General features: G+C 37.1%; 8 protein-coding genes and 2 long non-coding RNA genes across 17 annotated transcripts in view; 4 read left to right on the top strand and 6 right to left on the bottom strand.

The window, feature by feature from the left end:
- The window catches only part of LOC126367437 (diacylglycerol lipase-beta), a 22,943-nt gene extending 16,546 nt beyond the window's left edge, over nt 1-6,397 (top strand). For 2 of the 4 annotated variants that reach the window (XM_050010946.1, XM_050010945.1), the window contains exons 12-13: nt 1,911-2,023; nt 2,683-6,397. In XM_050010946.1, the coding sequence (XP_049866903.1) occupies nt 1,911-2,023; nt 2,683-2,860 (291 nt within the window). In that variant the 3' untranslated portion in view covers nt 2,861-6,397. Of the gene's footprint in view, nt 1-1,871; nt 2,024-2,682 lie in introns of all 4 variants that reach the window. The other 2 variants (XM_050010944.1, XM_050010943.1) reach the window with 1 other exon arrangement.
- A 543-nt stretch (nt 6,398-6,940) lies between these two features.
- Nucleotides 6,941-16,981, bottom strand: LOC126367433 (spatacsin). Its single transcript, XM_050010935.1, has 14 exons — nt 16,672-16,981; nt 15,994-16,408; nt 13,930-15,812; nt 13,505-13,681; nt 13,067-13,261; nt 12,411-12,693; nt 11,296-12,225; nt 10,774-10,937; nt 10,420-10,581; nt 9,605-10,141; nt 9,126-9,323; nt 8,276-8,799; nt 7,823-7,969; nt 6,941-7,269 (listed from the first exon to the last, which is right to left on the bottom strand). Exons 1-14 carry the CDS (start codon nt 16,846-16,848, stop codon nt 7,197-7,199), a joined length of 5,865 nt encoding a protein of 1,954 aa, XP_049866892.1. The 5' UTR covers nt 16,849-16,981; the 3' UTR covers nt 6,941-7,196.
- Nucleotides 16,982-18,196: 1,215 nt separating this feature from the next.
- On the top strand, nt 18,197-19,473 carry LOC126367446 (intraflagellar transport protein 20 homolog). Its single transcript, XM_050010959.1, has 3 exons — nt 18,197-18,456; nt 18,549-18,703; nt 18,865-19,473. The coding sequence occupies exons 1-3, from the start codon at nt 18,333-18,335 to the stop codon at nt 18,979-18,981; spliced, it is 396 nt and encodes a 131-aa protein (XP_049866916.1). The 5' UTR covers nt 18,197-18,332; the 3' UTR covers nt 18,982-19,473.
- LOC126367438 (uncharacterized) lies at nt 19,264-28,351 on the bottom strand. 2 transcript variants are annotated; one of them, XM_050010947.1, is made up of 10 exons: nt 28,116-28,351; nt 27,601-27,835; nt 26,896-26,987; nt 26,411-26,534; nt 25,838-26,016; nt 23,812-24,082; nt 23,099-23,326; nt 22,021-22,146; nt 20,888-21,297; nt 19,264-20,803 (listed from the first exon to the last, which is right to left on the bottom strand). In XM_050010947.1, the coding sequence occupies exons 1-10, from the start codon at nt 28,224-28,226 to the stop codon at nt 20,564-20,566; spliced, it is 2,016 nt and encodes a 671-aa protein (XP_049866904.1). In that variant the 5' UTR covers nt 28,227-28,351; the 3' UTR covers nt 19,264-20,563. The 2 variants fall into 2 exon arrangements, with proteins under 2 accessions (XP_049866904.1, XP_049866905.1); XM_050010948.1 differs by having other exon boundaries at nt 23,812-24,067; nt 28,116-28,350.
- A 2,152-nt stretch (nt 28,352-30,503) lies between these two features.
- On the bottom strand, nt 30,504-33,316 carry LOC126367449 (uncharacterized). The gene is made up of 2 exons (XR_007566491.1): nt 33,215-33,316; nt 30,504-32,722 (listed from the first exon to the last, which is right to left on the bottom strand). It is a non-coding gene; the product is annotated as an uncharacterized LOC126367449 (long non-coding RNA).
- Nucleotides 30,512-33,447, top strand: LOC126367439 (solute carrier family 22 member 21). Its single transcript, XM_050010949.1, has 8 exons — nt 30,512-30,729; nt 31,344-31,423; nt 31,503-31,662; nt 31,745-32,071; nt 32,162-32,386; nt 32,507-32,724; nt 32,800-32,999; nt 33,235-33,447. The coding sequence occupies exons 1-8, from the start codon at nt 30,512-30,514 to the stop codon at nt 33,445-33,447; spliced, it is 1,641 nt and encodes a 546-aa protein (XP_049866906.1).
- Nucleotides 33,448-35,934: 2,487 nt separating this feature from the next.
- On the top strand, nt 35,935-38,493 carry LOC126367444 (BTB/POZ domain-containing adapter for CUL3-mediated RhoA degradation protein 3). Its single transcript, XM_050010957.1, has 3 exons — nt 35,935-36,370; nt 36,459-36,718; nt 36,838-38,493. The coding sequence occupies exons 1-3, from the start codon at nt 36,160-36,162 to the stop codon at nt 37,288-37,290; spliced, it is 924 nt and encodes a 307-aa protein (XP_049866914.1). The 5' UTR covers nt 35,935-36,159; the 3' UTR covers nt 37,291-38,493.
- Nucleotides 38,494-38,717: 224 nt separating this feature from the next.
- Nucleotides 38,718-41,548, bottom strand: LOC126367443 (INO80 complex subunit B). 2 transcript variants are annotated; one of them, XM_050010956.1, is made up of 4 exons: nt 41,381-41,548; nt 39,819-40,000; nt 39,363-39,721; nt 38,718-39,277 (listed from the first exon to the last, which is right to left on the bottom strand). In XM_050010956.1, exons 2-4 carry the CDS (start codon nt 39,868-39,870, stop codon nt 38,735-38,737), a joined length of 954 nt encoding a protein of 317 aa, XP_049866913.1. In that variant the 5' UTR covers nt 39,871-40,000; nt 41,381-41,548; the 3' UTR covers nt 38,718-38,734. The 2 variants fall into 2 exon arrangements, with proteins under 2 accessions (XP_049866913.1, XP_049866912.1); XM_050010955.1 differs by lacking the exon at nt 41,381-41,548 and having other exon boundaries at nt 39,819-40,044.
- Nucleotides 41,549-58,557: 17,009 nt separating this feature from the next.
- On the bottom strand, nt 58,558-70,729 carry LOC126367447 (uncharacterized). Of its 2 annotated transcripts, none has more exons than XR_007566488.1 (3): nt 70,636-70,729; nt 59,875-62,163; nt 58,558-59,732 (listed from the first exon to the last, which is right to left on the bottom strand). It is a non-coding gene; the product is annotated as an uncharacterized LOC126367447 (long non-coding RNA). The 2 variants fall into 2 exon arrangements; XR_007566489.1 differs by having other exon boundaries at nt 58,558-59,661.
- A 17,080-nt stretch (nt 70,730-87,809) lies between these two features.
- On the bottom strand, nt 87,810-114,364 carry LOC126367440 (heparan sulfate glucosamine 3-O-sulfotransferase 5). 2 transcript variants are annotated; one of them, XM_050010950.1, is made up of 9 exons: nt 114,129-114,364; nt 106,118-106,144; nt 97,663-97,901; nt 95,863-96,031; nt 92,300-92,437; nt 91,102-91,317; nt 90,192-90,403; nt 89,342-89,499; nt 87,810-88,595 (listed from the first exon to the last, which is right to left on the bottom strand). In XM_050010950.1, the coding sequence occupies exons 3-9, from the start codon at nt 97,761-97,763 to the stop codon at nt 88,390-88,392; spliced, it is 1,200 nt and encodes a 399-aa protein (XP_049866907.1). In that variant the 5' UTR covers nt 97,764-97,901; nt 106,118-106,144; nt 114,129-114,364; the 3' UTR covers nt 87,810-88,389. The 2 variants fall into 2 exon arrangements, with proteins under 2 accessions (XP_049866907.1, XP_049866908.1); XM_050010951.1 differs by lacking the exon at nt 106,118-106,144.
- Nucleotides 114,365-144,179: the final 29,815 nt, after the last annotated feature.

Genomic DNA, 144,179 nt, shown 5'->3' with positions numbered 1-144,179 from the left:
TACATCTTACTCGGTAAACTTTTGTGGTAAATGGAAACGTAGTAAATTATACGTATATTCTCTTTTATAAATGGTGTTATAAGTACTACGTGTTGTGTACTAACTTTTGCGTCTGTCCTTTATTATAAAATTAAGAAAAGCAATACGTACAATAGACCAATTTTATGGTCCTACTAAATATAGTATAAAGTAGAGTAGATAGTAGTTTAAAGTTACCCTCCTTTTTAATTGTTAAAAAACTGTTGAATTTCCATTTCAAGCAGAAAATAAATTAGTATATAGTAAAAGTAGCCTCCAAATAAAAATAAGTAAACAAAGATCAAGAATATTTGCTGTACTGGTACCAATATACCTACTAGTGCAAAAGTTCTAGGGGACTACATCCGCGATATTTTGAAGGTACTCACACATTATATGTACCTAAGTCGATCGTAGTGCCATCTGTTTTGACTTTACGTTGCTTTCCTATTGTTATAACATAATCCATTGTCATCGATATGAATGTTCGTGTGATAATTACCATTAAGGTAAGGAAAGTTCTTTACGTACTTTCCGGACCGATCATAGCCCTAGCGATATCGCCGTATCGTGACTCCGGAGGGTCTTCATAAGGTGCGCCTACTTTGAATGACACTAAAATTACGTAATTCCAGTTATTACCTGAGAAAAAGATATAAGTATAAGTAGCGCCGCCATTTTGCCAACTTAGTAGAGGTACTTTATAGAACGATACCTATATTAAGTTAATTATAACTTGATTGATTTAACAGCAGAACAGAAAAATATGTAAGATTTTCATGTGACGTTCTCTTCTTAAATCGTGCGCTGGTAATAATGAAACGAAATCACATGACGTAATCATGAATAATTTAATGTCTCTCACAGATTCCAACTCTTATTATTATATTATTTTTTTTGCAAAACACCCTTTTGTGTATTTGTTAAATTCATTATTTAATACAGCTAAGCTAGTTAGAGGTACATCCATCGCCAGATGAACTAAATACCCACGCTTCACAGAGCTTTCTGTTAGATCAACCAAAGACAAACAATGCGAGGAAAATGGACTGTTCTGACAACCGTCAAATTAATCAAGTTATAATTAAAGAAGTATAGCTTAAAATGTGAAGATAAGTCGTTTATTAAAGCCGGGTGAAGATTGAAATTAATGTATGCGTCCACGCGGGTAAGTACTGCATGGTCACCGTATTCATTGATTTGCTAGCAAGGATCCGCTTTCGGTGTTTAATGTGTGTTTGTTTTCTAAAATAGTTTCCACGTCTTGTAATATTTATATAGTAACAGGTTGCTAAAATATCTGTTACCCTGGTAGTACAGAATTCCAGAAGAGATTTTCGCGCTGGATCGTCTAAATGTAATTTTATGAGCATACTCCATTTATGAACTTGTTTTTATTAATAGATATGTAAAAAATACCAGTAGGTTAACTTTATACAAGCGCCTGAACGTTTTTGTATGTGCGCTATATGAACACTCAAATTAGGTAGTACTTAGTACTTACACGTAATTATCGTAAGGTTTATAGTTTGGCCTTGTGTGAACATAATCTACTGTTATCTGTGTACTATGTAGTCTTCTTAGAACCCAAAACATAATATGTCATTTTCAAATCCTGTAACGTGTAGGTACCCAACTACCTATATATATATATTGGTGACGAGTCTGGCAGAAACAAACTTAATTTTCTTTTAGTCTGATAGTCCTAAAACTAGCTCTATCTCTTTCATGCAATTAGCGTAAATGAGGGACGGTACTATTTTTAAAACTAAAATAAATTTAAGTTTCATCCGGCAGAGTCAGCTCCAATGTTTAACATTTTCACTTACGACATGCGTAATGTGCTGATGCAGAATACTGAGGCTGGTACTGAGCAGTGGGCACGTTCGCAGGAGGCGGCGCTAGTGTCGCGCAACGTGTTCGCCCGTAGATTCTCTACGGCGCGGCTCTTCACCGCCGGACGCATTCTGCACATCGTGCGTCGCAAGCGCATGGGCATTGAAAAGTTAGTATACTATCTACTTTTTCTGCTTCTATCCTGTTTTTAGATCAATATCTACTTTTTAAGCTAAGCTTAAAAAATAAAAAAAACATTTATAATTATATATATAAAGTTGCAATGTGTGTACTCAACTGTTAATTTAAAATGCACAACGAGTTAAATATCCATTATGAAAAAAAATATCTGTGTATAGTCAGTCAGTAAAACAGTACTATGCCTAATACTTGTACGTATTTATACATGTCTGAACACAGTAACGAGGAGAACGATGAGGAAAGGTAAATAATATCTCTTGGCGATAACATACTTTCAAGTAAATATGCGATATTAATTCTTATTTACTATAATGTTTAGGAGCTCGGTGGCGCAGCGGTAAACGCGCTCGGTCTGCGATCGTTGAAGTTAAGCAACTTTCGCAAAGGCCGATCATAGGAAGACCACAAAAAAAAAGTTTTCATCTCGAGCTCCTCCGTGCTTCGGAAGGCACGTTTAGCCGTTGGTCCCGGCTGCATTAGCAGTCGTTAATAACCATCAATCCGCATTGGGCCCGCGTGATGGTTTAAGGCCCGATCTCCCTATCCATCCATAGGGAAGGCCCGTGCCCCAGCAGTGGGGACGTTAATGGGCGGATCATGATGATGATGATGACTATAATGTTACAGGAAAGTGCGCACCCAGGAGCCGACGTATGAAATGCGGTGGGCGTGTCCCGAAGACTTCATGGAACTGCAAGTGATGCCGCGAATGTTGCTCGACCACTTACCAGAGAATGTGCATCGCACGATAGAGACGGTACTTGAAGAGAAACACGCCTCCTACCGCGTCACGCACGTTGTATAAACTTTAAAGCATTTAGTAACTCTTGGACATATGTGAAAATATACGCAGACAATCGGCGGTTGAACTAGGTCGGCTAGTCTATTACAGTGTACCTACAAGGAAGCAGGACACTTTATACGCCGGAACGTAGGCACAAGAACCGTATTCGACAAGTACAACTGACAACAACAAGTGTTCGTAGAACCGCTTTGATATAAGAAAAGTGTGATGGAAACTTTTTCCTGACGATTTGTAGGAAAACTTTTTTATTATTTTATAAAAATAGTATCCTCAATGTTCTTAGAGGAATGAGTACATAATAAAGTACTCATGACGAGTGATCAAACACGGACAAAATATTTTGTAAGATCTTTTTGTAAACGTTACTTTTACAAGTACACTGTTCTACAATTACCTATTTCAAAGCAAATCATGACGTATGCATTTTTTATGATTTTTGTTCCTATCACACTTTCAGTATAGTGTAAGTTTTAACTCAAAATATGAACAAATTTTATGAAACTTTTTGTAAATAGTACTTTCGAAATTTCGGTAACAATTTGTAATAATGGAATGACAAACCAGAGTAGACATTTGTAGTTAAGACAGGAATTAGTATAAGAAATGTGAGAAGACTGTGATGAAGTTAAGAATGAAAATACTGTTATATTAAGTGAAATGTTTGCGGTTATATACAGAGTGTTTGTATTAAGCGCAAGACACACCAAATCCGCCATTTCCGGCGGGATAATTTAAGTGTCGCCGGGCAACTGAACACATAGTTTACGGAAGCTGCCGACATGTCGCCAAAATGTCGACGGGGTGTGTCGGCGGGTTGGCGGCTTTGGTATGTATTGCGTAATAGTCTAGGGGAATTCAATATTTACGTGTTTGTACATATTAGAATGTTTAAGTATCACAAATTCGGCTACAAGTTTCAAAGAAACTTTGGGCATTTTCCTCATACCCATACTTAACATATCAACGTTATGAACGTTCTCATCTATGTACCTACTGGAAACTTTAAGTCGTTTCAAATCGCCAATACTCTGTTTCGATGTCAGTATATAAAATATAAATGTAATTTTATAAAATTCAGTCAAAATTTATTTGCTCAATTCGAAAGCAATTGTTTTTCATTAAAACAAAAACATTGTTTGTTTAGTGAGAGCGAGCATAGCGCAGTAAAATAAATGTAACATTCCGTATACCCTAACGAATAAATAATAAGTCAGGAGTAAATATGAACAAACGCCGGCGAAATATTGGCCCCACGACATTCTAAAAGGTCGTAAATCCATAAAACCAATCAGTAGCGATTCCGTGACGCGCTTCATTGCGACAAGCGCTGTGATTGGTTATCAGCAGCCATCATAATAGAGGTTGGTGCGTGTGTTTCCAGGGTTCTCAAATCAAGGATGTTGTTATGCAATGCATGGGTGAGTATAAGTAAAAAATGGACAAAGCTGACGGTGGATTTAATAATTTACAGTGTTTTGTATTTCGGATGAGGCGTGTTGCTGAATTATGTAATCAAGTAGTATTATTGTATTGCATGTTTTGTGTTTTGAATTAATTGGTATAATTTGGTATTTAGTCAAAACAACTATTCAGTATTTCAGTTTTTGACTTGGGTGATATGTAAATATAATTACAATGTGACTTATTATTTATTATTATTTACTGGAATTGGATGGAAGCTAATCACCCTCTCTTCTTTCGTAGTGAACTGCTTTTATCCATTTTTTCAGTCGGTTTTCATTTTTGGGGAAACTAAAAAAAGTAAATTCCGATAAGACCAAATAACAGAAAAACTGATATTTTGCTGGAAATTGTTAGTTATTGACTGCATAGTATTACAAATTATAATTTATCTGAATTAAGGTAGGAACTTCTTGAATAATGCGGACCAAAGTACAATGTGTTTACGAGAAAAAAATGTTATATTTACCGGTGATAAGTTATTCCAGTTAACTTTTTGCTGCACTTTTTTCGTTTCCTACACCAGCTCACTACACATGACTACATTTTTCATAATATTTCACTGTTTTTCCTATAGAAATAGAGCATAAATCGAGCAATGACATACGTCAGTGACGGCGTGCAGCAGACTGAAGTAGGTGCGAGTAGTCGTTTTAAGCCCCGCCTACTCAGTGTACCTTTTAGTGGCGTTAAATTGTGAGCGTTGTTACTCTTCCTGAATTATTATTTATTCGTAGAGTATACCTACTGATATGTTCAAGTACACTACAGTGCTACGCTCTCTCCTACTTGAAACTTACAGTTTAAAACTAGTATTTAAACTAATAATTAAGACTTGTGAAGCTACCATTAAGTACAATAACTAGACGTTAGAGTAGAGTACAGTGTTACCGGAGTCAATTATGTAAAATAAAGCATAATGCTACATGTAAATAGCGCTAAAAATAAATTATTTGCGATTATACTCATCAACACCATTTCGTAACACCACTATATATTATTATGCATAAATAACAAACTAGCGATTACAACGTAATTTATACATGGAATCTAGGCCAAATAGAAACCTAAATGAATTAAGTTTTTGCTATAATCTATTCACTTTCAAATGTTTCTACAACGTTTTCTATTTCACTCGACAAATATGATCCGCACGATTGCCAGGTGGTATTTATAATTCTAATACACGCGTGTATTTTAAAGATAATATTTTCAAAGTAACCCAGTGCTACTCATATAAAAAGCAACGTAAATTTTCTTGAAACCAGTTAATGTGGAATGTTGAAAAATATGATAACAACAAAAGAAAGACAAACCTTTGAATGGAGTACATGACTTGTAAGGTGTCAGTTGTATGTTTGAATGAGATTGTTTGTTGGACTGTTCTTTAACTTCGGGAACAAAATTAGAGTGACTTGGTACTATATCTAACATAATTCCGTTTCTAAGCATATATTTACATAATAATAGCATTTATTTCGAATAATTTACATTCCAAAATGTAATCCTCAGTCCCTTGACGGTTGGTTTGTGTGGTGGTGTGCGGTGCCTTGTGGTTGTACGTAGGTATGGAAAAGATTGTTATTTCAAACAATTCTTTACAAATAGTAAAGATGCACATTTTACTTTCCATTTAGCAGAGTTTATTTATAAATCCCGGTATAATACTTAATTAAGCAAACAGTTTATCTTGTTAAAATATATTATTTTATTTTGAATGTTTATATTACCAATTTTTTTTTAATATATTTTATGTAGATATGTTTTGGAATCTCAAATGTTTATACGAACCATTTTTAGATCGAACAAACTAAGTTTGCAACAGTTGTGTAAATATAAATATCTGTTTTGCGACGCATTCAGTACCGTTTGTTTGTTACTCTGGTTGAATTTATAAAGTTTACGATGGGTACTGAACTGCATGGATGTTCAAGTATTAGAAGGACTGAGGTTCTTTTCACTTGTACCCTAAATTAGGGCTTTATATTCTCTCTCTTTATGTAGTAGGATATAGCCAATGTCGTGTGTTGGGTTTGTGTTAATTTATATTAAAATCTATTTTAAGTATACAGAATATTTTATTTTTTAATTGTTTCCTACCCTCTTTTATATTTTTTATATATAAAAAATCTTGAAAAATAGAGTGGTGCCATAATTCGAGAAACAAAAATAGGGAAGGATCATCTCAATATTTGATTATTGATAATTATTATAAAGTAGTAAATGTTTACGTTCATTTTACTTTGACCATTAAAATTTTGATGTGCCAAACATCAAAAGCGTAACCGAACAATATATAAATGTTATTTTTTTTAATTTAAACTCAGTAAACTCAACAAGCATAAATTATTAAACGAATTTTAGGTAAACGATATTATTTATTATATTCTTAATCAAGAAAGATACAATTATGAGTACACGTCAGTCAAACATTATCACAGTAAATGACTTATTTACACACCTAATTATATTAAGTATAATGCGTAACAACAAGAACTCAACTTTCGTAACATGAAAATAAATGCTATATACGATATACATTACGATATTTGGCATTAAATAAATATTGATTATAGATTACATAAAACACTGTGGCTTGTTCACCAGCAGCATAGTCTCTTTACTAACCTAATTATTTCTTGAAATATAATTCAACGGCTATTTTTTAGCTCTGGCAACATTGTTATAGAGTTTTTTATTGGTAGGCAAAGATTTTTCACTCAAGCGATTGGTTTCAAACCAGTGTTGCCATTTACGCATTTCTTTTTCTTTTTTCAGAATAATTGCATTACATTTTTTTATTTTTGCTCAGAATATAGCTATTATAGAATATATTGAGATCCTTCAGAGACCAACCTTAGCGTTTAATTGTATATCACCGGCACAAGTTGCGGAGTTCGGTCATGGCGGCGTGCGACACTGAGGTCTTGTTTTTCTCCGCTTTGTATCTGCAAATAAGGACGGCATTGTAATAAAAAAGACTTGTTATCATAATAATGCGTTTGGTTCGATAGCATATTTGTTACAATTTTGTATGCCCACGAAAGTTTTTGAATGCATTTACCAGACCCTCTAAAATACTCTTTGCAATCGTAGTTCCGCAAAAACGTAAAAATCATCCGATGAACGCCCCCGCGCCTTACGGGCCTGGTACCTTATCTCAGGAGACAATTATAGTTGGGTATTTTTGTGGGTCAACGATAAATTATAAAACGCTAATCTAGAAATAGACGCCAGTCTAAGATGATCAAAAATCAATCACATTTTACTTTTCTACTTATTTTCGAATTTGATTTATAAATTAATAACAATGAGTACAACGTTTGACCGCTTTTATTGATTACGTCACAGGACAGTATTTCCATATTAACACCAAAGAAAACTTTCGTTTTGACATTTAGTAAAAAGTATCTCATTTGATTAAGTTATCAAGTAGCCTATTAAGTCGCCTGACTTTCTGGGAAAACTCAATATCCGGTAATGTTAACCTCGAGTACCTACCTGTTCAGGAAGCTATGTGCGATGTCAGGGCGGTAGGCGGCCATATCGCGTAGGTAGGCCTGATCATTGGCCATAGCACGCCTGTAAGCTAACTCATGCCACGCCTCGCCGCCGCGCCCCGACAGTAACACCAGACCTTCCATGAAGCTGTTGGAGGACAACATATCATAAGTACAATATTCATGATGACTAAAATCGGTATATCAATAATGAACATAGTTATTATATTATATAAGAGTATTTAGAAAACTGTCACATTCTATTCGCAATCGACATATATGGGAAAATAGCCAAAACATCTACTCAGCTAACCTAGTTTATAGTTTATACTATGGTAAAGATAATGTGCATTGTGATGTCATTGTATTGTCGCTATATTTGTGGCATCATTTAATAATTATTATCTTTCCAGGAAACGAAAATAATCTCGCATTATTATTGTAGCACACTCACCTCAAATACTCGCTGACAAGCCGATACAACTGTTCTGTACTTCTATTCAGTATCAGCCTTGTAGGCGACGCGTTTAGCAGCGATATTTGCAACGCTATCTGCTGTGCAAGAATCGCCATTTCCCCGGCAAATCCCATACAACCACCTTGCAGATACAACTCTGACGCATCCGTACAATGGTTCAACGCAGTCTCTAGTAACAGCCTAGTTTGCACATTGTCATGTATTTGAAGCCATAGCGGCGGTTGGAAGGGTTTCTTAGATACGGCTTTAGCAGCGTCTAAGGCCATTTTCTCCAAGTCATCTATAAGATCAAGAGCTTGTTTTCGTTTCACGTTCGCGGCTTCAGCGTACATGTTGAAGTGTAGAGCAACCATGATGTAGGTGTCCGTGTCTCCGGGACAGTGTATCTTGAGGAAGTCAAGCAATCCTTGTTTGAACTCCGCAATCTTGTCCGGTTGGTTGCCAAGCATGTAGTCGAATTGACCCAGGAGGAATTCAAACTGATGATTGTCGCGTAGTGTCTGAAAATGTGAAGATATTCTTGGTCGCAATACGGTTTATGGTAAAACATTGTTAAACAACTTAAGGGTATTGGGACCCTCGCTCAGCAACAATAGATGGCGTAAGTTTAGCGGTTATCGAAATTATTATGTTTGTCATAGATAAACTAAACTAAATGAGCTCTACACCTTTTTGCCACTACTTGAAGGTCTAGAGAACCCATTCAGAAAATATTATAAATCCTTCCTATTTTCTTCAGGTTTACTCTGGGTCCGATATATTTGTTAACCGAAAACCGAAAAACCGAAACACAGCTCAATAGTCATTCACCAAACAAAGCAATGACCTGGAACACATAAGCGCAGTCGGTGTACCGCGCCAGGCCGCACAGCAGGCGCACCATGAGCCGCCATGAACGCGCCGCCGCCAGCCGCGCCGTGAGCGCCTGCGCCGACACCAGCGACACCGCCACGCCCTCCGTGTCACACGCGCACGAGAAACACTCGTGCGCCAGCACCAGCAGCTCGATTGAGATTATATTAACCTATTGGGTGGAATTTTTAAGACATTTAAAAAACCGGACCTGTCAATGTCTCTAGGTTAGGTCAACTGGATAACGCTAAGATGATGTGGATGGAACTTTTAGATAGTGGATATGTAATCTTTGATCAAAAAGTTATAATATTTAGTTAAATAGCTAGCTACAATATTTTACAATTTTATGGAAATGGTGGCAAGGCGACTTTACTTCTGTACATTTGTACAAGACTCAGGTGAATCTTCACCATGGTAACATCACTTTCAGTTAAAAATTCGTGAGCTTACCTGCTTAGTAGACAGCTTCGCTCCTTTAGTAATCTTCCGGATATTAGACTTCACTTCGTATCTGATGTGTACGTCTCTTCTAGTCACCACATCGAACAGATTCCTTCGAGTGTCTCTGGTCATTTTAGCACCAACAGTATACACCGTAGATACTGAGAAAACGGATTCCGTATCAGCTGATACGAGGGTCCCTTCTTCAGTCACTATAGACTCCACCTCATCGCCTTCTACATTTTGGAACTCCTCGTCTATAAGAGTTTCGACGTCAAGACAACTGTCGTCTAAAGTGTTTTCTGGAAGTTTCGCCACTGTAGTAGCTTTGTATATCTTCTGGAATGCCATGAGGTGGTCTAGAATGAACCTCCCTATTTGGCTACAAGCGTCCGGACGCATGTTCAGAAACATTTCGATGTCGGAATTGAGTGCGTAACCCCACAAAGTGTATTGGAAATGCTCTTTCTGTCGGAATGTTGATGTTTTCACTAAATGCGGTGATATTATAGCGGCTACCATCTCACGACACAAGTATTCTGCGACCTGAAGTAAGAGATAATATTAAAGTTAGGTATCAATATTTGTCATGCGCAACGTTCTCTCACCCAAAGTTTTTTTATTTTTTGTTCCATTCTCTGTCTACATTTTAGTGCTACTAAAGTAAGGTCTAGACTCCACCAATGCGGAGAATAGAATTTCGCTATTGATACGTGACGTAATCACGCTATTGGTTATTTATATACAGGTCAGCACAGCTCATCAGTGGTAGAGTGCAGGTCTTAGACGAGCTAAAGAGGAATAGTTCAAACTCATATCCACACCTGTTTGGAGGGTATGTTGAAGGTCCGGAACACGAGGTTGGCAAGAGACATGCGCGCGCGGCCGCTCACCAGGTTGATGAAGTCGACCGCGTGGTGCTGGTACTTCAACACACCCGAGTAGCTCCACCCGATCTGCAGAGCTATGCGGAAGTAACTCGCCACCTGATTAAACAGAACACAAAATAATCCCGCTTTACAAACTTGGAAAACTTGATATTGGTCAAACAGTACATACATTGGTAATGACCAAAAGCGCCCATCACTCTCCACATTGTATGTAATGCATTAACAGTTTAGATCCACAACTCCAAAAAATGGATGTAAGGTAATAGGTATTTTCATTTGTGTACTGACCTGTTTAGCTACAGTGATCCCGCTGCGTACGGCGAGCGCGTCAAGTGCGGACAATCTGTCAGCCTCCTCGCGAGCAGCTAAGTGTGGCACGCCTTCGGTACTCGGGTCCTGCTTCTCCTGAATCACTACTAACTCTTCGAAGCTCGCGTCTGATGTCTCTGAAACTGTGTGCACTTGTTATATTGGCAAAAATTCCCTAACATTAACGAAGACCGACCATTCTAACATTTGCGTCCAATTGAGTCGTGTACTAGGTTCAAGATAATCATGAAATTCTGATTACTAAATAAAGACAGATCTAGAATTAACGAAAAACATTTTATTTTTTCTATTTAACTTATTTATGAATTTTATTCAAGAAAAACGTAATAATAAGTCCCACATTATATCACGTTTCTCTATGACGTCACACTGTGCTATTTCATACAAATTCCATAGTAATTTTGTGTTTTGACGTTTAGTAAAAAGTACCTGATTTGACTAGTTGAAAACTAGCCTATTACATATCATGCCTGAACTTACTTGACAATTTACTCTGTGAGAATGGTGAAGAAATCACCAATCTTAGTTCTTGAGGCAACTCATAAGGTGAACAGGTCCCTTCTGCAAGCTTCAAACACGTCCTTATAATCTGTACAGGACACACCGGAGGTCTGTACCGGAATTCAGGTGGAGTCTTGAACAAAGCCGACAGCCTAAACGCTTCCACCAAGAGTTTCAACTCTAGTAACTGGCTTATCACCCGCCTCCAATTGTCTATTGCATCAGGCTCCTCTAAAAGTACCACGTTTTCAATATTCCCCACATCAGACTCAATCTCAATCTCACTCAACAACATCGAGAACGGTTTCTCAGCATTGACGAGACCTATCTTCTTCGAGAGCGTCGGGTCTTTTTGTCCATTGAGTATGAAATGCAAAGTGCTCTGATAACTGTTCAAGAAAATTTCATTTTGAGATTCATTCGAGAAGTAGGCATTCCACATCATGTGTTCGATCTCTTCTCTTCTCTGTCCATATTCTAAGTTTTCCTCAAACCAGCTCATTATTATCCTGTAGCAGTAAAATTTCTGGGCCGTATCGGATATCTCGTTGACATGGTATATGAGAAACTCTGTCGCCTTGTTGAAGGTAACTGAGGCATGCTTGAAGGCTTCACTACACTGTGCGACGAACAGAGTCAAGTCCTTATCCTCTACGGCATCTTCCTTCATATGCAACATCTCATGCTTGTGCGTCCATTCAGCCATAAGGATCTCATTAACAGACAGTCCAGCAAGTTTGGCTATCTTCAAAGCCACGTCATAATTCCTATTAGCAGTATACATTTCAATGCATTGTGAAAGGTAACTTTGTGCGTCATCTTCCAGCATTTTCGAGATGTTGACTACTAGAGATGTCTCCATTGATATCTGTAGGATTTCGTATAGCGTTACGAAATTCGGTGTTGGTACTGCAACATAATAAAGTTGTGATACTCGTTTTATTGAAAGATATAGCTTACAAAAAGATTAAAACAAACATAGTGAGAAATACATCCATCGCAAGATGAATTAAATACCCAAGCTTCACCAACATGATAGGAGGTGAGCCGTATCGCCGTCTAAAATGGCGTGCATAATACTATTAAACACTAACCCGTCAATCCTTTTTCAAACTGCGCGACGGCGAGACACCTCAGGAACTCTCTCTGATGGAATGCGCTGTCAAAGCTCTGACTCATTGCTATCTTCACGAGCGAGACAGCCACCGACTGCAAGGCTTCCTTAGACAACTGCACGGGTAACGCACTTGTGTCGACACTATATTTCCTCTGGCAGTGTTGAAGAAAGCTGCTGAGCAGTTTGCTGGTGTCAGAGTCGAAGGTGCGCAACCGAATGCACCGGTACAGAAACGATGTCAGTAGAGTCAGTGGACTTTCCTAGAAGACAAAGGATTTGCAGTACTATGGAATATTATTACAACAAAATACTTTTCCCTGCGGTTAACATAGAATAAAAAGTGATACGGTTTGAAAGACGGAGACCATGCTATTAGAAAACTTACAACAACCTCGATCTCCATGGTGTCAATCATCCCTCAAAGTTTTCGTTCCGATGTCACTAACACCCTGTATAATAAATCAAACTATGCCATCGTAAGATGAGTTGAGTAACCGTGTTTCACCAAACTTTATTAGAGCGACGTGATAGGTGGTGAACTGCACCGTATAGCTGTCTTAATGGTCTATAGCCAAGTGTGTTTTCAATTAGAGATCACAAAATCTGTCTCCTTTAAACATGCTATTATCTTACCGGCATAAAGATGAGCATGGATTCATGCAGTGTGTTGACGTATCCCTCTCGCAGGCAGAGTTCTGCCACGCGTTGTATCTGCTCCGCCGGCGAGCAATGTTGCGCCAGCTCAGACTTCAGCGCTTCCTGTACCTGCGCGCTATATGGCAGCGATGCTAGCACCCACTGCGGCCACAGCACGTCGACTGCGTTTGGCTGCCAATGTATGTGTATTGCATTATAACAACTGATCACAAAGTAGATCAATAATCATAATATACATACTTATTTTGGCAGTTTGGATTTATTTCGCCGGGTCATAAAATATAAAGGTTGTTTATGTCTTAAAAAATCTGAGGATCTCTTTCTGATACAATGTGTGATAGCCCATCTGCCGGATAAATGTCTGGCTTAGACAATTCAGTAAGTGGTGAAACACTCCTATGGTAAAATAGATACCTCATAGCAGCTAGCGATGAGCACGAGCAGTGGTTCCCGGCAGTGGTCGGCAGCTCGCAGCAGCGCGGCGGGTGGGTCCTCGGGGCCGTGACATGCGGCCGACACCTCCCACAGCTCGCGCCCCACCGCTGCCGGCGCCGGGAACTCGAACACGCCGCTCAAAGTCGGACTCGGACTCTGAATTAGAAGATATAACCCGTGCAAATTAAATAATCAACTCACGCCAAGGACTCTGCATACTAGCGAGGTATTTATTCATAGGAGTGACAATTAACAAACATCAAGAACTGACTGTTGTATGATATTGTAGAAGCATAACAAGGAAGCAAAGTTTTGTAGAAACTAAACTGATTGGAACATCATCTGTATTCGGACTACGAATCAATTGGCAACGATGTCGCGAATGAGTTTTAACATAAACTTACCACTTCAACAGAATTCATTCTTGAAGCCCTCCTCTGCCCATTGTTTGCAACAGACTTGAACTCTTTATCTGAACCTTCCTCCGCGTTTCGATGCAACATAATGTATTTCAAGTGTTCCGCATACGACTTGTTACTAAACTCCTGTGACAGCTGCAGCATCTGAGCCAGTGGGTAACGAAACACGTCACCGAACAGCAAGAAGTTGAACCAACAGTCATTCCTCACGAATTCTCTCAATTGCATCTCTGGCAAAGGCAGATCGTGCAACACAGCAAACTTCACCATTGTCTGAGATTCGTACAGCACTGTTGACATCTCTACCTTCCCACTCGCTTCCTGCTTTTCATGTAGTGTTTGCATAGTGATTTCCTCCAAGTATCGCAGCATTTCTCTTGCGGCTTCATCATTACTCTGAATGAGTTTCGACATATACTCATTCACTGTTTTACTCGCTTTCTCGTGTGTTTCGCCCAAACGTAACAAATGTTGTTTGATCATTTTAGCAGCCGACATATGGACCCTGCATCTTGTAGGGTTACATCCAATCATCGCTACAAAAGATATTGCGCACGCAGTCATAGCGGGATCGGACCAATTTTGTAAAGCCAATGCATGAGCCTCACAACACGCGCTCTTTATGCTTTTATCCTGCAGCCGATTGTACGTTTGGTACTGCTGCGCCACAAACGCCTGACTTGCATTACAAGGCCGGTACTGTTTCAAGTAATAAACATGGTTCAACTTTGCGACATAACCGTATCTCTTCATAAGCTTCTCATTGGCAAAATCCGGCATATCCATGAATTTCTGCGACAAGGTCTTTATGCTGCTGGCATTGACATCCACATCATTCGCAAGTAAGCTACCCAGACTACGTCTATCTGGCTTATCGCTTATCAAACTGTAAGTGTTCTGATTTACTAACTGAAATTCAAATATCTTAGATACATCCAGTCCTCGATAACCCGAAAGTAATTGATAGACATTAACATCCTTCGATTCATACATTTGATTCTTATCAGTATATTTCTTAAAAGCATTATGCAAATGTGGAAGTTTGTCTTTAAAGCCCATATTTGGTAGTTTAAAATCTTTGAATTGCAAATATTCCTCCTTTGAAAATATATCAAACAGTTTAGCATTATCTTCCAATAAAATCATTCCTAAAACTAAATGTGGATTAGCAGAGATATAGTTATCAATATCATCTTTGGCAATTTGTTGACAAGTCTTGTACACTGGCACCACATGACTCTGCCTGTCTGAAGTTTGTTCAATGCTTTTAAAAAGCAGCCATAGTTCAATACATTCCTTAGCCTCTTGTTCTACCTCAGACAAGTCTGTATCAAGTATGTTCCCCTCAACACACATGGTCAGCACTTTGTACAATTTATGCTTCACACAGTACTTAGCCAGTTCTACATAAAAGTGCTGTTTCGATATAGTAGCACAAGACTCTGTGAAAATATCATCAATAATCTTCAGATTCTGTGTGCGTGCTAGTCTTGCTATGATTTGGTACAAATTATTGCGCTCATCTTCATTAACAATGCCGTAAGAGCACAATGTGTCATAAATGCACATCTTAGTGAAAGCAAAGCAGTTGCTGTTGGCAATGCTTGCAATCATTTTGTCAGTGATTGACCAGGCCCTAAATACTTCATCTAATTTGTCAAGGACATTAAAGCTGAAGCCCTTGGTGTCAACATTTAGAAGTTTCTTGACAAAGCTATCATTGTTGAAGAAGTTATAGCGTGCATTCATGTCCCTTACTACTTCTGATGTTTGGACATTTATCCAGCGCACCAGAATCATGGCTTTGTTGTGTTGTACCAGATGATTCCATACCTCCAATGATGATGAAAATTCCAGTAAAGAAAATTCTGTAAATACATAAAGGCAATTTATCAGTAATGCCTACATTACATTGTATGTACATAGTCACCAACCTAATATGTTTACCTAAAGTTAAGACATATTAAGTATAATGAATAATGCTTATCAGAAGTCATAACACTAGTAACCTACCTATATTTGTGTAACTTGATAAAAGAAAGTACTTACCAAAACTATCAAAGAACAATGCTGTTGCAATTTTGCTTTTCCATTCTGGAGGGTATTTCTCTATCTTTTCTATTGTCAATGGTTTGATTTCACTTTCATTCACAAATACTCTATTGTTTCCAACACCAAACACCTTATTTTGTTTGAAAGTGCCATCAACTTCAAATGACTTTTCAAGATACCTGAGGAGATTCCAATGATTCTTGAAATTTTGCCATCTGGGAAGATTTTCAGGCTTAATGTCTTTAGATAGTTTTTCCAAGTTCTCTACAATGAAGTCTCTGTACTCTATCTGTGGAGACTCCTGCGCTAAAGTCATTAGATGCTCCTCAGGGTTTATCTTAACTTTGTTGAGGATGTGGAGAACTTTGAATATTTGCTTTCGAAGGAGAAGTTGCACCGTCCATGCTTTAACCTGAGTGAGAAAATTATTAATTACAGGAGAAACCTTCCAGAAGTAACACTAGTTAAAAAAGATCTTTTAATAGGATGCACTTATACAAATACTTACTGTATGAATTAACTATAGGGTTAGTTTAGTTTGTTGTGATAAGCACATAATAAAAACTTCTTCAGATTCCACTTACAATAAATTAAGTATATAATACTGGGTAGTATTACATTACAAGGGACAATGGGGTCAAACAATAATATTATTGTTTTGAAATCAAAACATACCTCGGCTAAGAACCACTCATTAGCTGTGGCCTCATTCCAATTGTTCTTGTGCATGAGATATTTGATCGCGAGGGCGATGTGTGTGCCCTTAGCAGCCGCCTCCCGGACCACATCCCGTGCTGACTTCTCCTCCCAGCATGTCCAGATGATCTTCTCATTCTGGGTCAGACCTTCCATGTCCACTGAAATGTACACAGCTCTTCATGGAACAATCCAGACGTTAATTATCTATCACACTTTCCACAACAATACAATGTAACGAAATCACGCAAACAATGGATTTTATCAAATGTAGTATAATTAGTGAAAAATAAAACTGCGTTTAATCTAATATCAATGTTTGCTTTAAACGCACGACAGAACCCAAGATATTGTTTGTTTTTAGTAATTACTCTACAAATATTAGAATTTATTTAATTTAAAATAATAAAGGTAGAAGCAAACAATTCATCAACTGCTATTTATTGCTTAAAAAAATATGAACTGACTAAAATAAAATTTGGTACCGAAAATTGCTTTGCAATTATGCTATTATAGTGCTTCTTAATTCTTAAACGCACCCAAATAAATACCCTCACTGCAAGTCATTTTTTTTTTTTTGTTTAGGTTTTCCCCGAAGGGTAAGGCAAAGGGAACTATGCCCATACAGCCATGTCTTACGTATTTTTTTTCTTGATGAATGATGAAATGATGAAAGGTGATGATGATGAAACCTAAGCCCCCACCCTCGGAGTAGACTCCTACTCCGAACCCCAAACGAATTAACTCGAAAGTCCGCATAAACTTTCGAGTTATGAAGCGGCTTCCTGACACGAAGCGAAAATAGGCAGATACACTTTGTTTATTGAATACTCCAATATAATAACACTCGCGAATGTCTTCCGACTAACTTAATGCGATCATCAACCACAAAACACCACTTCGTATTAATTATTTAGATTATTCAATGAAGAAAGCAACTGTCCCGTTCCCGTTTCCCGCCAAAAAGCCTCACTGCAAGTCAATGTCATATTTATACGTCACTGTCAAGACATTGGAATAAAGGCAGTAATACACATGCCTATTATGCCCATACTTTCATACAACTTTACAAGTTCCACCCTCGGAGTAGACTCCTACTCCGAACCCCAAACGAATTAACTCAAAAGTCCGCATAAACTTTCGAGTTATGAAGCGGCTTCCTGGCACGAAGCGAAAATAGGCAGATACACTTTGTTTATTGAATACTTCTATATAATAACACTCGCGAATGTCTTCCGACTAACTTAATGCGATCAATAACCACAAAACACCACTTCGTATTAATTATTTAGATTATTCAATGAAGAAAGCAACTGTCCCGTTCCCGTTTCCCGCCAAAAAGCCTACTTGGCTGGCATGCAAACTACTGCTCAGTTTGACTGGCATGTGAATTCATCCTTAATATCTGCGTTCAATTAAATTTTGTATCCATTCATACGTATATTCTAATAAAATAACGCGGTTGCTTAGAAACAAACTCAAACATTGAAACATTAGCATTTGATTGATATTGATAGAGTACGTTGAATACGCTCTTTGTTAACAAACGTAATTGTTCCTCTAATCGAAGTTTATGCGTCGTATTAGTATTAGTGCGTCAAGATCACCCCAACGGAAAATAGACGTGATCTTAAGCTATAATGGCAGAGGAGTTGCAGAAGGCACATCTTTACTATGATGACATTAATAAAATAAGAGTATTAGAAAATAATGTACTGAAAGAAACTATTGATTTAAAAGACACCTGCAAGGATTATGATTCAAGCAAGTATATAATATTATACTAGACACGTTTTGAAACAAAATAAAACTGATAAAGGAAAACAAACCACTTACATTTTATTTTTTGTTTATAGAAGTCCAAGATTTCGGTAAAATTATAAACTCATTATTGGAAGTACTGAAAGAACTTGGTGACAATGTGGAGAAGCAGAAAATGGCTGCAATAGGAGCGATGAACCTTTTGAAATCAATCACCAAGGAAAGGGAATCCGAACAAGCGAAACTCCAAGTAAGTTGTATTTATCCTATTTCTTATTATGTTATAAAGTGGTAACACATCTTGCTAAACGCAAAGAATAAGGAGCTGGTATTTCCACCAAAGAATAACACATGTATTTTTGCTAAATTGTAGTCTGTACTAAGTTGTTAAATTGTTTTACTTTTCTATAGGCTGAAATCAACGATAAGACAATGATTCTAGAACAACTAGACAGCGAGTATGATGCTCTGCAGATCCTAGAAGCCACACAAATGGAGACTATTGAGTATTTAACACAAATTAGATAAGGTCATATCATCGTCAAATACAATAAAACTAAGACACAGTCTGCAAAAATGTAATTTTCATTGAAACACACATGAAAAAGTAAGAATGCAGTTTCTATTATCAACATAAAAGTATTATAATGGGGTTACTTGCGCAAATTATTACTTATAGATGAAAAAATTGAAATTATTCCAAAATTAAAGAATTGATTACAATTTATAACAAATATAAACTTGATTTATAACTGTTTCATGATCATTACAAATAAAGTGATTAAACTTCACTATTAACCTGTGATTACAAAAATATAACTATTACTAGGGTTTAACATACATAAATTACTGAATTTTATACATTTCTTCACGTTTCCGATTGTTTTAGGAATATGCCAAATTGTCGAGGTCTATACCAATCACCAAATACAACCAAAATTTTATCTATATCCACTGGCACATCATAATATAAGGTACTATTTAAATAAAAAACCAACTTGGCGAGGGTTTCCGTCTCGCTATCAAAAAATAAGTAAGTTTTGATTTTTGGTCTTCCAGTACTTAAAATGTAACATGTAAACTGTAGACACATACACATTAATTAAGTCAGAAATTAAGTTGAGATTAGTAATAAAATGTCACCTGTTATGCTTACAACACACTATAAATTGTATGTTTTCAAAGTCAACACAAAATAAGATTGTACACCTCTTATTACCCCTATTTTCCAATGGGTAACCCTATCAGGCAACGGAAAATATAATTAAAACTAAAAAGTCACAATTAAAAAAAATGCCTCCTCTAGCAAACAAAAAAATGCTTTCATTTAATTACCTAGGTTGCAGGGATATGGAATTCAAAATGTATTGAAGATTTTATAACTTAAATTCCGTAACTTACACTTACAGCTTACAAACTAGTCGCTAGACAACAAATCAGTTCTGAAATTTATTATCATATAAGGAGCAAACCTTCTCCCCTCATAAGTCGCACTTGACGTGTCATGTGATATATCTTCTAAAATACAATCCGGTTACTACAAACTTATCAATATATCACCCAAAAGATATAAAACATGACACATCAAGAAGTAAGTATCCCATGTAAGTGATCATATTCAAGAGGCATATGGTTTATTTGAAAGCACTCTATAAATGCCTGTAGTTCCTGAGCAGTACCAATACGAGTACAATTTGACAATGCACCGTGAATTAAATTCTAGTTATGTTATACTGCCGATCTCAATCGCTAGTCCCGAAACTACGTAAAGTGTAAATTAATTACTAACTCTTGCCGTACGGGCACGCCTACTCGTCTAGTAATTGAGTGTTTAAAATGTAATTACTTAATCTTAACACAGTAAAACATACTACATGGGTTAACAGGCCCCAAAATAAGGCAAATCGACTTAGTATATCCGAACGTATCAAACGCGTATCAAACAGGGAAGTACAAAAATGGGATTCGCTCAATTTATACGTAATAGAACTAGCTACTCTTGAAATAAACTGAATGCCAATTCGACCTTTTTTAAAAAATAAATTAAGTCTCTACCAAACATTCACAATACTAAATGTGGCTTGAACACTGTCTTGCATTATCCTTAAGATTAAACACTGGAAGTCACTACTGAACTTGAAAGAGGATCATCAACCTTTTGCCTTTTGGAATCTTGTTGTTCTTCTGAGCTGGGTTCCTCCTCGGCCACGCGTTTTTTCGACACCTCCACGTTGCTGAGCTGTCCCACATCGGCGATGAGCCCGTCCTTGAACCGCACGATGATAGCGGTCATGTTGTCACACCCCGTGCCGTCGCCCATCGTGCTCGGCGCCAAGCAGTGGTCAAACATCTGTGGACATAACATTAACATCATACATGTGCACCTCAATAGAACATATTTTACATACAGAGTAGTTTAAGTGACAATACGAACCTCTTCACAGATCTGAGATAACCTCTCCCTGCCCTCTGCCAATTTCGGCAAAATGAAATCGCACACGTCTTGACTAGACATAAAGTTCCATATTCCGTCGCAAGCTAGCACCATGAACTGATCTTTGACTGGGTCAATCGTTAAAGTTTTCACATCTGGCAGTGCTGTGATCATTTGCTCCTTAGCATCTAAATCCTTATTTTGTTTATAGGAATGGTCCCCGATCGCTCGAGACAAATTAAGGCCACCGTTGATTCTGCCGTCATTGGATACTTTCCCGCCAGCTTTCGTTATTCGCTCGAGCTCTGGGGTATCCTCGGGTTTGTGATCTATTGACATATCAATAGCCTTGCCATCTCTGCAGATGATGCAGCGCGAATCTCCCGCATTCGCTACATACAACTCATTGCCTGAGAACAAAATATACCGTGATTATAGTAGTTGTTATTGTAAAAAGTTGCGGAACATGTTTGAGTTACTGTATAGACAAAGCATAACCCTGCGTAATAACTAGTAAGAAAATAACAACATAAACAGCCTAGTACGTCCACTGCTAGGCAGAAGCAGGATATAGAGGATAGTCCACCACGCTACGCTACTGCAGGTCGGTGGATGTATTTTACGGCTGGTAGTCGGCACCATAAATGTTATCCTAGGTCTACTCCTTCCTCTCTAAAAAGAAGAAGAAGAGGAGAAGGTGCAGGTCGTGTCGTATCGGGAGGTGTAAAAAAAAAAAGTAAAAAATACCTTTCCGGACAATCAGGCGATTCAGTCTGCAATGTCCCAAAACCAAACCGAACAGTCTCACTGTGATTTTCGACAATGTCATTATCGGGAATCGAATCCGGACCTCTAGATTCTTCTTATCGTGTGGGTTATGAGGTGGATTACCACTACGTAAAGAACGGTAACTCTCTTGCTCCCTACCAGCGTCGGAGCTAGGTTTACCTCGCCTCGAACATAGTTTAAACTTAAATCGTATGGCGTCAGCCGTGACACACATAGACGCGCTTGTACGATAACGTCAATGTGTGGTGTCTGTGTAAAACGAGGTTGTTGGTATGAAGTGTCCGGGGTGTGCCACTATACATAATATTAGTAAGAAAATACGGAGTATTGAAAATGGGATGTACCTTTGAGCAGTGCGACGACGGCGGTGCAGCCGCTGTCGTTGCCAGGCTCCTCCGTCAGACTGAGCTCATCTCCATCCTCGTCGCTGGAGTCGCATTCCTCTTCCTCTTCTTCCTCCTCTGCCTCACCTATAACAAGGCAGTTTTTTAGTTCTGTCAACATACGCCTCAAAAGGGAGTGTAGAGTGCGTGAGGAGGGTCCTAAGATTTTTCTTCAGGAATGTATTCAGGGTGTTTAGGGAGTTAACATACTAAAAGTCCCCACATCTAGGGGGCGGGTCGGAGTGTGAGGTCACATTTTTGGGCTTTTCGCTAATATCTCAAAAACGGTGCGTCCTAGAGAAGAAAAAAAGTTCTGACAGTGAATGAAAGCTCATAAAATTTTCTACAACTATGTAATTATACACCTTTCTGAATTCCCACATTTTCGAGCTACAGGCTTTGGATATGTGACAATAAAAATTTCCCCAAAAAGTAGAGGATCTTACTAGGTCTTAAATAAACTTGATGCCTCTCACACACTCTACAACCCCTTTATTGACCGGAATATTTGTAAAACATGGTATAGTAACCAGGATTTTCTTACTTAGGTGTAACCATTGATTATAAGTATATTGTATATCAATGGTTGTAACCCTCGAGCTCTGTAGGAAATATGGCATGAATAAACTTGTACGATGTTAAGGCCTCTACAATTGGTGTCAGCACCGAGACTGACCTGCATAAACCGCGCCGCGTCGCGTCCTTATTTTTATTTAGAAGTAAGATGACGTCAGAAAAATCCGTTGCGGTGTAGGTCGCTCCCGAAACCGTCTTTAATATACTTAAATAATTACACGGGATTGTTTGCAGTTTCCTGTGCTCCGACCCGTTGGGCAATTTTTCCCAACTATAGAGAGCAACAAGCATTGAACAGTTTTTTTTTTTCATTTTTGTGTCCAAACATGCGAACGGTCGACTGGCCAGTTTTTAGTGGCGTGTAGGATAGGCCCCCTTATTAGGGGGTTGCATTGTTGCATTTCATAAGAAGTCAATATTTTTTTACATTAGTAAACATAGTGTATTTATTACAAAATCTTACCATCGTTAGAAGAGTCATCGACTCCATCTCCATTCTCCTCATCCGAGCTGTCATTCAATTCTCCCCCCTCGAAGGTCTCATCGTTGGAGTCGCTGTCGTCATCGTCGTCCTCCGCAGCCGCCTGCCGCAACAACGACTGGTACACCTCGGCGGCAACTCGACGCAGCTTAGTCTTCTTGGGTCTCTCTGGGACTGCTTTGTCTGAACTTGATACTGGCGATGTTTTATCTGGAAGACGGTTGAAATGGGTAAATATTGGAACTAGAACATTTTGGAAAGCACGTAATATTAACCAAACAAAAATACAACAGTATTATTTTTACGACACTAAATCATGCTACAGTAATCTGGTTTTAGAGTCACAAAATTAACTTATTTTCGCAATCTTAGTCAACACACCTCGGACACTTCACACAAAAAACCTCGTTTTACAGTACACATTGACGTTATCGCACACGCGCATCTGTGTGTGTGATGTCTGACGCCCATACGATTGATGACTAAAGTAAAACCGAGGGGGGTGAGGTAAACCTAGCTCAGCCACTGGTGGGGAGCGGAGAGTTGCCGTTCTATAGTATTATTCGTTATTCTATGGTGTAAGGTGTAAGTCCAGCCTCGAAGTAATTACTTCTGCTAAAGTCTTATATCTAAATCACGTTAGTTTCTTATAATAAATATGTAGCGGGAAACCTAAAGAGTATAATTAAAATTACCTTTAGCTTTTCCCGATTTGACTGGGGTTGCTGAGCCATTGGAAGAAGTGATGTTGCTCTCCTGACTGTCTACTTGCTTGGAGTCTGTGACCTCTCCGTTGCACACGTCGCCTGCACCGTTGCCAGCGGGCTTGACGCTCTCGCTCTGCTCCGGTTCGAGACAGTTGTCTTCTGAACTGTCTGGGGCCGTGGAATTTGGCTTATCTACCTCCATTGCTGCATCATTTGCTTTCTCAGCAGGCTCGCTGGTTGAGACCTTGTGATAAAATGACTTTTTAAATCTTTGAGTGAGAAACAGTGTGATAAGAGAGAGATGTGGTGTAAAAGACGATATAGTGACTAAGATTGACAAGGGAGTGTCAAGTTGGTTTGGACACGTAAAGCGGATGAAGGATAATAGGATTACGAAAGTGGTATATAAAGTGAAGGTAGGGGTGGCAGAGGAAGACCTAGAAGGACGTACATTGACCAAATTGGAGATGTCCTTAGGTTTAGTACGATCTACACTGAACCGGCGTGCGTGTGTGAGACGATTGATGAATGTGGAGGAAGCAAGAGAAGTGTGTCAGGATTCAGGATCAAAGCAAATGGAACTCCATAGTCTCTGTTCCCGATGGGAAATAGGCGTGAATTTATGTATGTATGTTAAACTTATTTACGTCCTACAGATAACGAAACAGTCCACATTCTAGCATATCTAGTGAAAGTTTATATCGCTGGTCGGACCCACGTCTTCAATAACGAAGTGCAGATAATTCAAGCATGAGCTAAAATTGGTCGTGAGTTCTTTCGCAGGTATATCCTCGTAAGGCCCAGGTTTTCAGACACAATACTTAAAGGCGTCTGGATTTTAAAGGACATTAGACCGTCTTTAACATGGTTTAATTAATTTGTATTTACGGAAAAAGTGAAAACTTTGAACAGTCACCAAGGATAATATAAGATAATAATATAGATAATGGCCCCAAATCCTGCAGACACTTGTTTTAAGTTATATTCGTCATTTTCTTATTTGCCGAAAAGGAAAAAGGCGAACAATGACATTGGCGAATAACATAGACATTTCGCTGATATTCAACCCATTTGACATGTCAACTTAATACTGTCGGGTTATTGGCCAATATAACATTTTGGAAGGTTATTCCTTCGATTGATTACCCGTCCCTTTCCTTTTCGGCGGATAAGAAAGTGACAAGTATAACTTAAAATAATATTCCATGTCACAAGCAACAACAAAAACAAGCAGGCTGATTATTTTTTAGGTAGAGAACACATAGAGAAAGATATACAAGAATAGTCACTTATCTGAATAACATTTGGTTTAACTATTATCAAACCAAATATTATTTATTTATTTATCTAGGTTTACTAACAGCCAAACTATTAAATATGTAGTGACAAATATCTATAAATAAACACAGTATGCAATTGTGTAGGAATAAAGTAATAATATATAATAATTAAGCCCTAAGTATTCTAATTTAACACATTAAAACTGTTTTATTTAGGTTAGGTATTCGTCCGGACTATCTGGTTTCGTCTATATGGAATCCTCAAAGAGAGCCTAGTTTTGCTGTAAGCATCTGAGGAAGTAACCATTTTTGTTTTATTTGATAATTTAAAATCTATCATCCGTCCTTCAATCGTGTGGGTTGCGAGGTGGATTTCCAACCCCCTGGTGTCAGAGTTACTATTGAGCCGCCAAAGGCCCCATGTAATGACTATGTATGTATATATGTCATATGACTCATGTAATGACTATGTACTTACATCAGTAAGAAGTAATCATACATCAGTAAGAAGAACCAATGGATTAACGTGCCTTCCGATGCGCGGATCGTCTTACTTGCGGACAATCAAGTGATCAGCCTGTATTTTCCTAACTAAACTAGGGATCACAAAGTGATTTTTGTGATATGTCCCCACTGAGATTCGAAACCAGGCCCTCCGGATCGTGAGCCCAATGCTCAACCTCTGGACCATGGAGGCCATTTACTCTCATTAAAGTTAATGTTCGTACATTTACCTCTCCATTCAAGTCTTTGTCCTCCTCATTGGAGTTAGTAGAGGACACACCGCCAGCGTCTTCGTCCGGTGTTTCGTCACAGACGCCGTTGTTGCTGGAGGATGCGCCGGCGCCGCCCAACTCGGAGCTGGAACCAGCAGCGAACGCGATCCCGGAACTCGAACTAGATGCACCTGCACCTACAAATATTGAAAACTCAAAATTATGACGTCTACACTGTATATCAGTTGATAAATATTTAACTAATTAGAAGTAATGTACAACTTAGATTGATAAGTCTTGCTAGGATTTTGCTAGATAGCTATGTAGAGAGGACATCTAAAGGTCAGCCATGATAACAAATTTTAGTGTTTTCTGACTACTATATTCTATTCCTATTTTTCATTAGAAAATATACATAAACTTACTGGTGAAAATAAACAAAGACAAAACTAGTTCTTTTTTTCAATATCATCAATCATCAGAAGACTTACAAGTGAAAATTTTATTTTTATTATACTATATAACCCTATAATCTATAATCTAGCAGTATCTAGTTATGGTTGAGAAATAACAAATTATTATTTTATTTACCTGAGCAGCCAGCCTCTTCAGCACTCTTCTTTGCCCGCAAGCATGGTGAAAGTGGAGTGGCAGTGTCACCAAGCCGTGTGCGATGTAGGGTGCTCAACTTATTCTCGTACTTAGCCAAAACCTCCTGCAAGATTACATATCAATTATTTCACACAATAGTTCATGCGCCTTATGATATTACACATAAATAGATTAATTTATCAAACAAAGGGTTACTAGCAAATACCTATGAGCCGAAATAAAATGAGATTCTCAGCATGGTCACTGTTTAAAAATTTAAAAATGATGAAATTTAAGATCACACTGAAATTTAAACATAAATTTGTTGTTTTTTAAGAATATGTTATAGAATAGACTGTTTGTTTTTTTCTTTTAATAAAGAATAAGATTTATATTATGCATTAATTATCAGCACACTGCTACATAATAACTTTAGTGCCAGTTTGCAAACAAAAAAGCAAACAAATTATTACTAAAATAATTACCTGTAATGGTAGCCGAGCCTCTTGATATAAATTGCTAACATTATCATCTTCTGAGTCCTCATTGTCACTAGGCCCTGGTGGATTTATTTCACCTAAGAACAGCAAATAAAATACATTTGACATAAAAAAAAATATATTTACTTCTGTTCTCCACAGTTAGCCTAACTCTAGCCTACCCCCTAGACTCTCCATCCAAAAATATAATTCTTACCATATAATCTACCATGTAAATGAGAGTGAGACAGTCCGCCGGTGTCTCCCTTGCTCCTTAGTAGCTTACGCTATTTAGACTAAAGTTTAGCCCAAGAGGGAGTGTGCTAAATCTAGGTTAGTGCAACATACAAATTAGTGATGATGATGAATAGTTACCATTCTATATGAAGTATTATTCTCAATTCTATGCCTATATGCCAAAAGCCCAATTTGGGTTACAGTAGTCTAGCAGCATATAATTTTAAATTATTAACTTTATTCATCACTAAAGATAGTGGTTACAAGAGGAATAAGGAGAACTACAAGTTGAACAGAAATCAAACTGACAGAAGATGGGTACCTAGCCATTGTTGGTATTTGTGTAAATATACGATATAATATTACTTATGAAATTCATGACATTCACATATATTGTAGTATTTTTTTTTAGGTACTGTGCACAAAATTTAAATAAAGCTTTTCTAAAATAATATGTCAAGAAAAGAAATATACCTGCTAGTTCTTTTAGTATGTCCATAACCTCTTTGCTTGCAATGGTAGCATCAAATCCCAAGAATGCATCTTCTAAAGCCTTTATAAGTTCTCCACTTTTGTATGCCTCTGTGTTCTTTATATAATTAGGGAGGTTCTGAGAGCAGTATGTGGCTACTTCGGCGCCTCCGTGACCGTCGTACACGGCGAACAAAGATGTATTCACATCGAAGTCTAGGATTGTATTGTGAGCATCCTACAAAAAATACACAATCAAATCAATCGAAAGTACAACTTTGCTAGCTCTACTAATACAATGCAGAAGAGACTATTTAATTTGTTCATGTTGAAATTATAAATGCATTGCGGCATCAAATCCAATGCTGGAACGTGCGATGTCGAGCATATATAAATTAGGTGAAAAACGACTTTGACTATTACAAAAATCAAAAGTAATGTCAGCAATTGATCGGAACAACATATTTTTATGTTAGTTCGGTGCGAAACATTATATATAAATCAAAGAAACAACATACCTCTTGATTGACACGCCATCCCTGCATGGAGCTTGCGCCGCACTCTAATTTATCGTTGGCTTCATCGCTAGATACTTTTTCAGTTACAGGTTCAGACAAATAGGCACCCATGTTGGAATGTTAGGCATATAAAATTTAATTATAACATATATTTACTAAAGGAGGCGCGAAAATATCCCAAAAAAATCACACGAGCGGCAAAGCTCCCAGTGGCCGACTATAGACTATAGAATAAAGTAAGTAAAGACAACTAACAGTTATAGATTGCCAGCCTTTAAAACAGTTTACCCACGTGTCTCGATATTGTTTTATACGTTTTTTACATTTTTTAAAGTAGCCCCTTGTTTAGGTTTATATTTAAGATTTTATACAGTAATTTTATGTTTCGAACACATATAGTCAATTAATTCGCGAACTGGAGAGTAGAAGCACCATCTCATTTTAAATTCGCGCTTTGGCGGCAAATATCTTTTTTAAACTGATAAACAGATCTTAAGTCAGACACTGGGCATGGACCAAGCATGGAGATAGATTTTTTTGACGTGATTGATTTTTGACGACATTGGTATTAAGTACTTGGCTTGGAGGATCGATATAGAGTTTGATTCATTTAGTTCTTTAAAAAACGTTTTGAAACGTTATTAAACCACCAAAAATGGTTTAAAACATTTAAAATTATTATATACTTAATGTACAGATGTATAAATGCTCAAATTATGGGTGATGGGCTCCTGATGATCCTGCCGTTCATAAACAAATATTTGTCTTTTGTAAGACAACAAGGAAGACTGTCATCTTCTGTCGCATTATAGTTGACTCTGTCTACCCCAATAAGTATTGCAAGTGTGAGCCACACCAAGCATCTTCCAAATATACGCGGCCTGTGCAACTCACTGAAATGTGGCGATTATACCTATATTATTTTTCTTTTTAATTCGTCCCATGATATGGAACAGGCTAAGATTATACCTAGATTATACACAGTTGATAGTATATTTTATAAATAAAGTAATGCGTTTAGATCCTCTCTAATGCAGTAAGTAAAGTATTTTAATGACATAATAATTGATTATGGAAGTTTTGTTAGATTCAGTTCAAACATTGTTCACAAAAACATTAGCACACCAATGAGTCTATGCTTAACAAAGTAAAGAAACAACCAAACCTGTAATTTTTTTAGGATCCTAAAGATAAATAATTTACAATATATGTTTGGCGGCTAGGGTGTGCTGCTGTCAAAGGATATTTTCGGGGATCAGAGCTTTGTACCTCACTAGCCATAAGTCCGCCACATCTCTAACTTCCCCCCTCAGACCGGAGGTCGATTCAAGTGCTTCAGTGCTTCTTCAGGAACGCCGTATTGCCCCTAGTCCCTGAGAGTCAAAAATAGCTGTGTACGGCATGGGTTGTACTCCTGTCCTTGGTGAGTTGAGATGTGGAGGTGGCGACTGGCGTGAGACGAGAAGGCGGCCTCGACAGCGTGGTGTGGCAGTGGACCTCAGGGTGCTGTGTCGCTGTTCCAGGTTCAGGCAGCTTGGGCAGTTGGTCATGGAACTGTAAATGCTCCAAAGTCCTGATGTGGAGTGGTAGGCGCGTCCAGGCAGCATTGTGAGCGACTGGCAGATGGACGTGCTGATGCTCCAACTGAAGTCTGACGATGAGGACCAGTTGATACGGGATGATGTTGATGTTGACGGCGTGTTGGAAGATACAGAAGGTGTGCTGGAGGAGGCGGCGAGAGTGTGCAGCCGCCAATTGATGTTTTCGGGGTAACTAACAGAGCATAGTCCCTCGCTAGCCACAAGTTGGTAGTGTGACTAGGGATCGACGATCCAACGGTGTTATGTTGGAAATTATATTATGCGTCACACTGTGTAAAATTTGACGCTATATAACTATAATGTAAATACTATAATATGCTTCGGAAGGCACGTTAAGACACCAACCAGAAGAAGATCTCTGTCGATTTCAACAACATTCTATAAGCTTTGAATCTAAAAGAGCATAGGAGATTATCAGGAGAGACTGCTGTGCCAGCAGTAATAGATCAATGTAGGGAACATTGTACTTAAACTTATAAATAAATACTATACATGCTTTGTTTGCGTCACCCACTAAACTAAATAATTTATTTTATTATCATTATAAATATTTATAGTTAATGTGATATTTGTTTTAAAGAACCCTCGTATTGATTTATCTCAGAATTGTGTAAGTATAACCCCGCCAAGACCTGATATATACCTAATTGTGCGTAATTAAATAATGTTGTACAGTTGAAAGATAGATAAAGTGTGCTCGGTTATTTAGTGCGATATCAGTTTTGGTATAACGTGTAGTTTAGTTTGTAAGATACTACCTACTCTAATAACATTTAAAAAAATAGTATTTGTAACATGGAATCTATATATGAACGTGCTCTGTTAGAAGTGGGACCAAATAGCTTATTTCAAAAGAAGTGGGATATTATTTATAATGTGATTTTTGCCGGGTTGTGGTGCACGTCATATATGAGCATATTCCTTGCATTAGTGATTCCTCCGCACACTTGTAAGCTTCCTGAACAAACAGAAAACATCAGTGACAATTTATGGAGATCAAAGTATATTCCAATGTAAGTTCCCAGACCATAAGTAATAGTATAAGATGTTTCTACATCAATTTATTTGAGAAAAGGGATGGGGAAGTCCAAGAGTCGTATATTGCCGAGCCGAAGATAAATAATTACATATTTTCACCTCTCTCTCTCTTTTTATTTAAGAGCTGCGCTCTTGTCGGTGGGGTAATCGTCATTACTCCATAGATAGGGCGTGTAGAACGGTGGTTGACCCAATCGGTGATGTTCTAGCCAGAGCCCTATCAGAATCCATTTCCTCGGCCTCCAACCAGTACTGATACCGGTGGTGCCCGGCATTAGGGGTGCGCTTTTGAAGTAGCGGCGCCTACTCGCTACGTCACAAGATCGTCATAGAACCTAAGTAGCATTTTATAGGTTAGCCCGTCCCAGTGAGCTACCCACTACGTTCTGCTAATCCTGTCGCTGTTTGGTCGGGGACTGCTTATTTTTAAATTCACAGCTAACCATCATATCTGGTGGCCGTTTCACTATCCGCCACCCGTGGACCCCATAGATGGCCTACAGCTCAGCCTACTACACCTATATTTTCACCTAACTGCAATTAATTTAACGTGGCAATTGAACTAATTACTACCTGTATATGATTACAGGTCAAACGATTTGAACGGTCAAGCTTTATTAAATAGTTGTATGGTTTATGAAAATCCCGAACAAAATAATAAGACTAAAGGTAGGTAATCGAAATGTTAATACTGTAGGTATTAAATAACAAGTTAGACAGTTTCACTGAGTCTATTGTTTGGTTTCAGAATGTGTAGAATTTGTATACGATAAAACCTGGTATGAATCTACTGTTCCATCTGAAAATAATTGGGTTTGCAGTAAGGAATTGTATGTGGTAAATATATTCGCATACAGTATGATTGGTGAGATAATTGGATCTTTATTATTCGGATGGTTTGGTGATACGTACGTAACTATTTAAATAATTATAATTAATTTATAATTTTATAAATAATTTTACTGTTTGGAACATAACTTTGTTTTTCAGATACGGAAGACGATTGACGTACATTATAGCATTAGCACTAATTGTGGTTGGGCGCACAGTATCTATTCTCGCTGCCCAGTCATATGTATTATTTACTTGTGGATGTATCATAGCGTCCTTTCCTTCTTGGTCTGCCGTCCAAAGCGTGTCAGTCATATCTGTAGAAATATCTTCACCAGAGCGAAGAACCACAACGGCCACGTTGCGAGTCGCTGCTATGAGTTTTGGTGTATGTGTCATGTCGCTCTTATATTGGTGGATTAGAGAATGGAAACTGTTTTTTGTTATAACTACTGTTCCATTAATACCGTATTTATTATTTTCATGGTAAGGCGCTATTGTATAATCTTTAAGAGAGTAATAAAGATTCTATACTGTATACTTATAATAAATTGTATTATTTAAACTAATTAACAGGAATACAATCGAATCTCCAAGATGGCTTTGGCAGACAGGAAAATCCGAAGAATGTATTAGAAACTTAAGACAAATAGCAAAAATAAATAAATCAGAATTAGAAACAAATACAGCAGAGGAATTATCAAATACAAATATAGAAAGAAATGATAAAATGCCTGGACCTGTAGCATTATTTTCTAGTAGAACATTAGCAGTTAGTACTATTTTACAACTACTGTTATGGTAAGGGTCTTGGCAAATTTAGTATAAAAAACCATCCACTATGCTTGTAAGTTTGATCTCCGACTCCATGTAATATGATCGAAGATCTTCGATTATGGGGTCTAGTCTTTTTATTTACAGGGTGTTTGTAACTCTAAGCTACAGAGTACTACTAATAAGTGCAGGAGAGAAAACAGATGGAAACCCATTTTTAGAATTCGCTTTGCAAGCAGCTGTTGAAATGCCTGGAAATGTAGTGGGAGCGTGGCTTGCAGATATTCTTGGACGGCGATATTCTGGGATGATTGTGTACGGTATAACAGCCTCAATGTGGACGATGTTATCTTTTCATGACCACTGTAAGTAAGACAAATATATTTAATTATACTAATAATTAAAATATCAGATAAAACTATTTAACTATTTTTCTCTAGATAAAAGTGCTTGGATCGGTAACATATGGATTGGTGCTGTATCAAGGACAATATGTAGAATGTCAACTACTTCTTCGTATTACTTAATCAATCTGTTAAATATGGAACTTTATCCTACTTGCCTCCGTCAGTTGGGCATGTCCATTGGAAACGTCTCTTCTAGTGGAGCTTCGGCTATAGCCCCATACGTGCTTTATATGGTAAGTGTATAATAGATATTTTGTTAACCTGTGACCTCCAGATGCGAACCTTGCCCAGCAGGTTCGTCATAATTATCACTTTAATTAATTAGATATAATGTGATTCAGATTTTAAATTAATTAATAAAGACCTGATTTTGGTGTGATATTCATTTGCATCACAATGTATGTGTCTAACTCATCATTGTTTGTCGTATTAGTATCTATCTACTTACTTTTATAGGCTCTTTTGCAGGGACATCGGGTTGATTCACGTTTACCTGGCTTGGTGTTAGCAGCAGTTTCGGTAATTGGTATACTTTCTTCTTATATTCTTCCTGAAACTTTAAATATGAAGCTGCCAGAAACTGTAAAAGATGCTCAAGAATTTGGTAATAAGAGAGTTAAATATTCTCGAGATTCCTTGAAATATTCTGCTGCGACAGAAGAAATCGAAAATTTAAATTAAATAGGACCTATCAACCTTCTTTGTCCTTCCTCCCAAATGATTATCATACCTTTAGTAGCTAAGCGTGGATATGTAACAGATAGGAAAATTGCTTCTATGCTGTTCTGGGAGCAAATAAAAAACATAGAAAACGTTCAGCTGCTTGTCTTCCCGGGCATGTCGTAAAAACCGACAAAGGGATTGTGTCCTCTAATATGATGGACTAATGTTATGGGCGATAGGCTGATCCCTTATCACCATAAGGTTCATCATATCCAGCTTACGACATCGTATCAACAGTGGCTGCAAGTCGTCTTTGATTACTTGTGGCTCTGCCCACCCCATTAGGGATTACGGGCGTGAGTTTATGTATGTATGTATGTAGGAAAATTTACGCAAGGATTGTGATGACTGTCGGGATTTTTTCCCCATTTCGTTCGTAATGCATCCGACCTGTGCGGGAAGAACCATTTTAGCAGCGCGTTCTCATTTCGATAAAACTTTTGAAATATTAGTTTAAATTACGTAGTGTACAAGGTTTATCTACATTAGATATCAGAATGGTTGTAAATATCTATTAATTACTACTAATTAAGAATTGGAAATTGTATTGTATTGTATTTACGGTTCACTATTTTGGCATGAATGGCATATACGCAAGTAACATAATAAACATCAATGTAAGTATAGGAATTCATGAAAAATACATCTATGCTGTAGTCCACTATACGTTTTATTAGGTAATTTTACAGTTTTTGTTGCGCATGCCGAAATAGCTCGCAGATGGCAGAATTTTTCCAATTTACATAACACATATTTAACTAATTTACAAAATATTTTATTGCTTATTTATAAGTTCTCTAACTATGATGATATTCTATTATATCCATTCAGTATTTATTGCGTTATTAAATGACAAACATCCACACATCCTCACAAACTTTTTCATTCTGACTATTAGTAGGATAGATGCATGTTGGATAAGGGACTTTCCAGGCTACGTTCCTCAAAAACAATATAGATGTCTCTCTAAAGATTTTCCCTCGTTTAACTTTCTAATTTCATGGATATTGGATAACAGACATATGCATATTTTATCTTTGTTTTAGGTATAAATGATGACCCTTTTTATTACACCCAGGCACAATTACATCTTTCACCCATTATATTCTGATCAAAATAAAGAGAAGCAATATAATTAGGTAGCCACATAATTCTATACAAAATGTGATCCAAATATCAAGCAAGCATTATTTTTATATATTTTTTAATTATCACATCAAATCTCGACAGCCCCATCTATATTATTTTTGGGAAACGTAGCCTGGAAAGTCCCTCCTTCTAGGGATAAATGTACTTCATTAGCAACACTGATGCGTTCTCTATGGTCAATGAAATATCTTTGTCTTTCTTTTGGCTTGAGCCAATCCTTTTATTACAGCGGTATTACCTATAGCTATCATCATTCGTGATTTTTTATTCCAACAAAAATCGACCTTATTATTACTTGCCTATGATCGTTATTTGTAGGGTCGTATGCTGATTGACGGAATGCCGTGGAAATACCTAGGTAATACTGACATCACACCATAGACAAAAATAGTGCCGCGTAGGATCCCTACTTGATCTGTGCGACGAAGAAAGCCGAAATACCATGGTTTGTTATCAGTATTCTCACAAACAGAATATAAATAACGAGCACGTAGATTAATAATCATTAAGGTCGATTTTTGTTTTAATCCTAAGTCATGATTGATGAATGATTGCAATATGTAACATCGCTCTAATAGGCGCTTTATGATATGATCAAGAACTGTTTGTCAACTCACTCACTCATTGAACGCAATTTAACGCAAATGGAAGGCGTCTGTCCACAGACTAGTAAGATAGTAGTAAGATAGTTGTCTGATACGTAGGTATCAGACAACCCACTTTCATAGATATTTTTTTAGTGATATAGACGGGAATAGTTGAATTTGGCATTTAATAGTATTTGGTTAGTTTGAGCCAATGAGCAAAGGCAATAAGTTAATTGTGCTAATTTCACTTGGTTAATTAAGTTTATAATGGAACATAACTATTCGTAGAGGAAGTGTTTCATTTTACTTATTTGGATTATTAAAGAAAACAAACTATTTTTATTTTTTCATTTATTCTTGAATTTCATAAATGATTTTTCTTGTATCGCATACAGTCGTGCAACTCAACTTTCAATCCGTCGTACGTATGTCCTTTAAAATATGATGTTGCACCAGTTACTTATATCAAATATTATACGTGAATCAAATAGTCATCACGAATAAAAATAGTCACCAGGTTAATGAGCATAATGGACTCGAAAACACATTACAGCTTCATCAACAATGGAACAACGTGTGCGCATTAAGAAATAAACGTGATGTCAGCGTGTTAATGTCACTGAGCCTGTCTTGGGCATTATAATGAATTAGTTGAGGGAGGGGCACGGGGGACGCGGTTGACATATTCCCCATCGCTTATAGGCCAAAAATTTTTTGTATGAGAGTGAATCAGCCGTGCGCCTGTTTGTCGTATGTTTTATTGTAATTTCTTTCATTCTATGAGGATTGATTTATAAAATCTAGTATTGGTAAAAATAATAACCATTTGTGTTATTGCATTTATAGTTACAGTGAAGTGGTTACGATAAAATGAAAAAAAGATAAAGTAGACGCTTCGTTTTTCTTGTCTAGTTGCTAATCGTAGGGTGTGGTTATGTTGGATTGTCGGGTCCAACGTCTTGATTTTAGCTCCATTAAAATGTCGGGCGATCACAAAACTTTGATAAAAGGCAGTCCATCTCAGTATGTTAAGCTTAACGTGGGTGGTACATTGTTCTACACTACCATTGGTACTCTTACAAAGAGTGATAACATGTTGAGAACTATGTTCAGTGGGCGTATGGAGGTGCTCACAGACTCTGAAGGTAAGTTTTTAGGCCGAACTGAAGACTCATGGATCGGCGTACATTACCGAATCTACGGTATCTAATATGTTGCTTATGATCTTTTCAGGTTGGATATTAATTGACCGCTGTGGAAAGCATTTTGGTACAATTCTGAACTATCTTCGGGATGGAACAGTTGCTTTACCAGACAGCTATCGTGAGATAATGGAACTGTTAGCCGAGGCTAAATATTTCCTCATTGAGGAGTTGACAGAGTCTTGTCAGCAGGCTTTGTCTAAAAAGGAGAGGGAAGCTGAGCCTATATGCAGAGTTCCCTTGATTACTTCACATAAAGAGGAGCAGTTGCTCATCATGTCAACATCGAAGGTATAATTACCATACTTTCCTGTATAGTAGTACTATGCATATTAATTTTTGTTTTTTTTTATCTGCCTAACATAAAATATAATTTCACATGTAAATGATAGGACTTTCTCTTTTCGCAGCCTGTTGTGAAATTACTTATCAACAGACACAACAACAAGTACTCATACACCAGTACTTCGGATGACAATTTGTTGAAGAATATTGAACTGTTTGACAAATTATCACTACGCTTCAGTGGCAGAGTATTGTTTATAAAAGATGTGATTGGCTCTAATGAAATTTGTTGCTGGTCATTCTTTGGACATGGCAAGAAGTGTGCAGAGGTGTGCTGTACATCCATTGTCTATGCTACTGATAAGAAGCATACTAAAGTTGAGTTCCCGGAGGCTAGAATTTATGAAGAAACTTTAGGAATCCTGTTATATGAAAGTAGAAATGGTCCTGATCAGGATCTGATCCAAGCTACATCTTCACGTGGTGCAGTCGGAGGTCTTTCGTGCACCAGTGATGAGGAGGAGGAGCGGTCTGGACTTGCGCGACTCAGGTCGAATAAGCAGAATAATCAATCTTAGCGGTTACAGTCCGGCTTGGCGCGCCTTCGGAACTCCAAACGGACGAATGTCTGATACCAAGCTGGCTTATTCTTGCCACTCTGTTGGCTGCCGTGCTTTGGTCTGTAGACTATACTAGAGCTACCCCCTCTGTGGGTCTTTACTCTTTGAGCTCTCTCAGGATAAAGGATGTTGGAATGGTGATGTGAAGGAAGCATTGTGGCACTAATTCAGATGAAAATTGATATCATGGACAACTTTTACTAATATGTGTCTACATATCGGTTTCGTGTTTAGTGAAATAGAATATTAAACTCAAAAATATAGAAAATAGTATTTCCATAAATGTCAAAATCAGTAGTGCAAAATTAAGGACACATATCTTAGAATACAAACCTAAACTAATAGTTAATGTTTAGAAATTGTTAATGTGCAGTATACGATTCAAACTTGTCAGTACCAAACCTACAGTATTTGTTATTCATGTTATTTCTAAGTGGGTGTGTAAATGAAAAACAATTACTCTTTTCTACCTATATTATCTTCAATTTCTATATAAATCTATATGTCTTGTACTTGTAGCAATTTATAGATGTAAATAAAAAAACCACAATGTTTAGTAGGTGTTGTCTAAGAGTTTAATACACAATGTACAAGCTTTGCAGTACATTAAACATTACACTTGAAATACTTTTAGCTCAAGTAATTGCCAAATCAATGTTGTCTAGTAAGTAGTGAGATCTTGTTCCTGAAGAAACTTAAATGAAGCTCATTGATTTTGTATTATAAATATTATAATGTAAAATTGCCATTGCTCTATATACATTTATAAAGTCAGTCTTGAACTTGTGAAGCAGATACTTTGATACTTAAAATTCTATTAGAAAAGGTATGATCTTTAATATTTTTGTTGCAAGTGATTGTTTTGTTAAGAGGTCTAGTCTGATATTTATTATTTGTTCTGTGTACAATGTAGTATCTACCTTTGAACAATAGTGCAATACAGGTATAGGTAGGTTGAGGCTATTTACTAGTAACTATGAAATATTTGTGATGAATTAATGGAAGTCTCAACATGATGTGATGCCATATAAATTGTTATTCCTGCCCACATGGAGACAGGTGTCACTAGAGCAAGCCACAGTTGTATATATTTATCAATGTATTATAGTAATAAATTCTATCTTTAACTTGTTTAACTCACAAATATATGCTCACTGTCTAGCAGTTATTTTATTTTCCCACAAAAAACAGCATTCAAGACTTTATTTGGTTGAGAAAACTGTACATAAACAACATGTAATGTTCATTATGTCAGTGGTAATGTTAGTGTATTTTGTGTATAAATATAAATTACCAGGCCCAATGACCTGTTGAGTTGTAATACCCTGTTGCCATTACAAAGAAATTCCATTATCCGTATTGTCAAGGTACAATGAAAAATGAGGTATATAAATTAGATTTATTATGTAGAAACAGTTTCTAAATTTTTCTTATAACATCCAAGACTACAAAGTGGAATACCTGTTTTAGAACAACTATACTTTTTTGCATTTTCACATCCAGTAACACCACAAGTGACTGCTGGGGGAGGTTCCACTGGAACTTTTTGTTCCATTGGAAATGGTACACCTACTGGCAGTGACAGTGTTATTTCATTATTATTATTCTTGTAAACAATCATAGGCTCTATCTTTTTTGGAGGTTTGCCTTTCTGAGCATTTTTCAAATTCTTGGATTCCTGTTTTTTAAGCAACCGATCCATAGTTTTCTTTTTATCTTTTTCTCTCTTTTCGTCTGCCATTTGTTTGCGTTTTTGAGACTTAAGTGCTGCTTTTTGTATGGCTTCGGCAGTCATAACTTTTTCTTTGTATCCTGAAGGTAATGCCAGCAGAACCTCACCTCCAGGTAGTGGTTCTTTATCTGTGCCTCTTTCATACATAGCTCTTTGTCTAGCTGTCATCATTTTAGGATCCTTAGGCTTAATTTTCTTAAGTTCTTCATCAACCTGCAAGAATAAAGTAGATGTGAACATAACATTATGTATAATGGTACAATACAGTGTAATACATTGTAATTAAATTATTACTTACTTCTTCAAGCTTCCCAGATTTAATAGCATCTAACCACCTCTCTTCTTCACTTGAAGTTCCACTATCTCGCCCTTTCTTCTTCTTTTTTGATGTGGATGGTTTAGGTGGGGTACTTGATGATGAGCCAGGCATTGATCTTCTTGAATCTGACGACGATTTCATTGTTTGAGCTTTCAGAAGATCCGCAGCGGAGGTTCCTGGCACGTCCTTGCCAGATTTCGTTTTAATTTTATAAGGTTTATCCATCGCGTCTTCGTACGCGACATCAATCGATGTGTCACTGTCGAAATCATCTTCGATTTTCCTTTTCTTGTGCTTTTTATGTTTATGCCTTTTATGCTTCTTTTGAGGCGGGGTGTCTAAAATAATAATAATATAAAAATGTGTGAAAATAGGAAAACTGACAGTAAATAAATATTTAATTCAGGCTTGATATAGTGAAGTGGCGTTACTTACCAATTACAATTTCGTCTTCGGTTGTGCTCTGTTCACGTTGACGGCGAACCATATTGCTCTGGTTTACTTATTGAGATAATTATGCGACTTTATAATATCAAATAGTAAGATATTTTCACGTTTTTAAAAATATTACTCTGGATTGTTGTTTGTTTTTTAACCATGTTTTCAAGTTGTCTACACTGGAAAAATGTCAAACTGACAGCGATATATTTTTTTTTTGTTTTAGTTTTCCCCCAAGGCTAAGGCAAAGGGAAGGCCCATACAGCCATGTCTGACGTATTTTTTTTTCTTGATGATTAATGAAATGATGAAAGGTGATGATGATGAAACCTAAGCCCCTACCCTCGGAGTAGGCTCCTACTCCGAACCCCAAACGAATTAACTCAAAAGTCCGCATAAACTTTTGAGTTATGAAGCGGCTTCCTGGCACGAAGCGAAAATAGGCAGATACACTTTGTTCATTGAATACTCCAATATAATAACACTCGCAAATGTCTTCCGACTAACTTAATGCGATCATTAACCACAAAACACCACTTCGTATTAGTAATTATTTAGATCATTCAACGAAGAAAGCAACTGTCCCGTTCCCGTTTCCCGCCAAAAAGCCTTTTTTTTTTTATTTTTGGTGACTGGGAGATACGCTGCGTCCAAGTTTACATAGATACTCGCATTGAGCTGGCATTTTAACCGACTTAAGAAATGAGGGGGTTCTCGGTTCAATGCGTTTTTAGTAGGTAGGTAGGTTTGGAGTAATCCATGTACAAACATAACACCGATCACTCCAAAACTACCTAACCGATTTGAATTATTATTATTTTTGATTGATATAGCAGCGCATCTAGGGGATCCGCGAAATTATTGTTTGTTAGACGTAATACCGAGTTATGAACAAAATAGGACAACAATTTTATTTTACTCATCACATTAAAATTTGTGGTCCCGTATAACAGTTAATTTTAATGTTTTTAGTAATCATTTGCAATACGAAGTAAAGGCTATTTTATTTTAAAAGTTAGGGAATCCCTGTGTTAAGTCAGTCCTTAAATCTTCTCAGAATTGGACTAGGAGACGTGCACGGGCTTCGAAGATATACCATAATAAAATTATATGAGAGTTTATTGAACAGACGGAACGTCATTAGCAGAACTTTATAGTTCACTTTACATTGGGTAGGTAGGTGTACATTACTGACCAGTACACCATGGAAGTCTATGCTATACACTACCCAGGTCTGGCCTTACCCAGGTATGCAACGCAATGAACTATATGAAGATAAACTGCACACGTGTCGAATTTACTAATCCGTAATAATGGGATGAGCAGAATTATAAGTAATCAAAAACCACTTTTTAACTACTTTTCTAATCTATGTTGTGTCTTTCTTAAATAAGGTTACATAGGTACTTTCTTATAACTTGCATAAATTCTCTCTCTGCAGGATCTTGCAACTGGGGATGCAATTTTGCCTGATCTCTAAAAATAGAATTAACAAAAAAGCTTATTTTTCGCTAATAAGAATAATTGGACCAATTCGAGTAAACAGTAAAGATACCTACGTGTAGGGTTAGCGAGCGAGAAACTACGCAGAGTGGCTCGCAGTCAGTAAGTTGTGTAATGTGGACTCCCGTTAACCCCTTCCCGAGCTAATGGCCAGTTTTATCCGGTAAAATCCAGTTTACTTTCTTGCAGAGGTGCGCTATACGTGCTAGAGATAGGTGCTTCTACCAGCGCGTAAACCAATTTAAATAAGGTGGGTACTGCTTCGTTACTGCTGAACTAGGTAGGTATTTATATTATGAAATTATTATGATATAAATATGATATAAATTAATATGAAAAAGTATACATTTTCAAAGACTAAACTACAGTACCATTTCATTTATAGTGTTGTATTATGGTACCTACAGTCATTAACTGTGGGATAAAAATACAATACTTTCTAACATTATAGTCAAACCGTAGGTAGTAGTACCTAGACGTACCAAAAAAATAAAATTCGATGGAGGTACCGGAAAATCGATGTCGAGTTACCGGAATCAATAGATTTTAGGGCGTTTACACAGATGTTGCGATGGGGCTGACTTGGCAGACTGTACAAGCACGGCCCGCTTGTCCCGTATTTCCTCTTCTGTGTACATTAAGCTTAACCTTCGATGTGGGGATAAAAAAGGTTGCTATGGAGCTTAAGCGATGAGTTTAAGTAAACAAGTAGCTACAGGGAGACTTAGGTCTTCTGGGTCAATAAATCTGGATTAAGTAACTTTGGGTTTAAATCGAGAATAAGTATGTAAGGTCACTCTTACGTACCTATTATAAGCGGCAATGGGTTGCAAGATTTTATTATGCCGTTGAAGGCAACAGGGAACGTCTCCCGGGAACTTTGCAGCCTCTTGACTGCTCTTCCGTCTTTCTTAAGTTATTCACGACGTAACTTGATCCTTTTTAATTATAATTACCATTTTCTGATATTATGAATATTAATATCTGTTAATTGGATTTTGTTTTCAGACAAGACAGCTACGTCAGGTTCGGAACTTGTAAATGATATTGTGTTTTCCATTATCTGGAGTTGTAACATTATTTTTGGGTTGGTCACTTCCAATTGGTATCTCCAGATAAACAAAATTACGTAACAAGTAGTAGTCATTAATACGTGACTCTGGAAATGAAAAGTTTATGCTACAAGCTAACTAAGCTAGCTGTTACCTACGCATATCACTTTTGAAATGAAAATGAAAATGAAAAATGTTTATTTTCTTTTACAATAAAGCCTTAACTACTGGTGGATTGGGGTCTCCATTTAAGCGACATAGCCTGTGTTTGGAGGCCCCGCTCTTCCATTATTACAAACTTTTGGGGATCTATATTAGAATCTAATAGTTGAAAATACCTAATCATTTAAATAACACAGCATCGTGCACGCCGCGCCGCCGTGTCACCCCGGACCGGACCGAACCATTTCAGCACCACACTTACTTTAGGTAGGTATTTGTCCAAATTACATAAGTAGTGTAAAAGACAAACTTTATCTATCGTTAAAAAACAAATGAAATAAAAAAAGAACAAATTGCGCAGCATATGGAATTTCATAGTATCTGCTTACCCCGACGTGAAATAGGCGTATTTCCTTTCTAACCTTTTGTGTACAAAGTGATATGATAGGTAAATGTTCAGGGTAAGTACTTAGTGAAAGGCGACTTAGTGCCAGTTCACTGAGCCCCTGGTCGTCAACACAGCTGGGCCAAATCTGGTAAGCAGGTAATTGAGTGGAAACCGCCAAACAGTAACCTTAACGCATTTATAGGAGCCAGAAATATCTCAGTAAGTACTGCTTCTATTCATGAAATTAATATTTTCATTCATAATAAATAGACCGGGTAGGTAACCAGGTAGGGACCAGGTAATAGGCATTGCCACGGAAATAGTTTTGTAAATCAAAAATGACAATATCTGTCTACCTTGGGAAAAACGGAGCGTAGATAGGTATGTAGGTTTGTTAATTTTTTCAACAAATTGTTTTACCTGCCGGATGTGACCTTCGGAAAATAGAGTCGTACATCCCGGCCGATGCGACCCGAATCCGTGTCACGTATACACACGTCTAAGACACGTTTTGGAGACAAAATTATTGTTTAACGACAAGAACTTGTCTCCCAGGCATAATATCTTTTCCGACAGCCCTTTGGATAATGCTACCGTTTTATCATGGCAATGCGTAGCGGTTTAAATTAGTCCCTCCTCCCCAATTCGAGAGGGTTCTGTTTATGTGACCTATAAACGTTAATGGCGAGCACAAAATATATTCGTATTTTGTAGGAAATAAGCCGCCGCTGGCAGAGCATCAATCTAGCGGGATTTGTTGCGCGGCGCCATCCTGCCTACTTCTCTACCCATTAGGATTCTCTACTTTATGAACTGCATTCTTGTAACTATCACGAAAAATATAACTATACAATCAAAGCTGGAAGTAGGCGAGGACAAGATAAATAAGTATGGCAAAGTAGTTGATAAGTTTGTTAACCACTTCTCGTTAGGCTATTGTGACTTGTAACTCCGTAACTTTTCCTTTTATGACTTCATGTTTGGAATTCTTCTTTATTTGTTGTTTCTTTTTTTGATTCAAAATAGCATCTGGACATGATTAAGATTTTGTAAAGTAACAAATGTTTCAGGAAATTCTTGTTTCCAGGTGAAATTTGGAGCTTAATATAATTGGTGTAGGTGCCTTTTTTGATGTCAGGTTCCTTTTGAACTGTACACGCGTCAGCTTACATCATTTCGTTGTGCACTTAAGGATTAATTGCCTCGTGTCGCGACTTACCTATTGCAAAATGAATTTCCCTAATCACGAAAACGAAATAAACAAGTAGACGTTGCACATCAAACGTGTTGAAATATTATTAGTATCTACTTTAGTATCTTCTTTTTATGATTACTTTTGTGCGTAATAAAATGAAGAATTATTATCGTTGATATTTAATTATTTAAGAACATAAGCTATTTTATTATTTAGGAGGTATTTAATATCGAAGGGCTACAATCATGTTACGTATTAAAGGTTTTAAGTACACTTAGGCACAACGCAACGAATTGACTGAATTTGTGACTTTGAACTGCACATTCTGCATTGTGCAATCTCTGTGTGCTAAAGTCTATTCTTAATAGGATTTTTAGTTTTTATCTACATCATCATCTCCCTAGCATTATCCCGTTTGTCACGGGGTAAGCTTACCTAATCTGAAGATTTGACAGGTCCAGATTTTTACAGAAACGACTGGCCTTCTAACAAGAAGCACGAAGCAAAACCAGTCCAATACAGGTTAGGCGACATCCACATACCTTGACCACATACATAAACTTACTTGTAAGTACTTATGTTTTTATTCGTATGTTTATGTCCTTTGTATATGTCGTTGTGCAATAAAATATTGTTGATTGATTGATAAACGTATTTCACGGGAATGTGGGTTTTTTCTAAGGCTAAGCACGTGATAATCATTTATGCTCCAAACATGGATTAATAAACAAATTCGAAAATCATTGGTTTAGAACGTTAGTGGGATTCGAACCTACGACCTCACAATGAGAGTCAAGCGTACCACGGCTCCGTTTTTACTCACATTCCATATTTTTTCCCAACACATTTGTTACATTACCCGCTGTCCTGTCCAACCCGTTACCGCTATGAGAAGCAGTTGATACGTAAGGAACAGTGGCGTGCGGTATATAATACCCTGAGACATGCAATATCGTGGCTCGTACCATGCCGTGCGTCCGGAGTGAGCCCAACTACTCTAGCCGTAGTACCCCGTACTGGAGCGAACTTCCTTTAATTAACCTGACACTTTGCTGCACTGTGTAATTACGCCGGTGTAACTTACCTATGACCTGTGCGAATTAAATAGTCTCTCAGCATATGCAATCCCCTTTATGCAAGATGTTTATTTAATTTGCACTGGTTATATTTACGTAAGTACACATACTTTGGATAAAGCTCTCTTGCTGTGAACTAACATTTCTTGATGAGCTACTTCAAATTTAAATATATGTTTAGGTACAATGAAGTATTCACTGGTATAGTTTCGATAAGTAAAATAATTCTTGCTTTGCCGAGAGTGCTTTTGTTTTCAGATTAGCACAAGTTACTGAGTTTAAAATGATAATTTCGAAAACTTGAATATGACAGTTTTTTTTAAGTATTATTAAGATGATGGAGCTTTGATAGCTGTGAAGCTATTTTATAAGTAAGTAATTGGATTTATAGTTTAACTGAAGGGTAAGGTCTCGTGCGATCGTCCCAAGGCCAATAGGTTCCGTTCGGGGCCAGATCAGAATGTGTGGGCTTGATTTAATTTCGTCTCCGGCGATTATAAATTCTTAATTGTTGACGTTGATTGATCGAACTTGGATTCAATTAATCAGGTGTTGAGGGGGGGTGGGGTGGGGGGGGGGTTTCAAGTTATATACATTAATGAGTGTGTACTGTAAACAAACGCTCACGCCTCCTTTAGGGGTGCGCTTGACCACAATTTTCCAGAAGTCAACCAACAGCCACACTTAGTAACACCAAATACTTACCAGTCAGAAATATGTCACGAATATCAAAAGTGATAGGAAAGTTTTTTGACAGCTTGTAGCTCTACTTATCCCGGTAGGGATAAGCGTTTATTTTAAGTTTATTAACGAAAATAAAGTTATAAGTAGTGGTATTTCACGATATCATAAACAAAAAGAAAATGTTTTACTAGAATCCATGCCGCAAAAGAAGTCCCGCGGCCATGGCGCTAGTGTAACAGTATCTGCATAGAATAATATGACTTGTCAATTAGTTCCATTAAAATCCGCGGGACTCCCCCTCGTGGCGCGTACTCTGGGTTGACAGATGCAGTGAACTAAAGCTAAAAAAACAGGCGGCACCGGAAGGGTTCCGGAGCGGATATTTTCTTTTTATTGTTTGATATGCAGACTCTATTTCTATAAAGTTGATTATCTGTGACAATTTCTCCCACCCGTGGAGTTTAAAGTTTGAGCGCATTTTACAACGTACGTTGCAACTAAAACTTGTAAGAAACAGAATTAACTTAAGACTTGCAAGTTCCCTGCATGGTTTAACTGTTAAACTCGCACTAAACATCGGGCTAACCGCCTTCTGGCTTACTTGCGCGCATGTAGGTATGACTTTATTCGTATAGCAATCAAACATTTTATCTAGAAAGAAAGATTAATTTAAATCACAGAGATTTCTCTCATTTAAACCCTCTACACTTGAATTCCCTCAGTCACGTGTTTACTTCGCTATGAATTTTTAACCAGTACTCAGCTTTAACATTTTTTAAGGGAACTTCCTCAAGTTTGTAAGATTACCTTTGAGAAAAAAATGTCAAGGAAAATTATGATGGAGCAACAATTTTTGTTTTATGAACTTTAAGTAGAAAAGCTGGTATCTATTTACAGTACCAACGAAGATAACCTTGTGCGGGCGGTACATTTGTTAGTTACTTGTGTCAGTGTCAAAAAGTAGGTACTTAAAAGTGAAAAATGAAGCATCTAATTCAATTTTCCACCGGGTCGGTATTTGTCATCTTGCAGCTCTCTCTTGGTGCCAATTTCCGGACGTTCCACAGTTACTTAATTGTTACTTTGCCATTTATTCAAAACAAAGTTCCAAGCTATTCTTAAAAGGATATTTAGTACTCTGTAATAAACGAGTTACCTATTAAAACTTTAAGAGACTGACTTCAACGCTTCGTCTTTACGTGACCCTAGTTACCTGAGTAAGTAGTTTCGTTAGCGGCCACTCTGTGTATCTCGTATGCATAATGAATCACCTGCGTCGGTGTCGGCTGGCGCCGTGTGTGTATCACACTGTTTGTTCGTCCTCTAGTTAAGTACGTCAACATTTGCCAAATCACTCGGGGAACACCCGCCGTGCGAAGAGCAGCAATTTGCCCTTACACAGGCCTGTATTACTTTCCAAGTCTCTCCATCACCTGCCTAATGGATGCTAAAGAGACTTATAATTTATTCAACTAGTGTTGTATACTCGTATTCGCTTGAAGTAAAAACTTTTTCCGATTGTGCGAAACATGCGTAAGGGTTGGGCGTATTATGTTAATTTGGCGCTCCTTCGTGACGCAGGTAAAACGTAAGGGACGGCTTAGGAATTTGAAAAACAAAGTCCTTGTTTCCATCGCATTTGCATTTTAGCAAAAATTAGTTTTGTGCAGAAATAGCTTAGTTGTGTATTACGCATTTCATTATACATACGTACATAAATATACATACATTACGACTATGTGTAATTAAAGTCGTAATTCAGCTTTATTACGGTGTATGATGTTGTTTAGACAACAATGACCTAAATAGCGCGTAACGTGTTACCCGTCACGTGCCGTTGTGTTAGGATGCAGGACGTGTGACGTGGCACGCGTGCATGTTCACGTCCAACATCACATCTAATAATTTGAATCTGTGGTGGAGGTAATCTAATTGCAAATATTCGGGACGGCTTGCTCCCGCTGTCGCGAGGGGAATCTCGAATTAGCACACTATGGAAACGCTAGCAGTCGTTTAACAGGGAGACGTGCTCGTGGTATGTAGGTACCTAATTATCGATATCTTGTAAACACAATTGAATAAATTAGATACTTTACTTTGTTTTTGTTTACAAATTTAATATGATGGATTATGATCATGAATGCACATTAATGACAACATTTATTCTACTTGTATATAGTTAAAGTAGCATGGAGAATGCTACACATATAGCATGTTAGCATTTAGTAGCATGTTTAACTTAACAAATATATACATAATATATTGTATAAACAACAAACGAAACACGTGTTGTTGGTATTTAATGTATCAGGAAATAGATAGTTATGTACTGGAATATTCCGCCATAAAATAGGGTAGGTGTCCATATTTTCAACAACCACATAATTTTCGGCGGCAATCTGTTGTAATATGCAGTACTGATAATATCTGATCCCAGCATGTATTTGTTACAGATATTAAGCTTAATGTACGATTATTATAGGACTAGTTTATCCGTTGTGCGTTCGTGTTATCTACTGCATATTAAAGTCGTTTATTTGGAGTGTCGCAATATAAAACCAGTATTCACTGAACCACGCAATAGGCACGCGCTCAGTATACTGCGAGAATAAACGTTTAAATTATAAATTCATGTCGAACCAATCCAATACTTTCAGGCGACAGCTATTTTCATGGGTCAATTTTGACAGTTTGTTAGGAGAATTTGATTTTGTCGCGTGAAAAGTGCAGCTTTTTATCGATGGGGAGGAAAAGTTTTGCGTGTTTTTTTGGGACCGAGCTGTGTATGGCATTTTGTGGGTGCCCGCAAATTTGGTTATGATAATACGGACGTGAGTTGGCTCGGCTGAAGCTGACCTTTGTGGGTCGAGGCTCGATTGAGATCACCGAGCGAGTATGTGGCGCACGTAGCCTGGAGAGTGCTAAATAAAATATGTACAAGTCGGTAATCAACGTGCGCGTGGTTGTTACAGGCTTATATCACCCTTCCCTGATGAATGTATAATCTGTTTTATTAGAAATTGACATGTTTCTGTTGTGTGAAAATGAAGTGCGCTTAAACCGCGAAAAAACTTCAGAATACATCTTCACGCAAATTCTTATGAATTATAACTGTACTGCGTATGTCACACGTGGGTGGTTTATTATCTATGTATGGTATGAACAACGTATGTATCGAATACAAAGTACTTTTCCTTGATCACTCGAGATTCTATATCGATCACGGAGCGCCCTTGTTCAATTACGAAAACGAAACATCAGCGGAAATGGAAAGAAAACATTGAGCAACACGGTGGTGCATGTTGTAATGAATGGAATTCAATTAGTCGTATTTGGGATGAAGGGGGGGGGGGGGTGTCGCTGCTAACGAGCTCGTAGATAGAGTGGGGACAATTTACTGCGAGAACTTCTGTAGGCCATGGACGATACACTTCTCTACCTTCAAATTGATTACTATCGCTGAGACAAGGTAAGGGCGGTGGCCATGTTGGTATTACTTTATAAGTAGATCTTTTTTTATTTAATGCCACATATGATTAACGCTTACGCTAGCTCGGTGGCGCAGCGGTAAACGCGCTCGGTCTGCGATTGTTGAAGTTAAGCAACTTTCGCAAAGGCCGGTCATAGGATGGGTGACCACAAAAAAAAGTTTTCATCTCGAGCTCCTCCGTGCTTCGTAAGGCACGTTAAGTCGTCCCGGCTGCATTAGCAGTCGTTAATAACCACTAATCCGCACTGGGCCCGCGTGGTTGTTTAAGGCCCGATCTCCCTATCCATCCATAGGGAAGGCCCGTGCCCCGTGACGTTAATTGGCTGGTGATGATGATGGTTAACGCTAGCATATGGGCTAAATGCGTTATGGAGATAATGATGACATGCCCTCAATATAAAAATCAAGGAGGTACGCTCAAAAAGTGCAAGATATGTGCATTATCGCTGCGCCAATTTTAAACGTTCAATTTTACTTTTATTTTTTATTTTATTTTATTTGGGACAACAACAGTCTTATATCTAATTGTACAATGTATGATTTCATTTACAATATGTAAGACCAATTACAGCTATCCACATAATTACATACCTAGTAAAATATAAAGAGGATGCCAAAGGAAAAAAAAAAGAAGAGACAGTGTGTGTGTGTGTGTGTTTATGTGTGTGTGTGTATGTGTGTGTGTGTGTGTGTGTGTGTGTGTATTTGTGTGTGTGTGTTTATGTCAATACCACACAACAGTCCGTATCACTTTATAATTTAAGAAATGTCTTAATATGATAGTAAATAGAAAAGTAATTCAGTTAAGTACTTCCATTAAATATAGTACATTTAATATTACGTAAAATTTTAAGTGCAGTCTTCACTAACGTGACTCGATCATTATAGACAGCGATATAGCTCACCATCTAACACGTTAGTGTAACAGAAAACTCGATGAGGCGTCGGTACTTAGTTAATCTTGCGATAGATTTAGCTACCTTCAAGTACCCTATTTGGGATATGGTCGTCAACTTATGTTAAGTTTTGTTACTGTGGATCAACAGGGTAAGAACAATGAAACGTGAACCACAACTATTCATATAATAAGTGAGATTACAATTTCTTTCAAAAAGAATAGCACAAGTTTCTAGAAAATTGAACTTAACAAAGAAATAGCCTGTAAATGGTTCTAGATGTAATTTTGTAGGATTGCAGTATGCATGTAAACACGTCAGCGAAGGCGGTCAAAAGTCAAGCGCGTTGGAGGAAGCTTGAAGGTATTGGCAGTATTCTCTTCTCGGCAAGTTATCGCTGAACCCTGGCCTTTTTAAGGTGGACTACGGCACCCATGTAGTACATTTTATATTCTGTGTTTTTTATTCTTAAATGTATATGTATCGTGGTTTGTCCGTAGATCAACCCGGACCTCCGCGAACCAGAGGGTTTGCCTGAAATATACGTTATTATTATTATTTAAAACAAATGAAAAACACGTCCAACTATCTTACTCTGACAAATATAACTCAATCAGATTGATATGGCTTTTTCGTATTCATTATCAGCCGTACGACGCCCACTGCTGGCCATAGGTCTCCCCCAAGGATCTCCACGACAATCGGTCCTGCGCTGCCCGCATCCAGCGGCTTCCCGCGGCCTACCAACTGAGCGTCGTCCGACACGTGGTCGCCATTCTTTTTCGTATTATTACCCCATATTTTTGGCCTGCTGCTAAACTGATCAAGTTATATTTGACGGAGTATACTAGGCACTATTCTCTAAAATGCTATTGGGGTAGAATAACCCATAGTGGGATCCGTGATAACCCTTTTCTGAGAGTGCGTGGCTTATATCATGGGTTGGGATCCCGGCTCGAGTCTAAACCACTGAATTCGATTTTATGACTTAATTAATGTTTGGACCATAGAAAATATATATCAGGTATTTTTCAACTTGCCCTCTATTACCTATTTTTTATTACACGGGATATGCTATACACCTCCTACCTTTCGGGCATAAAGATGTGATGATTCGTTATTTTATGTTCATGATGCATAGTTTTCAATAACGTTTCAATATAATATATATATATTTTGACGTGACTTATTGTAGATTTGCCGCATATGGTGTTAATTACTTCGCTGGAAGTAAGTTGATGATAATGACGTATGATTGTAGGTAAACATGCATTCTTTGGCTGACGTATGCCGTTCAATGCAAAGTAAACGTCGAGTCAAAAATGAAAAAGAAAATACCATACGTTCCTCCACCACCAGATTGAAGCAAGGCGTGCAGCAAAAGGCGACATTATTGCGTCGCCTTTCACGAGATCTACTGAGATGAAGTGTCGATACGAACCACGTAGAGTGCTTCTTTTGTTAGGTACGTAGGTACTTTCTAACATTATTTTATATTCAGCTCCTTTGAGTGCTTTACGGAAGGAAAGATTGAAAATTTTATTCCATTTACTGTGTAAAACCAGAAGAAAATTGCGAATATACCACGCAGTCATATCGAAGTTGGAGAGAGACATATGAAAGGCCAATTATAGTCAATAGGATGATATATATTGAGATTATGTATGTAATGAAAGTCGAAAAGTCTTAAAAACGTTGTAATAAAAAAAGATCGTGCTCCGTCCTTCTAGATGAAGATTATGGGTACTTACCTATATCGAGGATACTTAAGATGGCGTGGTGACAACTATGAAAATGTACTTATTGCTAAGATTCGCTGCTAAAAAGCACGCACGCACGAGGCATGCAGCACGAAATTTAATTACGAAGTTTCGTTCGTGCCAAATCTGAATTTTATGAAAAATACTATTGTACGATTTCAACGTTCCAGCACTTAATCGAATAAGCCGTGACAGAGGAAGTTGGTCGGGGCCGCTCAGCAAAAAGTTAAATTGCATGAACTCTGGCCGTGCCGTAATGCGAATTTGTTTGCTCGAAGAAACTCTAACTGTGAACCTTCAACGTACAGGTAGATATTTTACAAACTCTGCTCTTACAATAACAATACAGGTGTTTTGTTTCAAAACAGCCGATCGCTCTCCCAGCATGATAACTTACCTTTTTATTTTATGAGCTCCTTTCTCTACGGATGAAAAATATTATTGTTTAAAAACTGTTATTTCTACTTTCAACGAACTCTAAGGGGAATAAGATAAATAATAAGAGACGAAGGTTTTGAAAAGGAATTCATGTTATATAAAAATAACTTATAAAGTAAAAAAGCAATAAAGTATTTGTTATGTTATGTTATGTTACAATAGAAGGTTGCTATGTTAAGTTTTTCACCTCGATCTGTATATCGATTGTGTTGAAGTTATCTCTGGTTTATCGTTATAAACTTATCAATAGATTCACCGTCTAACTTGAAACTACAAGCGTCTATCAAGTAAAGTTAGTGTTCTATTGAAGTATCTAAACTCAGCTCGGTTCGTCCTGCTATCTCGTTATCGAAAATCGGGAGAACTTTTAAGAGCTACCTCGCCCTCTTTGCTCTCCAAAACTGTATACGAAGTACCAAGATCTACCTCTTGAATAAAGGTCAAGGAATCGTTAAGTCATACTTAGTTTTTGATTATTAACAATTTATAATTTGTCTTTTCACAAACAAAGCGTACCTATGACGAATCTCAAAGTAGGGTATGGAATAGTTATACTATTAATTTACAAATAATTACATAGTCAAGCTTATAGAGCGTATGAATTTACATGAGCTTCTCATTTTAAAACTTTGTGAAGAATTTACACACCGTAGCGAGCTACGCCGTCCTAGCAATGGCGTAGCATCGTTACATTTCCAAGAAGAAAATGAGACGGTGAAATTTTTCCAACGATAAAGCAATATGAGAGAAGTATGCTCGTATCTGCCATATGCACGTGTTCGTTTGCTTTAAAATTGGATGTTGTATAAAAATGTCGCGTCGCTCGAGTTTGCACATCGGATCACAATAAAATAAAAACGTATGGCGCGCGCCGCAGCTGTCAGTGTCGCAGCAGTGCAATGCAGCCTTTAAAATTTAAAACCGGTCTTACCCCACCGCGTCCACACTACGGCACACTCGGAATTTTAAAATCACTTCTGCATCACATTTCAGTTGGACATGTTTGACTAAGAATCTTGTGGAAATTGCAGTAGCTGTTTTATGCATCGTGTGAGGAACATTAAATCAAATTTTTATGTTTTGGCCCAATAAATTTATTTTATTCTTTTTCTGCTCTAAAATTATTGATGTCACGGAATTATTTTTCACGTAATAATTAAAAAAGAATAATATATTTTTAAAACTGTCAAGTTAATTCACCACTCCCCCGGTCTGCCGGAGGCCAGTGTTGCTGAAAGCTCATATCACATGAACCAGTTCAAGTCACTTGTCACTATATAAATGAATCTATTATGTAAGTACTTACCAATAAAAAACTATATAGTTACTTATGTGACCTAACCTATATTGAGATAGTTTTCCTTTCGGGTCAGACAGGAAGACCCTTCTGTAAAAAAGCGGAATTGTCAAATCTTCAGGATAGGTAAAAGGACTCCATGGAAGACGGTATAACGCTAAGGATTTGAGAATGTTGGAAATATCCATGGTAACACTATGATGGTGTCAGCTTTGCCTAATATGAAATTATATTACTTACCTTGTTTTCTTATACCATGCGACACAATGGAATATACATACCATAATGCTTGGTACGGTCACGAGCACTAATATGTATACAATTTGAAACCATGTCACATTAACTTTTTTGACAAATTAAACCGTAAGTCCCATTAAATGCTAAATGTGATAATGCGACAGGGTTTTAAAGTGGGTACATGATATTGCTTATGACTGTACATATTCGATATGTTCCCGCACTTCATCGAATGCTAAATTACAAAAAAATAACAACGAGTTTTACGTTCCGGCATCGAACGTCCAACACATTCATCTTTAACCTATATTCCCGCTATGAATAAGTATCCATTGTTTCACAGTCAGCACGTTATATTCACACTATATTCTGCATGAACTGTGTGGTACAATTGCAGTGACGCTATCATGTTTTGCGATGTCCCCCTCTTAGCCCCTGTCCCGGACAGAAAGGACACTCGTACCATTCCCATACTTGATCGTGATTGGTGGACATTGAATCCTTATTGTTATGGGTGCCTTGACTTGCCATTTCATCCAAAGACTGGTACCCAACGGCATGGAATAGCAACTACGGTTTATGAGAATGAGATGTTTGTCTTTATTCGCTATTTTCATGATAGCCGTTGAGCTGTATTGTACCTATATAAAGTTCGTTTTAAAATAAATTCATTCTATGATAACACAGTTTGAAGCTGGATTTATTCTGAAGTAACCGGTGCATGACGTCATGTGAGAATCATCTAAAATAGATTTTTGCTTCAAAGAATTGTTTGAAGTTGGTATAAACGTGAAAGCCGATATGAAACACACTACAAGGCTTAGTTGTTGCAAGTGGGGAAACTCTCACATAACCACTTAAGACTTGTTGTGAACGCTTGTTGGGTGCAGCTTAAATATATTTTTGATATTCAGTTTTTGTCTAACCTGAAGATTTGAAGAAGTGACTGTCTCTCTGGCCTTCCAACCCCAAGGGAGAACTAGCCCGATCCATGTTAGGTCACATATCAACCTAAGGCTATGGTGTTTCCTAGCGAAATTCCATAATATTACGATCTTCTTCTTATCGTGTTGGTTGTGAGGTGGAGTACCAACCTCATCAAACCTGGTGTCAGGGTTATTGAGCTGCCAAAGGCCCCTGACATGGCTCATATAACGACTACTTACTTCAATAAGTAGTAACCGGAACCAACGGATTAACGTGCCTTTCGAAGCACTGGTCATCTTACTTTCGGACAATCTGGTGATCTGCCCCCATGTACCCACCGGGAATCGAACCCGGGACCTCCGGATCGTAAGCCCAACGCTCAACCACTGGACCACGGAGGTCGTTATATTACTATAATAATCATTTTATTTTTGTTGAAATTATAATTTATCTCTCCCTCTCTTCCTAAGCCTTGTCCCGCTTATACCAGGGTCGGCTCTCCTTAAACAAAATAAACATAGCTAAACAAAATTACGATGAAAAAATAAATACCTATCTTAATAAAATCCCCCACAACTCCTATTGCTACAAGAGTCTTCTTTAATTGGCAGCTAATTCTTAAGAAGGCACCGTCCTAAGTCAATAGTACTTAAATCCGCACTTACCAGTCACTCGAGTCGGTTACCAATCGATAGTATAGTACTTATAGATATTTCGTGTAAATAGCACCATAAGCATACAACGTGGCGTAGCCGTAGGTACCTACTTAAGTCACGTAAGCACACAAGAGCTCTATCGGTGTAATATTCAGGCGGGATCCGTTTGAAATATGGGGATATTGTTCAAATTCCGGCCTGTATTGTATTGAGTCAGTGTCGATTTGAATTCATGTCTCGTGTTTCGTTCCGGGTAAATCACACCGACATTGTTACCATCACACACGATACCTACGTCTCTAATTTCTCGGATTCTATTTCTCACTAGCGAGGGAATAAAGAAAGACAGTCGTTCCGTATCGAATGCAAACTGCTCGTGAATTTCTAGTGAAACAAATTATACCGCTCGAATGCGGCTCACTGTGGGCAACGAATACTCTGTGCAATGCAATTGTGTCAATTCATTTTATGACTTCGAATGTTAAACTCAGTATGGTCTCGAGTGTCCAAAATATGACTAGAGTACAATTATGATGCAGATGTTATTTTTGACTTACGGAGTTTTTTTTTTGCGAAGAGAAGATAATATTCTAATAAAATGTCAAAATGAATTTATATAAGTACTTAAACTAAGATCAAGTTACAAGTCATAACCTGGTTCTTTTGAAATGTCAGTGAAGTTGAGCATCTATTTACTATTTTCTCAGGTATTTCCGCGGTTTCTCGAATCCTGGATGTAGAACGACGAAGTTCTATCGATCTACAAACTAGGAAAACAAAGTTTTAAACTCCAGTATAACATGTGAGGGCAGATACTCGCTCCCTAGTTTCACCTTCTACTTATCTCTAAGCGAAATTAGATACGACGGCACACTCATACTCCACATGAAACAATTTCCTGCCAGGAAATGTCTGGAAGTTAATTAATTAGCGATAGCGGCCGACAGGTATACTTTGATTTCTTCTAGGACATAAGATTTATACCTACGAATCTTCAGGGAAATCTGCTGATTGAAGGCAGTCATATGAAAGTACTTAAATATATTTATGAGGTTGTCTAAGGAGGAGTTCTCTAATCGAATGGAGTGGGTACGGAGCATTTATTACCACACTGCTGTTGCAACACTGGTTGATGGAGAATAACCGCAGTAGTCAATCACATTTGATACATCTAACTATACGCACGTATTTCGGTCGACGTTTTATACTTTTATGTATGTATCGCCTCTATTCAATTTCCTGACGTTCTGTGTAAAAGGTTCCGTTCTCATTGTGCTCGAGACTTCTTACAAAGTGTTTTTGTGTGAGTAGGACGCAGCATCTGGGTCCGGCTGCAGTCGGAGGTTATCAATTACTTGCACACGTCGGCAACTGCACGCCAGCGTGATGGATGGCCCACCCGACCTCTCTTTGTTCCTCCTCCCACTAATCACCCTATTTGCTCTGACAAAGAATGACTATTAGATAACGTTGAATGTAGCTATAAGGTAGGTAAACTGGATTTATTTTATTGTTTATATATCAGTTTCTGATTGTTGGGTACTTCGGGTTGGAGATTCAACTCCAAGCGTCTTTTGATTGGAGGTATATTTTTTTGGTACTTACTGACTTAAAAATTTCTTAGCTCTATTAAAACTCCACATATTTCACGATTATGTATAGGCTAGCCCTAGTGTAATATAGGTCCGTCTTTTAATCATCAGGAATGAAGTCGGCATGGAGCATACTGCACCATACTGTCCTACTGAAGGCACTCGTATGTTGGGTACCTTCATAGGAATCTCTGGTAACCGAGCCAATTATACCAGAATTACTTGAATTGATTTCAGCTGTCTTGGTGACAAAACAAAACGCAATTAAAAAGCGAATCAGTATAGGTCTGTTATTTTTCATTCAGAAAAAAAAGCCTCGTATGTTTTTCAGAGAAATGTACAAAGAATCCGATTACAATATTTCTCGTATGCGGCCTAATATGTTTGGCTTTTTTGCGGAAATATCATTGCCAACCCTCGGGCGGTGTCAAAGAGCGTTCTTAGTGGGGATTCACAGACTTCACAGAGTTGACTTTACTTTTGACTTACATACCTATATACCTTAATATACCTACATACAGGTTTACGTATCTCTCTCTCGTTATTTAAGAGCTGCGCTCTTGTCGGTGGAGTAATCGCCATTCCTCTCTTCTCTCTGCCAAATCCTTCACCTCCTGATATGATACGATCTGCACCTTCACTTTTATTTGTTACATAAATGTTCTCCTAGTTCTACCCCTTTCTCTTTTTCCTTAAATTTTTCCTTCTATGATGTTCTTTATAAATGAATCGTGTCGTATCAGGTGGCCAATCGTACGTATTTCCTCTCCGGTTCTCTAAAGTATCTATTTTGGTTCTTTTTTCTTCAACTCTCTCCAGCACTTTTTCATTTGATACCATATCAGCTTATACCTTCCATCCTTCACCAACATTGCATCTCAAACGGTTCCAACCTCTCTCTGTCTCTGTGTCATAGTCCACGATTCATTTGCATAGAGTGCTGTGCTCCAAATGTAGGATTTAATAAACCGTTTCCTGATGAATAATGATTTTTTTTGGTATGTACTTACATTATTATTACATACATACATACATACATAAACTCACGCCCGTAATCCCTAATGGGGTGGGCAGAGCCACAAGTAATCAAAGACAACTTGCAGCCACTGTTGATACGAAGTCCAAAGATGGATATGATGAACCTTATGGTGATAAGGGATCAGCCTATCGCCCATAACATTAGTCCATCATGTTAGAGGACACAATCCCTCTGTCGGTTTTTACGACATGCCCGGGAAGAGAAGCAGCTGAACGTGTTCTATGTTTTTTATATGCTCCCAGAACAGCATAGAAGAAATATATGTCGTATCAGTGGGGTCGGTCGGTCGTAACATCATCATCAGAATGGAGGGTGGGCGTTAGAAGACAATAATGGCCGTCATCAGTATCACAATCATTTTATTTACTTCCACATAGTTTTTGTATCACGATTAAATAAACTCACAGCATAAGGTACACACTCACGGCAACGTCACGGTATTCGTAACGGTTACACAGTCTCTCGTTATCTAGCGCGCATAAGGACGTTAGCGCGAAGGGGCTACTCGCCCTCTACTTGCCCTCCACCACCCATGGTTCCTATATTCGGACCGAATCATCGGGACATGTGAACGTACTTGCTAGGTACTCTTTTCCGATCACACTTTCTTGACGTCCCTACAAGTTATAGGTGAGCGACTATAGCACTCCTCGTAATTATTCGACACGTCTGCTCATGACGATGGTTCGCGGTAGACTGCCCGACTAGAACGGCAGTACACGTCCGCTCGACACGACGACTCTGTAGTGACTCCCGACTTCACTCCGCTCTGCTCGTACGCCACCTGACGTCGGAGCGTTGCAACTTCATGATGGAAGTGTTGCAACTTCATTATAGTGTCTAATTTGATCAATTTCTCTTCTTTATTCATAACTAACTCCGACACGGCCATCCTGCGCGACACACGTCCTCGTGTGTGAATCTGAAACAACATACCACAGCACAGTATCCAAGTTCGCTCGGTCATTCCTGACCTAACATGAGACTCTACATGAGCTCTACTTGTGACTCTACATGAGCTCTACTTGTGACTCTACATGAGCTCTACTCGTGACTCTACATGAGCTCTACTCGTGACTCTACATGAGCTCTACTCGTGACTCTACACGAGCTCTACTCGTGACTCTACATGAGCTCTACTCGTGACTCTACATGAGCTCTACTCGTGACTCTACACGAGTTCACATTACATCATGATAAATCAACTACTCCGACACGGTAAACGGACCATTGACCAGTATTCACACACTATAAACAACCAAACTTGAAAATCCAATTACTCTTTACACGTCTGTCGTTACTATCACCTAAACGAGCGATAGTAACTCATGCCACTCTACTGAGCGACGATATCTCAAAACCAGGCGTCACTACCACCTAAATCGAGCGGTAGCAACTCATGCCACTCTACTGAGTGACGATATCTCACAACCAGGCGTCACTACCACCTAAATCGAGCGGTAGCAACTCATGCCACTTACACCAAGTGACGATATCTCAACACAATCGTTGCTGCCACCTAAATCGAGCGACAGCAACTCATGCCACTTACACCAAGTGACGATATCCCAACACAGTCGTTACTGCCACCTAAATCGAGCGACAGCAACTCATGCCACTTACACCAAGTGACGATATCCCAACACAGTCGTTACTGCCACCTAAATCGAGCGACAGCAACTCATGCCACTTGCACCAAGTGACGATATCTCAACACAGCTAGCACACAAACTTTACATTTTAGTTGGTAGAATAGTGGTCCATGGGTTACAAATTTCTTCTACATCACTAATTTCTAATTCGTGTAGTTTGACTAATTCTACCGGAAGTCAACTTGACTTAGATTCAGGTACAATGTCATGACCAAATACAAAGTCAACATGACATCCAGGCCTCGACCGCATACCTGTAGTTTCTAAGACGAGCAGCACAAAAGTGGCTGCAGCCCCGAACACTACAAGTGCGCAGCTTCCTATCAGAGTTGCTCCGAAACAGGTCAATCATAGCTTTCATTGCTCAATTAAATCAACCAACATTACACATCTACTGCAAAGCACAACAGGCTGTAATATTCCTCCCCAAACTGCGGTTACGCTACAAAACAGTCATGAGTCACAACATCCCCTCCCGGGATGGCCACCATGGTCCACGACCACAAAACGACAGAGCACCCTGCTCTCACACACACAAGTCATAAAGTCACAATGTAGCGACCAACACCTCGAGGAAATATTACCGCACTTACACAATTACTGATTCGGTATGATCATCATTTAGAATGTTTTGCTCCAATTTTCTCACTAATGATTTACTCTGTTTCGGGCATTTTCCTAGCCTATTTCATTTAATCATAATCCAAATCATTTTACTTCGCAATGTTTACTTCACTTCATTACGATTTCCAATTTAACTAAAGTTAACAAAAGACAACTTTCTGCACTATATTCGTTTGTATCCTATTAAAACTTTCCATCTTTCAAATCAGGTAAAACAGATACGACTCACCAGGACTTATAAGAATTTCCAATAAAAGATCAACCACTGGTCTTGTGACATGGTTTAGGTCTTCCACAAGTCCCGTTGTTATACAATGCGCTGCCGTGATGTCATCACTTTACACGGCTGCAGCTCAGCCCGCGCCACTTGCATCGCCGCTTGCAATCCACCAGTTGCCGAACCACGTGACAAATTATGACATGAAACAAAAGAATTCACTGTATTATCGTATTCACATGACTTTCTTTCAATCAGTTTAAAAAGATTACAATAAAGAATGTTGAATATTGAAACATTTGATGAATGACGGTAGATTACAAAACACGTTATTTAACAAGACATCATATCATGACTAACCTCCACCCGCTTGGAGTGAGAAAATACAACTTTAACCACGCAGGTTAAGCGTGTCTACACCAATTCGAAATATTTTTAAACCAAAATACAAAGATTTGACAATGATGAAAACAGATTGGAAAACGCGGTATGATTGACACGGATTGACACAATGTGTCTCGTCAATTTTGTTTTTTTTAAAAAACAATTTCCTCATTATTAGAAACGGAAATTCACATAGCAATAAAGTCAACAACAATAAGGTTCCAGTATGAAAACGACTCACCGTAATAACAGTTTTCAATTTCAGGTTCCATAATTTTCAAACACGACTGCACACAGTATGGACATATTGTGATGTTCACGCCATCATATCTTACGGCATGTAGTGATGTCGATCATTAACAAGGTCCAGGTCACTTAAAATTCAGGTCCATCTCCAAATTCAGGCATGACACTACATCTTCATCACGTGGTCACACGAATGTGATAATCATCATAATCTTCTTCTGATTGTGATAATCGAAACTTGCATTGTCTTGTTGTGAACGTCGCATCACGTTGTCTTCATCCAAGTCCACTAATCCCACTTCTGATGTCGTATCAGTGGGGTCGGTCGGTCGTAACATCATCATCAGAATGGAGGGTGGGCGTTAGAAGACAATAATGGCCGTCATCAGTATCACAATCATTTTATTTACTTCCACATAGTTTTTGTATCACGATTAAATAAACTCACAGCATAAGGTACACACTCACGGCAACGTCACGGTATTCGTAACGGTTACACAGTCTCTCGTTATCTAGCGCGCATAAGGACGTTAGCGCGAAGGGGCTACTCGCCCTCTACTTGCCCTCCACCACCCATGGTTCCTATATTCGGACCGAATCATCGGGACATGTGAACGTACTTGCTAGGTACTCTTTTCCGATCACACTTTCTTGACGTCCCTACAAGTTATAGGTGAGCGACTATAGCACTCCTCGTAATTATTCGACACGTCTGCTCATGACGATGGTTCGCGGTAGACTGCCCGACTAGAACGGCAGTACACGTCCGCTCGACACGACGACTCTGTAGTGACTCCCGACTTCACTCCGCTCTGCTCGTACGCCACCTGACGTCGGAGCGTTGCAACTTCATGATGGAAGTGTTGCAACTTCATTATAGTGTCTAATTTGATCAATTTCTCTTCTTTATTCATAACTAACTCCGACATATACATTATTATTAGAAGTGAAGTAAGTATATATAACCATTCTCACGTTACGCTATTAACTTGAAAGAAATCTGTACCAACTAACTCAGATTTTAATTAGCTACGAAAATTGATCTACACTATTAAGTATTTGTATATCTCGACAGGGATTATATAGGCAATAATGTGCGTACCTATACTTTCTATCAGAAGGAGTTCAATTTAGCGAGATCGTCAGGTGACAGGTGACGTATCGCGGCGTGTAATTTAATATGCGACCCACTTTGTTACGGGCTGGAGTAATTTCAATGACAAAGCAGTATCAGCCCGTCATTACAGGCGGCACCGTCTAACGGGAAACATGGGGCCCGTGCATAGGGCCCCATTCTCACGGGGGCCCTGAAAGGCCGGTATATTAGCTTACATAACATAATATCAATAGCCTACGTATATACGTCCCACTGCTGGGTACAGTCCTCCCTTCTATCAACCGGAGGTAGAAGCATGCTTTTTTATTTTGGATATCTAGATGTTAACCCAACGAAAATGTTAAAAAAGTGCATTTATTAGCGACTTTCTGGCTTTTGAAAAGTGACAACATAACAGCGATGACACCGGGTTTGATGACAAGCGTGGTATTATTAGGGCTCCAGTCTTGTGTGACCACGGGCCCTGCAATGGTCTAAGACGGCGCTGGCTTATTACAGGGAGGGATCGGCGTGAGATTTGATCCCCGGCGGCGCCCTAGCGAGCAAATTGGGGCTTCACACTCTTTGCACGAACGCGAGTCGGGGCAAATTATGGTGTACGGTAAATAAGTGGGACGTTCTTCTTGCACATGAATATTGTTAGAGATTTTGTTCATCGAAGCGACGGGTTATTGAAATAATTGACGTTCAATCGACGCGTTAAGTGTAAACATGTAAAACAGATAAGTACTGACAATATTTTTGAATTTAGATTTTTGAAATCTAGGTAATATAATTTTGTTGCAAATATCCATCTAGTTTACCAATTAAGAGTCCCCAGTGCTTCCCAATCTGTCCGGAAAAGTAAGGAAACAGTGAAGGAAGACGTTGTAATTTGTTTTATTCTGGTTACTTTAAAGGTATGGGTAGGTAAGTATACAATATTATAGTTATGTTCGTCGATAACTCCACCAAGGACCCTTCATAATTGGAATTACGAGATTTGCATGTGGCATCAGTTGGGAGCGACCGTCACGTAGCACCTTAAGCCTGCCGGATAGTGCTACACTAACTACTCGTAAGATTGGATAATTTATGCTGTTAGGAGATTTGCCTTCAAGAAATTTGACCAAATTATGATCTTAATATAATAAACGGAAATAATGATATTTTTTCTAGGCACTTTGTCACCTCATCCAAGATTAATAGTGTACGCAGCCGGGTTAAAATACAGCTGATATTGTAATTATGAAATGTCGACTTTTGCACGGTTACGGATTACAGGCCGTCCGCAGTTGGCGAGCGTCCGAGGCACGTCCGTAGCACCTTGGCCCTGCCGGGTGCTCAGGGGTGCTAGTGCTAGTGGTGCTACACACTAACTGGTCGAGATAACGGCAAACTTGCGCTAACTGCTCTTCCCTCGAGAGCCGCGCCGTCTTCGAATGACCCTCCACTACCCGCTTTTGTGCTCGCAATGGGATAATGAGTGCCATTGTGCCGACTGAATTTATTATGTCAAATCGTTGCCTAGGTCTTTGTTATATTTAATTTGCAGTCATCCGTATAGGAAACGTTTTTGATTTGTAGGTCATAAGGGTACGTGGCCGTGTGGGTTTTTTCTTGGTTTCATTGTTCCTTTTTCGTACCATTATCTACTTGTTATACTATGTTACTTTTCGAAGAGACCTCTATATTTTGAAGTTGATTTATTTGATAAAGGACTGAATAACAATGGTTTGACTATTTTTAAATGGCGTAGCGAATTGAACCTCCTTCAATTTTTACCCTTATTCTTAGAGAATTCAGGTCATAATCGCAAAAACCGCCTGTTAAATCAATTAAATGGTTGTCGACTTCTTTTTATACTAGGTATTTGTATTGATTTTATTTTAATTATAGCTGCATATTGAACTCAAGGTAGGTACTCCAGAAATGTTGGACCGTAAACCTTTTACCATAGTGACTTCTGAAAGGAACAAAATACTTCCTTTATAAAAATATTTTTATTTTTTTCAAGGATTTTTTTGTACGTATAAAACTCGTAAAATTCGTCTAAGATAAAATAAATCTGTGTAAGGCAGCGTTATTATCTGGCTTTTGCCTTTGATTCTTACCTTGTAATGGGGTTCATTTTCCCCAGTCGCCAGGCAGACATTTCAACGTTCCAATTATTATCTACCGGTAATGAAACAAATTGGTAAATAAAATACGCCCCGTTTTAATTGGGTACAAATAGTTACTAGCGAAACATATTGTAGGCTTACGATTCAGCGAAATATTATTGAGTTTCAGCGATTGTTTTATAAACAAATTCTGTTATGATTCCGTCGAATCCTTTTATTTTTTAAATTAAAATAATCTGTAGGTGTCAATGCCTGTAAATTTTCCGATGGCTTCAGGGTAACTTTAACATTTGTGTCATTTATAATAGTATGACAACTGGAGTCTGGACATTGGCTTTATTAATGCTGTCAATGTATGTGTTATCTTATCAACAGCGATCGGGATTGGTAGTGTCATTTGCGACATTTGTCTAAACATGGACATGCCTCCCAAACTCCCAAATTTTGAATCTCGAAACACAACATTTGAATTTTATTAAACTTTATATTTATTTTTTGAATTATCTTGTATTGTTTTTTGTTTATTTTTATTTATTTATGTATTTTAGTCTTAACGGTTTTTTGAATCAAAAAACTTTCACTGTACTTATGATATCTCAAACAGTTTACTTGTATTTAATACAAGAAGAAGACAATATTATAACTTAACGTAATTACGCAATCTCAAAAAATCTCGTGTTCATATCCACATTACCCACAACATTCAGGGTTATTGACCCCAAATGGCTCTATCTATACCGATCACTGCTTATCAATAATTCTGATTACTAAATAAAAGCAGATCCAAAGGTTGTCACCTTTTATTTTAAAAAACGTTTTATTTTTCTATTTCATTTATTTATGAATTTTAATAAAGAAAAATGTACGACATTTGGTCACGATTTTCTATGACGTCACAGGTTGCTTTTTCATACAAATTCCATAGTAATTTCGTGTTTGACGTATAGTAAAAAGTAACTGATTTGACTAGTTGGAAACTACCCTATCTACTGATCTAAGTCATTGCTAGTGGAAACTTAATGATTGCCTACACAGCTCCAGCTAGTGCTCCATATCCATAACTTTTCGGATGATTCGTGAAGCCACGGTTACGCCACCAATAAAATGTTTGCAGTAGTATAAAGGGTAGGTACCACTTCACTGGGTTGTGTAATCAATTTGTTGCCTGTAATCGAATCCGGAAACATTACCCGCTGGTTGCGCAACCATGGTGTCCTAGTGAGATACGGTCCTAATTATGAAATGACGTAAGAGTATGACACAAATCATACTCTGAAACCATTTTTGTTTCAAATAATAGATGATCAAACGAACTTCTAAGTGACGTTCGATCATTATCATATGAGTCGCTTCATTTGAAGATATAATACGTATATATATTTATTTATTATTCTTTAAGAATTGCCCGCGTGATGGTGTAAGGCCCGATCTCCCTATCCATCCATAGGGAAGGCCCGTGCCCCAGCAGTGGGGACGTTAATGGGCTGATGATGATGATTTAAGAGTAAATTATCATAATACCTCTTATTGGTATGAGTATTAAATGTACCATTATTACAAAATGTAATGTAAAAAATCCTTTGTCTCACTTAAGTAATGCAACATTAAAGCGAGCCAGACACATTATACGACATTCCCACTTTGTTAAGTAGGATTAATGAAATTAAGCAAGGCACGTGTTTCAATTTTGTCTCTAAACAAGAGACTTTACCATGATTTCTCTTTGATGTTGGTGTAATTACGAAAATTGGTTGCAAACATGTATGAGAGTCATGCTACATAAAAATATCCTCTTGTTCCTAATTCATTGTTCAAGTATATAATTATTCGAAAATATAATGTAATTGCAGACGCATTATATATAAAATAATTATTGCTAGATATTTGGATTACATATGTATAGAATTACGTTGCTACCTATTGCTTCTCTTTATTTTGATCAGAATAATAATGGGTGGAAGATGTATTGTGCGTGGGTATAATAAGGGTCATAGTTTATATCCAAAGATAAAGATAAAAGATGTATAATATGTCTGTTATCCATGACATTAGAAGGTTAAACGAAGGAAACATTGTACAGTGCCATCTATTTTTTTTTCGAGGAACTTGGCCTGGAATAGCCTTCATTGTCGTGGTTGGGATTAGAAAAAACAACTTAATTTGAAATGATTTATATTTACGTTGGATGGTATTAATGACTTGGCCGGAAAATGTGGTACGCTGAGGGCTCTCACACAGAGCAAAATTTAAGACGACAGGCCTGAAGCATCTTAACCCGAGTCAATTAAGAAAAAATAAAATTCTACTTATAAGTACCGCGCTGACTGGGAATCAAACCCAGGCACCTAATGTATGGGTTGGTATTATATCGAGATCTCTCTTTGTATCTTTAATTCGTGATTCCGAATGTTTTCAGATTTCGTTGATACGCGTATTTTTAAATTTACTCACTTAGTTTTATTATTAAATATAGCTTTCATAATTCTGTTAAAGTAATTTGACAACATTAAAAAGTGATGCTGTTTCATAAAACTAAGTAGGTAAGTAATTTTTGGATCAGGTTTCAATTCTTGGATAAGGTCTTTATAGTGAGTGGAATTCTTAAACTTATGTACTTACTCACTTATTTCGATTTCTAGTAAGCAAATATATTTTTCCAACGTACCTACTTAATTTGTTTTTGAACCAATAACTTGAAATAAAATGGAATTACTTTAATTACATTTCAAACTTTGATGAAAAAATAAAACATATTTTATTTTTAAATTTCTTATATAGTGACCGGGGTGTTTCGTTCAGCTTGCACAAATCACTGCCAAATAACATTTTAAAAAGTTCTTTTCATAGCGTGCCGGCGGCGAACATTTTTCCATGCAATTTTTCGCGTTGAGGTCGCTATTACGTTTTATAAAATGAACTTATCAAAAGTTTAAAAAAATGCGTTATCTTCAGGATTTAGACGCATAAAATGCATTAGCTAGGTAGCTACTATTTATCCTATTTAGTGATATTTTGTGCCATAGAATGGTCTTAAGACTTTAATCAACTTTATAACGCTAGAGGTTGATAACTTTTTAATGCAGCAGCGAGAGATATCTGCATCTTTTACGAGAAAATACAGTTCTAGGGAAATGACTTTTCCTTAAAAAATACTCTTTTGAAATTGGTAGGATGTAATCGAATGCTTGTTTTATTTGAAAGCGTGCCTTCAAATCAATTTCCTGACACGGACTATGTTCGAGAGTTCGCTCCTACAAATCTAATTTCCGCTTAGATTGAGAAAAAGATTTCAAATGTAAAATATTTAAAGAGATTAACAAACGTTATTTGAAAAAAGAAAATTAATTAGAATTTATTTTAATTTGGCGAAGGAATTTAACGATTTATGGAATTTGTTTATATTAGTCACAATGTACTTACGTACAGTTGACGGTGCTGCTAAGTAAGTATAACTGTTAACTTAATTGAGTGCAATACAATATACGTATTATACTATACTGAACTGCCGGCTAACGGGAGGTTATTTTGCTTACAAAAATATATACATACCTACGTCTACCTACTGCATAGTAGGTACCGAAATTTCTAGTTCTCTTTAAAAGACGAACTATCCATTTGGGTGATGGGGAGATAATATATCATCGTTCGGTTATCAGGAGTGGCTGCAAGATGTCTTGTTGATGACTAGAGGCTGTATTCATTATAAATGTATGTATGTGTTATTTATTATAGACAAAGAGGTTGTTTAACTCGGTCAGGTAATCCCGGTTTGATTCTCGTGCCGCCGCGTAACTGTGTCGAGAGCTGAAACGTCGACGATTTGCGAGGGCCCTTCTGAATTATTATGAAATCTCCACTTGTAACGTTCGCCGTAAAACCTTTTAGACGTGACGTCGTTTAGAAGAAGACAAAATATGATAGATATAAAAATTGTATGTAACTAGTGTCTCTTAATATTACCATTATATTATCGATGTCAAAATTCAAATTGTAATTTTTTTAAAACAATACAATTGAATGCAATGATCAGTAACATTTATTGTTATACTTAGATTATTCTCAGGTATTATAATATTTTTGTTAAGGGTTTAATTTAGCACTTAGCCCATTTCAATGACGAATCGGGTTGTAAAGTAAAACGATTTGAGCGCTCCCTAGCCGATAGAAGTTTTCGCTTTAGTAGATCTCTGAGGCTTTAACTGTCGCTATAGCCAGACGAAGGATAGGCTGATAAATATTCTAAAGCATTTATTGGAAAATAAAGATGATACACATTCAATAAAGTGTACAATAAACATGTTCGTATTTTCATGACCCTGACCCATTTCGGATCATTGAGCCACCGAACTAAGTAGGTAAACAAATATCGACTTAAGTATATTAAAGTTACAAATAACATCGTTTGTTTAAAAGTTACGGGAGTTCCAAAGCGAAAAGAGAAGCAGAAAGTGTCATAAAACTTACCGAAAGCACAAATGATGCTATTAAAAGAACGTTCAAACGTTTGAAAATTGAACAAGTTTTAACCATAGGATGTATTGTAGCGTCATAGATGGGTTTATTTTCTCTATCAGATTGTCGGGTATCCGCACATTGTGTCCATTTATGTGACACAGTCGTGTGATACGTGGGATCGGGTGAGCGTATTAAATTAGAGGCCCTGAACGAAGCCCCATTCGTCACTTTAGGTCATACGAGCCCCACGGGGGCATTTACTTTGTTTTAGTCCCGATGACAAGATTGAACCTCTGCTCATCACAGAGGGTCTGTACTTTTACTCTGAATTTAAATTTCGATCGTTTATTCTAGTACTTATATGTATTTGTATTACATTTGCCTAAAAGGTTTCAGCTTCTTAGATTTTTTTGTTTTTGTTCTGTCTAAAGCGGTTCGTCTAGAGATGGTCAGTTCAATAATTGCTAGTGTAAATGATTCATCATCATCATCATCAGCCCATTAACGTCCCCACTGCTGGGGCACGGGGCTTCCCTATGGATGGATAGGGAGATCGGGCCTTAAACCCCAGTGTGGATTGATGGTTATTAACGACTGCTAATGCAGCCGGGACCAACGGCTTAACGTGCCTTCCAAAGCACGGAGGAGCTCGAGATGAAAACGTTTTTTTTTTGTGGTCACCAATCCAATGACCGGCCTTTGCGAAAGTTGCTTTACTTCAACAATCGCAGTCCGAGCGCGTTAACCGCTGCGCCACCGAGCTCCTCAATGTAAATGATTATCATTGGTATATACTCGGTCCGGTACAAGTTCACAAATCGTAAATAGAGAGATTTTGAAGAAAATGTTTAATAAGTACATTTTCAACTATATACAGAATAACTCACAATATTTTCTTTTTTCATTATTTATGTAAGTAATTAATAATATTATAACATGACGTACGCTTACGACTATATTCCTAATTGGGCTAGTCTGTTATATTTTATATTTTGAGTTATGTATGCATATATATATATATATATATATATATATATATATATATATATATATATATATATATATATATATATATATATATATATATATATATACATGCATATATATATACATACATAAGTCAAAACATAATATATATACGTATATGTCGTAGAATCATCATAATGGAGGGTGGGCGTTAGAAGACAATAATGGCCGTCATCAGTATCACAATCATTTTATTTACTTCCACATAGTTTTTGTATCACGATTAAATAAAGTCACAGCATAAGGTACACACTCACGGCAACGTCACGGTATTCGTAATGGTTACACAGTCTCTCGTTATCTAGTGCGCATAAGGAGTTAGCGCGAAGGGGCCCTCCACCACCCATGGTTCCAACATTCGGACCGAATCATCAGGACATGTGAACGTACTTGCTAGGTGCTCTTTTCCGATCACACTTTCTTGACGTCCCTACAAGTTATAGGTGAGCGACTATAGCACTCCTCGTAATTATTCGACACGTCCGCTCATGACGATGGTTCGCGGTAGACTGTCCGACTATAACGGCAGTGCACGTCCGCTCGACACGACGACTCTGTAGTGACTCCCTCGACTTCACGCAGCTCTGGCCGTACGCCACCTTTCGTCGGAGCGTTGCAACTTCATAACGGAAGTGATGTAACTTCATTTTATTTTCCGATTTGATCAATTTCTCTTCTTAATTCATAACTAACGCCGACATATATATATTATGTTTTGACTTATGTATAACGCAAAAGACCTGCTTAATCCACTATTATGGCAGTGTGTGACCTTTAGAAAATCGCTAAAGCTGCAATCGTGCGTGGGAATTAAGATTTTTCATCTCGATAAGGCTTGTCGAACGGGTTGATTACCATTTTGCGGCGTCGGGTGACGATAACCGCGCCCGGTCACGAGCTTTTTCAATTCCATCGAATTACTACACTTCCGTCTACTACATAAATTGTTATAACAAAACCAAAATGGCAGTAGACCTACATTTCTCACACTCCTAGTGAGATATAAACCGTCCAGTTATATTTATCGTTGAAATCGTCGCGACAGAGGGTTTTTGTCACGACTCCTGCGGCCGACGCGGCAAATTGTCTTCAATCAAAGACAAAAAGTTCTTACATATCCCAATAACAGTTGGGAAAAACATGTTGGAATAAAGTGGTTTTTGTGAGGCGGCTCTGACTGGTCTAGTCCACCATACAGATTGTAACGCCTCCTTGGACAATAAAAAACCTATAAAAGAAAATTCGATTGTAAGCGACACAGAGGCGGAAGTGGATATAAAATATTGATTTGATGTAAGTAATGGAAGTTCCTGTAAGTACTATTTTTATTTAAATTGAACTTTCAGATAAAATCAAATGGTTTTGTATGAAGGCCTTCTAACGATATTTAAGCGACGGACTTTATGTCTGCTTTCTTTTAAAGAAAGAAAAAAATATACTAAGTATCAGTTGTTTTCACTATTTTAGGTAAAGAATAATTTTAAATAAAATATTTTATTTGGGTCCCGAAAAACGTCGCTCAAGGTTAACTTGAGACGGCCTTACATTTGTTAGGCTTTATCAGAGTAAGCGGGAACTGCGAGAGCGGCGCGCCGTGTCAAAGAGCACACGTCAGGCATAACTGACTGTTTTGCGGACGGTACAGTAATCCGGCGGGCACGGGTCGCAAGATAAACTAGACGCGCCCGAGCCGTAAATCTGACAAGATTGATGATGCTTCTGACCTTCCTTCGCCTTGTGAAACTAGGCGTTGCACCCGATTAGCATATTGCCAGCTTTTTTCGGCTTTAAATTCACAAGACGTGGCCCAAAAACGGAAAGCAATTATAGTGGTTTCACTAAGTGTTTCAAGGCTTTGCCGGGGGTTTCTAGGAAATAAGTACTTGGTTTCCTGTTAGACATATTCTTTCATTTCCCTTGACTGTTTTGATTAGATATTAAAATGAACATTTTATTATGTTATTTGCAATAATACAGATTTTTTTCAAATTACTTACTAAAATAATGACGCGAATCTCAGAGCAAATAAGAGGTATAAATAGGTAAGTAAATAGGTATTGTATGTTGTAATGTTAGTGTTAATGCCTTTCGCTCAAAATAATAAATAAAAATAAAAATTAGCCCCTATTATTCCCATAAATAAAAACATATTTCGTTCAATAAACACCGATTAGCCGATGAAGAGTATGTAGTCACAATAACATGCTTATTAACTAACAAAAATAGAAGCCACGTGTAATATACGTCTAATTAAAACAACTAAGCAATTGCTGCTAATAACATACACGTGCGAGTACACATAAAGATAGCTTTTTTAAATGAACCATAATGAAACAAAACAAGGAAACTATTATGAATTAGAAATAATGATAAATGTTTTCTTTGTTTAGTGTTCTTTGAAAAAAATGAATTTTCATTGAATTTTCATTGAATTTTTATTTTAAACAAAGCAATGCACATAGTACACACAAGTCTAAATCTTACCCCTACATTCCTCTCGGCTAGTACCGGGATATTTGTAATTTCCGGGTTTCCGCACCCATTCAGTATATGTACACACTCCATCTGTCCGCTCCCTATATCGCCTTTGTCTGTATCTTAAGTTATTACGAATTAGTGCAGAGTATTTCTTGTGCGATGTGAAACACGAGATATGTAGGTACGTGAGTACATAATATCTCGTGTTTCAAACTCTTAACAACTCCTATATTGTGTACAATTTAATGACACTTTAACGTTCAGCATTACCTCATTATGTAACTATTTACTTATTATCAAGAACTTTCACAAGAAAACTTTAAATTTTGCTACTACAAGTGTCCTACATTGTAGAGCAATGATAACTACAAGTTTTACAATTTATATTAGTTTCTTCTGACTCTACTGCGCGCTCTGCAGCGTACAGAAATGAATTGAAAATGTTGTTTGTATACGTATAAATGTCTGTCCTCTGGCTGAAATTATGATCCATTGTTATGACAGATACGCCCACTGCTGGGGAAAATAGGTCTCTCTAAAAATATTAAGACAAACCGCACATTTGCTATAATCAAATTTAAATTTCACTCCAATTGTTGTGCGAGGACTTAGTAAGAGACTTTATTTAATAGCAAAACTTCGCTGTTTCTCGTTTTGCCTCCAAACTCAGAACCAGTCTAGTTAGTACCGCCGGAGCAAGTTTATACTGACTAATTAAAATAACGTGTTATCTTGGTCGGGATAACACGATCTCAACTGTCATAATATTTATTTTTAATTATAAATCCCGAATAGAAAATGAACAGTAATATCTGAACTACACCACAGTCCATCAAGTTTCGGGTTTTCGTTTGGTCTAAATTGTAGGCTGTTCAATTTAATGATTACGTACGCGAACGTTAAATTTAGGTGCTTATTACATTATATGGTACCATAAAATGGAAACGATTACATTTCAAACGATAAAATAGCACGATAATACGCACTTCATTCATATGAAAATAACTCATTACTTTAAGGAGTTTCATTCATGATAAAACCGCGATAAAAATATTGGTAACTCGATCAGTTACTAGCAAATTGCGGCTTAGATACATTGAAATTACTTCAAAGTGCCGAATGAATCATGTTCGGCGGTATGGGTGAGCGTGGGTGGGCGCCTACGCGTGGTGTAGCGTCGGTCGTAGCCGCGTATCTGCGTAGGCGTTGCGTAGCGAGTAGGCAGTCATTCATCTCTCGTTTGTTTCAGAGTTGCGAGATCGCGGCACAAAATTCTGTCATTTCTCTTTCATAAATTGCTCCCCAAGAAGGGCTTATTTCTTTGAGCCTCACATAATTGAAATGAAGTAGTATTTATCTACACTTCCCTTTTACCAAAGTCCTTAATCAGTGAATTGGAACTTTTTAGGGCAGATTTTGTTTACTTCAAATGAGTTTTTTAATTTTGTGCTTCAGCGAAACTAGGTAGTGGTCTGAATACATTACAGAAATTAATTAGTGTAGCACACTGGATAACCGCAGCCTTGATTGCGTGGCTGTTAAAGTTATTACGTGATTATGGTAAAATACCTACGTCGCAACCAGAATTGCATTAAAATTTCATGGCCGCTGCAATCAGCCTACATGATATTAAAAAGAGGAAATTAAAATTTGACATTATACTTTTCATTTCAGCTTTTATTTCCAAAACTAAATAACAAATAATGATTTAAGTAGATAAAAGAAATAACCATATGAATTACAATACATTAGTTGTGTTGTTTTTTAGAGGTATCAAAATATAAAACGTAAAAAGAATTATACCTTTTGTCCTACTAAATTTTTTTAGTAATTTTCCAGTAATTTAGCAGCAAGAAACGTTAGACGCTTGTGTTAGAACTACATATACAGTGGTTGTTATCGGAGAACATGTAGCGAACCGCAGATGGGTTCGATTTACGGTACTTATCTAGCTAATAATCGACAGCGTACAGTAAACTGGGATGCAGCTGTGAAAGGAAAGGAGGGGATCAAACACCTCCTTCTCCCCTGTCCCTCTTCACCCCTCCTGATCCTGCAGAAGGGAGAAGGGGCCCGTCCCGCCTCACTAATTAAACTGTCGTCTGCCTCTTTTCACAGTAACTAAGCACCGATAGAGTTCATTGATAAATTTCCCCTAATTCCCTGCTAATACCTTAATACGGGTTACATGAAGGTTTCCTTCGGGAGAATAAAAGAGAAGCAAAATTTTTCTTATATAATAAATACTTAATGTTTTGTATATTTTTGCTTAATAGATTATTGCTAAATAAACGCAAAATTGTTTGTTATTCCATATTGTAAAGAGCGAATAAAAAAATATTTTCGTATTATTTTTTTTCAAATCCGGTGATCCAATAAACTTGCTCGGAAACTTACTAACTTCATACAAATAAGCTGACGTGTTGCTTGCCAATTAAAAGTTAAAGGAGATTTATCCAACAAGAAAGAATTTTACCAAAAATCTCGGCAAAAGTAACGTTAAGTGAAAGTTATAACAAGAAAGCGGAAATATTTGTAGAAATGTTTAAGGAGATCCTTATAATTGCTGAATGAATCTTTTATGCAAGTTTTTAGGCGGTTATTACACGACACAGTATACCGCGCGGTCGTCCTCGTGGTGAGGCAGTGATGTTCGTGTGTTAAGATTCCACAGTTTACATACAATTCAATACAACCTTGCCGACCGCTTCATCGCCGACCGCGACCGCATCGTGTGATAATTGCCTTACGTATATTTATGGATGTTCCTCTTCCATCGTGTGGGTTGTGAGGTGGATTACCAACCCCATCAACCCTGGAGTCAGGGTGATTATTGAGCCGCCATAGGCCCTTCACATGACTCATGTAACGACTACGTACTTACATCAGTATGGATGTTCTCATCTCTCGATTTAAAGCCCGTTTTTATTCCGGAGTCCACTTACCCAACGTTACGAAAAATTACGTGTATATTTTTTTTATAAAAGCGATTGATCTTCCAACGGACACACATCATAATTTGTTTATAATTGATTAAGTGTTCGCAACTTAGTACCATTTTAGGAAACATTAAGACAACAATGTCCTGAGTTTATGGCTTATGTGAGTACTAAAATGTAACAAAATATATTCATTATAACGTGCAGCCTAGCTCAGTGAAGTTCATCAAAAGTTTAGCGCTGGTTTATTTCATCAAACAACTTAGGAAACACTTAACCAAACAAAGTTATGCGCGTGGATTGAAGTTTATTATGTTAGGAGACTGTAAAGGGACCGTCGTGATTATAATTTATAAGGCAGAATTCTGAAATTAGAGAATTAGAATATATATGACAATGTACGGTGTGGCTATTGCCATAAATTCCACTATTGTATTGTACACATTTGGTACGCGATGGGAGTAAAGATAAACTCAGTGTATGACTCTTAGTTACCATATGCAAATATAAACCTTTGTTCATAATGCAAACAATATCTACCTAAAATTTAATATAAAGAAAAAGACGATTACTAAATTAGAACGTTATTAAACTTTTTGTATTTGTTGATTAACGTTTCAACTTTTTGATTCGATAACTTGAATAACACTCAATTATTTCTATTGACTGCTATTTTTAATGATAAGAACAATAGTGGCTGCAAGTTGGCTCTGCCCAACCCTTTAGGAATTATTGCTTCTTGATCAGACCTAGAATTTAAGAATTAACATTGGAATTAGTGGGAGAGTACCACAATACTTAAGTACCCAATCTTTTACAAAGTACCTACGTGTCGCCACTAATAATTCCGATCAACACTACTAATAAGTGATCAAAGTTCCATAGTGTGTTGGTAATTTGCATGGGATCCCGAGATCCCGCGATAATATGCCGAGCCGAGGGTTTGGAGCGAGTTGCCGGGATTATAATCCAGATCCCGGGCCGTCCTTGAGATAACTCACGCTTAGAATTCACTCACTACAGCTTTACACATGTAGTGCCATTAAATTATATTACTTATAAGAAAAGATTTTTTATAGAACGTTGAGGCGTGAACTAACCTTCTAAAAATAAGCAAGTTGCCTGGCTTGTGATTCGTGTAAATAACGGGACAAAAGTTTTGTACTTACTAAAGAATAAAAATAAATCAACTTAAAAAGCAGTCACGTATGAAACAGGGAATTAAAACATCGTTTTTGGAGTTTTTAAAATTGAGTTACATTTGCGTTTGGTACTTTGGGGTCAAGAAAAGTGACTTAACCGATATAGTGCCAACACTATGACTTTAAAGTAATAATAATCACTACATTTTCAGCTTTGCAATGTTTATATGTCTGGAAGAGCTTCTAGATATGTGATGCTGCAGTCACGAATAAACTAGAGAGCGTAATCTAGTAAAACCACTTTGCAGCTCACTCAGGCAGGACCGTAGAAAGCATTTTATTGTATCGTACGTTTTATAGGCGACGGAGTGAGCTCGTCTTTCCTTCTTCTGGTGACTTATATTTAATTTGTAAGAGCAAGTCGCTAGTAGTGCTAAATATATAAACTACGGCGTTCTGCAAAGAATTGATTGTATCGTAAAGTAACTTTATTTGCATCTTCTTCTTTACTTTTTCTCTGCTTGAGTAAAGAAATAATAGAATGCGTTTTCTTTTGAAAAATGTCCGCCATGTTGTGTTTCTTTTTAAAGGATTGGACCATGGAGTTTTGGTCAAAGGAGTATTTACTTCGTTCGGCGACATCATCCGACCCTCCTTACGCATTCGCCTTCGGATGCGTTCAAGTGTGGTTCTGTGTAGCTGCTTGTTATCTCGAATATGTAATCTCCGATTAAATCGTGATGGTATATAATAAAGAACTGCGTAAATAGGTCGAACGGTGACTGTCCGCCCCACACCAATTTGTATCGGGTGCCGAGCTAGATTCACCTCACCCCCTTTGGATTTTACTTTAGTCGAAATGTCCTTAAGCCGCTAAGGAGTAAAGGGTACGCGGTAATCATATAATCATGCTTATCAAAGCATGAGAATTTTCAATGGAGTGTCTGGAGTGTGATAATAGGCTAGTGACCTCACCCTTATAGGTTCATCATAATTCCAAAAAGTAAGATGATCCGTGCTTCGGAAGGCACGTTAAGCCGTTGGTCCCGGTTACTACTTACTAATGTAAGTAAGTAGTCGTTACATAAGCCATGTCAGGGGCCTTTGGCGGCTCAATAATAACCCTGACACCAGGGTTGATGAGGTTGGTAATTTGCCTCACAACCCACACGATAGAAGAAGAAGAAGAATATTTTTATGGTGAGTGGAGTCTGTCTATTTTTTATACGGTTGCATTCAAAACTATAGGCCATATATCACTAGGACACCATGGGTGTATGTTTCGTTTATACAACTGCATACCCACTTAGGTACATTTTGTTGATGTCGCAACCGTGGTTGCGCAACTCTGGTGTCCTAGTGGAATAGAGTCGCATGTAAGCCCCATTGGAAGCTCATAACAGAATTTAAAATATTCCATGCACATTTTATAGTCTTCAAATAACATCAGTTGAAGCTCTCATAGACAGCTTTTGTAAACATGTCACTTCCGAATGTTTCAAAATAAATATTCTGTTCCAATAAACATTAATAGGTAAGTACATTTCAGTTATTTAAATTCACGTAACATTAATAGGTAAGTACTATAATTTACACAGTAAGTAAGTATTTAAAATGTTATAAAAAGTAATTAAGTAAAAAAGTAATGTTGTTAAGACTTACCCACGTTCAATTCACATCATTTATTCAGGTATTTATTCCATATTTCCAAAAGTCGTATAACACTTATTTTTTCCGTTGGAATATTTTATTTTCTTACTCGTATCTAGTATAAAAAGATATTCACTCGGCAAGGATACGTTTGGCATACTGACCCAAGCGACCTTCGTCCGGAACCAAACCTGAATACATTGTTTCATTAGGATCAGCCGGGTGTGATGAATATTCTATGCGAAGACACTGCAGAAAGACACCCTCAGATTGAGTTTTCTGAACTAACTGATATCTCGCTGAATCTATTTGAATTAAAGCTCTTTGATTAGATATTTGAGTTTTAGGTTGCTATAAACTTAATACGATATCTGATTTGATGTAATTTTAATAAAGGACGAGCTAGTAGTGTTTCGGTAGTCAACGTATTTCTGTATAATACAAACTGTTAATTTCCATATTCACTTTTATATTTATTTATTTATTTGATTTATCGTGTAATAAAATTGGAATTCTGAACTTAATAAGTACATTAAATACTTTCACTACTGTTGATTTGTTCACGTGGAAATCAAAACAAAACAATAAAGTACTTAGCTCAGAATTCAAATTCTGATACACGATAAATCTAATAATTAATGAACAAGGAAATTAGCATTTGTTTGTTGCATTCGGATATAGAAGTTTGTAGATATTGGTGCTTGCTATTCTATCTAGGGACAATGCTTATTGTGATCAGTGGCATGTTCTATTATAAGTCAAGTTAATAGTCTATGCCATGTCTACCATACTTACATGTGAGTACCCATAATCGGGTTGTTTTATATTAAATTGGGGGCTTTGCTGCTTTAATGGCTAATCAAAAAGTAAACTAGTAGTCGTATTGTTACGAATTTAGCAGCCCAAGCAATTATACAAAAATATCATTCCTTAAAAAAATTAACAGAAGTTGTATTTCGAATATGAATAATAAATATTTTATACCATTCATTTTGTAAGTAAGTACATTGAAACTGTTTTGAATTTCATGAAAGTAACCTGAGAATATTGAAGTTACAGCGAAGCGCGCCGGGAATTGTCTTTTCGGACCATATATACCTTTACTATACGTTTAATGTACATTGCATAATATGTTCATTTCAGTATGCACTGTGTACAGTTAAAACTAGTTTTCGTGCATAATTGTTTCCTTGTTGGGAAAAGGTCATTTACTAAAAAGCTATCTTCTTTTATTGTTAATAATAAAAGGCACATAACAATTTGCTGAGTCTAGGATAGTATGGTATTTTTGCTGGTAAGTACTTAATTTCAAATTCGAACAAAAACGTAAAGTCAAGAAAAATGGGGTAACGAATAAGTTCTAATGGGATATTCCAATATTAATTCTTGGCCGGCACTTAACATTTAATAGACCAAAAATGTATGAAAAACCTTTTTTTTAACTCGAATAAAACCGAAGATATTGACTCTACAGTATTGGTGTCATAATAATAAATGCACAAACGGAATATACCAAAATTATTATTTGGCCAGCACTTTGACTTTTGGGCCGAAATCCAATGATCTCTTTTAAGAAAAGAGATTAATTAGTGAAGTTTTAATTACTTTATAACTCGTAAGTATATTTTTTAAACTCTGTTGTAATATTATAAAAGAATTACTTATTTTAAGTTATACTTATCATTTCCATATCCATCGAAAAGGGAAAACACAGATGATTGACAGCTGTTAATTTTAAAATTAATGAGCGAATGAATTAATAACCCGGTAAAATCAAATAGGTAATTCGCCGGTACGCAGCCCATTTGACGTGTGCTGTCAACTTAATTCTGCCGGGTTATTGGACAATGTAATTTTTTTAGAGGATAAAATTGACATGTGTTCCATCAATTTTGTGCCTTTCCTTTTCGGCGGATATGAAAACGACAAGGAAACAAAACTTAAAATAAAATTACATGGTGTCTACAGGAATTAAGCTATCTCTTGGAAGTCAATACTGAAAAGGTGGAGAACTTTCTTCTACCAGTATGTTAGACAATATTTCAAACTCATTTTATTTCTAGTTCTAAGGAATTTTCTCCCACAATTTTGGTTCCTATAATACACACACACACGCACACACACACGCACACACACACACACACACACACACACACACACACACACACACACACATACACACAACACACATCTTTGTTTGTTGTATCTTTATTTTATTTTATTTTTTCATTTTAATTACCATAGTTATTAAGTAAAAAGTATATTATTGTACCTCAAATAATAATGAAGTATGTCAATTTGGGAAGACACTGGCTCCTGAAATACAAGTTAAACTAGTTTAGGAGCCAGGGCCTTATTTATAATTGTTACTTGTTTGTTGTAATTGTTATAAAATAAACTTTCTTTCTTTCTATTAGCACCGTCTATGTTTACGTAAATTCAGTCAAAACAAGTTGTCGAACGGATATTTTTTATTCTTTTATCAGAGTCAATTTCGTTATCCCGAGCCTTTTATTTTCCACGTATTGTAATGATATTGTTCTATTTACCAGGAAAAACAATCCCTTCGTACCATTACTTGATAAAAGCGTGTTACGCTGGCGGCCGCGTCGTCGTTTGCGGCAAAATAACCGAGACGTGTCACAGAATACTTATCAAATATCATCATCTCTGCAATTCGCTATTCATAAGGCGTATTAGGTCTCATTCGTTTAAACTCTACCTAGCCCTCGTGAATATAATATAGAATAGGTAATGTAATAATATTTGGGTGAAATAGGAAATGGTTTTTGTGTCGAGCTTTTGGTGCTTTCATTTTACTTTTATAGTGGTACCGAATCCAGCAAATACTTCCTAATTTTATTTAAAGTTATACGTTTTTTTTGACGTGTCTTATTGTACATTTGCCGCAGATGACATTAACTACTTGGCCGGACAAATGGGGAGCACTGAAGGCTCTCACCCGGTCCAACTTTTAAGACAACAATATTTGAAATAATTAATCGACCCTAGTGGGTCGATAGCGATAAGCGCTGATTGAGGGAAATCGTCGACCACGCCGGCGGGGTCGGTATCGGGGAAAGTTACACGTGTCATTTTCTCTTTTAGCGAAAAGAATAGAGACGGGTTATAGAAAGATGAATTCATGGAACACACACACAACACACAAATCATAACAACTTCTTCAAAGTTTTATGTTTAGGAACGTTTGTGTATAACCCGACCCGAATTCAGTTGATAGCCCAAGTCTAACGAGTAGAATACCAGCGAAATGTGTAGTTGAATTATCTGGGTTATATGTTTACGTTTTAAAATTAACAGCTCTAAATCACCGTCCTTTTTCTTTTCGACGCATATAAAAAAAAATAGGAAGTGTTTGCGGAAATTGCAATATTCCTTTTTAGATGAATTGCTCTGATATGGCAGTTTTAGACTCTCCGCAGTATAATAAACCCCGGAATTTTCATCGTTTGGATAATCAGCAGCTAGCCTTCGAGTGTGCTAGATTTAAAATAAACAGTCTACTTACAAGAAACAAAGAAAATGAAACGGAAATGCAAAACAGATGAAAATTATCTCGCTAGATGTTTAGGGTAATCTTGAGAACCAATAAGTGGATTTGCATGCGGTTTTTTACTGTTATGAACTTTATTGCATAAATAAATAACATAAAAAAAATGTATAGCATTAACGGGAACCCTTTTTTTAGTCAAGCTCTACAGTAATTTGCAAACCGCTAGTCGATCGAGAATTCCCCTCATGGTATTGTCTCTTGGCGATCAATTTAAGCTTCTACACCACTGGGGTTGACAGAGATCGAACGTTTTCAATTTACACGAATGGTCGCGCCTATTAAGGTGTTTACTAATTCAAAACCTTTTCGGCGTCGCTCTATAACTTTTATCAGGTTGTTTATTTCGTCAAGGTTTTATAGAAAGTGAAAAGATGTACCTACTTAATGTATTCTATTGTTTGACTTAGTGCGGCGGGTAAGTGGGCATACGCGTGTAGTAAGCGGTCTCATGGCCAAGTTTTCACACTGTTATTTGAAAGAAGAAAGAAACATTTATGATTTTCGGAGACCACAGAGGCAGACAGGTACATTAAATTTAACACAGAAAATAATATTAAAAAAAAAACACTAAGATAAAAAATATTAGAAAAAGAAACCAAAATCACAAAAAAGAAAATATTAATAACAGTAGTCATAAATGCAACGCATTGACGACCCTATTTATAGTCGAGTAGGTTTTTTTAAATTAGATTGATTAACTAATTTTGTTATAAAGTTAAGCTATATTCTAGTTTTATTCACTCTTATAACGTCTCTTTTCTAATTTGTAAGTATGTAAATAGATTTAAAGGTCACTTTTATTTGCCAATTTTTTGCCGTTAGATTTTTTTATTATTATAATACCTAACTTTAAGTAAGAAATTGGGTAGGTACGGAATTATATGTACTTACCTATACAAACCTGAATAGATAGAGTATCTAGTGCTGCCTGTGTATACTGGCTGTGTAGTTGTATAACTTATCAAGTTTGTACAAACCGTAGGTAATGAACCCATCAATTTGATTCGAGGCTTCAACCAGCATCCATCACCCCGCTGCTGCTATTGACATTACCAAGGTCACGAACCTTCGGTCAAGGGCAGCTAATACGCCTGGCACATCTTTCCTAACAAGTATATAGTGTATAAACAACCTAAGTACACAGTCGCTCAAGCCTTCCCTTACCCTCAAAACGTTCCCGACTTTGTACACCATACCTTACAGCCTGTCGGACTCGCTACAGTATAATATAAATCATCCTGAACAAGGACCTCGAGACATTTTTTGACTTGTAGTGGATTAACTTTTTTAATAACAAACTTATATAAAGTCATTTTTGTATTCAAATATTTTAAATACGTAATAACAAATTCAGTTGAAGTACTTGATTGTTTACATTGGGTTTATTTACAGTGCTATAAAAATGTAAGCAAAACACAAGTATATTACTCATTCAGAAAGTATGTATATTGTATCAAAAAATATAAAACTACTTGTGGCTACTACTACTACTTACTTGTGGCTCTGCCCACCCCATTAGGGATTACGGGCGTGAGTTTATGTATGTATGTATGTAAAAATATAAAAAAAATCAAAAGTATTTATTTTCTTTTCTTACATGTTTTTCTTAAACTAGTTACTGGAGCCTCCTTTTAAGCAAAATATGCCTGTACCAGGAGACCCCGCTCTTCTATAACAGTAGTAAATAGGTAAGAAAGTTTTGTTACCTTTACGTTTTACAAAAAAGCAATTAAAGAATGTTTGTATAATGTGTGTATGTGTGTGTGTATGTGTCTGTGTGTGTGTGTGCGTGCGTGTGTGTACGTGTGTGTAAGTGTGGGCGTGCTCGGGCAATGAGGGTAGATTCCTCCTGTCTAGCCCTACGACGAAAGTCTTGGGGTCGGTTTTGAAGCCACTAGACAGGAGGAGTGTGCTCGTGTTGTGCATGCGAGTGTAGTTACTATCCTATAATTTGATTCCTTAATAGGTATATGTATAATGGTAAACGATTATTGTTTTTAGTAAATAGTTTGTAGTAAATTCTCACATTCATCATAATTAATATTTTTTAACCAAGTACGTTTGCATTCATGGTAATTTTTTGTATACATTTGTAGTATTTTGTTTATTTTATTATATAAAAAAGATGATTTGTGCTTGTATTGATTCCTCGCGAAAGATGTTTTGGTTTTGAAAGTACTTATTACAATATCCTTCCGCCTTTTTTGTTGTATAGTAGGATCGTATCTAAGGTATTTGTGGCTTTTCAAAATAATGTACAAGACATATAGTTTTCGAACCGACAACAGGTCACATAGTTTGTATAGGCTCTCAGTAGAATATCTCCCTAGAGTATACCCTACCTCTTTCGACTAAATGCTTTTTTTGTCTTTGGATAATATTTTTATTTGGCTCTTTGTCTTACATGGAACGATAAGTAGATATTGTAACGACGCTTGGGGTAAATTTGTATTTTAATAACACTTAATACATATATGTAAACTTATGGTATGGTATTTTATAGATGTACTATCTCACCTGATGGTAAGTGAAGATGTAACCAAATGCAAAACACGCTTACGTATTGTCCAACAAAGCTGAAAACACTTTGCAGACACTTAAATGTAGAAAACAGATCTTAGTGATAAAGTTGGAATATCGTGATATTTTCGTGGAAACACCAGCTTTTAGTTTGAATTATTCAGTAGCTATTAGGTGTTGCTGATTGGTTGGTAACGTGTATTTATACTCAATATTATCTCTGATGGAGGGAATCGGTCACGACCTCTATTTGCGTCAGCGGCACAGTGATTGATGCGCGCTCAGACTCCATTGTCGATTGATGAGTTCAACCGCCTGCAATCTACGGGACATTGCCTCATCTGCTACTGAACGATTGATAGGCACCTACGTTCAATCGGCAATTCTTCTTTTGGAAGACCGCCATTCTAACGTTTCCAGCTCAAGTGTAGAACAGTGTGTAGCTCAGTAGGTACCTAGTTTAAATAGGACGAATGCAAAACAGTATACATGGCGTCTGATAAATTCATATTGTGAACCCATATTCCCGAGAAATGCATTTTGCGGAGGTATGTGTCCTAATCTGTGTTGGGCTGGATTTCCCTTCGCGTGTTGGAAGGTCAGACAGGCAGTCGCTTCTGTAAAAAAAACCGGACCTGTCAAATCTTCAGGTTAGGTAAGCGGACCCTGTAAAAAACGGGATAATGCTGGGGGATGATGATTATGATTTGATTATAAGTCCGAGCCGTACAATAACGTACTCTAATCTTATGCACGTGTATTGTCCCCTGAGACAGAACTATTTACGTAAGTGGCATTTAACCTCAGAATACATTAAATTAATAATAAAATATATTATGTAATCGCATAGCCGGAGGCATGCCGACAATATTGTATTTATGACCACAACGTAAATCTGTCGTTTCGGCTACAAAATATACATTCAGTGAGTAGGTATTAAGATTATATCTTCTTCTTATCGTGTGGGTTTGAGGTGGAATACCAACCTCATCAACCCTGGTGTCAGGGTTATTATTGAGCCGCCCAGTGAATACATGAGCAACGATTGATTATTCACTTACGTCAGTAAGTAGTAACCGGGAACAACGGCTTAACGTGCCTTTCGAAGTACGGATCATCTTACTTTCGGACAATCAGGTGATCATTCTGTAATATACTAACCAAACTAGGGATCAAAAAGTGATTTTTGTGATATGTCCCACCAGGATTCGAACCCAAGGCCTCCGGATCGTGAGCCCAACGCTCAACTACTGGACCACGGAGGCCGTTGTTCAGATTAGATTAGAGGTGTCTTATAATCGGTTTACATTATAACCTCAATTCAGATGATTTTTATCAAACATAAGAAAGAATAAAATGTTTTTATATCATCTTACGTAATAAAATAGTTGTTATTTTACTAGGAATATTGTTTATTCTGTGCTTTTCTAAATGCTCAGGCGCTCAGTGTATTTGGTAATACTTACGTGAAAGTTGGTAATCACGCGGATGTTGTGGGAATTGTAAATGAAATCAAAAGCTCTTGCTTCATATTTAATTGAAGATGTAGGTAATGTACAAGTAACTTATTCAAAGAAATTTCGAAGATATTTACAGAGATTAACTTTCAGATAAAGGTAACGCTTCATAAAATATATTTTATGATAAAGTATTTAATGACTCTTGAAATTAAACTAACAATAAAGTAATATATGTACAGTAAAAGTAATGTAATATAAGTAAGTAAGTATTTGTAATGAAATGTAAGTTTTATCAAAAGATTGTGCTAAGAAAAGATAATATATGTTTTGGTGTGTAGATGAAAATAAATAGTTTTAAGTGTGATCTCTTTTTAAAACAATACAAATTGGTATTGATAAATCTAAAAAACGGTAAACTATATAAAATTATTGCCCTATTCGAAATTTCGCTACCCTTATCAACGTGCACAACATTTAACAGTGATTAAAATTTATCTATCAACTAGTGAATTATACTAAACAAATAAAAAACTCTTCATTACCTAAACCAAACACTTAAATAAATGGGTATTTAAAAGTACATTAAAATTCACTATAATTACTGACAAATTTGATATGCTTGATATTCTTGTGATAACATGAGTCACTGAAAAGATTTATACTTACTTACCAGTATGTTTGAGTTAATTATATGTATCGATATAGATTTTGGATCATTTTGCCAGTATATGTAAGTACTTAATAAAGGTTCGAAAACTTCATGAACATATAAGTAGGTCCTTTCAGTAACTCACATCAAAGTTTTAGCAGCACGTGCCCTAGTTAATAATATCACTTTAATCTGTGGATTATAATCACAATAGTGGGATACTGTTACATTTCGTGTGATTTGTGCTTAAAATAGCAATTTTACTTGGGTTTATATAAACATATAAATATTCGTTGATTCTGAAATTTGGATTTGGAAGCAAATACTCTACATAAAAGGATGTCTTCCTAATTCGAGTTTAAAAGTGCTTTCGACCTTACGCTAACTGGTGGTTAGGTGTTGAGGGCTCGAGGTGCCGTCTCCGCGTATCACCTATGGACATTTTATGCTAAATAGGTATTATTTAGACTTATTCAACTAACTCTTCAGTCTTGGACGTTACACTTAAATAGAATACTTCTAAAACCCGCGTCGAATCATACCGATACTCTCCAAACGTCTTAAAACAAGTGTCATAGACTCAGCGTGTATATTCGTATGCTATTAGCGTGAACCACCACACGCCGACAAGTATTTCATTATAAGTTCTCACAAGTAGTAGGTATAGATATATGTATAGACACACAGAAATTTCGGAGTAAATCTATCTGCTGTAATTTTGATCTAAAGAAGATAATCAACAACATTTTAGCTACGATTTTTTATATTCCATTTATCGAAATCGAATTTGAAAACATGGAGTCGTACAATCTAAGATTTCAGAAAATCACATTCACTAATAACGTAAGAACATTTAAGACCAAATATTACGACATCTAAAAGGAGAAAGCGAAAATGTACAACATTCATTCTTTTAAGATTATTACTCCATTTACATTATTACATCATTACGTCTACGTAAATCATTCGAGTCTACAACAGAAGACCACATACAGGTAAATTTTAATATCTGTATAGTAAACGTGTATAATATAAAGATTGCACACAATGGCCCCGATTCCTGCAGACACCGCCTAATTTTATTTTAGGTTATATCCGTCATTTTCGTATCCGTCGAAAAGGAAAGGGACGGATGATTCACAGCTCTTAATTTTAGGAAGAATGAGTAAATTAATGTGTCGGGTTATTGACTGACGTAAAATTTTTAGACGGTTGGTTTAGATTTGTGTTTAAAATTGACGTGTGTTCCATAAATTTTATGCTTGTCGATTACCCGTCCCTTTCCTTTTCGGCGGATAAGAAAAGGACAGATATAACTTAAAATAAAATTAGATGGTATTTACAGGAATTAGCACCAATAGGTACTTAATTATATATAAAAATATATTGCTCAGGGTTTCAGTGGGTCGGTCTATTAAATCAGTACGAATTATTTTCAGTGGATAAATTCATAATATTATACTAATAACAATAAATAAATGAAGTTTTACAACAGATTCGGAATAAATAGGCAATAAATAAAATATTGATTTATTTTTCTTAGTTTTTAAGGTTTGTTCCCTTCCTTACTCTGCCAATTCATGTAAACAATATTGATGTTGTACAAAATAGTAAAATACTTACCGGTAAGTACATAAAGTTAACAAATGTTACGATATTCATCTTACATAAATGAAAGGTCACACAATCCACCTTTTAATTAATGTATCAATAAATAAAATATATTTTCACGTCTTATCCTAAGGTACCCTAGATGTATAAATAAACGATCTTTAAAAAACTTACTAGCCTAGTGATATGTAATGTTTCATTTTGATATGTATAAAGTACTTTGATATGTATTTCATCACAACGATACGGTGCATCTTTCCAGATGTTTGATGCTTTGAACAATCCCAACATTTTGGGACCCTAGATATTTACTAGAGATTTTTTAATTTCCTAGTCTTCCGGCCATCCTAGGTCCTCTCCAACAAGTTCATAGAACCTTTGATTGTGTTGGATAAAGAATTTGCGTAGTTTGGTGACGACTGCGGGGTCCACTCTGGGGTGCTTACGACCTTTCGTCTCGCGCAAACATTTGTCTGTCGTGTCGTTCCGCAAGCAGTAGAAACCCTTCGTTTCGTTAAAGTAGAAGTTTCTTCTTCCTGTTAGAGCAAGACAAAAATAATAATTATATACTTCCTTACTTTCCAAGTTGAGTACTTATGTCAATTGATGAGCCTCCTGAAACACATTGCGCAAGCGTTGCGTCATTGTATAAACACCATATTTGACTAGCCACACTACTACAAAATCATACCAATCGAATATATTGTATTATGTACGACGATCTGTACTCATTCACATTAAGACAAACACCTTGATATATGTGGGTTAATACTAAGATAATATAAGAAGAATGAGTAAGAGACAGGTACGTGAGATAAAGATGCAAGATACGTGTGTGAAAGAGAAAAGATATGAGTGAAGACGTGTTCTGTTGAACAGAGTGGAAAAGTAAGAGTTATGAGAATGAAAGAGACAGAGGAGGAATGGAGGACAATGTGGTGCGCGTCGCTGAAGGCTTTTTTCATTTTATCTCATTCGAATATTATATTCTGTGCTGTTAAACCATTTTAAGATAATATAGTGGGTTATGAAGATAGTTCAGTGTTTATTTTCGCGTTCCCTCCCACATATATGTCACAAACTGTTAGGTACAGGCCACTTTCAATCAACAGGAAGGGATATGGTGATATTCTACCACGCTTCTTCACTGCGGGTGGGTGACTTTATGCTTGAAATGTCAATATATATGTATTATAATAACACACAAAACACAACACACAAAAAATACACAGAAAACAACACAACAACACAGAAAATCTTGGTAAAGCTGCCTGCCACTCACCGATCTTGTGTTCCAAGCCGAGAAACTTCTCGATGCGTCGCAGCTGAGGCACGGGGTCTTCAATAAGCTGGTCTCCGTTTACCACAAGGATCTGCTCCCGAGGGAACACCTCCAGCCACCGGTGCAGGTACGCGTGATACAGCGATATGGCGATCGGTCTACAGATAAACAAAACAAACCTCAATTTTCCCCCTTATATTTTCTCTCCACTACTAACACAAACAAAGAAATGAAATGTTGATAAGTAACTATATTGTTATTACTACTGTGGCTGTATGTATTTAAGCTATTATTCTCCTGTTTCCCCGAAAATGATGTTGTTATAAGGACCTCAGGAGACATTCAATATGTTTACGGTAGGTTTTCGCAACTAATTATGCCGTCTACAATATTTTGGACATTTTGGTACTTTCATGACATTTATTAGGTGACTTTTAAAGGACAAAGGTAAAAGACAAAGACAATTAAATTTAATAACACAGCTTTAATTTTATAATTCTGTGTAGGTACCTACAAAGCAAATAATTCCGGTCACTGAACAACATCCTCCATACAGCAAAATTTCGCACAATGCTATTCCAGTTATTTGTAAGTATTTCAAATAACCTCATTCATTCAATACATGGGTAACCGTTTAATTTAGTTACATTTCTTTTGAGTGTCTACACCAAAGAACATGTAAGCTAAGTAGTGCATAATGGTTCATGTAACTTGAAAACGAAGACCAATATAGTAAAATGAGAGACTAAATTTCTTTAGCCGTGTGATGACATAGGATGTTGGTATTTACAACTTAATACCTACCTATAGATATTTGAATGTCCTAAAACTAAAAGACTATTTAACAAACCTATAAGCGATGTTGATAGATCCATCCGGTGCTATGGCTAGATGTTCGAATGGTTTGACAGCGTCGGGCACGGGATGGCCGGGTGGCGCAGGCGCAGAGGGCGTCGCGCGGCTGCGCAGTTGCGTGTAGTCGGAGATCGCACGCGTCACCGGCTCGCGGACTATCAGTAGCAAACGTACTGATGCATTCATTGCGCGCACTCTTTCCGGTACCTAAAGCGGAATTAAACAATAAAAGAAAATTCAGCAAGTCGTTTGGGCTAAGGCCGTCTGCCTTAGGCAGATCTACTTCCATACACTCTCACAGACTTACTTTTCTTGCATATTTATATTATTTATAACCTTCTTTTGATGTTGAAGTCTGAAATAACTAGTATGCTATGTCCCACGAATTATTAAGTAATTATGACTTCTCCAGCGTACATCAGGTGCGCTGTATTCGTAAAGTGCAACACGTGTCTACAAAACTTAAACCTCAAAGAGAATTCTTGATGAATACTCGACAGACTTATACGTCTCCTGGAGTTAGTTTCACTTATAGCTTTGAACCACAGAGTTTTTATTAAGTATATAAAGATGCCGCGGGAGCATAGCTGGTGGGACCGAAACATTTACAAAAGGATTATATTATATGAGTTATATTTGCAAAAGGATTATATTATATGGGTTATATCGCATTATAAAACTTTCCACATCATTCATTGCTTCTTTGATATCGCGCAACCACAACTAGCGCTTGTGTTACTACGCAATGTACGGCGGGTAAATCGATGTAGCGGTCCAACCAGAATTGTCTTGGTGCGGGCGCTTTTCACGCCGACGACGCGACTTAACAGGCGCATGCGGACTCGTGTAAATCCGCCTTGTGTCTATGATCTGTGCGTCCAACATTAATAATTAAAGTTACTTACCTCAGGAGTAACGAAGTAGCTCGGGCTCTTTTCAATCGTGATTTGTCCTTTAAACGAGAGTGGCATCTTGCTGCGGTACCATTCGAGCCCCAGTGCGTAATTCTCGTCGCGGTCGAAGAAGTGAACTTCTCCCGAAGCCTTCTGTACCATTGGGTGGAGGTAAAGCATCTCGAGAAGAGCCCGCGTGCCGCATTTGCGCACGCCGATGATTAGAGCCTGGTTTTTACAAACAGTATCTTAATATTAGTATTAATTGGATCGTGTACTAGGTTCAAAATAAATTATGAAATTCAGATTACTAAATAAACATTTTCTTTCTTCTATTTAACTTATTCATGAAGTTTAATCAAGAAAAACGTAATAATAAGTCCGTCATGTTATCACGTTTTTCTATGACGTCACAGTGTGCTTTTTCATACAAATTCCACAGTAATTTCGTGTTTTGACGTTTAGTAAAAAGTAACTGATTTGACTAGTTGGGAACTAGCCTATTACTTATTTAAAATAAGTAGAAAATTTCTGTGTCTGACCTAAGGACCTAACTATTTATTATGACTAAGAACATTATCACATAGATAGATACATTTTATTACTCACACTGATATGCTATTGCTCACAAAAGTTTAATGACGTAACATACTAATACCTGTGTTAACCACAATAGACTAGTTTCCAACTAGTCAAATCAGTTACTTTTTAATAAATGTTAAAACATAAAATTACTTACTATGGAATTTCTATGAAAAAGCACACTGTGACGTCAGAGAAAACGTAATAAAATATCGGACGACAATAAGTTAAATAGAAAAATGAAAATGTTTTTCGTTAGTTTTAGATCTGTCTCTATTTAGTAATCAGAATTTCATAATTTATCTTGATCCTAGTGCACGACTCAATTATTATAACAAACCGCCTGATAGGTAGAGGCTTTCTTCGATCAAACGGATCATATATACTAAAAAATCTTTGACGCGATTCCATTTATTTTTTATTTTCTATGAGGACAAGCGTAACATACCTACAACGACATACAAAAATATATCTAAGTAGTTCAAAAAGTCAATTAGTCGCAAAATTCAATCCTTTTAGCGGTCTACTAATAGATTGTCTAACTTAGTAGCAGTGTGAAGTTCACCGAATAATGACATCAGACGCTCGCGTGGGAGGTACCAGGGTGCTAGGAATAGCAGGTGTTTACCTGAGGCAGCCTACGCATCGGCCGCGGTGGCCGAACCCTCTTCCTCAGTGCCATGGGATGGTTGATCGTACGTCCACTGCCCTCTTGACTTTGCAGGATCTTGCGGCTTTCACTCGCTGCCGATGCCATGCTGGCCGCCTGGTAGAAGAAATAAGAACATTTTACTTAGTACTGCTTAATAAGTACTTAGTCACCGAATCACTTTTTAGGCTCTTATAAACCAGACAGACTGAATTAAAAAAGAATCCTAAGTTTGCTAAATCCGAAATGTACGACCTCGTTGCCAAGTAAGGGTCATACTTATTTAGAGGTTGTCAGATCGATTCTAAACATCAGGTAATGCTGTTGTATTTGTTGTAATAGATGTTTTTTCTCGCAGTTTCAGCAGTCCTTAGGTACTAAAACTCGATTTTTGAAAAGAAAATACGCGTGCCGAGTTAGGCACAAGGCTTAACAAATATTTCTTATCAAAAACCTTGCGGTGTTATAGGATTATCGAAACTCATTTCAGAAAGATATCCAGCGGTCTGCTTTATGTATAAAACATCGTTCTATTTATATTTTCCTCTAATGAGAAATGGCCTATGTTATCATTTTCCTTAAGGCAACATTAATTAGTAGTGATGTACAGTAAATCAACCTGTTTACAGGAACAGAAACACAACAACCTATATATTTCGGTACGTGGCTAGAGCGACAGAGTGGATACGTAAGTTGTGACTTATTTATTTATCAGAAGATCCGCTTCTCGCTCGCGTTGTTAGGAAGTTTCTATTCACTGATTCGTTTCTACTCTGACTGAGCAGATTAAATGGGAATGCATAACTGAAGTGCGACGGATTTAAAACATATTTTATATAGAACTCAGTTCTGTGTTTAGCATCTGTTATGAGCGGTGAAATTAAGATTACAAGGTCCGCAGGGCTAACATGCGCAACGTGATAAAATTATCGATCGATTCAGTAAGTTTTGTCGAAATCGATAAGTTTGTTTTTTCCCTAACATGCGTGCCACGTGATTTTGTTCGTATTTTGACAGAACGATATGACTTATTTGGTATCACATATTACCACCAATCGACAAAAAGTCATATTTATATCGTCAGAATCAATAAAATGACCGTGACAAATTGAGCCCTAAAGGTCGAAACATATTTATAACCCTGGGTTTATAAAGTTGACTATAAACATAGAATTAGGAATAATACGACGTACAGAACGGCAACTCTTCGCTCCTCACCAGCGGCTGAGCTAGGTCTACCTCACCCCCTCGGTCTTACTTAACTCTTCACTCGTATGGGCATCAATGTTTAGTGTCTCAAAAACGAGGTTTTTTGTATGACGTATTTTATCTTGCAAGCGATTGGTTTGCATTGGAATTGCATACAAAACCAACCTTTAGTTCTTACAACACCAGCTCATATAAATAGTTACCAAGTAAGGTAAGGTAGCATACAGCTAGTTATGGCTCAACTGAGCGTCATAAAGAAAGGGCGTACTCGGGCAGTTATCTTCAGAGAGCGGCTAAACATTAATTACGATTACGACCGATAGTGCAGGGCCGGCGTGGGCTTGGTGTGCCACGCCTTCGAGGCACACGCACGGGCCAAGGGCGGAAGTCGGGTCTCGTGTGGACCGCACCAGCTCCAACTTATCAGTAGATACATAACATAAGCTAACGAGTATATCCCAATTAGGGTAGTCAGAGAGGTACATCCATCGCAAGATGAACTAACCTATACGTCACCGAGATTTCTGTTAGACTAATGTGATTGTAATGTGATTGGTGAACCGTATTGTCTTTCTCAAGTCCGATACCGCGGTTTGAACCGGCGCTCCACGATTGTGTTACATAATCACGCTGATAGTAAGCGTGCTGATGAAACGCTTAATTGTGTAAGACTATCAGCGTGGTTTAGCTGCACAGTTGCGCGCGTTATCAGTACGCTTGCGAACCACGCTTACCGCCCGCGTTTACTATCAGCCCGAACAATGTAACCACGAAGGTAAAATAGCAATGTCAGACACAACAAAGTCAAAGTAACTATTATAATGCTTCGTAATAATCATTCATAAACGTTTGCGCTTCACAGAACCGGCTGAATGAAAAACCAGTGGACAATGAATTAGCTATTTTGTAGTAAACAATGTCTAAAGAGTTGACGAGAAACTCTGGATTGTTGATCTAGCGGAGATAATTTTTTTTAAGTGACTTATTGTAGATTTGCTGCAGGTGGCATTAACTACTTGGCCGGACAAATGGGGAGCGCTGAAGGCTCTCACCCGGTAATCTAGCGGAGAAAATAATACATACGAGTAATGAACGTTTTCGAAACTATCGAAACAGCCTACAAAAACATTGGCACAGACAAAGTAAAAGAGCGCGTTCCTTAAAATGTCCTTTCGTTTTTACTGACTTCAAAAAAGGAGGAGATTCTCAATTCGACCGTATATTTTTTTTTAGTAATAAGTAGTTATTTATCAAGAGTCTCACGGCGTTACATAACACGTAAGTAATGAAATTACAATTGAATATGAATACGTCGTAATTTGAATACGAAATGACTAGGGTCACTATCATGCCGAAGTCGTGTTAATAATTCAATGGTGGCAAACTCGTGCCGTAAGTACACATTACACGTGTTAACGGCGTTTCCTTTAGCTTATAAGAACCATTATTATTTGGTTTATTTGAATTTGAAAAAAATAGACGTAATTTCGGTGGTGTATTTATTTTTTAACGGTTAAATGTCACTTTTAGGTACCTTTTTGTCTATCGAATCATATTGTCAGTGGGTTCTTATTAGTAGCCAACACTTTGGAAATACATAGGTAAGTATATGCATTTCAATACACTACCGATATTACTACTAGGTACTTTCGGTGACGTAAAATCACACATCTACGTTAATGACAAATTATAATTCACAGCATGATAATTCTTGCTAAAATCGGAATTCTAAAATAATTTAATATTCTTAGGTAAGTACTTCATTAATCATGCCCAAGATACTATTTTAGGCATGAAGTGGTTTCAAGGCAAAGATAGGTTGCTATTTATAACTTTATAAAGCTTTATGGATAATAGGCGTGGGCGAATTCAGTCACTCAGCAAAATCGATTATCGATAAGAGGTAAATTCAAATTCAAAAATATCTTTATTCAATATAGTTACACTTTGAATCGTCATTTTTTTACATAACGAACGTTCCATCCGTCTAAAACTACTGTAGCTTCTCACAACCATTATAGAGCTGGGGAAAAGAAGCTGCAAGAAAAACCTCGGCTGCAGGAAAAGACTCAGAACCATGGTCTGAACCATCCCTCACAGTTTTCGTTACGATGTCACTAGCACCCTGTGTATTATAATTAAAACACATAATAACGGGTTCTTACCGCGATTAAAGTAGGGATATGAGACTCCCGATATTTCGACACTGTTGCAAGTGCCATGATCATGGATGACTGACAAAAACCCTGATTTTAAAGAACCCCTTATTATGTGTTTTAATTATGATAATAACCGCGTAAACTTGAAACCCTGTGTATTGGTATGGAGTGTACCTGTATGCTGTAGAGCGCGCTGTCGTAGAGCACGTGGAAGGTGAGGAACAGCGAGAGCAGCGTGACGGAGAGCAGCGCCGCGGCGAGCTTGGGCCGCGACACGCCCACCACCAGCACACAGTCCGCCAGCTCGCCCTCCGCCGGCCGGAACGACGACCGCGGCAACCATCTGACACAACATCCCTCACAGTTAGGCAGGTGAATTTTGCAAACGCTATTCTTGTATGATGCAATTACTGACTAACAAAAACTACTATCTTACAATTTTATTTTTATTAATTTGTAAATATAATTATTTTTCAAAATTAAATTAGTAATTATGTAATTTTAATTTTATTGTATTTTAATTTTGATTTTAATTTTGGTTTTAATTTTGATTTTAATTTAATTTAATTTTTTAAGTGTGTAATTAATTAATGTAATATGGACCATCATGTTTGAAATAAATGATTTTTTGATTTAACCTCACGACTATATTCCCAGTTGGTGTAGCCACCAATATATCCATTGCATGATTTTTCTTAGTGTTGAAGCGCAAAGATGTTTTTTATCAATAAAGCGACTTCCATTCCGCTATAGGATACCTTTTTGTTGAGTAAATTAAGTGTCATTAGGAATTTTCATCTTATTAAAAAAGTGCATACTTACTAGCATCATCTACATTACGTGAGTGTGCCTGCTTTCAAAAATTTTCTATTTAACCACGAAAAGTACAGCAAAAGCGTCGGATTTCATCACGCAAGACGAAGATCTGAATAAATATCTTGAGGTAACGCATGAAATATTATGTCATCATCCCAGGCCTGCTGCGACTTTTAAATGTTGGGTCATTATAGAGGAATTGGGCTCATCGTGGAGGAATTTATGACAGCTTTGCCGTCTGTGATGTGTTTTAAAGTGGAGGGAAGCGGTACTGAATTTCAAAAGCAACTTATACGGTCCTAATGCCATGTTTCATCTACAATGTGTCACAGTTTGTTTCACTGACTTTCTGTACCGTATAGCGCTGCCAACGCCGGGCTGAGCAAAGTTTTAAACCACGCCTTTGAGTTTTAGGTATTGTCGAAGACAAAAGTGTTCACTTATTCTGTCCATTCACAGGTGTGGGAGGATACATTAAACTTTTTAAAATTATAAGCTTCTAACTTTTACATTTTTTATAAATACAATTACTATTAAATTCTAATGGCGTGGGTTTTCGTATGAAAAGTGCCCATTCTATTTAAAATAAATTTTCACATTATGAGATTCGTAAACTACTACAGGAGTAAAAATAACTTAGTGGGATATTTTATTTGCATTTTAATAATATAAGGTAATATTAGGTAGGTACCCTGGAAAATGTTAATGATCTAACCTAAAATTAATGGAAGACTAAATAGGAAATAAAAATATCGCCCGCAAATGAATATTAAAATGTCGTAAAAAGCGATTAAATATTGAATTAACTTTATAGTCGTTTCTAACTTTACTAAAACAAAGCACAATATTAGGTATATTATACTGAAGTTAGCGAACTAATGCTGAGCGTAGAGATTGCGATAAATCCTTTGGAAGAGAATATAATTAAGTACTTAAAATGATACAAGCGGCAATCAAGTCTAGGGCCAGCTAGGGCCCAGTACCGAGGTATTTTTGGAACTATAAGTACTTAAATACTTTTCCTTTCTTAGTTTTACAGAAATTTTAGGCACATGGTTCATCAAGAAAATGTCAGTTTAAATGACGATTAAAAATGTTAGTATCTTACCAGATATTATTGACTTGACTTTGACCTTGTGATGATACAAAGGTACTTACAGAATATCGAGAGGCAAGGACTGCGAGCAGCTCCTGTAGGCGGCCTCAGGGCGCGTGTGTTTGGAGGGCAGTGTGTGACTCATCAGCGCTCGCGACTCCATGCGGCCACAGTCTCTCTAGCACGGCCCGCACTCGGCTCTTCTACGTCTTCGCACATCCATCTTCAAGAAACATCCCTTTTACAGCCTCAAGTGTTATAAAACCAGTCCAACATCATTGTTTTTGCTTCTTTTCTTATTCTGTAACAAAAAAATGTACTAGGTAAGTATATGGAGTTAGTTTAATCACAATTTTGATCATGAGATTTTTTAATAGTTAACTGTCAAAGTGTAAATAAAAAAATAGCGGTATAAATTGCTTTAATCTCTTTTAGAATAGGTAAAATTCCAAACCGCATTTGTAGAAGAATATAATATCTAGGAGTAGTTTTCCCACATTACCCGTAGGGTGTCCATTTAAACTACCGTTTCGTAAAACGTCCTTGAACCTTAATCAACTACGGCACAAAGGTCGCAACAACATTTGTGGTAAATAAATAAACTGTTAGCTGGAAAGTCAAGGAGCGGTCAGTGGTGAAATCACGGTAGCTCCCGATTACATGTCCGTACTTCGCACGGTTTAGGACTCCCACCCGAATATCTCCGCTTTACACATTCGCACCTACATCAGCCGCCACACAACAATATACAGGCAAACTCACTACAATTTTTATGATCCAATACACCAAAACGCTGAAGTTTCGGCTCGGATAACATCGTTATATCTCACCATTTACTAAAACTTTACTGCGTCCTACATTTCAAAGGAAAGTTTACACAGCAATATTAGATAGCACAGCTACTACGAATATTCCAACTTTGGTGTAAGCAAATTGTAGGAACTGGTATTAACTAACTACAGTTAATGTCCAAGTTGCAGAGGAAAATAAAATAACACTGAAAATTATATGTAGAGTGGAAAGACTAACAAGTTCAGTGTAAACTAAGTAAGTATGACAAAGCTTTTAATATATCACTTGTAAATGGAAGGACATGCATGTTTTTTTGTAAGCATTACTCAATTTTATGTTTCAACTAGTTTTTGTCCGCGGCTTCGCTCGCATTAAATTCGCGGTAACATGGTTCCCCTTTCCTTATGTACCAATGTTGAGCTGCCTACCTTGAAAACTGCGAAAAGTACCAAGATTAAAAAAAAATGATGCACGATTTTTTTGTTAGTCACAAATAGTCCGCATACCTTAGCTTTCTACCTTGAAAATTGCGGATTGCTCCATATAAACTTCCCCCCCCATTTCAGGGCAGTGGGGGGTTAGAAAGAGACAAAAATAGCCTATGTCACTCTCCATCACTTCAACTATCTCCACTTAAAAAATCACGTTGCTCCGTTTTGCCGTGAAAGACGGACAAACAAACAGACACACACTTTCGTATTTATAATATTAAGTATGGATCCCCAAAACGGCATTACAGGCACAACAATTAAGTTGAGTCACGACAACGTCTTGTTAATAACATAAAAATCATGAATAGACTGAACAGCAACATTGACATAGCTTTATAAGCATTTAAGGCGTTAAAACACTCTAAAAATGTATTGGGTAGACAGATGCTGTATGGTATGAGTTTTTATTTAAATACACGTTCATTAAAGTCAGGTGCAGTGTAATGTGTCGAATTGTCTACTACGTACTTTATAACGCAACATTACGCTGCGTTATTTAACCCATCGCTTGAGTTCATCCTTTGAATGCTCGTACGGGCACCCTCTCGCTCGGTAAGCGAGTCCAACTGGCACTTGACCGATTTTATTAATATAAGTAAGTACTACGTTTATATTTCCGTGTGCGAAGCTGACATTCTCATCTGAGTTTTATTTTTAGCATAAAATATTCATACATATTCGCAAACTTTTTATTGAAGTTTAAATGTTTTTCGACCGTAGAACAGCGGGGCGTAGCTGTTTGCTACGCCGTAGAGAACTCTCTAAAACTACATACATAATTCATGATTCGATTAAACCGCTCCCGTTGCGTGGCATACTTAAATAGAAAACGGGTTAAGAAGCCTACGAACTAGAGCGGAGCCCCGAAAAACAGTAAACATTACTTGCATAATGTATATTTGCTGACTATTAATAACGTCAAAGTTATAAATAATAAAAGCCATGTTCAGTCTGTGTGGGTACATACTTAGTCATGATGATGATAAGCACGCCGATGAAAGGCGCGATTGTGTAGTAAGTTTAGTATATAATATATATAACACTCAGGTCAGGTGAGCAGAAGTCAACTTACTGCTGTTTTTGATGCGAAGATCTAAGATAATTTTGATAGCAGTTTTTTTTAATACCTACCTAATTAAAGAGTTACGAACACTCTACGCTCCCTACTTTGATATTATTTATTCGTAACTCGTAAATGGGTCTAAATTATGGAGTTGGCTTTTTATGTTTGTGAATCGAGGAAAAACATTATGGGAGGGTCGCCACCTCGAAGGGAGATTCAGTGTAGATTTGCATTGGCCTATAAATTTAACAAACTCGAAGCCGCCTGCTTGAAAGACCCTTTTACTTCCCTTATTTAAAAGCGTCTTTCCATTTCGAATATTTAGCAAATAAATACAATATTCATGACGTACCTAATTTAACCGACAAAAGCTTTACTGGAACTAATCTAATAAGTTGAACTGGGCTAGTTAGCAATTTATTTCATGATAATATTAGAGATGAGATTATAGAATACAACTTGTTACAATCCCGACACACAATTTACACGCTTAATATAATAACTATAGGAAAGTAAGACGACCCGTGCTTCGGAAGGCATGTTAAGCCGTTGATCCTGGTTACTACTTACTGATGTAAGTTCGTAGTCGTTACATGAGTCATTTCAGGGAATTTTGGCGGCTCAATAGTAACCCTGACACCGGGGTTGATGAGGTTGGTAATCCACCTCACATCCCATACGACAGAAGAACATTGGTTGTATCTTATGCATTTTAAATTCTATGGTGCAACTAAAATTTTGTAGGTACTTACTTAGTTCAAAAAATAATTTTAATTGAATAAGTATCAAGGTATAAAACAGCTTTCAGCAGAGCTATCAACTTTCAAGGAAAATCATTACCTTACCTATTCATAATGTTTCTTAGTATTCATATTTGTAATGTTTAATTCATAAAGTAACACGAAAGCCCATATTAAAATGTCCTTACAGTCGTAGGTATAGCCATTTTTTATTATAAAATGTAAATGTAATTTCATTTTAATTAAAAACTTGCTAAGCAAGGTTATTATGTGCTTCTACCGAGGAAAATAAGTAATTGAGATCGCGAGAATGGTTTTGTTTTCAAACATTTATTTGGTTTGTTTTGTGACGTGACGATTAAAGATTTTAAGGCCATTTTACTGCTTGTCCGTGACCTGTGTTGTCGTTTGATTTCGTTTTAGTTAAACACTTGTACGGTCACGAGTACTAATATGTATACACTTTGATACTATGTCAGTCAGTAAGTAACAGTCAGTAAGTCGTACCGTAAACCGTAAGTCTCATTAAATGTCAAATATGGTAGTGTGACTGTGACAGGGTTCTAAAGTGGCTACATGATATTACTCAGGACTGTACAGCACGGTTATTTTTTTTTTTCTAGCAAGCTATAAGTGCTGAATGAGGGAAGGTTATTTACAGTAAATCCATATTCTTGTATTGAATTATTTATAAAAATCTTTTATTCACTAAAGTTCCAGAATGATAAAATAATTAGTTTCGTACTAATTCTGTTATCTGTCTAGTCACAGACTTGACATCTCAGAGCACTAAAAAAAAAAAAAAAAATCGGACGGAACATTGCCAGGGAGAGTTTTCAATTACTTAACTAATGCTTCTTTATAGCATTCGCTCGTAATTCGTTTATTTTTTTACGCTTCTGTTATGGCGGACGGAAATAAAAGACAAACGATAGTGTGTCGGGGTAGCCGCGTGAGATATGCCCACTGTGGTAATCCGTTTACCCGACAGGAACTACTGAATGCCGGTAAAATGTCCAAACTATGGAACAGCACAGACTCGTGGCGGAACTAAAATATAATTCCACTTTATTACTGACACAACTTTTAATTTTAGAATTGTGGTTTAGGAGTAAAAATCAATGTTTGATGTTTTCTAGTCTAGAGTGAAGGTAATGGTATGCGCATTATCAAACCCACATGAAATAACAGACATGTATATCGTTATTGCTAGTAATAAAAGACAATAAATTCTAAGGCCATAAGTAATTTCCTTTGAAGAAATTTCTTGAACTTCAAGGTGTGAGTCATATAAGTTTTCGAAATAACTATCCATCACAAAGTTGACTATAATTTATTGACAATAAATTATAAGATAATGAGTTACCACATGGTATCTAGGTGGGTACTATTATCTTGGTAATCTTTATTAGTAGTAGTAGTAATTTTTATGTAAGTAATTGGTTTATAACACGATATAATTTATGTAATATTCTACTATTTAACTTATATAGGTATTCATACCCGACATAGTCATCAGGGAGAGTCTGCGTTGGTCAGCATTTGTACAGCTCTATCATGTTAGATAAGTACGACGTTATACCCTGGTAAGTATTTATGATGGTGTACCGTTTTGTAGCCGAACAATTCTACGCAAAAACAAAAATTTGCCAAAATATTTTAATTACCAACCAACGTTTCGCGTAAAAATGTTAGACGAACTGACTTGCGGAGTCGCGGGTGAAAAGCAAGTATGAAAATATGATTCACGAAATCACGTCGCGCATTTATGTTTTTAGCAACTATTTGTGAAATGAAATTAAGTATGCCAAAAATTGTTTGCGAAGTGAAAATTTAAAACGCTATAGAACTATTTATGGTTATGGTACATCCTACATACTAAGTTATATTTTTTTTAATTGCGTATAGAGCCAGGAAACGTGACAACGTGAAGCGTTTGTTTGTGGTTTGGTTTCATACAAAATCCCGTGCCCCAGTTCTTTTTGCATCAAGTTTACTACTAACTGTTTTTTACTATTTAGATAATACTTACAAAATCTAGTCACGTTTCAAATGTAGTAATTTTATCTCTCGTGTGCACATTTTTACCGAGGGTAATATTAGTGGCTCAGCAGCGGCGAAGGCCGGGTCAAGGCTGATGCACTCGCGTATTTATATCATAGACTTATGTATAGGTAATACGTACTAGAAGCCGATCGTGTCCCACGACGGTATTTCCATGCGAAGGTCGCCTTTTTTTGACGTGACTTATTGTAGATTAGCTGCAAATGACATTAACTACTTCGCTGGACAAATGCGGCTGAGGGCTCTCACCTGGTACAAAATTTAAGACGACAGATTTGAGGGTGCCTAGTTGGCGCGAACCTCGGGTCAGTGCGTCGTCTGAGAGGATTATTATTTGAAAGATTTAATCGGCCCTAGTTGGTTGGTGGCGATAAGCGCTGAATGAGGGAAATCGTCCACCACACCGGCGGGGTGGGTATCGGGGTTCTGAAGTGTTTGTTGTAGCGAGCTGATTGGCCGCCTCTATGGCTAGATGCGAAGGCGCTGTAATACTCGATTATACTTAATTAGATTAAACTTCCATTTTTTATGGAAATTTTTAACTACAAAAGTTATTTATCATATTATGGGTAGGTAGTTTCTATGTAAGGCTTAATCGTGTTATAAAAAATTATTGTAGTCAAGGACGATGATATTATATTCTATAAAAAGCAAAACACGATGTGATTTGTCTGTACTTTGTCTACCGTCTTTTGTCCATGAATGTACAAAAGTCGTGCTAGAATGTCGTTTACATTAATCAACTATTGAATTTGACAATAAACTACAATCAAGGCAGACATTGTTGTCATTATATGTATATTGTTATATACATACTGAAACCTGAATATAGCTTTAGTATGCGGTGAAATATCTATACAATTGAAAAAAAGGGTTCCCGAATCACCGCCTTGGGGAAGATTATCAGAATAAGATAACCATAGACAACATTTCGTCACCGGCTAACTTTTTTTACCGCCCTGTAAAACAAGAATGGTAGGTACCTAATTAAGGAATGAAATTGGGCCACAAAGGCTCTTTTTACGACCAATCATAAAAAGAGGCTTTTAGAGCACAACATAAAGGTACGTTCTAGTATTTTGTACGTGAGTCAGATGCCTTATTGCTAAATTGAGTTCGCGATCCGTCCTTGGGTTTTAAATACTTACAACTTTCAATGAACTTCCTCGCGTATCCGCATATTATATTTTCGCATATTATTGTGTGTTTGTGTAGTAAGTTCAAATATTGGACTTCAATGAGGATAAAAACTGCCCATTTCTCCCATCAGGCGTCGATTCAAGAGTAGTTGAGTGTTGTCGAATTTTGTCAATTCCCCATACTACTTGAATAACAAACACATTTTGTTTACATTTTTACAGTATAAATAACCCTTTGCGCAGCGTTTAACTGCAAAATCATAGTGTAATATTTATTCCCTAAAGTTCGGAAAGAAGACAACTTCTAACTGATGGCTTTTCTGTTTTGTAACTCATCCTTCAGACGGGATACACTTCACCACGCCCATTGATTAGTAAATAATTTATGGTTCTGTCCACCCCGCTAGGGATACATGCGCGTATGTTACCTGTCCGCTAGTTTCAGAGATTTTAAAGGATACTCATTTAGATCTACGACCTTTAGTAATTATACGAGCTCCATGAGCATATAAGACACTTATTTGTAGATTTACCCTTCTATTCCATCGATGACCTTCTATTGTAATCAGTTTAAAAAGGCCACATCGAAGCAATTCACCTAAAAGTTTGCTATTTGACATTTGTTTGCATTGCGCACTTACTTTTATATGCGCAAATGTCAATATTGCTTTTTTAGATGAATTGCTTCGATGTGGCACACACAGCACAGCCTAACTAGACGTCCCGATTACTGGGTGGGTCACTTCACCATAGAAAATAAACTCTACGAAATTGACTCGGGTATTTTTCTATCAATCCGCAATGGATCAGCGTGGTGGAATATGGAGGCAATCAGAATATGCTGATTAATATTAAGTATTAATCAGCATATAAGTATTAATCAGCGTATAATTAGCAGGGTGTTAGTGACATCGTAATGCTGAGGGGGATGATTCAGACCATGATTCTGAGTCTATATCAAGTGGAATTTCCTGTCGGAAAATTTATGAAAATTTTAGCGTTTTTTTTATTATTTTCATTTCTAGACTTTTGCGACGGAAAATTTAACTTGATATCAGCTCAGAATCATGATCTGAATCATCCCTCAAAGTTTTCGTTACGATGTCACTAACACCCTGTATAATACTATAAAGGTATTAAAAATGTATACGGTCACTTAGGTTTATTTGGCTCGATTATTTAAGTTGCTTAAGCTCTTAATTTAAGCATTTTGGTTTTCGCAACAACCAGGGAAGTGATTAATCACTCTACGAAAACAGTAAGCTAGGTGCTGGTTAAAATACCAAAATTGTTCTGAGAACTTTTAGCCTCAATTTTCATAAAGGTTGAAATTACGGCCATGCATTACGTCGGTACGAATGCAATAATGATATGCATTTTTAACGTCTCTGGCAATTTTATATTAAGGCCAAGAGCCGGGAACAGCACTTATTAACTTTTCTATATGTCCTTGCGCGGTGTGTTTTGAAATAAATGGCGACGGTGAAGGTTTTTCAACTTCTTTACGGTAAAATATTTTCACCTTTCGTAGTAACGAGGCCGACTAAAATTCGCTCGTTTAGTTTTTCATCCGTCCTTCTAATGTTTCCGGTATTTACTTTCCTTTTGTTTACAGCGTAACGTTTTAAAAGCAATTTCCTTAAAAGTATTTGCAATTTTCTTGTCAGATTCTAAAGAACACAGATTAAAGTGTATAATTATGGCTTATAGGTTATGGCTTATTTCTTTCACGCCATCATAAATATAATAACGCTTTGTTTGCTCATATGACGTCAATTCAAGGGAGAGTGACGTAATTTGAAGGTGCTTGATGAATTTAAATGAGGATGAGGTCACAACGTGACGCGTTTGGTGATGATGAATGAGCTGTGTTTTACGTCGGCGGCGGAGTGGCGGGAAGTCTGTAATTACAAGTACATCAACGTCTGACAAGTTGGACGGGCAGGTGAGGCAAGCCGGGCGCGGAGATCCGGCGCTATTGTACTCGAAAGGCCAAGTTATTCAGTGAAAGAGGAAGGGCCCGAAAGGTCGCCCTCTGTTGTATCTCTATCGAGCCCTCTTCCTTTGTGCAATAAAATAGTGGCGCCTCTGCCTTTTTCACTTCGCTTCACAAATTTGTTCAAAGAAAAGGGAAACCTGACATCGTCACTAAGGTTCATAGTTAAAGAACTAAACAGAAATGTTAATTAATTTTAAAAGGGTTCAAGCCAAGTGACTACAATGTTTACCTTTGATGTTTGTCGCTTGAAGTCGACCTGAAACAAGTTGTGCGAATAGTTTTAGTTAATTGTACTTATTACAAAATTACGCGTACATACGTAGGTTACATTTTTTATTTAAGTACTTTTTACATCCACTATTACACACGAAACGAAATATGATCATTTGATTGTTATTTTTTACACAATAAGACCTTGGGTAACGTGTTTTAAAAAATGACCAAAAAATGTAAAAAAAATAAAATATTTCTTATTCAATTCTTCTATTTTGAAGGTATCAACCACGCTACCCAACTACGGTTTATTATAGAAATATCATTACAGTACTTATTTTATATCTAGATTTAAATTGTAATACTTGCACAGGTACCTGACTACCCACACACTTTTAGTCAATTTAAAATAGCGTACAAGTACACTTGTACAAATAGGTAATAAATCAAATTATATATAACGATAACAGTTGCATTAACCTATGTGCGTGCAATGAAGTCCGATAATTTACTTTCAACACTTTATCAAGAGCTCGTGTGGTGAAACGCTGTCATGTGAAGGATTTTGACATTTGTATTATAGTGGTATACAATAATATCGATTAATGGAAAACGTTCCATGTTTGAGTTTAATATTATGACAACACTAGATCACTTTGAGGAGTTGTTATTAAAGCAATGTGCCGATTAAACTGTAGGGTATGTGTACGGTAATGTTTCGCTCCGGGTTTATTCCTATTACCATAAAATACGGAAGCTATAAACCCGAGCTGCCACGAAATTTAGTTCGCGGCTCCGCAGCTATGCCATTATAACCGCGGCCTTACCAGCCTCGGGTAAAGGGTGTTTATTTACGCCTCCGACCATTTCCGTATATTCTCCATTTTTCAATGCAAATGACTTCGTCGTCGTATACCCTTTATTATGGAATACATTTTCTTATTTGACAACGAACAGGTGTTAACACGCAGAGTGAAGTTGTTTAAAAAAAAGTACTTATTAAATGTCAAACAATAAAAAGATATTTCAAATAAACAAATACGAGAATGTTTAAAAGAACTCTGATAATGACAACATAAAAAGGAATCACCCTTTAATATTAGCTTCTGTATAATATAGCCCCGATTATATCCGTAAATAGCCCAAAAATCGAATGGTCACGACAGCTAGGTACAGTGATGTGGAATTTAACGTTCGTATTTGTGAGTCCCGGCCTCCGGCAATTCCGGGGGAACATGTTTTACATCCCAATGTTATTCTGTCAACATATCGTGTAGGTAATTCTACAATATGGCAAACATAATTTATATTGTAATGTAAAATTAACATCATTGTATAAAATTGCGGATGAAAATATATCATGATTTTAATTCTAGCTTCTATTCGTTAGTGACCTACTTACGTTTCGTATTTTTATAGGTACTACCGAATGTTAAAATATGCTTAATTACGCCTCTCCCCTTGGGAAACACAACAGAGAAGTAAATAATATAAGCGTATTAAAATATGGTTCACGTAACAAAAGCATTCATAATATATTGATTTGCCCCTAATTAATGAAGGGTGGTCCTTTTCGATGCGTGTGTGTCTTAAATATATGTTATACGAAAAGTACATCATAAAATATAATATGATTTTCGACTCTCTGTTAAAGATGATAAAGATGTAGCGTCGTAGCAGAGAGCTACGGCTACGCGATAACGTAGCAATCATCTACGAAGAAAAACATCGCTTTATAGTGAAAACCTCATAAGTAAATTTATGCAAAATCACGGTCTGATGTGATTTTATTCAACAATACCTTGAAACATATAGATAAAAAAATGTGACTAAAATTTTTTATCTGGACTGAGTCTAGCTTGTCTATTACGAAGTTTTCATTATTGTAAGAAAAATCAAATCTAAATGAGCTTTTGCAAAAATGCGCTTACGAAAAAGCGACAAAAAGAATTATGGCTTTGATAAGCTGTTTTGAAATCCTACTACTATGTTATAGAAGTACTTAATACATATTATAACGAAAATAGACTATAGTTCAGAAAAAAAAAACATCTGTTACGCCGAAAAAACGCTTTTTAGGGGTAGAAAAAAAAAACTAAAATACGTATAAACGGTTTCCGCTGATACGGAGCGTAAGGCGCGACATGTAGAGATAATCGTTTTTCTTCCAAGCGACATTTCTGTAGCGTTTTTTCATCTCGGTTGCTTTGTAATATGTTTTGGAGACGCGATTTTACGACTTTGGGGATGTTTGTTATTGTTATGGGAATTTTAGCATAATTGAATATTTGGCTTTAAAAAACTTTGGAATATGGAATAAATTAAACTTTGTTGTAAAAAAGAGAAAGTGAAGCTTACGTATTCATGTAAAAAACCTCATTTAAATAGAAAGCTCACAAGTAAATTGAATTTCATCAAAACATCCTCGTGGTCAGCATTCGATTCGATGCAATGAATATTATAAACTTATTTGTAGTTCTGTTAAATGTAAATGCTTTAGTTTTTATTCATATAAATGTATCCTTATTATCATTGACGTAGGTGAATAACCTTAATAACCTTAGCCACCAAAGTCACAATAATAGGTTTTGAATTATTGGAACACGTGTGGAACAGATTGCTATGAGCAGAAATATTGATTGAAGTACATAGTTGCAACCACTTCGGTTATAGAGTTGATGAAAAATGTAAGGAATATGCCAGCAAGGCTGCGGTGTAGCTGCTGTAGGCATCTACCCAGCTTAAGTGCCTAGTGTTAGAAATTTAGAGGCGATCGGTGAACAGATACATTTCGTTATTCAGATAATTGTGGGAGACAGTAGTAATGCAGAACAGGATTCGAGAGTCAACGGAATGTGTTGGGGAAAGTACACATAATATTATACTAAAAATCACGCCCCTGATCTTTAACTACATGAGCAGAGAGACAAATTATAACAAACAATCTTTAAGTCCAGTGTGCACTGGAGGTAACGAGGGTCCCACTGTGAGGAGATAAAAGAGTCTTCTTTTGACATCATGTAAGTATAATTATTCATAGATGAAAACTACTAGGCGACCATGAATGTAAAACGGGGAGAGATGTCTCGTAGTTTCATGCGTCACTATCTGGGTCGTGCCCTAAATTAACTTTACCTAGTGTATAGATACCAAAAGACAAGCGGAGTTATTTTTGAAGAGAGTACGATGTGTCTGGTAGTGTAGTGTTGGGACCTTGACCGGCCCGCCGCCCGTTATGTAACCCCGGTATGCGGGCGCTAGGCTCACCTCATATATATTGTAAACGATCAGACGGATTCTCGCACCGACGAGGCATTCAAACAATCTTGCCAAACAAGACTTTTTTCCCCAAACTTGTTTAGGTTAATTCATTTTAGTTTGTTTCGGTTGTGTTCCAATTAGTTTGTAAGTAATCTTTTTTACTATACTTACGTATATTTGCATAAACTTGAATCAAAGCTTGGCATCATTCATAAAGTAGCAAGAATAATGATAATATTTACCTAATATGTTTTTTATTAAGGCATAGCTCTTCCAAATTCCTCACTATTCGTTGCACAAGAATATTAACAAAAACATGAACATAAAACGAAAGCTGACACTTGATATAAAACAGACATAAAACATCGGTGACGAAAGGTTTTGATAGATGGTGCTAAAAGAAACACCGGTAACATGAGCACGGTACCACCTTTCAAACGTGACATTTCGTGAATGCATCGGTCCATGGAACACCAATCGATAGAACAGCGACATTTTCACATAATTACAATACTGAAGGGGTTATTTCTTGACGATCTTATTGTGGATCTCATTACCTACTTGCCCAGAATAATCAAGATTTATAAAAGTGTCGATATTGTTTTACATAATTAAAATAATACTTATACCTAGCTACATTAACATGGCATTTAACTTGTAAAACTACAAAATCGCGAAACAAAAATTAGCCCCATATCCTTTTTTATTCAGTGTGAAGTCCGCAGAGCTGTATTTTAATGATGAGGAAAGGAAACAAACGAAACTTTTCCTTTTGCTTTTTCCGCTAAACAGAAATAATACCGTTTGCAAGTTAGACACATACCTACTTATAGGAAAAAATATTCAAACAAAATGCACTGTTTAGTAGGTTGCTTATCGTGTGGGTTGTGAGGTGGAAAACCAGCCTCATCAACCCTGGTGTCAGGCTTATGATTGAGCCACCAAAGGCCCCTGACATGGCTCACGTAACAATTACTCACTTACATCAGTAAATAGTAACCGGGACCAACGGCTAACAACGGCGGCTTTAGTAGGTGCTACAAAAAGCTTTTTCAAGTTAAAAACATTTCAAAGTATCAGGCTACTGTTGTGAGAGCTGTACATAAAACATGGATTGCTTTCTACTTTGATTTTAGTTGTCTTTTCGGTTGGAAAGTTCGATCAAGATTGTAAAGTATTCGCCGGGCGGGAGGGAGATCCGAAACGCATTACGTAGTACCGGGAACGGGCCAGATAACGCTGTTTTAAAAACTTCACCCGTATATTCGAGGAAAATTATTTTGCAAAAATATTTCATGCAAATGCATATTTCAGAAGTTTAGGCCTTCGAGCTTATCGGTGAAATGAACTTCGATTCGTGTAATTTGCATACAAATGTCTTAGAGATTTTATCAAGGAAGATCAAGGTTAGAATATGAATAAGTATTGGATACAATTTCTGGATTAAGCTGCGTCGTTAGATGGTATTCTTAGTTACATAGATTAAAATAATCGACCGTTTAACTAAATGGCTGTCTTATCTATTGCCATGAATCTAAATCTATAGAAGTTTATTTCAGTTTCATAAAAACGTTACGTAAATCGTAGTAAAGACAATTTACGTGGTACATTTAAGGACACAAGTGCAATGCTCACAGAAATACTTAATTTACCGTGGCTTCGTGACTTACATTTTATTTTCGTGACACACGATGTAAGACGGCAGTTTAACTTGTCTTGTATCGTAATGTGCTGTCGTCACGAAAGTGACAGGACAAATTGATTGTCTGCCATAGATAATATACAACGTAGCCATAGTAAGTATGTTGGGAGGTTCAAGATAAATTATTATTACTAAATAAACACAGATATAAAACTAACGAAAAACGCTTTCTTTTTTCTGTTTAACTCATTTATGAATTTTAATCATGAAAAACGTAACAATAAGTCCGACATTTTATCACGTCTTTCTATGACGTCACAGTGTGCTTTTTCATACAAATTTCAAAAGTGTTTTGACGTTTAGTAAAAAGTAACTGATTTAACTAGCTGGAAATTGGCTAGTTTCCAACTAACTAATTAACTTGCAATAAGCTTATTGTATTAGCGACATAGCGTTGAAGTTATTTCTTTATTTTGATCCGGTACTATGATTTGGAATCTAACACCATATATTACCTAACACCATATATTACCTAACACGTGTATCGTAAAGCGTTTACCTTTGAAAATAGAATATTCCTCATACTTTTCTATAGTTCCGAGTTCAGGGGCCATTGGGAAAATGCAGACGTATTAATATACGGTATTGCTCTTTAAACTGTACTCTTCGGAGCCATTTTATACTCTGAAGTTAGTTTTGTGACCAGAATAAAAGAATTCGCGTTACGATGGAAACTTTTTATAGAAAGATTTTGACGTAACATATAATATAAGTATGACATTCATTTATATTTTCAGTTCAATATTTCATGTAAGTAACCCCTAAGAGATAACAGAGCCGTTCACCAATACGCAGTGGTAATGTAATTAATCTGGTAGGTAAACGAGAATTTCCAGAAGTGGACGAAGTCCATGTTATAACAAAGTACGAAGGAGCGTAAGGAACAATTTTATGATAAACATAAATGCAGTAATCGCCGGTCAAGGATATAAATAAACGTGTCTCATCCCTATTATGTCTCGGCCCTTACGAAAGGACAGATGACGGAAGCGCTGCGTCGCGGGAGTAATAAAACAAATGGTGGCATGTGCCGCGAACTTCGCTAAACGGTCGACAGCGACATATATCACCACAGTACCTACAGCGGAATTCAATTTAATTGATAGCCTGTTATTTGTTTTATTTTTACCCTCCATAGACCTTGGTAAACCTCTCCGAGTCGAAGTTTACTTTAGCAAATATTTTATTGTTGTCAAGCCTCTGAAGATGAAGGCTTTTACTTTGGTTTTAAATAGAATCCATAACTATTTATATACCCTTGAGTATAATATAGGGGCTAGTGACAATAGTCTATTTCACACATTCATATATCAACGATTAATATAAGAAAGTAAAACGAATTAATGCAAAAATTTAAACATACTCGTAGCTGAAAATCTTCGCTGTATCGTTTGTGTTGTCCAATGTATTTTGTGTATGTAAATTCTTTCAAAGAGCTAGATAGAAAGTAAGCAATTTTATGCATGGTAAGTCCGACATATGCTCAAGATACGTTCTTTAGCCCGCGTGGATATAAAACAAATTTAAAATTTTACCCCGCGCGTCCTGCGGGAGATCACAGACTGCTGTAGAACAAAGAGAAACAAATTTGCAGATATTCCTGTGTATCCCATTGGTGGGAGTTTACTTGTATAGCGCCAATAAAAAAAGATTGCAAAACCTGCCTTTAAGCCCTATTTGTCGAGGGTCATTTTAAATAGAAATTACCTAACTATTTTTTTACGGAATTTGGATAACTTTTTGTAGAGGAAATATTGTAACTTCGATGAGGAGTTTTTGAACGCCTTCGAAGAGTTCACTGAGTTTTGCTCCTGTGATTCTATAGTAGTAGACCGTCGTATCAATTACCTACCAATAAAAAGTATATCGATAATAATAATGGCTAATACTTCGATTGACAAAATAATAACTTTTCATACTTATTTTTATATTTTTCAACATTTATTTTCTTTTATTTTATAGATAATGGACTACATTATCATACTTATATTTTTTCTTAATTTACGGATCTATACTGTCTGTCAGTTTTTGTTGCACTTGATTCCCAGTGAATGGTAAATAAAAGCAGCAAATATGACAAATATTTTTTTATTGATCCCTTGATATTCGAAATGATATGTCAAGTTTGCAAGATACTTGAGTCAAGCACCTCTCTTACCCTGTGTGTGCTATGGTTAAGCACACTTGAAAACTTTACGAATTTTACCTCAGATTCGACCGGTTCACAAATGCTTTTAATGCCAAAGACAAATGTTGCTCTTAAAATATTTACCACTGACTTACAAACTATTCTTTGACGATGTGAATTTAGGTAGGGTACCTACGTAATATTTTTCTTTATAAAGGACGAAACACGAAAGAACACTTTAAAACAGAACATAAATAAAATTTATGTTTATTTCCGCGAATAAGAGAAAATATTACACGGAACATGACACTAATTGTTTGGAGCGACCACGAGTGCTGCGGCGTAGAGCGAAGGTTGTTTTACCGGCCAAATGATTCAAACTGGATAAAAACAAGTCCCTCGAGCAAAAAGCTTAACTACGAGGGCGATGTGACACTAATTGCTTCACGCCGCCACAATAGTGCTCCACTGTGCCGCGGACACAGAATGTATCATTACAGCCGCTAATTATATCTGACAATACACGTCTGCTTCATTAATGCAACTCCCTCGTGGTTCTACAACTGCACTACGCTCTGCTACACGCCGTAGACTATCGTAGGCGGTCATTGGACGGACGGACTTGCTACTTACTACTTACTCGTACACACGCACAATAAATAACGTGTGAGTGATGTATAACTCCCCATACAAATCACATTCGTGTTCCCTTTGATTTATTCGGAGTTCGACCTTTATTTACTGACCCCACGTTAGCTTTGAACCCTATTAATATTTCATAGGTGCCTGGTAATATATTTGTAACGGAAATCTAATCTCTTATCACACATTTCTCGACTAACGTGTACGCTACAAGTATTCCCTTTCAAGGTCTCGGTCTTTGACCTTCGACATTTCATAATAAGATGGTGTTCTAATTAATATTAATCTTCTTACCGTCGGAGCAGCTGCCTGAAGATCTGCAACCTGACATCAGCACTTCTCACATGCCACAACAAAGATTCAGTTCCGTTCTGTCACACAGGACAAGTTCACTGTCTCTATAATAGTGTAGTTGAAGTGAGAGAGGTTAGCGGAATATAGTGTAGTAGTGTTGTGGTGGTGGTGTTGTTGCGAGGTCGTGGTGTCGGCTGCGGCGGCGGTGGTGCGCGGTGGCGCGCGGCGCGGAGCGAACGGCGGCGACGACTGCCGGGCGGCGCGCGCCCTCGCGCCCGGTCGATATACGCGGCAGAATAAACACGCCGTACTATGGCTACAGAAAGGTTGCATCTACCTTCGCTTCGTCTTTCGCTTCATCTATCCTATCTGGTACAATATTCGACTCTATATCTTGTGTGACAAGACACAATTTTAAATAGGTTACGGGAAACGTTAGAGCTGGATCAGACCATCGTTTGCCTGGATCGAATCGACGGATATTGGGCTTCAGGAGTTGCAGTGTAGGGTTGAAAATGGAGTTTGTGGGAAATTTTGAACGTAAAGCGGTTGTGAGGGTGCAGTAGTACCGTGGCCGGTGCGCGGTGTTGCCAGGCTGCGGGCTGATCGTCACTAGGACGCGAGTATCTCTCCTCCCGCGCGCGGGAAATAGACTTTGCCGTATTTATGAAATACGATAGTAACGTACTTACTTTTTTCATATTTATGTAACGACTTCTTCAAATTTGTCAGGCATTGCTTTTGTTTGTTCGTTGTTGAGAACTTTTTTTAACTTTTCGATTCAACTAAGTAGGTACTTATTCGTCATTTCAATACGCTATCCATCACATTATTAACTATACAAAACATATCCTGAAACAATAATTTAATCAGTAAAAAATATTATCTAAGTATGTCCAAATATGAAGTTTCTAGACAACCTTGGAATCTGTATGCAAATTAGTTTAGCTACACGGAATGAAATAACAAAGATTTTACATTTAGATACATATTTCGGCACAAATTACGCAACATTTTGAAGTGGATATTTTTAAAAAATTAATAATTAGATTTTATGACATTTTTTTTACACGGTGTTAAGCAAACAAATTAGAATTACGATAAGTAAGTACCTAATGCAAAATAGATAAGACACCCCTAATCTCCCGCACTGGTGACCGTCAACCCGAGGGTATCATGTATAATCTTCACTTATCTGCACGTTCCACTCAGGAGTATTTCCATAATACCCCCATCTGTAGTCAGTGAGACCGCCATGCAGTTTTGTCATCGTATCTCGCCAACTATTTTTATCTGTGGAACGTGAATAAGATACTCCGCTTTTAAACATCAGAGTACAGTTCATATCTCATTGGCAAGACAATCTCATATGCGAAAGTACTCAACTGGGCTTCTAACTTATGACGTTTATATCCATGACAGGTTTTGGAGCAAGAAGCCGAAATGTAATCACACGATTTCTGTTATCGTCTTGTTTCCAAAGATGTTCAAGTAAATTTTAAAGCAGTACATTGTACAAGAACAATACTTAAATCAAGACATACTTAGTAGTCTTTAATCGAACATCCATTCTCATCTGGCAAAAGAGAGTAATGGAATAAATTATTTAATCCAGAATTAAATAAGTAAGTAATTGTTAGTTACTGTTACTTTATTACTATTAAAATACAATTGAAATTGCAATTTAAAATTTCAAAGGATGGAATTATAAAGATTTAATTAAGTACTTTTTACACAACTCGTCGAGAGACGAGACTAAGGTTTTTAGCCGTAAAATGTTCCAAGAATTGAGAGATCTCATTCTAATATTCTTTAGAAATCCAATATAAAAATGATCTTCCAAGTTTACAGAATACCGAGAATACTTTCTGTACCAATACTAACCCCGTCTACTTTATCATGCAGATTGCTAATAGAGTTCGATAGCAACATTGCAAGTGATCAGTTCAGTCTACAGATACTAGTATTATGGTAATTTTGCTCAAACGAACTGATAAATCGAAGGCTGTATGCAAATCAAACTCCAGTTTTGCACGGAGACGGTTATAGTGATTGCTCTGGTATAAAAGTAAAACTGTTATCAGAAAGATTACTCTTAGAATAGACTGATATTTGAATATACTAATGAATGTTCATACAAATGAATGTTCTTCTTAATAGTGTTAATACTTACTATCTTAATTTATTTATTCCTGTAAATTTATAACATTGGGAATTTACCATTGATAACAATGGCGCGTGGGTTGGCTTTAAAAAAAGGTCTTCGTTCGTCTTATTAATATAAGAACCCGAAAACTACCCTTACGTAGGAAATAAACGTACTAAAATATATCTTTTACTTTCCATACGAAAGCAAACTTACTAAAATATACCTTTACGTAAAATCCTATCTTCTTTATTCCAGGGTTCGGTTGTTTAGCTGCAGAAACCGACGAACACTGGTTTTTTACATTCTTTAGATATAATTGAATAGCTAAACTAGTTCTAAGTATAAATGGATGTTAAACAGCTTCAGAAACTTTCCAACATGGAGGCGGGTAGAGGTAGAAAAGTAGTTAGTAGTGGAGGAATAGGTAGAGAGGCGGGTAGTTCAGCTGTGACTCGGGCACTTGACACGAGTACGTCGCGTATTTCATGCCAAGAGTTCGCTGGCTACAAATTACATTAGGTATAATATACACATTATACACTTCTCTACATGTCTCTTTGTTGTTTAGAGTCCGGCCCACCACTCAAGCTCGTAAGACGCGGCGCTAGTGTCGCAGTATTTGCTTAAACTAATTATGACCTGTCATTTAGTTCCATTAAAATCCGCGGGACTTCAGCCGTGACGCGTGCTCTACTTTAATATGCATTTATGAGAAGTGGAAACGACAATTATATTATCAAAGAAAATGGTTTAGGAAGTTCTTATTAGGTGTAATCCTACAGTTAATTGGGTATATTTTTTACCCTAAGTTTTACTGGAGATTATAGAAGAAATGAAAATCTTAACCAGTAAAAAACACATACAAATTAATTTAGTGTTTCTTGTTATCCAGAACAGACTTTCTTTTAACTATGTTATAGAAAAAATAATTTTATGAAGCTATACGTACATCTAATCAAATCAAACACACTTTATTGCACAGAACTTCATTTTAACGCTCAGACTTATCACATGAATAACAGTACAACTTGGGCGGCCTTATTGCTTCCACACACACACATATGTATATACCTTCAGATACAGACACATCCATCATTTATACAAGGTGTTATCCTAACGAATACTGAGGGGGATAATTCTGACTTGATTCTGAGTTAATATCGAGTGGAATTTTCCATCGCGAAATTAATGATTTTTACATTAAGTACTTATTTTGAATTGTATACTTTTGCGATGGAAAATTCGTACACCCCGTACAAGTACGTACAGGTAGCCCTACAAGTACGTATAGGTGTTAGTGACACCGTAACGAATACTGAGGGGGGTGAGTCAGATCATAATTCTGAGTTGATATCGTATTACGTATATTCAAAGTGGAATCTCCTGTCGCAAGTTCAAGAAAATGTTTAGTGATATTTAAATTATTTTCCATTCCATACTTTTGCGACGGAAAATTCCACTTATATCAACTCTAAATCATGGTCTGTATCATCCCTCAAAGTTTTCGTTACGATGTCACTAACATCCTATATATCTTCAGAGGTAGGATGTAAGGGTTTTACGTTTAATAAAGATCTCTCTTTTTATGTACGTATGATTTTATAAGTACCTTTCCATGGCCAATATGAAAAAAGGCGTTAGAAGAAAAAAATAAGAGCGCAAGATAGCACAAAGGAAAATCTTGGTAACGTGGGGACTTTTTCCTGTCCTTCTAATGGTGTAAATATGTAGCCTATGGGTAACTTCACGGGAAACGGGCTCCATTACTAATGTTAACACTTTCTTATAGATAGAACCAGTATGCAGCTGTTTTTATTATAGTAGATATTGTTTTCATCGAGAAAGTTATAAAAACTGTTTACATCAGAAATAAATACAAGGCATACACACATCAAAAAAAATTCAAAAAATTCAAAAATATCTTTATTCAGTAGGTAACATAGTTACACTTTGAATCGTCAATTTTCACATAACGAACGTCTCATCCGCCTAAAACTACTGCAGCTTCTCACAACCTGTATAGCCGGGGAAAAGAAGCTGCAAGAAAAACCTCGACACAGGGCCCTAGATGTTCTTTAAATAAATAAAATAAACATAAAATATTTTTATACAACTCAGTAATTTAGCTGCCTAATATCAGTTCTCAGACAGTTAATCCCATGCATTCATTATCTTCTAAATAATCACTAACTTTATAATACTTTTTTGTAAAGTTTTTGTTTAAAACAGTTGAAAGGCAAATTCTGAACATAAAGTTATTAATTCTTTCAAATATAATCCTCTCAGCCGATGTCCTAACCGAGGTTCGCGTCCAACTGGGCACCATCAGACCTGTTGTGTTAAATTTTATACCGCTACTCCAGATTTGTCCAAGTAAATGCCATCTCATGGGAACTTACAATCAATAAGTCACGTTAAAAAAAACTCGTGTTCCCTACTGAGGCGGACAGTGCCAGTTCCATAAATTATTACAACATTAATCAAACACCAAAACAAGGTAAGATGTGTATCACAACACCGCAACAGATAGTTATGCTACTGTGCTCATTATATGTATGAGATAAAATATCAAAGGCAAGTCAGGGCGCATTTCCTTAACTCTGTTTCCTCTTCATCTGCATAATGTATATACTTCTTTTCTTCTATAGTATATGCATTGACATTTATTATTGTTATACTACGAATAAAGTTGTTATGTAATCTATATACTCGTAAGTGTATATATCTTTGTATTTTATTTTAAAAGTATTTCAATGCTACACTATCCCGCTGTATTATCTAATATTAAATATCTCCTATACTTAAAGGTTTTCTGGAAGAGATTGCTACTTAGCAACAAGGCCACCTATTGTACTCTCTCTATTTCTCTTTTGTTTTGTATTTCCTGTTTGTGAAATAAAGTATATATTATGTTAAATATTTCAGTTTAAGAGTTTTTGTCAAGGACACATAACCAGTTAGATTGCTTCTGAGAAATCTGTACGGAACCCGGCTAGGTCAATATTTCCGAACGAAGACAATGCTTCTGTTGAATTCTACTGTTGACTCTGTATATGTGCGGTTCATATTCATGAATTCAGCTTCAGTTTGATCAGAAAACAGTGCTGCGTTTTTGAACTAGCTACCGAATTCAAAGCTACCAGGCTTTATTATATTATATTTCAATATTTTTTAAACTAACAGTAGCAGTTTAAAAAAAATATAAGTTTGATAAGTTAAACAATCTATTATATATACTTAGGTAGTTCGTTCATATATTATGAATTGCACAGGCCTCCCTTCAGTCAACTGGAGGGTGTATGGAATATACTCCACCGCGATGCTCCACTACGGGTTGGTGGATGTGTTCTTACGGCAAATAGCTGGGACCAACGGCTTAACGTGCCCTCCGCAGCATGGAATCGTCTTACTTTTTCAGACAATCAGGTGATTCAATCCTGAAAAGTCCTTCAAATAATATTTAAAGTCTATTCAGATTAACGCTTCGAATTTTACAGCAATTTTAAAAGCTGTCACTAGAACGCTGGTTAAATCATCTGACAAAGACGTAAAGGCCTGAAATGATAATAATGCAAAGCAAATAATCATATTCAATGGACAACAAAAAAGATAATTAAAAAAACGAACGCATTTCCTAGAGTATAATTATTATTATGAAGTACTGAATTGAACTTTGTGAGTTTGGATTCATGTTTGGATCCTATCAAATAATTGGTCACGTGGTTTCCAGGGTGTGTACCCAAATAATGGTATTAATTAAGCTCTCTATTACATGGGACTTCAACATAGCTGGCAAGGAGTGGATATGTACACTTCTGCCAACGCCTTCGGATACACAAGTGTATTCAGCATTCCATCCGAATATAAACAGAACTTGATGAATGTAGAAACTGCATAATAGATAGTAGTAAGTACTAAAATAAGCATCAACAGGAAACCTCCTTTAAATTAAACGTTCGCTTAGAACTTAATAACTTTATCACTAAATAACCCCATTTTCACCGAAGAAACTTTGATGAAGTTTAATACACATTGTAAAGAAAAACATCAGTTGATCCCCTATTTCGACGGGCTAATCATTTTGATCACGAACATTTTACTTGATACATAGGCTAAGTCGGATAAAAGAGGTATTAGGAGTCATTATATGGCAATCGATACATTATTAGAGAAGTTGGCAAATTGGGGATAGTTAGTGTTCGGTGGCTGGTACGTTGTGGTGCGTGTGTTGACATTAATGTGTTTATAATGAATGCCGGGGCAGGCCTCGTCCGGCGCCTTCTACCCATGGTCGAAAAGGTCCATGAACCAATACGCCGGGCAAAAGGCTAGTTTCCAACTAGTCAAATCAGTTACATTTTACTAAACGTCAAAACACGAAATTACTATGGTACTTGTATGAAAAAGCCCAATGTGACGTCATAGAAAACGTGATAAAATGTCGGACATATTATTACGTTTTTCTTGATTAAAATTCGTAAATAAGTTAAATAGAAAATGTTTTTCGTTAGTTTTAGATCTGCCTTTATGTGGTAATTAGAATTTCATAATTTATCTTGAATCTAGTACTCGACCCAACTGTATTTAAATGAGTATTTTTTGTTTACTTACCTAAATAATTTTGGTAAACAAAATACAGCGAACAGCATTTCTACTCTTTTTGATGATTTTTGTTAGTTTTGATACAAATACAGAACTATTTTTGTGCAATAAAGTACACCTTTGATTGATAGACAAAGAAGTATCTACATATTGGTAACATAACCTACGCAATACTATTTTTAGACCTCAATGGCATAAAATATGTAAATCCATTGACTTCTGATCGCTGAAACCTTTGTAGCAACTACTTTTTTAACGGCGCGGCGTGCGTGTATGAAACGATTGATGAATTTGGAGGAAGCAAGAGAAGAGTGTCAGGCAGGATCGATAAAAATGGGTTTCCAGAGTCTCTGCTTACTCCGGTGGGAAATAGGCGTGAGTTTATGAATGTAACCACTTTGAATTACATATTAGGTAGAAGGTATTAGGGCCCTATCTCACTAGGACACCACGGTGGCGCAACCATAGTGCCGCCACTAATTAAATGCATGCATTAGGGTTCCCTTACAACTGCATACATTTTGTTGATGGCGCCTCTGTGGTAACGCCACCATGGCGTCTTAGTGGGATATGCCGATTACGGCAATGGTGACCTTTCATGACAACATGAAACTACTAACGATATATCTTTATTTTTTATTAATACTAAAGTATGGAAATCAAGCTAATCTACAATCTGCATGAAAGTTTAATGGGGCTGGTACTTGTACCATTCGAAGATAAAAATAAAACATTCAATTTTATATAATTTCGTCACAGTGACAACTCCTATAGGCAAGTAACCTAATATTTCATTCTTGTTTATTTTACGGTAAAAAATGAAGGAAATTGTCAAAGCTCGTGTAACAAGCCGTCGGTATGCTGAAAGCGTTAGCAGATAATAACAGGTGCTGTTTACATTCGCGACGCGGCTTTTTGTAAGACAAACAAAAGGCTTGCGAGTTGCCCTTTGGAAAACGAAATCGATATAGATACCGGGATTAAATCAGCCCAAGGTAAGACGATTAAGCTCAGTGCACACTGTGGAGGTTTAACGGGGGTGTTTCGGAGTTTTTTTTTTGTCATGTGTGCACCCGCTCTCACAGAAACCGCTCACTCCAGAACACTCCCTACTACAGTACTGCATCTGTGTTCTTCGAGAATCATGAATATTTAAATAAGGTTTTGGAGGCGTCCGGCGTCCGTTAATTCACCATGACTTTTTTTAAAACTCTTCTTAGCTTAGAATTCCAAAAAGTTACGATAAGTTGGTACGAAACCGACACGCTACACATTGTCATGACGCTCCATATAGGTAAGTGACGTAAAATTCGGTACCGTGCCTGTCGTTAAATAATTAAAATTAGTACAAAGGTTAGCCTATGACCTTTAAATATGGAGGTGAACGGATATAGGTTGTTCCGTGCGTGCCTGCGTGACATCTTCTGTCTTTCATAACGCGGTTGTGAAATGAAGATAACGTGACGAGTGACTATAGCATAGAATAAGGAATAATACTATGTATAGAACGGAAACTCCCTACCAGCGACTGAGCTAGGTTTACCTCACAACCTCTCGGACATCGTTTAGATTTGAATCGTGAAGACTGCGTGCGGACCGCTGTTTTTATTTTTTAACAGTTTAGTTTACATGTTCGAATTTTGAAATTAGACGCCGACGTTAAAAAAAAAAGCGCCTATAAATATTAATTTTTCATGGTTATTGATTATCAAAACAAGCTAATAATCTGCAATAAAATTTAACCTAGGCTAAGTGTTTAATGTAAAGATTTTAAGTCCAGTTCTTATAAAGCCTATTTATTTATGTCGTGAACCTTCATTGTTCAAAATTTTTTATTGTGATTTGTGTGGTAAGTAAATATTAACTGATGATTATAAAAGCTTCTTTCGTAAGTAGTACTACCTAACAATCTAAGTAAGTAATTATGGTTAAATTAGATATTGGCAGCCCTCAGACGTCACATACACAGTTGCGCGTGTACGAGAAAGTCAATATAGTGTAAGTATGTGTAAAATGAAGTTGTTTGTATGAAGTGTCCGGGGTGTGACTATAGTATCCATTGCCACATTAATAAGTACAAAATGAGTCAAGGTTGAAGGCAACTGCTACCAAAATTTCGGTACACGCTAAACTAGCTGACGACACGCGCTTTACTGTGATTGTAATTCTTACTCATTAATCTTGACATTAAATATATTGTAAGTTCTGCTTTTCATTATTTCTATAAATTGTGTAATTGCGGGCTTAGCACCGTAAGCACGCGACTCTTTCTCGCTGCGACGGAGATCATCTGTCTCTTTCTGTGCAGTACTGTAAGAGAGTGACGGGTGACGTATGTCGAGGCGAGAAAGAGTCGCACGCTTACGGTGCTAAGCCCGCTGAATTTAGCTTTAAGAATTTAAATTCAGGTTTAGATCATAGATAACTTCTATCAAGTGGTTTCTAGGATTTGTGCCCGGTTAATGACAATGAACTCGCTCCCTATTACATGGACCTTGAACATAGCTGGACAGCAATAGGTGTAGGTACACATCTTTGCCTACCCCTTAGGGGATACAGACGTGATACTATGTTATGTTGTATGAAGAAATACCTAACTTTCGTTCCTCTTGAAGCCTTCACCCTATTCAGTCGCAGTCAGTCGAAGGTGATACAAAGCGTTTAACATAATTTTTACAACATATTGAAAGATCTCTTATGAGAGTAAAGAGGTATTTTAATCCTTCCTTCTCTCGTGTGGGTTGTGAGATGAGTGACCAACCTCATCAACCCTGGTGTCACAACTACATACTTACATAAGTAAATAGTAGCCGGGACCGATTGCTTAACGTGTGCTCCGAAGCACGGATCATACTTTCGTACAATCGGATGATTAGCCTGCAATGTCCTAATCAAACTTGTGATTATGTCCCCACCGGGATTCGAACCCGGGACCTCCGGATCGTAGGTCGCTCAACCACTGGACCACGGAGGTCTTTTAGTAAGGTATTTTAGTATTACAAGGGTTGATGACTACGAACTAAAAAAAGAAAGTGATTAGTATATCAACACAGTGTAGTGTCCTTTTAAATGTAATCAATTCCTTATAGTTTGCACAGTAAGTACCAGAAAAAGTGCAGTAGAATCAGGGGGAAGTCTTTGCTCAGTAGTGGCATCTATTTGGCAAATATAGATAAATATTAGGAGAAATAGATCTCACGTCGATAGAATGGGGGGTAACGGCTGGTAAAATATTTGAATGGGCTGGTAAGTTAGGAAAGAATTAATAGAAGAAAATGCAGCATTGAACTGTAATATACTGGGATTACGAAACATTTCCAACTAAGTACTTCTTATATAGCTTTACACTTTAGTTGTCATTAGACTGGCAAAGACTTAGATATTCAGCCTTGTCGTACGTCAGAACGGGCCGACCCTCATCGCTCATGCATAAGTTCCATGAATGCAATCGGTTCGATGTAAGCCATCGATTGTTTCTATTTGTGACCTATGGTGCTATTAAATATTATACCTAGTAACTTGAGCGTAGGTAGTTCTTCAGTTCTTTGAAATTCGAATAAAGTGGAAATGTATTATGTTATGCGCTTTTGTTTCTAGCCAAGTAGTTATGCCACCTACGGAAAATATAACTCACGTAAAAAAAACTTCTTTCGTGACATCAAACTTGTAAGAGGTAAAATTTATTTGAAGGAAATCATTACTATACGTATAACAACTGAAACGATTTTAAAAATTATTCCACCAGTGGAAAGCCACATTACCCTTGTTCTGTATAATTATGTGTGTTTGTGTGTGGGTGTGTGTGTATGTATATCTATTAGAATGTACGGAATACTGGTTGCTTATGTAAGTATACCTAAATTACCTAATCCAAACATACTTTAAGTACCAACCTTCTACAGTATTCACAAGCAACTTTTCACGTGAAAAATTATAATAAATCTGATAACAAAACTTTATAAACTAAGGGTACTTATTTACTCATTATTATTATATTACATGGCTGTAACGTTCACATGATAAAAAAATATAAAATAGTAGGATATAAATGGAAGGATAAATAGAAAACAGCAAAGGAGTTAAATCTCTCAACCTAAACAGGTGATCTAATCTAAAAGTAATGTCCTAACCAAACTAGAGATCACAAAGTGATTTTTGTGATATATCCCCACCGGGATTCGAACCCGGGGCCTCTGGATCGTGAGACCAACGCTCAACCACTGTACCATAGAGGCCGTTCTAATATAATCTATTGCAATATTGCAATACGTAGGTTGTATTGTATTGCTCTGTAGACAGTACTTACCTATAGGATAACGAGATAGTTGATCGAGTGCCGCGATGTTGTTAAATTTATGTTGACTGAGTTTAATACTCAATTGTATACCAATATATTTTTTTTAAAGAACGTCTTTTCCCCGGTTATACAGGTTGTGAGAAGCTGCAGTAGTTTTATTCGGATGAGACGTTCGTTATGTAAAAATTGACGATTCAAAGTGTAACTATGTTACCTACTGAATAAAGATATTTTTGAATTTTGAATTTTAATTGTGTATTAAGGAAAGGGTAGTAATTAAACAAGCTTCTATTTAATAGCATTATTCGCATCTGAAAATCGAATTTGCCTTCTAAATTACTAAGACAGCCACAATCAACGCGCGTCTAAATAATATTATCTTAGCCAATAGTTATCTCCTAAGTAAGCCACTCTAAATATAACTCAACATGGTGGTTATTTTTTAGCATCTAAATTTGTGGCATGCATTCGAGTAGCTAACTTCTAAAATATTAATATACTGCATCAAAATAGTAATTCTATTAGCTTCAAATTTTATAACTCAATATGTTTAAAATGTAATACATCCTACATTAATTGATCCTCAAGTTTACCTAAAATTTTCATCAAATTCTATATTAAAGCCACTAATTTCAAGTACCTAGACGCTATTGGGGGAAAACAAAATTAAATACTTTTTTATTTAAAAATCTGTGTACTTATTATTAAAATACCATAATGAAAACGTACAGTTATGTAATTAAAAGTAGAAAAAAAACATTATTGAATAATTAACGCTGCTCGCGCTTTAGTTGGCCTTCCACGCTTTCTTTTCATTCCAAGCGGTTGTGCCTTAGCCTCTAATGGTGGCGTTACGAATTTCAGTCTGATTGCAAGGCCTACCACATGCTTACAGATGTATTTGCGTACATAGGCACTTCGTTTTCACTTTTAGACGTCATAATTAATTAATACTTATCGAAAACATCAATTTAATTACGCCGACACGCGCGAACAACAATAAACAAAACAAACACGGGAGGTAGGCACTCGTCTGCACATGAATCGAATGGCGCTCTCTGATTGGTGCAAATGGCCAGTCGCTGTCATCTCTCGCACTCCCGCCAAATCGTGCAGTGGCAATTTTCACGACAAACGAATATGAATTATTATTTTACGTGCTAAGTAATGATATATGATGTTGTCTATTGAAGCTTGAATTATTAAAAATAGAGGAGCTTGTATTGAAGCTGTAAAACGTAAAATGGTGATGAGTTGTAAAATCCGTGGCTGAGTTAGTAAATTTCGTGGCAAGGTATAAATCAGAAGGACAAATAAAAATAACAGTTGATCCATTTTTGATGCATTCTATACAATATTTAGTTGGCATTATAAAAAAGACGAATTAGTTTATTAGAGGCTATCTCATTTTCCTGTTGCTTTTTTATTAAATGAGAAGTTTGAACACGTGGCCAAATAATAATTCTGCGGCTGGACTTATAATTTCTCTTAAGGAAATAATCCGCCGCATAGCATGTCCTCTTTTGGAGTGGGTAGTACGACTAAGAATTGAGTCGATAACTGCTTTCGTGAACGCGGTTACATATTATATGCATTCATCGGTAATTATTTTGAGCTTTGAGCAACAAAAACTTTTAGTAAATTTCAAAATTAGCTTTGCTTCGTTAAAGTAGCTAATTTCACGTTAGTGCGGTCACGGAACTGTTTTTAGCATTTTAGGATTGGTACGCCTATTTTGAAATTGTTGTTCCTTTTTTACATATTTTTTTTACATAACATACCCACGCCCGTAACCCTTAATTTATGCAATGGTGCTTGTTGATCATTAACCGCATTAACAATAAAAAATAAACAAGCGGTGAACATGAATAGTATATTATTAATAACATTTGACTTACATCACATCAATAGAAACCCCTAACGGCCTCCGTGGTCCAGTGGTTGAGCTTTGTGCTCACGATCCGAAGGTCCCGGGTTCAAATCCCGGTGGGGACAAATCACAAAAATCACTTTGTGTTCCCTAGTTTTATTAGGACATTACAGGCTGATCACCTGATTGTCCAAAAGTAAGATGATCCGTGCTTCGGAAGGCACGCTAAGCCGTTGGTCCCGGTTACTGCTTACTTACTGATGTAAGTACGAAGTCATGTCAGGGGCCTATGGCGGCTCAATTATAACCCTGACACCAGGGTTGATAATCCACCTCACAACCCACATGATTGAAGAATAATAGAAACCCCTAAACAATACACTTATGTCATTATAAAGTCAGAGCCTTTATACATCAGACTAATAATTAATCCCTAAAATCATATTATGCTGGATATTCGGCCTAAGTAATTAACGTTACACCAAATTGAAAACTAATAACATTGAGCGGATAACGAACGATGTTATATACACGTTAGCCAAAAGTGGCTAAAACTATTCCACAATTTCGATAGCTTTAGTAGTTCCTGAGATAGGTACTTGACAGCTGAGGGTGAGAAGTGAGAATCCTCAGAGCTTCCAATTTGTCCGGCCAAATAGTTAATGCCATTTGCGGCAAATCCACAATAAGTTACATACTACGAAAAAAGTCTACTATAGTAACATATGTGGGATATAGAAATAACACGGGATATTTGAAATATCTTTTCTCCTTTTTATTTTACAGTGCACCATAGACCCGCCTTTCTTACTTTTTAAAACTGCCTTACGTCCCATTCATTTATCCATCCTCCTTTCATACCATAAACAATCAAATTCCCATTCATTATCCTTCCATAGTATTCTCACTTTCCTACACATATGACACATCAATGGCTGTGATAAATTTTCAGCCAAGTAGTTAATACCATCTGCGGCAAATCTACAATAAGTCACGTCAATAAAAAGAGGCTGTGATAAACAGACAGAGTAGCTCATTGATGTGGCTTTGATGTACACAATAGTGCTAATTCCTGTAAACACCATCTAATTTTATTTTCGATTATTGTAAGTTTGACAGCCTCCGTGTTCTAGTGGTTAGAGCGATAGGCTCACGATCTGGAGGTCCGGGTTCGATTCCCGATGGGGACATTGTCGAAATCACTTTGTGAGACTGTCCTTTGTTTGGTAAGGACTTTTCAGGCTTGAATCACCTGATTGTCCGAAAAAGTAAGATGATTCCGTGCTTCGGAGGGCACGTTAAGCCGTCGGTCCCGGCTATTAGCCGTAAAAACACCTCCACCAACCCGCAGTGGAGCAGCGTGGTGGAGTATGCTCCATACCCCCTCCGGTTGATTGAGGGGAGGCCTGTGCCCAGCAGTGGGACGTATATAGGCAGTTTATTATGAATCTATCATTTTCTTATCCGCCGAAAAGGAAAGGGACGGACCCGTGTCGACAAGCATAAAGCTTATGGAACACACGTCAATTTTAAGCACAAATCTAAAACAACCGTCTAAAAATTTGACATTGGCTAATAATCCGCCAGACTTATGTTGACAGCACACGTCAATCGGTTTGCATACCAGCGAGATACATTTTTGATTCGTCCGGGTTATTCATTCATTTACTCATTGTTCCTAAAATTAAGAGCTGCCAATCATCCGTTCCTTTCCTTTTCGGCGGATAAGAAAATGATAGGTAAAACTTAAAGTAAAATTAGGAGGTGTCTGCAGGAATCGGGGCCATTATGTTACTTAAGTGCGCTCTTCTACCATTTTGACACTTGTTCCATCATTTTTATACGAAACTAATAAAAAACTGAAGTTTCTTCTATTGTATTGTTAACTGGTGGTACTGTGTTCAGAAACCACATATAGGCATTTTATGAGCATCCCTCGTCGACAGATTGCCATTTTAAGAGCGGATCTCGCTATGAATTATTCAAGATCACAGAGAGACGTCGTTCAAATAAGGAAATAAAATGTTGCTGAAAGCGTACGACGTGCACATGCATTTCATTATGTACTATTGTTTACCTTCCTATCGAGCATGTAACTTTTTACTTTTTTTTTATCATTTTCTCGTTTTTTTAATCCTTATGTGGAACGATTCAGGAATGCCACCCTGCGAGCGTAGAGAAAGAACCAACGACTGCGGCCGACTCCGTGAAGTTAAGAATCCGTGTGAAGAGTTCCGTGAAGATAGTCCGTGAAGTTGAAGTCATGACTGCATGCAGTCAATATGAGCTACACACGACTGCAGCTGACTGAGCGAAGTTGATATCACGACTGCGTGTAGTCGAACGTACAACTGTTAGCAGTTTAATATAGCGATTGCATGCTATTGCTGCGGTGCAGTCCGTCGATGGCAGCCTGATAGTCTTACCAGAATTTAAGTTTATGAATATATAGATTATCTGGCAGTTTATCAGCAATTTCTGAACCCAGTAAACATACTATATGGCTCATCTGACTACAAAGGTTAACGAAATAAGTACTATTATTAAAATTACTAAAATTGGTATTCGATTTCTTTATAGATCCCTGTAAAGATAATGAGACGACTTTTTTCTGTTACGTCATTATATTATTTTACAATAATTATTCATTTTATAATTAAGTTTCTTTGGAATCGGTTCTCATATACCGTTCATTATTCGGAAAGCCTTTATCAAATAATATGAAATCAGAATTACAAACAATATTCATTCTGTTTTAATTAATACAGACCGTTATTTATTGACGGAGAATTTATACAAACATGAGCTTGTTATTTCGTTCCGAACTTCTGTTTTTAGAGTACGTACACGAAAAGTACTTACTTATAGTCTCTCAGATTTAATCTGGTAATAAAAAACCAGTAAGACTAGAAATATATTTCATTCGTCTTACTAAATAAACGACTATAGGATAAGTACAGATATAGAAACCGTTTGGTACGTAGGTAGTCTTCAAACCTCACTTTTAAAACACCTTAACATTTTCTCGAGACGCACAATAAGTTCGTAAAAGAATTCACGACAGTAGTCTGGGCTAGGTAACTGTCTTTCCTTATAAACAGGTGATTCTTAGCGGGTGGTCGCGTCTGAAGTGCGCTTTACAGGTGACCCCAATATACTCCTTTACGGACAGACTTCTTTTATCCGCCACTGACAGCTACCTCTACTGAAAGGGATATCCTGTACTTTAGAAGTCAATATGTTGGAAACAGAATAACGAAGACACGGAACACTAAAATTAAACTTGTATTGGCTTTTGTCCAAGGATACTTACAGCCCTGTGACCTTGCTATAGGGTATAAAATATTTACTCGCAAGTACCTAATGGAATGGTGATTAGCTCAAATTATTTTGAACGGCCGAATGGATTTTTAATTTCGATTTTGAAATTAGATTTTAATATCCGATGCCCATGACGCTTATGACTGAATCACGAGTAATAACTAAGTTATATGGGGGGGGGGGGGGGTAACTGGTTAATCACAACCTGTATCTTAATTTATTTCTAATTTAGCTATAGAGGGTACTTATAACCATCAATCAAAGTGACCACACTTGGATGCCTTCCGGCCGTTTGAATATTTTGGCAGGTAGGCTAATATAATAAATAATAATCCGAAGACGATTCATTCCATTTATCACCAATGGAGTTACGTACGTAAGTAATCTAGCGTATATGACTCTATTCCTAGCCTCAGCAGAATAAGTGTTAAAGTCAATTTCATTCTTTAGGCAATAAGAAAATCAACCGATTCGTGAGACGTATTAGCCCAGTTTGTAGAACGCTTGCCTCTTACTTTGAAGTCGCAGATTTGAATCCAGCACAGGCCTAAACCGATGATTGACGAATTTGGTTTCGACGTCATGTTTGGATCATAAATTATTATCACGTGCTCAACGGTGAAAGAAAAGATCGTGAGGGAACCCACCCACATTCCCGAGAAACGCATTTTCGGAGGTATATGACCTAACCTGTATTGGGCTGGCTTTCCGTTCGCGGGTTGGAAGGTCAGATAGGCAGTCGCTTCTTTAAAAAACTGGACCTGTCAAGTTTTCAGGTTGGGTAAGCAGGCTTTGTGAAAAACGGGATAATGCTAGGGAGATGAGACAATAAGAAAATCAATGAGAAGTTAAGGCAGATAAGAAAAAATGTATAAAACAAATTGAAGAGAGGATGAGACTGGGTGGAATAGCGGCGTTTGGTGCGGGTCCATTTAGCGGGACGGTTTTATTATGAAAATCGGCCCGCGAGAGACTCCCTTCCTCCGCTACCCCCGCGTCGCCCCTTCGTCCCCTGTGTCACCATCGCGATACTTGTGACTACCGCAACAGTTGCCGGCTTTTAGAGAAATCATTCCGAGAGCCGAGGACTTTTAGGGCGGATTGGTAAATAGCTGAAAAATATTTCAATATTCCAGAATGTTGATCACTATTTTCACTATGATCCTACGAAAGAAATAAGTGAAAACGAAAAGCTCTTTACCAGTTCTAGTTTCACAAATTACAAAATCCAATACGGAGGTACAGTCGCACGGAGATGGGATCGGGCACTAATTGCCGGTATCGGGGGCTCACATTAGCGGCGTACAGTCAGCGCCAATTAAAAACCCCGGCCGTCGGATATTGTCCCTCTGTACCAGCCGGCGGCCAATCAGAGCCGGGACAGATCCATGGCCAAACGACCACTGCAAGCCCAATCGATGCCAATACAATTATACGCCGAATTCACTAATTATAACCGGGTTAATCTCCTGTAATGCTCCGTTGTTGATTGCACACATAGATTCTCATTTCCTGGTTCATACATAATATGCTTAATAACTTGTTTCTATTACCCTTAATACAAATGGACATGAAAATTACCCTGTTATATTTAAGTACATAATCCTCTGTGTGTCAAGTGTAATCGGTTTAAATAGGTACTTACGTGTAAAGTAACGTACGCATCGAATTCAGATCACTCTCCTGCTTTGAAGTCGGTTAAAAATGCGCGCCACGACTTTTCATTCGTTAGCCACATTCTTAATTAACATTTGCTTGGTAGTAACGCTTTTCATGAGCAATGTTGAAAAAACTGTGAAAAGCTACGTGCTGGAACTTCGTTAATAACCCGACGAATGCACAAAGAAGACTCGAGTGCCGGCGATGCTCTGTAACGTAAAAACAAGCCCCTGAGTAAAAAGTGAAAAATTACTTGGCAGCGTTGCAGTTGGCCTCACTTTTTCTTAATTTGTTTGTTAAACTACGACTTCGTGTCAGCATGCAGCGTCCGGAGTTCGCTCTTTAACATATTGTGCGTAACTCACCTACTTGGCACACGTTTCCAGTCCACATTGACCTGCATTAATACTTACTGGATTTCTTTCAAACATTGTAAAATACGAAATCTGGGGCGAAGCGGCAACAACTCTTACCTTTCAAAGTATCTCATAGAATGCTCAATATATTACTCGTAAAAGTTTTTAAAAGATTCCTGTAGGAAAGAGTACGTGATATGTGAAAGAGGAATGACATTTTATTCGTAGTCCTTGGGTGTTCTCTCCACTAATCCCTTCTGTACTTTGTAATAAAATGGACTTTAACCGAATTTGGCCATCTAGATAACATTCTAAATTAAGGTTTAAGCTTAAGAAAACTTATAGCGTTAGTTGCGCCAGGGAATCTGTGTATAAATCACAAGATGCATTTGGTGCATGTGGTAAACTTTCTTCATTAGTTATTTACATGAACGCGGCCCACATTACACTGCTGGAGATTAGCTTAAGAGGAGTTCCACTGTTCATAAGCGATGTAAGACGCTAGAGACTGTAGAGTCAAGTCATATTTTTAAGCTAATAGGTAAATAATAAAAACGCTGCAATCGTTGCTTAAGATCAAGTGGGATCGTGGCAACACACTAAAAAAAAATGTGTTTTAAAATTACCTCACTTGGTCAGTGAGTGACGACGCACCGATGTGTCCGCTCTTTGAGTGTGCGGTACAATCAAATAGGTAAGTAGCTTTTCCTCTTATCAAAATCAAACATGTAAATGTAATAAGTGATATAATTATATAATACTCAGTACTACAATTTAATTAAAAACAGGGTGTGCCTATCATGGCTACGGTTGATTCAATAATATGTTGATAATTATACGTTAATTGTGTTCAATGTGTTTGATGTAGTATCGCTTATTGTAATAATGAAATATATTCAAAAGAGCTATTCTAAATAGTACCTAAACAGACAAATAGTAAGTACCTAAAAACTTAAATGGATAATCTCTCTCTCTCTCTCTCTCTCTCTCTCTCACCGGCCATCGTGGAAAGTATGTTAGATTGAAGCAATTCACCTAAAAGCAATATTGCTATTTGACATTTATTGAACTTGCTCAATATTGTTTTTTAGATGAATTTGCTTTGATGCGGCCTTTTTAGAGGTAGTTCTAAAACATTAACATATAAGTATGAGATACTGCATAAGCGGGCCAGACGTTCACGATTACCTACGTGAGTATAAAAAACACTTGAAGTGCTAACGTCAACTAGAAGTGACGCTGCCGGCATAAGAAAAATACAAAAGTTAGCTTTTCAATTCCAAGCTCACTCGGTGGCGTTTCCTTTATCACACGTGCAGACATTCAACGCATGCAGAAAGAGCATTTTCATTAGTGCCAGCAAGGATTTAATTACATCTACACAATAAAGCTTTGAAGCGGGTTTCTCATTTATTTTTTACCCACGTTTGCACCATATTTCATCTTTAAGCTTTCAATTTTGCGGTGGCGTCGTTCGTTTAACGTCTATAACCTAGGCTTTGCAAGTCATAAAATAATAGGAGATTAGTCGAGATTGTTAGCGAGGAAATAAAAGAGAAATAACATGATTTTTAAAACATTGCTTAGGTATGTAAGATAATTTCATTGGCGTTGGTAGTTCAGCAGGCTGCGCCGCACCTTGAAGGGTCCGTCTACGACCAATTTGGCGCCATAAAACCGACGTAGGTGCTCGGCGCTGAATTTAACTTTAATAAGAGCGCATTGCGCCTTCGTGCATATTGCTTATCGAGAATTAATGTACTTTACACACAATTCGCTCGCTCTATCGAAACAGGTAAATTTAATAAGTTTCATACGTTCCACTCCCTCGAGGATCCATTATGATTACGAAACTCGTAACACACAGTTACAAACTTAATAAAATTAGTTACATACGGATGTAACAAATTTTATTAAGTTTGTAACTGAAAAAAACGATAATGAAAAATCGTGAAACACAAGTCCCCGTGGACTTGTGTCGTGAGCTTGTGTGTGTCTTGTGTGGACTACTATAATATGTCGGATATGTGAAATTTAAGGCAGTTACAAACATTGCTAGGAAAATGGATGAGAATTACTGTAAGTATATCCTTTTATTTATAAATAGAGCTATTCGGTACCTACTCAATATATAAATTTTTGTTGGCGAATGTCGTTGTCGTTAATATGGATACTTAGTTCATTTTGCGATAGATGTCTCACTTATTACCCCCATGGGAATGTAGCCGTGATCTTATAGTGTTGTGTTATACCTATGTAACGTTATCATATTGACATGAATGTCGTGCTGCCGACACTTATATTAATAATGATAGCCATCAATAAATTCATTATCGTCATCAACTAAATTTTTACTCATAACGTAATAGATTAATTTTCCTATTTTACACAGGAAAAACAATACAGCCAAACACGCTGTTTAGAAATATTGAAATCTATTAATACTGTGGCCAGTCTAAGACTAACAATTTCGAGGGTTTTTCTTTTCTAGTCACGGTTCGTCTTACAGGTGATCTACTCGCTGTTAACGCCATAATTCACCAAATCTCCTTCTACCTTAACTAATTAAAATTGCAAAACCAATTCGAGCGGGAGCGCAGGGGGTTGGCTGTGCGGTGTAACATGTTGGCCCGCAGGTTTGCACGATGTACAATTGATGTGAAAGTGACACTGTTCAGGGCGTACTGTCAGTCGTTTTACACGTGCAGCCTGTGGGTCAACTATAAGCAGCGTGCCATCAACTCTCTGCGCGTCCAGTATAATAATGCTTTCAGGATTCTCGTGGGTCTTCCTAGGTACTGTAGCGCGTCAGGGATGTTTGCGGCGGCGCGTGTTGATGGCTTTCACGCCATCATTCGCAAACGAATCGCTTCCCTGATGTGCAGAGTGAGATGTAGCCCGAACGGCATTCTGAAGGCATTATCAGATAAGCCAGATTGTCCTTTTTGGAGGCACTGGAATGCGATCCACGTGGCCTTTTAATTCTTTTGTTTGTTTTTTCTTAATTGGTGTGTTTTTTTTTTTTTTTTGTTTTTTTTTTGTCCGTGTGTAATGTAATTATGTTGTCTGTGTGTAACTTTTTTTTTTTATGGGCATCGCCTGAAATAAAAGCTTTTTATTTTTTATTTTTATTTTTTTTTTAATTCCTTTCTTAGTCTCCAAGAAGCTTAGACAACTACCTTTAGTTGACTAAAGGTGATCCAAAGATGCAAATTGCTCTGAACGGATGTTGCTGCTACACCCTGTGCAGTGACTGAATTTCACACCGTTGCATAATATTTAGTATCGAGGTTTTCATTACATAGGGTGTTAGTGACATCGTAACGAATATTCTATTTTCTTTAATTATTTTCAAGTCTACATTTGCGACGGAAAATTCAATTTGATATCAACTCAGAATCATAGTCCGAATCATCCCTCAAAGTTTTCGTTACGATGTCACTAACACCCTGTATACTTAGTACTATTTATTTTATTTATATAATAATAAGTACATGTTAATAAACTTTTTAACTTAGATATTAATTCAGCAATATTTGGTGACAATCACATATAGTTGTTTTTTTGACAATTATAGTAGATTATAGATTTGCGGATTTGTTAGATTTGTTAACAACTTGACCGGAATCATAAATATTATAAAGCGACGCAACAATGTAAAAGATAAGCTTGATTGAATGTAGGTACTATCAATTAACTAACTATCCCTCCGGAGGTCTGTTATATACGTCTACATGAAAACTAATCGTTGAATGACGTCACGTCATTCATTATGTTCGACTTGATTGATCGTCTGCTAGGTATTCCCAAGGAGGAACCACGGTCGTGCGTAAGAGGTGCAATACACATATACATATAGGTACTGTTACTTCGATTCGAGTTTGTATCAACAATTGAGTGACGTATTAAAAATGACTATCGGGAGTCTCATATCCCTACTTTAAACGCGGTTTGAACCCGTTATTATGTGTTTTAATTAAAGAACGACTTTTAAAGATATGGGATAGGTTGTTGCCAGTGAGCCAATGATGGAATGTTTTTTTTTGCGTTTTTTTTAAATTATTTTCCGTTCCATATTTTTGCGACGGTAAATTCCACTTGATACTAACTCAGAATCATTGTCTGAATTATCCCCCTCAGTATTCGTTACGATGTCACTAACACCCTGTATGTATACTGAGGAAGAATATAGCTATATTTATCTACTGTTGTTTTGCCTCTGTCTTCACCATACGGCAGGCCAGACGGTGTGCAAGACAACAGTTTTTAGGAAGGCTCTGTTCAATATTCTTTTGTTGAACACCTCTACAAAGCAGATGATAATCGAAATGCCTGGAAAGATGGTCTTAAAAATATATGCCATGCTAACTCGAACATGGGTGTGTAGAACACCTGAGGACTCAGTCTTGAATCGCTTTTGGAATGGCTTCAACCTTCTTGTTGAATGTCTCTACAAAACAGAAGATATGCATATTTTGATTTATTATATGCCAATATCTACTCTAAACCGGCGTGCGTATATGAAACAATTGATGAATGTGGACGAAGCAAAAGAAGTGTGTCAGGATCGAAGCAAATGGAATTCCATAGTCTCTGCTTACCCCGGTGGGGAATAGCTTATGTATGTATATGCCAATATATTACACGAACGTGTGCGTAGCGCCCCTTAGATCTCGATCTCTTGAGGACGAGCCTATTCGGATCGATCTTCCGCATTGACGTTAGACGTCACATGTTGAGATTGTTTGGGATTATAGAGAAACAGTGGTACTGTATCCAGTATACGCTATCTAAGTTTATTTTATACCTGTCATTTTCTTATCCGCCGAAAAGGAAAGGGACTATTATTAATCGACAGCCGTAAAATTTATGGAACACACGTCAAGTTTAGGCAGAAATTTGAAAAACCCTTCCAAAATTTTATATTGGCCTATTAGCGGATTGTAAGGTTATTACTCGACAGAATTAAGTTGATATCATACATTAAACGGATTGCACATGAGCGAGAGGGCTATTTTATTCGCCTGGGTTACTCATTCTTTTAAAATTTTATTATCAGTTGTCAATCATCCGTCCCTTTCTTTTTTGGCGGGTAAGAAAATGACGGGTATATCTTAAAATTAGGAGATGACTGCAGGAATCGGGGACAATGTATAAATACATAAGTAAACTATATATGTGAGGCCTTTGCCCAGCAGTGGGATCTTGTAGGCTAGATTAGATTAGATATGTAATGATAGCTGTAATTAATCATAAAACAGTAACATAGTTCCCTTTTTGATGTAAGGAGGATTCTTAATGCTAAAAAAAATATTTCCGACGATATTCATTCATACCTATTGTGTTAGCTACATTTATCTCATTAGCTAGTGTTAATAACATTACTTTTTATAAAAAGTGGGTATTCTAAATGATAATTAACAGACAAGATACTTTGGTTGATTGTATTCCCCTAATAGAATTCATAAGTATTTACTTACTTATACTCAATCATTTTTCTGTAATTAACACTTAGTTTCACGTTGACGTAGGCAAACCTCCACCAGTGAACCCATCAACTTAATCCATGAGCAGTAGGTATCACAGCTATTCAAAGTGTTTGATTAGTAAAGTAGTAGGTAACTGTTCATAAAATGTGTGTTTCTCTGGCGATCCATTAGCGCGACACTCATTTGAATCCCGACCATGTGTGCTGGCGACTCGTTCGTTACAGCAAAGAGGATTACACTTAAACATGATGTATAATGGTCGCGTCAGTTGTTTCCATTGGCTTAATTATGAAAATGAGTAAGTATACGAGAGCTTATGTAGTTATTTGGAAGGAATGAATGCGAAAAAGGACGCATACGAATAATGAGTGTCATCATAGACCCATCTCGGTATTAGTGTGGGTTGAAAAGCCCGCCTCTCCATTCTGTAAAAGTTCTAAAACTGAGTAGTTTTAGAATATAAAATATAATTATAATATTAATTTTAGTTACTTACTTATAATTTGTATTCTTACCACACTGGGACCCTTCGTGTGAGGGTTCTAATAAGAGAACATTGATAGACATGCAAAACCCGAAGCCGAATGAAGCCGTGGTAGCCCAGTTGGTAGAACGCTTGCCTCTCACTTTGAGGTCGCAGATTCGAATCCAGCATAGTTCTAAACCAATGATTGCCGAATTTGTTTTCGAATTCATGTTTGAATCATAAATGATTATCACGTGCTCAATGGTGAAGTAAAACTTCATGAAGAAACCCACATTCCCGAGAAACGCGTTTTCGGAGGTATGTGATTTCCCTTTGCGGGTGGAAAGGTCAGCTGTTTGTAAAAAACCGGACCTGTCAAATCTTCAGGTTAGGTAAGCGGACCCTGTGATAAACGGGATAATGTTAGGGAGATAAAGACATGCATAAACGTTTATGATTATCACATAAAACATTGTTTAGGTATCGAGGTAAGTACCTACATAGATAGCCTTGGAATTACCCTATGTTTTCCATTGGTTTCGATCTATTTATGTGCATTTTCATTTAGCCGTGAAAACGGTCCATGAAATTTAACAAACAGACAAAGTTTGCTCCCTGCAAAGATTATTCCCTGAGGAAACCAATGTAAACACATGTCAACAGATAATAAAACCAGTCAACGACTCACTTCTAAGAACTTAAGGTATGAAATAGCAACATTTTCCTGGTTTACGTAAGTAATTGAATGCACACTTGGCACGGCACACGTAATTAAAACATGCTAGTTGCGACTTGTGACTTTCTTAGTGTTTCATATAGTTTCAACGTTATATCGTATTTATTTTAATGTCATCCCTTCATCATCACTTACGTATATTTATATTATAAGTAGGTAATTACTTTGTCCATCATCATTCCCCAAGCATTATCCCGTTTTTCACAGGGTGCGCTTATCTAACCTGAAGATTTGATAAGTCCGGTTTTTTACAGAAACCATCCCAATACAGGTTAGGTCACATACCTCCGAAAATGCATTTCAGGAAGGTGGGTTTCCTCACGATGTTTTCCTTTATATCTGAGCACGTGATAATCATATATGATCCAAACATGAATTCGAATACAAATTCGGTAATTGCTTTGTCCAACTTTCTATTTTTCCTAGTGCCTTCTTTGTTGTAGAGCGTTTGGGACGATCCCTTTCCCCGATCCAGCGTACTACACATCCCACGTTGCACTCGCTATTTATTTTAGAACTGGCTTCATAATACCAACACGCTGTTGCAGCTGAATCTAAATGGAGTGGTGGCTTGGGGTGGGAAATACCGCAGTCTTGCAGCGCTAAGTATTTTGTCGAGGCGAAAACCACTAACTACGCGGAAAATTCGCCGCCCCTTTAGCGAACGACCTCATTCACGTTACAGCTGCTTCCGGCGACGGGACTGCTCTCCATACTGCCTTCTACATCAAAGTACTCCTAATGACTGTTATTCAAATTTCTACAATAGCCTGCAATTATGGAAAAATTAGGTGAGTAATAATGGAAACAGGATCTCCTACTTATGCATGGAATGTAAATTAGGATTACGACTAGCGCCTCGTCATGTTTACGCCAATTATAATTCATAAGGAAAATCTGCTTGTTCAAAATAGGTATTTCTTCATGGAAAGTACAATATACTGGCATATCGAATTTTGAGAGCAGATAGTTTCCTGTTATAGTACCAATCGTGTAACTATATAGTGAGGTTTTAACTTAATTGTTGTGGAGCCCTGTTTTTGTCTAAAACCTTCGCATTAACCTCGAGACTGAAACCAAAGTTCCTCCAGCATGGGCAGCTTTGTTTACACACTTGAAATATATAGATAAATAAATAAATAAAAAATAAAAATCGTTTATTTCGGACAAAGTCCGAGTCCGTGTCCGTCCGTGTCGTTGTGCAATAAAGTATTATTGATTGATTGATTGAAAGTCCATAGAATGTAATCCATAGAAATAAGTGCCTACCTATTTAAAATTGGAGTTACCACATTTTCAGCTTAGTTCTGTTGGGGAAATAGGCATAGACGGGCAAGATAATAATTTACTACTAGATGATCCGGTGGCCCTTTTCCACCTTTTCTTTTTTTAATTACATTTAAGTACTTACTTAATATTATTTATTTGAAAATTAGCGAAATCGGTTTAGCTGTTCTCGAGTTTTAACGCGACTAATGAACAGCAAATCATTTTCATACATATAAGATTATATGAAATAAGTAATGTAATTTTTGGAGGTTATTTTTATAAGTACTCAGATACTTTTTTACGGGTGCACTTTATAGTCGGTGGGTATAATTCTTTTTAATTCCATTGCTGTCAACAATAACGTAGAAGTACATTTGATCCCCTCGAGGCGAGTCTTGTCCGTTTAACCCTCATGAATAATTCAGCGAAGTGCAAGCAGACCTCAATATCTTCACAAAATGACCGCGCTCGTAAAATTGTGTATGAAACAATATTAAAAATGATAATGCTATTCAATAATGCAGTAGCTAGGAATACTAATGATCTTCATTAAGTATGCAATGCAAAAAGAAAGTTCACTCACTGGTAGTCCACTCACTACTCTTAGGCACAAAAATATGCAATTTCAAAATATTTAAATTTTGTGTCTTTTGATCTTTTCTTATAATATTTAGGTCGCTCCGGTCTATGTTATTTACCGCTATCGACCCACTAGGGTCGATTAATTCTTTCAAATTATAATCTCTTCAGACGACGCCCTGAGCCGAGGTTCGCGCCCAACTGGGCCATCAACCCTGTTGTCTTAAATTCTGTACCGGGTGAGAGCTGTCAGTGCTCGCTATCTGACCGGCCAATGATAGTTAATGCCATCTGGCTAAATCTACAATAAGTCACGTCAAAAAAAAAGGTCTACGTTATTAATACTATGTTATTAATTTATTAGATAAGTAATGCAATACTTTGTGCAAAAATACGTGATTATGCAGGTAACCTAATCATGGTCAAAGACAAACAAGTTTGATAACGAGTTTAATACTAAATTTAAATAAATATTTATTATGTTTTGCATACTATATTAAATTAAATAAATAAATCACGCTTCTCAATAAAATCATACATAGGTATCTATATCACATCGCACTGGATTGAAAGCTGCTATCTTTCAGCAGTTCGGCATTCTTCAAATTATTGTTCTTCATCACTGCTATCTTTCGGCCGCCGAACTGGTTTTCCCGGGATTATGTGCAAATTGTCCAAACGGGCTTCACGCACACTTCTGGTATAAATCGGATTGGAATCGTAGTAAGCCTTACCCCTAATTAACCGGATAGGGTAAAACTCAGGATCTTCATCAATTAAAGTATCAATGTCCCTCACGCTGCGGTGAACTTCACCGTCCAAATTATCACTGCTGGTCTTCAGTACGTGCACTCGTGGACGACTTGGTCCTCCAGGTAAGACATACTCGTAAGGTGTCCTTACAGAGTTGTGAAGGTCGCGTGTTGATCTAGCGTAAATTGGAAGGGGTCCACGTGGTTGGCCAGGACGAGGATGGAACGGGTTGAAGGGCCCGGGAACAGACGGCCGCATAGGATGTAGGTCAGGTTCTGCAGGAAGAATGCTTCTTGCGTTGTGGAGTTCACGCGTCGATCTAGCGTAGATTGGGAAAGGTCTCCCCGGTTGGAGTGGTCTGAAGGGGTTAGAAGGCCCAGGGAAAGATGGCCGCAGAGGATGATCCGGCTCTGGAGGTAGGATACTCCTTACAACACGAGTGGGTCCTGGTTCAACGGTACCAACCGAATGTACCCTGGAATGGCCATCTAGGTCGTATTCAATGTAACCAGGTTCGTCTAAGAAAAGCTCGTCATTATAAAGTTCACGGGTTGCCCTGAGCTGACCTCGTCTGTATTCCACGTAAGGCCGCAGGGCCTCCTCGACACACGTCACTTCAGCAATAACTGCCGCGAGAAGAACGCCCGCCACCACCACAAGCTTCACCATTTTGCTACGGTTGGTTTAGAACTAATAATTTTCCTTTATGAAATCGAGAATATATACTAAACTTTAAGGAAACTTGCTTGATCAATATAGAAGGAAGTGTCATAAAATGACGCTGAGATTGACTAATCAGCAGCTTGTTTATATTATGAGTGTGTATAGTATTATGTATAAAACCACATCTTATGTATCATTTCAAGACAACTATTTACTATCAAGACACTTATAATTGTCTTGAAAGTAAAGTATTGAAAGAAAAGAAAGTGAGGTGAAATCCCTCAACGTTCCCTATTTTAAGGCACATATACAATAAGTTACCAAAAAATATACAACATAAATACTATGTACACTCACGCCCGTAATCCCTAATGCAATGCCACTAGTAAACAAAACGCAAACTCTTTTTAACCTCCTAACGCCGAGATTTGCAGACACAATAGTTAAACAATGCAGTTTGGATTTTAAAAGGACATTCGGTCGTACGACTTTAAGATATGTCCGGGAAGATAAACTCTCTCTCCTTTTCTTTATAATGTCTTCTTCCTCTACTCCATTCTTCTTATATCTTCTTCTTTATAAAGTAGATATAGTACTGTCATGGTGTCCTCTTTCCATAGTAATGTATATACATTATAATCATTATTTATTGTCTTCTATGCATTGCTTTTAATATAGTTTATGTAGGAATACTTATATTTTAACTATTATTTTGCACTGTCTATCCCGCAACGCTTTTATTAAATACATTTCCTATAGCTTTAGGTATTACCAGGTTGCCTGGAAGAGATTGCTACCTTAGCAATAAGGCCGCCTGTACCTAACTAACCTAACTAATTGGTTTTTTTATGTGTGTTTTAAGTGCAATAAAAAGTGTTTGTACTGACTGTATTGTATTGTATTGTATAAGCTGAACGCGTTCTATAATGTTCCCAGTTCAACATAGAAGAAGAAAAAACATGAATACTAAATACACATAAATACACGCTTGCAATACTTATCAGGGTGAGGACACAGAAACAGAAATTATAAATCTTTGTGTGTCATATTTAAGAGTAGGTAAAGGAACTGTAAAAAAACTTACCAGACAGCATTAAAGTAGCGGGTGGACTTTATGTGAAGTTTTGAATAGTAATTACAGTTCACAGAGGTAACGGTACCTCAGTGTTCGATGACTCTCCACGGCAAATGGAAGTGTGAGTGGAGAGACCCTCCTCGACGGACCCTTCCTCGGAACCTCTTACCGACAAGTGAAGAGAACTAAAGTCTCGTCGTTTTCATATTGCTCTATAAAATCGACTTCATCTTTTGTGTGGCTCTACTTGGCCGTTTGTAAATAAAAATCAACTTATAGTCGTTGAAGATAGAGTCGAAAGCATTTTACCAGTCGTCTTCCATCAATTCTATTTCCTCAAGTTGGCACAATAACTATAAATATATTAATTTACCTGCTTGAATAATCAGGAGACAATTTAACTTGCAGCCACTGATGAAACTGGTGACAATGGATGTACCCAAATATCGCCCATAATAGAAACTATATAAAATCCCTATGTCGAATTAAAATTCGACACCGGATACCTTTTATGTCCTAAACGACATGCCCGGTATGACAAGCAGCTGAATGTGTTCTGTTTTTATTCACACATACACACATAATACGCATAGAAGTTAGTAGTGTAGTAGTGAAGCAAAATGATAATAATAAAATATACCAGAAATTACAATTTTATTTCATACACCAAAAACAAACAAACAAAAAAAGTTAAAAACAATTAAAAGTTCTGTACCCAAAATAACGGTGGCTACTTAAAAATTTACGGACGACGGCTTATTAGTATC

Source organism: Pectinophora gossypiella, chromosome 6, assembly GCF_024362695.1.
Source record: "Pectinophora gossypiella chromosome 6, ilPecGoss1.1, whole genome shotgun sequence".
In the NCBI taxonomy this organism is placed as follows: Eukaryota; Metazoa; Arthropoda; class Insecta; order Lepidoptera; family Gelechiidae; genus Pectinophora; species Pectinophora gossypiella.
The sequence above is the reverse complement of the archived record's forward strand: the minus strand, read 5'-3'. Positions and strand labels throughout refer to the sequence as shown.

Bases quoted from the DNA above. Each gene is read 5' to 3' on its own strand.
- LOC126367446 (XM_050010959.1), top strand. From the start codon at position 18,333: ATGGCAGAGGAGTTGCAGAAGGCACATCTTTACTATGATGACATTAAT. The intron at 18,457-18,548 runs GCAAGTATATAA...TTTTGTTTATAG, and splicing joins CTGCAAGGATTATGATTCAA to AAGTCCAAGATTTCGGTAAA. The intron at 18,704-18,864 runs GTAAGTTGTATT...ACTTTTCTATAG, and splicing joins CCGAACAAGCGAAACTCCAA to GCTGAAATCAACGATAAGAC.
- LOC126367444 (XM_050010957.1), top strand. From the start codon at position 36,160: ATGTTGGATTGTCGGGTCCAACGTCTTGATTTTAGCTCCATTAAAATG. The intron at 36,371-36,458 runs GTAAGTTTTTAG...TGATCTTTTCAG, and splicing joins GGTGCTCACAGACTCTGAAG to GTTGGATATTAATTGACCGC. The intron at 36,719-36,837 runs GTATAATTACCA...CTCTTTTCGCAG, and splicing joins TCATCATGTCAACATCGAAG to CCTGTTGTGAAATTACTTAT.
- LOC126367443 (XM_050010956.1), bottom strand. From the start codon at position 39,870: ATGGTTCGCCGTCAACGTGAACAGAGCACAACCGAAGACGAAATTGTA. The intron at 39,722-39,818 runs GTAAGTAACGCC...TTATTATTTTAG, and splicing joins CGAAGACGAAATTGTAATTG to ACACCCCGCCTCAAAAGAAG. The intron at 39,278-39,362 runs GTAAGTAATAAT...TTATTCTTGCAG, and splicing joins AATCTGGGAAGCTTGAAGAA to GTTGATGAAGAACTTAAGAA.
- LOC126367438 (XM_050010947.1), bottom strand. From the start codon at position 28,226: ATGGGTGCCTATTTGTCTGAACCTGTAACTGAAAAAGTATCTAGCGAT. The intron at 27,836-28,115 runs GTATGTTGTTTC...TATTTTTTGTAG, and splicing joins GATGGCGTGTCAATCAAGAG to GATGCTCACAATACAATCCT. The intron at 24,083-25,837 runs GTAAATGTACGA...AGATTTAAAAAG, and splicing joins ACAAAGACTTGAATGGAGAG to TCATTTTATCACAAGGTCTC.
- LOC126367440 (XM_050010950.1), bottom strand. From the start codon at position 97,763: ATGGAGTCGCGAGCGCTGATGAGTCACACACTGCCCTCCAAACACACG. The intron at 92,438-95,862 runs GTACACTCCATA...TTCTTCTACCAG, and splicing joins GCGCGCTCTACAGCATACAG to GCGGCCAGCATGGCATCGGC. The intron at 89,500-90,191 runs GTTTGTTAAATA...GTTTATCTGTAG, and splicing joins TCTATCAACATCGCTTATAG to ACCGATCGCCATATCGCTGT.
- LOC126367439 (XM_050010949.1), top strand. From the start codon at position 30,512: ATGGAATCTATATATGAACGTGCTCTGTTAGAAGTGGGACCAAATAGC. The intron at 32,072-32,161 runs GTAAGGCGCTAT...ACTAATTAACAG, and splicing joins CCGTATTTATTATTTTCATG to GAATACAATCGAATCTCCAA. The intron at 33,000-33,234 runs GTAAGTGTATAA...GCTCTTTTGCAG, and splicing joins CCCCATACGTGCTTTATATG to GGACATCGGGTTGATTCACG.
- LOC126367433 (XM_050010935.1), bottom strand. From the start codon at position 16,848: ATGGAAGGTCTGACCCAGAATGAGAAGATCATCTGGACATGCTGGGAG. The intron at 16,409-16,671 runs GTATGTTTTGAT...TTTCTCACTCAG, and splicing joins ATGAGTGGTTCTTAGCCGAG to GTTAAAGCATGGACGGTGCA. The intron at 12,694-13,066 runs GTAAGATAATAG...TTTGTCTTCTAG, and splicing joins CCATGCTCATCTTTATGCCG to GAAAGTCCACTGACTCTACT.